The sequence below is a fragment of the Xenopus laevis genome, chromosome 7S, assembly GCF_017654675.1.
Source record: "Xenopus laevis strain J_2021 chromosome 7S, Xenopus_laevis_v10.1, whole genome shotgun sequence".
In the NCBI taxonomy this organism is placed as follows: domain Eukaryota; kingdom Metazoa; phylum Chordata; class Amphibia; order Anura; family Pipidae; genus Xenopus; species Xenopus laevis.
The window spans coordinates 110,835,817-110,979,995 of NC_054384.1; the positions used below are offsets into that span (position 1 = coordinate 110,835,817).

General features: G+C 41.4%; 1 protein-coding gene across 2 annotated transcripts; it reads right to left on the reverse strand.

Moving 5' to 3' along the window:
- Positions 1–581: 581 nt before the first annotated feature.
- Positions 582–95,400, reverse strand: pax7.S (paired box 7 S homeolog). Of its 2 annotated transcripts, none has more exons than XM_018228325.2 (9): positions 94,872–95,400; positions 91,806–92,041; positions 91,180–91,309; positions 90,113–90,241; positions 41,919–42,118; positions 36,385–36,544; positions 35,579–35,769; positions 6,698–6,944; positions 582–2,730 (listed from the first exon to the last, which is right to left on the reverse strand). In XM_018228325.2, exons 1-9 carry the CDS (start codon positions 94,954–94,956, stop codon positions 2,615–2,617), a joined length of 1,494 nt encoding a protein of 497 aa, XP_018083814.1. In that variant the 5' UTR covers positions 94,957–95,400; the 3' UTR covers positions 582–2,614. The 2 variants fall into 2 exon arrangements, with proteins under 2 accessions (XP_018083814.1, XP_018083813.1); XM_018228324.2 differs by having other exon boundaries at positions 90,113–90,247.
- Positions 95,401–144,179: the final 48,779 nt, after the last annotated feature.

A 144,179-nucleotide genomic window follows, 5' to 3' on the forward strand; every position in this document is an offset into this window, starting at 1 on the left:
TTGTGTCTCCTGACAGAAATCTGAACACTTTATTCTGTCTCCTGGCTGAAATCATAGCACTTTATTCTGTCTCCTGGCTGAAATCAGAGCATTTATTCTGTCTCTTGGCTGAAATTGGAGCACTTTGTGTCTCCTGGCTAAAATAAGCACACTTTATTGTGTCTACTGACAGAAATCTGAACACTTTATTGTGTCTCCTAACTGAAATCAGAGCAGTTTGTTGTTCACTGGCTGCAATAAGAACACTTTATTCTGTCCCTTGGTAAATGAATAGCCATTTCTTCTATTGCCTGAGATCACATCTTTGCGTTGCAATGCTTAATACAGCACCCTCACCCTGTTCCCACTGGGGTGCTGAGCATTTTTATATTCCCCAAGACAGTAGCAGATCAGATCATTATATTTTTCAACTGAATACTTTGCGCTGAATTCTCCTCCTTATCTCATTTCCCTATTTCTCATTTGAATGCACTGCCATTTATTCTGGTTGAAAGCAGAACATTATTTTTCCTGATTCTCTTTCAAGCTGTGTCCATGTTTGTATGACAAGGCCCGCAAGTATAAAAAGCCAAACGCATTGCTGCAGGTTAGAATCTCATCTTCTTTAATATATAAGAGGAATGCCTGAGGTGCACAGAAAACACTTACAGACGGCAGGTAGGTAGACCCCGGCTGCTGGTCATCAGTGCAATACAAACATCAAGCACAGACAGGGTTAAACAAGTATTCATTTATCTTCCTACTCTACGGCATTATATAGCGGAATAAATTATAGCAGGATTATATATATGTGTATATATATATATTTACAGGCGGTGAGTCAGATACAAAGCGATGGGTGGAATGTTATCAAGTAATCGTTACGTGGCTCCTGGGATGTGATTAGATCAAGTCCATGATAGAAGTAAAATACGTAGGCAGAAGGGTGCGGACAGTCCCGCGTCTACATTCAACAGAATTTTTTGCAGAAGTATAAAAAGGCATAAAGTCCATATATTCACTGAGGATTCTTCACGGGTCCTGCATTGGGATGTGTTGATGAAATGCAATTTAAAGTCACAGTACTCATTTATGCTTCTTCCTGCAATTCACTTGAACGTTTCAGCCCATCTGGTTATACAAAAACATCTTGTTCCGATACAATCAAACCTGGGGGTTATTCTTTATAAATCTGATTGTGCTTCTTCAACCCTTATCGTTCTCCGGTAACATTATTTTAAATAGACTTTTTTTTTTATTTTAAATTTGGGATTTTATACATAGAAATCATCGGACGACACCACTCAATTTCGTTTACATGAACCTTACTATACATCTGTCAATATTACTGTTCACACGACAACTCCAAATCAATCTTCTCACTGGAATTCTCAGGAGTTTCTTTCACATAGAAGGGAATAACAACGTCCTTATTTACATCATTTCAAAGTTGGTCAAGATTTAACCATTAGTCCTATAATATTACTGTTCCTGTGTTTTTAGGGGCCCATTAGTCCCAGTCCAGCTTCTGTCTCTGGTTTTATTTTTTCATGGACCTCTCTGAACCAATTGGTCGAAACCCGGCTTCCCGACCTGGGAGGGGACTGTCGTCTACAAGACACGTTTTCAAATATTTAGCAATTGTTTGGTTTAGAAAAGTGACCTCTTGGTAAAAAAAAAAAAAGAAAAAATCTGGAAATTGGTGTTGGTCCTAAGAATCAGTGTCTATTTTTGTGGTCCTTGGTGGAAAGTGCAGGATTTGGAAACCCACACAACGTGATTGGAACCTTGTCACAACCATGTGGATATTGCAGAACATCTTGTGCAAAGTCTCTATAGGCTTGATGTCCACATTTCTCCCAATAGTTTCTCCCTATAGTTGAGACTACAAAACATTGTCTATGAACCTGAATCACACATTTCAAGTGGAAGGGAATCAGCCCAAACAACGTTGACTTCAGGGTGCATGAAATAGAGCCATCGTTATACAGGAAGAAGTTGCACCACCGTGCATTTAATGCGACCTATAGTAGATACCAGGGGACACTTCCAAATTTCCAAATAGTTCGGAACTGGGTTTTCCGGTGAACTACATTTCAATCATTTCGCAAAGTGTATGGTCTATTGTTTTCCATCACATCGGTTGCATAATTTCCACCACAAAATCAATAGTAAATATTAGGAGGTTCACAAGTCTTCATTGGTCCTTTAACTTTATTCCCAATAATGTTTCTTGGCTGCTGATTTTTCTTTGTAGGCAAATCAAAAACGAAAAGAAAAATTACCAGCTGCAAAAAACATAAAATCTGTCTCTTACCCAGAGCTTATCGTCTTGGGAGACCAACATCACAAGTCAGAAACGATTGGTCCTCCAAAACTAGATTTTGTTTCAGTTTGTCACCATCAAGTGGCAGAAATGTGCCAAAATATATGTTTTTTTTATAAAAAGTGCAGGAAATGACTCCTGGGAAAAACTGCCAGTTGACTGACATGGCAGGGAGTTAGAAGGTGGTTAGTGGAGAAGCACCTTGATATTGTTGTCCTGAAGCAGGAGATGAAACAATGGACAGGTCTCAGAAGATGTAGAAGCTGCTCTGATTCTCAGAGGATTCTGGTGCAAGTTGCTATCATGGCTTTAGTAGGCTTGGCCGGTCTCCACGGGTAAAAGACCTAAAACGGCTGAATGGTCCCCAAGTTTCATCCGGCGCTGTGTTGACAAGCTGACATTTTTGGCCAGGTAATCAACAGCGGCTGCAGAAACAGGAACAAAAACACAAGAAGGGTGAATTTATAGAATATCAACATGACGTTGAACGTTAGAATCCTTTATTGATGTCTAACACCAACACATTTACAGAGATTGACAACTGGAAGAGTCACTGAAGACCAAATGCAAAGCTGCTTAGATTGAAGGTTCTCTTTATAAACTATCCTGGTCCAAAAAAAAAGTACCGAGCCGTTTTCAAAGCTGAACAACCAGGCAAAGGCCTTAAGGCGACCATACACACACACAGATATTATCATATGAAACTCATTTTCAAATGGTATTCAGTGCGTGTATGGTGGGAGACGAGCCAATAAATATTGGCAGAAGACTTGGATATTGATCTACTCAATTGGTTGGACAGGTGGAAAATTTTGATTAGGCACCTTTGAAGGCACCTGAACATCGGCCATTGTTAGTGCTGAATCATCAGATACAGGTAGAATTCTATTGTTTCTATATGTATATCTGACCATTCAGCTCTACACGTGTGTATTGAAACGAAAGATCGTTCTTCGAAACATTTTCAGCAAAGATCGTAATTGTAACGTCTATGGTCGCCTTTATTGACTGTGGCAGAACAGGCCTGGAGAACCCAATTGTCTGACCTGCTGATCTTCTTCGATGTAATATAAATATATATTACACAAAAGCCATGAATATCTTGTAAATTATATCCTTATATGTCATCAGCTATAAACAGTGAGTTCTGATGTCATCAGCTATAAACAGTGAGTAGTGATGTCATTTCTGTCACATGACTCATTGAAACTTGTGTATTATAATAAATAAAGTACCCCCAGTTGCAAAATATAAGGATATTAGAAGTAACATAGGAGTTCCATGACCTGTATAAAAACACCCGCCACCCGGCCTTCGGCCTCGTACTTTTATATGGTCATGAAACTCCTCAGTGACTTATAATATCCTTATATTTTACAAGAGGGGGTACTTTACTCACTATATAAACCCCTGTTGCTTTAGAGATACACAATTACAGACATGCAGTTGTTCATAGAACTTGACAGTTTCAACAAACTGCCTTCTGATAATGGACTGTGGTTGTGTGAGTATAAACGGGCAAGGTGGGTCAGTAAAGCTTTAGTACAGGTATAGGACCTGTTATCCAGAATGCTCGGGACCTGGCTTTATGTATAACAGATCTTTCTGTAATGTGGATCTTCATACCTCAAGTCTACTAGAAAATCATGTAAACATGGTTGGTTTTGCTTCCAATAAGGATTAGTTATATCCTAGTAGTTTTCTGGATAAGGGGTTTCCAGATAACGGATCCCATACCGGTACTGAATCACATACAGGTATGGGTTCCATGAGCCAGAAACCCGTTATCCAGAAAGCTCCGAATTACGGAAGGCCCATCTCCCATAGACTCAATTTTATCCAAATAATCCAATTTTTTACAACGGATTCCCTTTTTCTGTGTCGTAATAAAACAGTCACTTGTATTTGATCCCAACTGAGATATATAGTGAATAAAGTACCCCCTCTTGTAAAATATAAGGATATTATAAGTTACCGAGGAGTTTCATGACCATATAAAAGTACGAGGCTGAAGGCCGAGTGTGTTTATACAGGTCATGGAACTCCGAGGTAACTTCTAATATCCTCATATTTTACAACTGGGGGAACTTTATTTATTATAATACACAAGTTTCAGTGAGTCATGTGACAGAAATGACATCAGAACTCACCGTTTATAACTGATGACATCAGAACTCACCGTTTATAAGGATAAAATTTACAGGATATTCATGGCTTTTGTGTATTATAATAAATCCTTATTGGAAGCAAAACCAGCCTATTGGGTTTATTTCATGTTTATATGATTTTCTAGTAGGGCAGGGACACACAAAGCTACTGAGGGAGATTAGTCGCCCAGCAACAAATCGCCTTTTCTTCGGGCGACTAATCTCCCTGAACTGCCTCCCCGCTGGCTACAATGTAAATCGGTGGTGGAATGACGGTCGGAGTGCTCTGTTTTCCGAAGTTGCCCAAAGTTGCCTCACGAGGAAACTTTGGAAAATGAAACAATCCGAGTGTCATGCCGTCTGTGATTTAGATTCTAGCCGGTGGGGAGGCATTCCGGGGAGATTAGTCGCCCGAAGAAAAGGCATTTTGTCGCTGGGTGACTAAATGTCAATAAATGTAAGTGTGCACCTACATGGAAAACCCCTGCAGCATTCTAGATAAAAGGTCCCTACCTGTATAGCCAAGTCTATATATTATCCAGCCCCTCAACACTAAAATCCCCCTGCTGGTTTGCCCCCAGATAATCCAAAATAAAGGGAAACTGTTCCATACAAGTCTGAGTCTCCTGGAATCTTCTTTCCTGGAAGAACAATTTACATCCCAGTATTGGTGTCACTTTAATCAGCCCCGAGTGACAGTATTAAGATCATGGAATGTTCAGGCAGAAGAGCTCAGATCTCAGTTAATGTCCCAAATTAAATTAATCCTGATGTAACAGTTGCTGCCAAGGAGTAAACAAATATGAAGCGTCAGCAGCGTGTCAGTCCCCATCTCGGGGGGAAGCTCATCCAGACAGGACTCTTATTAAACTTGTCATATCCATTAGGAGTCTCTTCACGCTCCTGTGTCAAGTCAATGTGGGGAGCAGAGATGGAGCTGAATGGGCCCAGGTATAAGAGCTGCTCATAGAGGGTCTCGTTTATGAACAAATCCCTAATGGTGCTATAGATGTTGGGCTGCTGGGAGTTATAGTTAAACATTACCTAAAGGGCTACAGACTGCACAATGCCTTAGAATATCAATTTTTTATTAAATCCTAATTGTATGTCACCTGAGTAAATAGGATGGGGTGCGTGCAATTGAAAACAGCAGTACAGGTATGGGATCCGTTATCCGGAAACCCGGTATCCAGAATGCTCTGAACTACGGAAAGGCCGTCTCCCATAGACTTCATTTTATCCAAATATTTAAAACTGATTTCCTTTTTCTGTCTAATAATAAAACAGTCGCTTGTACTTGACCTGTTTTCCTCGGGATGCTCGGGACCTGGGGGTTTCCAGATAAGGGATCTTTCTGTAATTTGGATCTTCATACCTTAAGTCTACTAGAAAGTCGTAAAATAAACCCAATAGGCTGGTTTTGACTCCAATAAGGATTAATTATATCTTAGTTGGGATCAGGTACAAGCGACTGTTTTATTATTACACAGAAAAATGTAATCAGTTTTAAATATTTGGATATAATGGAGTCTATGGGAGACGGCCTTTCCGTAATTCGGAGCATTCTGGATACCGGGTTTCCAGATAACGGATCCCACGCCTGCACTGCGGTTTTCACTTTTTTATTAAATCCTAATTGTATGTCACCTGAGTAAATAGGATGGGGTGTGTGCAAGTGAAAACATAAGTACAGGTATGGGATCCGTTATCCAGAAACCCGGTATCCAGAATGCTCTGAATTACGGAAAGGCCGTCTCCCATAGACTACTTGACCTGTTATCCAGAATGCTTGGGACCTGGGGGTTTCCGCATAAGGGATCTTTCTGTAATTTGGATCTTCATACCTTAAGTCTACTAGAAAATTATTAAATAAAGCCAATAGGCTGGTTTTGCCTCCAATAAGGATTAATTATTAGTGGGGATCAAGTACAAGCGACTGTTATTACACAGAACAATTAAATCAGTTTTAAATATTTGGATATAATGGAGTCTATGGGAGACGGCCTTTCCGTAATTCGGAGCATTCTGGATACCGGGTTTCCAGATAACGGAACCCAGGCCTGTGCTGCTGTTTTCACTTGCACGCACCCCGTCCTTTACAACAGTTGCCTGTGCGTCTCACAAACCCTGAGAAAAGGGGCCACACAATGTTCCCTGGTCTGGGGCATGAGTTAATTGCAGGTGGGCTCAATTCAATCTGCCCCATAGAGTTCTATAATGCAGATATAATGTAGTTACTACTTACTTTGTCCGTACTGTCCATACTGATAGCTGGTAACGGGGTCCATGCTGTAGCCGGTGGAGCTGTAAGTGGGGGCACAGTAGGACTGAGAGGTGGGCAGACTGTCTATGGACTTAATGGAGTCACTGCGCTGACTGCAACTGGCAGAGAGAGAGTTACTGGTTTCCAGTCCACCGTGCAGAGGAGAGATGGAGAAATCGGACTGGGACTGAGGTCCAACACCACCGGGACTGCTCAGGATACTCATAACCTGGAGCAACACAAAGAGAGACACAAAGCAGGCGGTTAGTTTATGTCTATATCCAGGTTACACTATAAACACAGAACAATAGCTTTCTGCCACTCAAACACAACTGTCATTATCCTCTCTGTGGGGCGTCTCCTAACAAAAACGATTTAAAGGAAAACTCTACGCCCAAAATAAATACTCCAGCAACAGACAGTTTATATCAAATGAATGGCATATTAAAGAATCTTACCAAACTGGTATATATATTTAAAGGGGAAGTAAAGTGTAAAATAGAATAAGGCTAGAAATGCTGTATTTTGTATACTAAACATAAACATGAACTTACTGCACCACAAGTCTAATCAAACAAATGATTTATGCTTTCAAAGTTGGCCACAGGGGGTCACCATCTTGTAACTTTGTTATACATCTTTGCAAGACCAAGACTGTGCACATGCTCAGTGTGGTCTGGGCTGCTTAGGGATCGTCATAAATGATCAAAACAGCACAAGTCAAATAATATCTGCCAGAAGCCGATACACAAGACTGATTAATAATCAGAATATACAGACTGCACTGGCTCCTGTGTTGTCATGTAATCTAATGTGGATTTTATAGTTTTTATATTGTTTAATATAAACTTTCTCCAACTCTGCAGAACCAGTGGCTGCAGCAAAATAATCCTCCAAATAGAATCCCAGTTTATCTGTTTAAATCTGGCTCCATGATCTTTGTCCCTGCAGCTGGAGTTGGAAACAGTAAAGGGGATGTAAAGGCAAAAATAAAATCCAATACAAATCTCTACACAGTCGCCGACTGCTCTACAGGGAAACAAACAAAGCTGCTTGAGTTCTGCATGGCTGGGAAGTAAGGCGGGGGCTCCCCCTGCTGTACATAAGTAGGATTGTTTCCCTGCAGAGCAGTTAGGGACCGTCTGACAATTCCTATCCACAGCAGTAAATGAAGGGAGAATTTCTCTACATACAGTCAGGTTTCTTATTAAAATGGTACCGGTACATATTTTTCAATTAAAGAGTTTGTAGATAGGTTTCTTTTTCATTAAATAATGTAAAAATTGGATATTGTCCTTTTACATCTTGAACCCCCATTTAGTGATGGTCTGTGTGCTGCCTCAGAGATCACCTGACCAGAAATACTGCAGCTCTAACTGTAACAGGAAGAGATCACCTGACCAGAAATACTACAGCTCTAACTGTAACAGGAAGAGATCACCTGACCAGAAATACTGCAGCTCTAACTGTAACAGGAAGAGATCACCTGACCAGAAATACTGCAGCTCTAACTGTAACAGGAAGAGATCACCTGACCAGAAATACTGCAGCTCTAACTGTAACAGGAAGAGATCACCTGACCAGAAATACTTCAGCTCTAACTGTAACAGGAAGAGATCACCTGACCAGAAATACTACAGCTCTAACTGTAACAGGAAGAGATCACCTGACCAGAAATACTGCAGCTCTAACTGTAACAGGAAGGGATCACCTGACCAGAAATACTGCATCTCTAACTGTAACAGGAAGAGATCACCTGACCAGAAATACTGCATCTCTAACTGTAACAGGAAGAGATCACCTGACCAGAAATACTTCAGCTCTAACTGTAACAGGAAGAGATCACCTGACCAGAAATACTGCAGCTCTAACTGTAACAGGAAGGGATCACCTGACCAGAAATACTGCAGCTCTAACTGTAACAGGAAGAGATCACCTGACCAGAAATACTGCAGCTCTAACTGTAACAGGAAGAGATCACCTGACCAGAAATACTGCAGCTCTAACTGTAACAGGAAGAGATCACCTGACCAGAAATACTGCAGCTCTAACTGTAACAGGAAGAGATCACCTGACCAGAAATACTGCAGCTCTAACTGTAACAGGAAGGGATCACCTGACCAGAAATACTGCATCTCTAACTGTAACAGGAAGAGATCACCTGACCAGAAATACTGCATCTCTAACTGTAACAGGAAGAGATCACCTGACCAGAAATACTTCAGCTCTAACTGTAACAGGAAGAGATCACCTGACCAGAAATACTGCAGCTCTAACTGTAACAGGAAGGGATCACCTGACCAGAAATACTGCAGCTCTAACTGTAACAGGAAGAGATCACCTGACCAGAAATACTGCAGCTCTAACTGTAACAGGAAGAGATCACCTGACCAGAAATACTGCAGCTCTAACTGTAACAGGAAGAGATCACCTGACCAGAAATACTGCAGCTCTAACTGTAACAGGAAGAGATCACCTGACCAGAAATACTGCAGCTCTAACTGTAACAGGAAGACGTGTGGAAGCAAAAGATGCGACTCTGTCTGTTAATTGGCTCATGTGACCTAACTTGTATGGTTTATTAGGTAAGTTTGTGTGCACCATGAATCATACGATTCCCAGGGGGCGGCCCTTATTTTTTTAAAATGGCAATTTTCTATTTATGATTACCCAATGGCACATACTATTAAAAAAGTATATTATTATGCAAATGGTTTATTTACATGAAGCAGGATTTTACACTTGAGCTGTTTTATGTAATATCTTTTTATAGAGACCTAAGGAATACCTCCAAACATTTTGGAAAGAAAAAGAGGGACAAAAAAGTTGCCGGGTTCTGGTTATTATGTTTGATATCCGTTCACTCCAGCTTTTATACATACCACTTTGGCTAAAGGTGGCCATACACGGGCCGATAAAAGCTGCCGACAGACTGTGTCGGCAGCTTATTGGCCCGTGTATGGGGGCCCCCGACGGGCTTCCCCGATCGAGATCTGGCCGAAAGTCGGGCAGATCTCGATCGGATGGGTTTAAAAATCCCGTCGGATCGCAGCCGCATCTGTTCGTTGATGCGGTCCCGTGATCCGACCGCCCGTTTGCCGAATGCTAGGATCCGATCGTTGGGCCCTAGGGCCCATGATCGGATCTGCCCGATATTGCCCACCTCAAGGTGGGCATATCGGAGGGAGATCCGCTCGTTTGGCGACATCGCCAAACGAGCGGATCTATCCATGTATGGCCACCTTAACTTTATTCATTTGCACAGCCTATTTCACACACTATACTGTTCCTTTAATGGAAAGTTACTGCTGTAAGGATCCCTCAGACTTTATTAGAGGGACACAGGTCAATAGGATTCGGGAAAGTGTTTGAAGCCGGGTGCTGATGGAGTGGACTTACCGGAAGTATGAAAAAAATGCTTAACGTATTTCTTATTAGCATCACTAAAACAAAAATCAGTTGCATGTGCAAAGCTTTATCTGCAGGGATATCAGTCAGTCTGTGATTGGCCAACTTTCTCCCCAAACACCCCTTCTACCCCCCGGGTGCTCCTGCCCCTCATCAGTCACAGTCTTGAGAATTCCCTCTAGTTTGCCAGACAGGCTGGATGTGGAAAAAAAAACCTGATTTCCTCAATATTCTTGTTCCGTCCTCCAGTTTTACAGCCGACATTATTATTATCCTTTATTTATACAGCACCAGCAAATTCTACTCTATATTCTTCCCACATTTACATGCCCTATACTCTTAGTTGGGATCAAGTACAAGCTACTGTTTTATTATTACAGGGAAAAAGAAAATAATTTTAAAAAAAATTCGATTATTTCATTATAATGGAGTCTATGGGAGACAGACTTTCTGTAATTTGGAGCTTTCTGGATAATGGGTTTCAGGATAACAGATCCTATACCTGTACATGAACACATATATACAAATTCTGTTCATTCTGGCTGGAATGAACCATAGGACTCCAGTGCTCAAGGCAGAATTGTGAACCACTACACCACTGTGCTTTAGACTGTAAGCTCTCTGGAGCAGAGCTTTCTGCTTATTCTGTGCTCTGTGTGGTCTTTTGGGCAAAGCTTCAGATTGTGCCCTAGATTAAAATCCTCTGTTGGTCAGGCTTTTTGTTAATGAACTTTATTGTAAATTCCTCTGGCCAGGGCTGTGTGGCCATTATATTTTGAGCTGTGTGCTAGAGTGTAAGCTCCTAGGCGTCTGACCATTTAGGTTCAGGTTGAGGCCTGGGGATCTTAGCCCAACTGCCAGCTGGCGTGTAGCCTGTAAGTGATCATAGGTGGAACACTATTTGCTTTAAAGGAGAAGGAAAGGCTAAAAGTAAGTAAGCTTTATCAGAAAGGTCTATATAAATACACCAGTAACCCCTCAAAGTAATGCTGCTCTGAGTCCTCTGTCAAAAGAAACATCACATTTCTTTCCTTCTATTGTGTACTCATGGGCTTCTGTATCAGACTTCATGTTTTCAGCTTAAACCTCCAGGGCTAGGGCTTGAGCATGCTCAGTTTGCTCCTCTCCCCCTCCCTCCTCCCTGCTGTAATCTGAGCTCAGAGCTGTAAGTGAGCAGGGAGAGACTCAGGCAGGAAGTGATGTCACACCAAGCTAATATGGCAGCTTCTATCCTAAACAAACAGAGACAGTGTCTAGAGCTGTTTACTCAGGTATGGAAAAGCATTCTGCAGAATAAATATAGTGTTCTAGCTTGCACTATTGAGGCTCATCTGTTGACAATAAACCGTCTTGGAGCTTTCATTCTCCTTTAATTATGTTGTACATTACCAGAAAACACCCAACTCCATATAAATTTAGTGAGACATACCCTTACACCAAGTGACCCCTACATTCAGGGTCAGACTGGAGCTTTGGGGGCCCACTGGGGCTGCAATGCAAAGGGCCCTCCAGGGAGTCACTGGGGCCCCCTCCCAACCTCCAAGTGCGATTTATCTCGCCACAGGCGTGTGCTAACTGTGCGGCGCCAATCGCATGCAAGAAAGGTGCAACACCTGAACTCTATGAATATCTATGAGTATCGGCGGAGTAGATCTGGGCCCACCGGGTTTTTTCCCTGTGTCCCGCCGGCCCAGTCCGACCCTGCCTACATTATATCCCTTTGCCCATCTGATGTGATGATGAAGTGTCTCTGAGCTGGCAAACAGGTCATTGGTGAATAATAATAATAATAATAATACATTTACTCGCTTTTATGCCCTTCTTCGCTATCCAATCTCTTCTCCTTTCCTCTGCAGACATTTGCCCCCAGGGAGGTTTCATCTTGCTCTCCAGACTTTAAAAGAAGGGGACTTTAAAAAAAAAAGGAATGTAATTAATTCCCTCTATTTCTGAGCTGGGCCTGAGGGTCTGTGTCCGTGGAGTCTGCAGCCAGAGAAATCTGCACCCTTTATGATAAAGCGAGCGCGGCTTTAGATGCTCCGGAGCAATTAGGGACCCCTCATCTCGACTCCATCAGCTCTTCCAAGTTCTTTGGCCCCGGCAGGGGGATGGTACAGAAAGTGACACTACATGAAAGTCAGAGATAGGATAAAAGTGCCTTCCTTATATCATCTACTTGGGGGTGGAATGTGCCATGTATAGTGGTGATTAAAGGGAAAGCGACACGCAAGGTGGTATGATCCGTTACACTCGTAGCCCACACACAAGCAGCTCGAGCTTTTATCAGTCACTCACATCCCTCTTGGTAATTCCCTGTAATATCTCATTTATAGGGGATGTGTCTGTAGATAGAAAGCTCCTCGTTCCTTTCTGTAATTTAGCAGCTTTTTACTGAATTGTTATTTGTGGCTTTTCCTATAGGAGATTTACAATAGAAATTTGCTCCAGAACAAAGTGCTCACTGCAATATGGACACAGGATCTGTTAGTCTCTGTTTTTATAAAATATCAGAAGAAAGTCACAGGCCTTGAAGACTGAATGAAAGAAATTCTGTATAAGATTTTTGCTGATTGAGAATATCATGTGGTTATTATCCTACGAAAACCAAAATAAGAAGAGTGAAGTACTATAAAAGTGTATGGGCTGAGTGGCTATAAAGCTGCTCTGTGTATTGAGCTGTATCTCACAATTGTATTGATCAAAATATGCTTTGTTAGTACATAGGACAATGCTAAAGTCAAGGCAATATGGCAGCTCCAACACTTAAACCACACCGTGACTGTGACTCTACCCTCATATGTATAAATACAAATATACAGAGAAGGAATGTTCTGGGCACACAATAAGCTGTACCCTCATACTGTACTGTCTAAGGGAATCAATATGGCACCTCCTCCTCCCATATGTATAAATACAAATATACAGAGAAGGAATGTTCTGGGCACACAATAAGCTATACCCTCATACTGTACTGTCTAAGGGAATCAATATGGCACCTCCTCCTCCCATATGTATAAATACAAATATACAGAGAAGGAATGTTCTGGGCACACAATAAGCTATACCCTCATACTGTACTGTCTAAGGGAATCAATATGGCACCTCCTCCTCCCATATGTATAAATACAAATATACAGAGAAGGAATGTTCTGGGCACACAATGATCTCTACCTTCAGTCTGACTACAGGAAAGAAGTGCAGGAATCTCCACTTATTTGCAGCACTTACTAGACTTTATAACAAATCCCTAAAACGAACCACAACATTTTGCAATAAAAAACAAAAAGACATTGTTCCGCAGCGTTGCCCATGAAAATCTGTAAATGGAAGAGAATGTGAGATTGGGGGGAGGCCGCAGTTTGCTCAGCTCTTATATTCGCTCCTCACCCTCTCGGCTAAAGCTGGTACAGCTCCCCCCCCTCTCCCGGCTTTTGTTTCCCCCCGAGGCTTCAGTAATGGAGAGTTCACACTGACTTACGGCTTCAAAACAAGATTTCCTGAGATCTTTAGAACTTGCCCAACGCTGCCACCAACCCCCCATCTCTTGGATAAATGTGAAAAAGCTTCAGCACTTTCCCTAAAGGGTCTTCATCCCGGCCTGGGGCGTCTCTTCTGCAGCTCGATATGAGAGCCCCTCGCTGCTTCTCTGATCAATCACAGACCCCGATAGCTGAGGCTTAGGGTGATCTCTCCAACTGGACTGTGAGATGAGCAGAGACAGGGGCAGATAAGAGACTCACCAGAGATATCAGCCGCTGCTTCTTCCATTTAACACATACTGGAGATATATCAGCCCATCAGCAACATCATTATTATCCAGCTTCACAGCTCCGAGCATGGACTCTACTCACTCAACCCAAATGTATTTCCCCCTAATAATACAGTTTGTTTTTGTGCCACATTTATATAAAGGGGAACAGCACCCAAAAACTGTTTGTTAGAAAACTAAATACATTTGTGATTCCAAGCACCTTCGCAATGCATGTATGGGACCCATTATCCGGAAACCCATTATCCAGAGAGCTTCAAATCAAGGAAAGGCCATCTCCCATAGACTCGATTTTATCCAAATAATCCAAATGTTTAAAACTGATTTCCTATTTCTGTGTAATAATAAAACAGTCGCTTGTACTTGATCCCAACTAAGATATAATTAATCCTTATTGGAGGCAAACCCAGCCTATTGGCTTTATTTCATGTTTATATGATTTTCTAGTAGATTTAAGGTATGAAGATCCAAATTACAGAAAGATTCATTGTCTGGAAAGCCCCAGGTCCCGAGCATTCTGGATAACAGGTCCCATACCTGTACTTGATCCCAACTGAGATATAACTAATCCTTATTGGAGGCAAAACCAGCCTATTGGGTTTATCTAATGTTAACATGATTTTCTAGTAGACTTAAGGTATGCAGATCCTAATTACAAAAAGATCCCTTATCTGGAAAACCCCAGGTCCTGAGCATTTTAGGACAACAGGTAGTGATGTGCGGGCCCACCCGATACCCGCAGGACCCTCGGGTCAGGCGGGTTCGGGCCAACCTTGAACCCTCTTTTGCGGGTGGTGAGCAGGTCCGGGTTGAGCTCTTCTTTCTGCTCTCCCATCTTGCACTGCCGGCTTCCTGCTTCCTTTTCTATAGATGCGCGAATGATCGCCCGCCCCTTTTGTGACATCATCAGCGGGGTCGATCGGCGCAGGTCTATAAATGGAAGCCATAAATTGGGCTGGTGCGAGAGGTTAGGGTCGGGTTTTACTACCCCAATAGTGAGGATGAGGCCTGGCCTAGTGATGTGACCCGGACCTGCCCTCCCACAACCCGCGTCCGTCTGCATCAGACTTCTGGGTTCCTTTTATAGACCCGCGCCGCCCCGCTGATGACATCACAAAAGGGGTGGGGGGAGCAGGTGCGCGACTTCAGAATTTGTAGGTGGCCAACCGCGAAGAGGAGTACGAGGTTGGCCCAAACTTGCCCGACCCACGGGTAAACCTGTGAGTATCTGGCCGGCCCGCACATCACTAGTCTGGCCCATCCCATTCAGCACCTGATATAAAAGAGAATATGACTATGAAGATTTTCATTCCTCCAGGTCATGGTATATCTAATATAAGTCATTGTAAAACGACTGGACTTGCTGAGTGATCATTGAAGACTTTTAACTTGTTTGAACTGAAGAAGCTGCTCAGATAAATGATTCTTCAATGATGACTCAGCAAGTCTAATGTATTTTAGAATTACTGATTTAGATATAAAAGAGAATAATTCAGTCTTTCGGACCAGTTACCCACTGGGTTTATAACAACGTTGGAACCAGATCCCCATCTGTAAAGTGTTTCCTTTGTGTTTCGCTTTTCAGTTCCGCCAATCACTAACCCATCTGCCATTTTGCTTTCCGTACGCCATTCAGCCGACGAGAAATGATTTTAAACATTAGTTTTTTGTGTGAATGTGGAAGAATAAAAAGAATTGTATAGGGGAGTGGGAGCCTCGGATATCGGGAAGGGAAGGAGGGAGGAGGCCGACTGATTGTTGGAAAGATACGACTATTTAGAGAGAACGAGTGAATAAATTTAATTACGGAGTTTTCACGCTGCAAATGGCTGATTGTAATTAGGTTCCCGGCATCGCTGAGCAGAGAAGACGTTGCGTTTGGGGATAATGAGAGACAGAAGACACATGACAGGTCCTATTCACGCGGCTTCTCTTGTGTCAGGTGCTTGTGGGATCAATTTGAGGGGGACAAAGATGGGGGCAGACTGGGGGTTTTGCATGGAAACAAGCGAATTAAAAGGGACAGTGAATGATTCCTGAATGCACAGTTGCCTTTTAATGCGGCACATTGTCTCCATTGTGGCTCAGCACTCGGCCGATAATAAAAGGCAAATATTGCCCCATTGACATTGTTTTTTAGGGCTCGTCCAGCTGCATCGGCCGTTTATTGGGGGTGGTACAAATATTGATCACTTTCAGTAACGGTCACTATTGGTGGCCCTGAATGCGGAAGTTTAATAACAGGCAACGTGAAAACTCAAGGACATTTCTAAACAACTGAGCCAAGAGGATTGCGCTTATTTTATTTAACGGAGACATATAGTGTCATTGAATCCCAATCTAGTAGGCAATAATGAATAATATAAGGGGCTGAAAATGGAATAACAACAGCCAACGTGATATTGAGGGGTTCAACCAGCAGCTTTATTCACCCCATTTATTGAAATGAGCCTCAATCTACACAGAACCAGAGCCCTTCACATCACAACCTTTCAATTCTATAAATGGGGTTTTGCCCTCAAATAAAGTGGTTTCAGCTCCTAGAAGAGGAAACATCTTGCTGCACGCAGGGTATTAAAGGGGGTTGTTCACCTTTAAATTAAGGGGCAGGTTTAATAAGGTTCGAGTGAATTTTCGAAGTACAAAAAGTTCGAATTTCGAAGTAATTTTTTGGATACTTCGACCATTGAATAGGATACTACAACTTTGTATTTACTTCGACATCGATTTGAAGTAAAAATCGTTCAACTATTTGACCATTCGATAATTAAAAAAACTTCGACTTCAATACTTCGCCTACTGAAACCTGCCGAAGTGCTATGTTAGCCTATGGGGACCTGCCAGAGCATAGTTTTTGGATTCGAAGGAAAATCATTCGATCGTATGATTCGATCGTACGATAAAATATTCTGAGACAATTTGCAATTGGTTTTCATTTTCAATTATTTGTGGTTTTTGACTTATTTAGCTTTTTATTCAGCAGCTCTCCGGTTTATAATTTCAGCAGTCTCGTTGCTAGGGTCCATATTCCCCTAGCAACCATGCACTGATTTGAATAAGAGACTGGAATATGAATAGGAGAGGCCTGAATAGAAAGATGAGGAATAAAAAGTAACAATAACAATACATTTGTAGCCTAAAGGCCCTATACACGGGCCAATAAAAACTGCCAACAGACTGAGTCTGCAGCTTATTGGCCAGTGTGTGGGGCCATCCAATGGGCTTCCTCAATCGATATCTGACCCAAAGTCGGCCATATTTCGATCGGGCAGGTTAAAAAATCCCGACCGCACGTTTCGGATGCATTATGATGCGATTGTTGGGCCCTAGGCCCCACGATCAGCCCAATATCTCCCACTTCAATGTGGGCATATTGGGTAGAGATCTCTATGTCTATGGTCAGTGACCCCCGTTTGAAAACTGGAAAGAGTCAGAAAAAAAAGGCAAATAACAGTAAATAAAAGTAAAAGATATAAATAATGAAGACCAATTGCACAATCGCTAGCAGCTGGACATTGTATAATATAATATGAACTAGGGCTGTACACGTTTGGGTGGGGAGGCTGCGGGGAACTAATTGAGGCAGATCAGGACACAGATTGGGGGTGACAGAAATTGGGCAGAGACAAGGACAGGACAGTGAGGGGAGATTAGCAGCGGAGAAAACAAGCTGTCACATCTCACATTACGTTAAGTCTTCACTCCACGTAAAAGCGTCAGCTCCATTAACCTTCCTCTCCCCCTGCTCCTTTAATTTAATTTGGAAAGTTCATTTACCCCTTCACTGCCAGACTCCTCCTCCTCGCTTTCCTCATGCTGCCGAAAATGATAAAGACTCACAGACATCTCTTCATAATCACAATTCCTGTTTTGTGCTGATAAACCAAACCTGGTTCCTAAGCAGAACCTCTCGCTGCCGTTGCCTGAACCCCCCAACCCCAAAAAAAGAACGTCCGACCTATTGATTTGAACATTATTATTTTACAGAATGACAGAAAACGGTATCTTTTGGCTCAGGTACAATTCATTTGGATGGGTAAGTAGTAACCACTTTACAAATACAGGTATGGGATCTGTTATCCGGAAACCTGTTATCCAGAAAGCTGCAAATTACAGGAAGGTTGTCTCCCATTTTATCCAAATTTTTAAAAATGATTTCGTTTTTCGCTGTAATAACAAAGCAGTACAGGTATGGGACCTGTTATCCAGAATGCTCGGGAGATGGGGGTTTCCTGATAACAGATCTTTCCATAATTTGGATCTTCATACCTTAGGGGGCCGATTCACTAAATTCGAGTGAAGGATTCGAAGTAAAAAAACGTCGAATTTCGAAGGTTTTTTTGGGCTACTTCGACCATCGAATGGGCTACTTCGACCTTCGATTACGACTACGACTTCGAATCGAAGAATTCGTAGTAAAAATCGTTCGACTATTCGACCATTCGATAGTCGAAGTACTGTCTCTTTAAAAAAAACTTCGACCCCCTAGTTCGGCAGATAAAAGCTACCGAAGGCTTGGCTAAGTTTTTTTGATCAAAGGATATTCCTTCGATGGCTGGATTAAAATCCTTCGATCGTACGATCGCAGAATTTGCGCTAAATCCTTCGACTTCGATATTCGAAGTCGAAGGATTTCAATTCCTAGTCGAATATTGAGGATTAATTAACCCTCGATATTCGACCCTTAAAGAATCAGCCCCTAAGGGTCGAATATCGAGGGTTGATTAACGCTCGATATTCGACTGGGCATTGAAATCCTTCGACTTTGAATATCGAAGTCGAAGGATTTAGCGCAGATAGTATGATCAAACGATCGAAGGATTATTCCTTCGATCGAACGATTAAATCCTTCGAATCGAACGATTCGAAGGATTTAAATCCAACAATCGAAGGAATATCCTTCGACCAAAAAAACTTAGCCAAGCCTATGGGGACCTTCCCCATAGGCTAACATTGAGTTCGGTAGCTTTTAGGTGGCAAACTAGGGGGTCGAAGTTTTTTTTAAAGAGGCAGTACTTCGACTATCGAATGGTCGAATAGTCGAACGATTTTTAGTTCGAATCCTTCGATTCGAAGTCGTAGGTCGAAGTAGCCCATTCGATTGTCGAAGTAGCCCAAAAAAAACTTCGAAATTCGACGTTTTTTTACTTCGAATCCTTTACTCGAATTTAGTGAATCGGCCCCTAGGTCTCCTAGAAAATCCTATAAACATGAAATAAACCCAATAGGCTGGTTTTGCCTCCAATAAGGATTAATTATATCTTAGTTGGGATCAAGTACAAGCGACTGTTTTATTATTACACAGAAAAAGGAAATAATTTTTAAATATTCAGATTATTTGGATAAAATGGAGTCTATGGGAGACGGCCTTTACGTAATTCTGGATAACGGATCCAACACCCGTACCGTGTACTTGATCCAAACTGAGATATAATTAATCCTTATTGGAAGCAAAATCAGCCTATTGGGTTTATTTCATGTTTATACGATTTTCTAGGAGACTTAAGGTATGAAGATCCAAATGACAGAAAGATCCGTTATCTGGAAAACCTTGATCCCAACTAAGATATAATTAATCCTTTTTGGAAGCAAAATCAGCTTATTGGGTTTATTTTATATTTAGATGATTTTCTAGGAGATTTACGGTAGGAATACACGGACGTTTTCCGACGTGTTGCAACAAAACGCCGGCATCAAATCGCAAGCGACGGAAATAAGGTAAGTGAATTCATTGTCGGATGAAATCGCAGCGTTGATCCGACGCGACACGACTGTTGGACTGTGCAGCGTCTGCATACGACAGTCGCGTCATGGCGGATCAACACTGCGTTTTGTCACAGCACGTCGGATCGCGCCGAAAATGTCCGTGTAGTCCTACCCTTAAGGTATGAAAATCCAAATTACAGAAAGATCTGTTATCTGGAAAACCTTGATCCAAACCAAGATATAATTAATCCAAATTGGAGGCAAAACCAGCTTAATGAGCTTTTTTAATTTTTAACGGATTTTCTAGGGTATGAAGATCCACATTATGGAAAGATCTGTTATCCAGAAACTCCTGTCCAGCACATTTACACTGATCATCCGTAGGTTAATAGCGGTAGATTTCTCTCGCTCTGCCATTAGTACAAATCTCTGTTACTCAATGGCATTTCCCTGTTATACATTATTAGTTTCTATTAACAAAAGCCCTGCACATTCTCCCAGGTACAAAATGGAGTCAGTAATAATTCAATTTGCCGCCATTCTTACGAGTCCTGCCCGATGGGACGCGCATATCATTCTCCTCAATGGGATTTGCACATTATAAAAAAGGGTCCGGCCGCTGAATCTTCCCATGAAATTCATTAAGGCTGGAGGTGTTCCCACCTCATCATACTGAATAAAGACCAACTAAAGGACCCGTCTATTATATATATATATATATTCAAGGTTATAAAAATGATTATTTAAAAAAATATATTTTAAGTGGGATTCTCTACCAACGACAGTTTAGGTCAATGATTATTAAATTACTTCTATCCGTATGTTCTTAAAGGGATACTGTCATGGGAATTTTTTTTTTTTCCAAAACACATCGGTTGATAGTGCTGCTCCAGCAGAATTCTGCACTGAAATCCATTTCTCAAAAGAGCAAACAGATTTTTTTATATTCAATTTTGAAATCTGACATGGGGCTAGACATATTGTCAATTTCCCCGCTGCCCCCAGTCATGTGACTTGTGCTCTGATAAACTTCAGTCACCCTTTACTGCTGTACTGCAAGTTGGAGTGATATCACCCCCCTCCCATTCCCCCCCCCAGCAGCCAAACAACAGAACAATGGGAAGGTAACCAGATAACAGCTCCCTAACACAAGATAACAGCTGCCTGGTAGATCTAAGAACAACACTCAATAGTAAAATCCAGGTCCCACTGAGACACATTCAGTTACATTGAGAAGGAAAAACAGCAGCCTGCCAGAAAGCATTTCTCTCCTAAAGTGCGGGCACAAGTCACATGACTGGGGGCAGCTGGGAAACTAACAATATGTCTAGCCCCATGTCAGATTTCAAAATTGAATATAAAAAAATATTCAATTTTAGGAACTTGTAATCGCTGCCAGTTAATACATGATCACATGATCCGAAAATTATAGCAGTTAATACATGATCACAAGTAATGGACGAATTTATTCAGCCGGCGCGAACACGCAACGACAATTCTGACCCCGGCGACAATTTACCGCACACCCATTGACTTTAGTGCAAATGAATAAAATATGTGCGTGTCAAATTGTCATCGGAATTTTGATTTTGACGCCTGCAAATTGACGCCGGTGTGTTTCGCAAATTTTGCCGCTGCTTTTCGAATTTTGCGGGAAATGCGCAAATTTTTTCAACAAAGCAAAACGGGGCAAATTCGCCCATCACTAATGATCACATGATACCAAGATTATTCGCAGTTAATCCAGAAATAGAAGGAAAAAACACGACTTTCCTGAACAAGACTTCAGACCAGTGACCTCTACCCCTCCGGAATGTTCCAAACTGACCCAGGACAGAGGGAATGTTGGGGGGACACATACTGGGATATTTGGGAGGTCACATGCTGAAGGGTTTTAACAACCTCTGTGAACCCCCTGGAGAGAGATATTGATGGAATTAGTGGCACAGGTGTAGGTCAGGCAGAGATCTGATTTAGGCTGCTGGTGCCTCATCAATAAGGAGTTAAATGGCTGATAACTACCAATACAGACACTACCCAGGGGTTAAACTGGTTCTTTATTGACTGCTAAGTATGGTGCTGTCCTGCTGGGCAGATTTAGGGCCAGATATGACTCTTCCCTTCCCCAATCCCAGGCTTCTGTGTATGACATGACCACCCTATATGTAATAAAAACCTAATAATAATAATAATAATAATAATAATGTAATAATCTTATTGGTTGTTATTGGTAACTGCTCCTCTGCACAATTAGTGCCTTTCATTATATATATATATAGTCTAACAGAAGGACCCGCACTCCAACTTATCTTGAATGTAAATGGGTTTTATTTCAATGTATATCCAGTGTTCAGCGCACTAAGGGGCTTATTTATTAATACACTTTACCAAAAATTTTGTTTGCAGGAAAAAATCCCCAAAAAAATGCGAAAAATCTGATTTTCACGATTTTTTCAGATCTTTCATCCGATTCTCAAGATTTTTTCCCGAATTTTGACCGAAAACTTCGGGGTATTGCCAAAAACCCAGCGCACATCAAAAAATCATTGGGACTTCTCCCATTGACATATATGGAACCTCGACAGGTCAGATGGCAGATATTCCGATTCGGACTTTTCCATCCTCTGGGTTTAATAAATTCCGATTTAAATTTTTTTCGTGATTTTTGCATTTGGAGTTTAGTAAATAACCCCCATTGTGCCTTTTATTATATATATATATATATATATATATATAGATATATATATATATATATATATATATATATATATATATAGATATATGTATGGGATCTGTTATCTGGAAACCCATTATCCAGAAAACGCCGAATTACGGAAAGGCCGTCTCCCATAGGCTTCATTTTATCCAAATAATGCAAATGTTAAAAAATGATTTCTTTTTTCTGTGTAATAATAAAACAGTCGCTTGTACTTGATCCCAACTAAGATATAATGATCCAAATTATGGAAAGATTTGTTATCCGGAAAACTCCAGGTCCCGAGCATTCTGGATAACAGGTCCCGTAACTTCTGATGTGCAAAATCAGAGGCCCGCTTGGATCATTGCTACACTACAACAACCCTAAGGGCAGGACTAGATGATGCGTTTTGACCCGACGCGTCGCAATGCGATTAAACATGTGCGACGTGTCGGATGGTTTAGTAAAAACGGAAGTGAAGGAGAATCGCACGTAAACAACTACATTGATCTGACTGTCGGATGAAAACACAGCGTGCTGCCTTGTTTACGTGCGATTCTCCTTCACTTCCGTTTTCACCATCCGAAACGTCGCATACGTTTAGTCGCATTGCGATGTGTCGGGTCAAAACGCATCATCTAATCCTGCACTTAGGCAGCCGTATGATTATTTAATGACGTATTCCTCTGCTGAAAAATAATGTCTTTGTAAGACATCGTTATTTTATAATTATCCAGCCCCAAAAGTGACCTGCGGCACTGAAATTATGGGCAAAACTGTAAAAGAATATTTGGAAGAAGCAATAAATGGCGACTTTGTGTAAACTCTCCGTGGATGTGCCCATTAGAGCGGAGTTCACTGCCGAGAGAGTCGCTACTATTGTGCCGGATACAGTCACAGCCGCTCCTGGTGCAGAAAGTGCTGCTCGGCCGAGTGTGTCAGTCACACCGGATTGCACAAACTTTACTGAGAATAGAGCGGCCGCCTGGGAGACGAGGAGAAGGGAGGGGAGAAATGTCAGGGCAAATTACAGTTGACAGTGTTAATATGGGCACCTCCTAGTTGTAATTACATGTAAATAAATAGTGAAATGGTTCTCAGCTGGAGCCCTGCGCTTGGATTCCTCTAGCAGATGGGGCTGCCCGTTTGTTGCTATTTCAGCTTATAAAGCAGCTCCTTAGAGAGATTCGCTCTTCTACCGATTCCTCCCCAGCACCGAGGATTAACTGTGTGTGTGCCAGCTGCACCCACCAACTCCACACCCTACATTTATCAAATGCTCCCTTAGGTTTAATATAAAATGGCATTTTTAGCTATAGAGGAAGCAAACCCTGCAGTCCGGGCCCCCTCTGGTGCATCTAGAACAACAAAGCTGTGCAACCATGTTGGAAGGGTTGGACTGGGGGGCCCGGGGCCCACCGCTTCTGCTGTCTCAGGGGCCCCCCTACAACCCCCCACCCTTACTGCAAAGCCCCTCCCATGCACACTTGTACCCACCCCCCACTCGCATGTACCTAGAGTTGCCACCTGGCTGCTATTTTACTGGCCTGGCCGATAAAAATGATGCTTGATCCCAATGTTATTAATAGGGAATAAATATAAATATATAGGAAGGTCAGTGATCCCAATGTTATTAATAGGGAATAAAGATAAATATATAGGAAGGTCAGTGATCCCAATGTTATTAATAGGGAATAAATATAAATATATAGGAAGGTCAGTGATCCCAATGTTATTAATAGGGAATAAATATAAATATATAGGAAGGTCAGTGATCCCAATGTTATTAATAGGGAATAAAGATAAATATATAGGAAGGTCAGTGATCCCAATGTTATTAATAGGGAATAAAGATAAATATATAGGAAGGTCAGTGATCCCAATGTTATTAATAGGGAATAAAGATAAATATATAGGAAGGTCAGTGATCCCAATGTTATTAATAGGGAATAAAGATAAATATATCGGAAGGTCAGTGATCCCAATGTTATTAATAGGGAATAAAGATAAATATATAGGAAGGTCAGTGATCCCAATGTTATTAATAGGGAATAAAGATAAATATATAGGAAGGTCAGTGATCCCAATGTTATTAATAGGGAATAAAGATAAATATATAGGAAGGTCAGTGATCCCAATGTTATTAATAGGGAATAAAGATAAATATATAGGAAGGTCAGTGATCCCAATGTTATTAATAGGGAATAAAGATAAATATATAGGAAGGTCAGTGATCCCAATGTTATTAATAGGGAATAAAGATAAATATATAGGAAGGTCAGTGATCCCAATGTTATTAATAGGGAATAAAGATAAATATATAGGAAGGTCAGTGATCCCAATGTTATTAATAGGGAATAAAGATAAATATATAGGAAGGTCAGTGATCCCAATGTTATTAATAGGGAATAAAGATAAATATATAGGAAGGTCAGTGATCCCAATGTTATTAATAGGGAATAAAGATAAATATATAGGAAGGTCAGTGATCCCAATGTTATTAATAGGGAATAAAGATAAATATATAGGAAGGCCAGCGATCCCAATGTTATTAATAGGGAATAAAGCTAAATATATAGGAAGGTCAGTGATCCCAATGTTATTAATAGGGAATAAAGATAAATATATAGGAAGGTCAGTGATCCCAATGTTATTAATAGGGAATAAAGATAAATATATCGGAAGGTCAGTGATCCCAATGTTATTAATAGGGAATAAAGATAAATATATAGGAAGGTCAGTGATCCCAATGTTATTAATAAGGAAAAAAGGTAAATATATAGGAAGGCCAGTTTTTTTTTCCAGAAAAGGTGGCAACCCTACGTGTACCCTTTACCTAGAGCGACTGGGCCAGGAGGAGGTTTGGGGGCAGCCGGGACAGGGAGTTGGTCTGGGCCGACAGGGCCCACCGGGTTTTTTCTTGGTGTCCCACCGGCCCATTCAGACCCTGCCAGTGAGACACCGACTATTTAGAGCAGAGACACTCGCTCAGATTCGGGGAGATTATTTGCCCGTCGACAAATCTGCTCTTCTTCGGGGCGACTAATCTCCCTGAACTGCCTCCTCCCGCCGGCTAGAATGTAAATCGCCGGCGGAATGGCACTCGGATCGATTCGTTTTGCGAAGTCGCCCATAGTTGTATCACTTTGCCGGTGGGAGGCAGTTTGGGGAGATTAGTCGCTCCTTAAGATGTTTTCCCTGTGCTACTGGGGCATTTTCACGGTCTCTGCTAAGTGCTGTGTTGCTACTATTGGTATCGGTATAGTACGCTATGATAAACATTTTAGTATTGTAATGTACATATACTGGGCATTTCTATTTTTTGGGTGTATTTTTATAGATGGGATTTAGCTTTGCACACACAGGCAGCTCATATATTTATATACATTTCTCTCTCTGTCTGTGTCGTCTTTATACAATTTACACACTTGCCTAAATGTCATTCATACATGGGGGGCTACAATGCAGTTTGTACATCCGTCTACGTGTAATTCCTGTACTTCTGCATAAATAGGAGAAATCACCTAAAGGCAGCCGTGCCGCTACAACTGTAATCACTATTAATGAAAAAAAAACTTTCATCCAACAAATTCCGTTCCATTTTTAACCCTTTCGTTTCCCGAAGACCCACAATGCTGTGCAGCCGTGAGATGAGGATTTCAAGTTTGGGAATCTTGGTTCCTTGCACCTCTTGTTTGTCCCTTTCCCTTTTCCCTCCCTCCTTCACTATCACTTTCTCGCTCTTCTCTATTTCCTATTTGAAGTGGCGCAGAGCTTCTCCTTCGATGGTTTTTTTTAAAATATTTTGTGAACGGAGGGGATCAGGGGAGTCAGCAGAGCTCGGCTCTCTCCTTTGATCCGTGTCCTGAGGCCGGATTGACAGCAAAGTAGCACGGAGACAAAACGACTGAGCCAAAGTGATTCCTGACAACTGTCTCCCAGAGATAAGGGAGCCTCTTTCTTCCTAGGATTTTATTTATTTCTTTTTATTTAATACCTCCTCTCTCTGTTTCCATATGAAGGAGAGTCGCATAAAAACCAAGAGTTGTCGTGTGCGGAGGATTCACAAGAGTCGGTTTCTCTCTGAGCTTCTTGGGTTCGTTTTGGAATCGCTGCTTGTGCAGAGTTGCTGCTGTACAAATAGGTAACTATAGAGGAAGCAGACCCTGCGGCTGCAGGGGGGCCCAGGAGGTATAGGGGCCCCACGAGGCCCTAATTCATATACAATTTCAATAAATATTGGAGAAACAAGTCCACCTCTAAACATTTTGGGGGCCTGAAAAATAATTTGCTGTGGGGCCCAGTAATATCTAGTTACGCCACTGAATAGGAAGGTCATTTACTTGTAGTAATGGGAAACTAAAATGTAGAAGCAGGTTGGTGTTGGCTTGATTTTTCTAGGCATTAGGAAAGATGTGAAGAAAACCCCTGATTAATTCTCTTTAATGGGAAATGTAGCCTGTTTAGCCTAAAGTTTGCTTATTTATTTTTATTCATAAGATATTAAATGCCACGATTGCTCTGTCTGGGTAATAGTCCCTGCAGACTTTAATGGAACAGCACCATCTAGTGGAAGAAATGCTTTTAATAATGATTTGCTGCCTTTACCTGTCAATAATTTTTATGAATAGATATAATATATAAAGATAACCATTAAAGCTGCCGATATCGGTCCTTTAGATGGATTCGGCAGCTTATCTGGGGCGTCCGATGGGTCTTCCCGATCGATATCAGCCCAAAAACCGTCCTAATATCAGGCAGATCAGATTTTTCCTGCAAGGACCTTGTCAGATAGTTAATGCAGTCCTACAATCTGTCAGCGCCCAGTCTCTTCGTTGTTAACTAATAGTTCGGATTAACCCGATATCGCCTGCCCGTTGGTGGGTATATTGGGAAAGGATCCACTCATTTGGTGACTTCGCCAAACGAGCGGATCTTATCTTGTCACACACTTGAGTATAAATATTAATATATATATATAGAGAGAGAGAGAGAGCAAGAGACAGCAAATTACATCCTTAAAGGGACTGTAAACCCAGTCGTCCCACAGAACCCCCTAGTTTTCTATAGGCCAGTGATCCCCAACCAGTAGCTCGTGAGTAACATGTTGCTCCCCAACCCCTTGGATGTTGCTTCCAGTGGCCTCAAAGCAGGTGATTATTTTTGAATTCCAGGCTTGGAGGCAAGTTTTAGTTGTATAAAAACCAGTTGTACTGCCAAACAGAGTCTCAATGTAGGTTGCCAATCCACATAGGGGCTACTAAATGGCCAATCACAGCCCTTATTTGGCACCCCAAGAACATTTTTTATGCTTGTGTTGCTTCCCAACTCATTTTACTTCTGAATGTTGCTCACGGGTTCAAAAGGTTGGGGATCCCTGCTATAGAAGGTCTTGAAAATGGAGGCAAGAAAATTCCCCAATGAGAATTCTACAGATCAAAAACTTCATTATAAATGCAAAAGACCTGACCAATGAGAATGCTGATTCCCAGCCCCATGTCAGGCATTTAGCCGTTATCTTATATATAGAGAGATTATGTCATTTTTTGCACTTGATAATGGGCATCAGGGTTTTCTACCCCTTTAGGGTCAGGGCACAAATCTCCTCTTCTTCGAGGCGACTAATATCACTGAACTGCCTCCCTTCGACTAGAATGTAAATCGACAGCGGGATGGCACTCTGAGCGATTCGTTTTCCGAAGTCGCCTGAAGTTTCTTTGTGAGACAACCTTGGAAAACGGAGCGCTCCGAGGGCCATCCCGCCGCAATTTACAGTCGCCCCGAAGAAGAGGAGATTTGTCGCCGGGGACCCTTACAGGAGATCTAAGAATTAAAACCTATAAAGGAATGTGAGATTTATACAGAGATTTATACCTATTATAATACATATACTGTATACAAGTTGCATATAGCGAATTTAAAGAATGAACTTTTCATTCACCTTCCGTTATTTAATACAAGATAACATATTGCATAAAGAACTCATAGAAACTATAAATCTAGAAGAGGCGACTGCAGAAACAATACCCCCCCCCAATGGTTTGCACAAGTAATAGTAAATACAGTGAGATCCAGGGAACTTTCTGCAGGGGGAAAGGTCAGTTGACAGCGTTTGCCGTTAGTTCCACAATGACAGGTGTTGTTCTGGTGATAAATATTGGCTGCCCAAGTGCACAATAACTGGGGTACAAAGGGAACCAGACATAATGAGTTCACTTCATTTCTTAGGCCAGAGACACACGCTCAGATTCGGGGAGATTAGTCGCCCAATGACAAATCTCCTCTTCTTCGGGGCGACTAATCTTTCCGAATTGCTTCCCGCCGGCTAGAATCGAAATCGCCGATCAGAGCGCTTTGTTTTCCAAAGTTGCCTCACGGGGCAAATACTGGGGTTGCCCACACAAATACTGGGGTGTTGGGTATGGCATCACTTAGGGGGTTATTTATCAAAATCCAAATTTATCTCATTATTTTCTGATATATACTCCAACCAAATCTGTACGAGTTATTTCCCTTTAGTTATGAATATATTTTCCCAAAAAATCTGATTTTCCACCCGAAACTATGAAATTTTTTGTCCGAAAACCACAATATCTTCGTATTTTTGCACGAAACCCGGCGCAGATCAGGATATCTTCCAGACTTCTCCCATTGACTTATATACGATCTCGGCAGGTCCTGAGACGCAGGATTTTCAAATTCTGACTTTTTCCATCCTCAGGGTATAATAAATCATGAAAAATGCAAGTGTTTTTTTTTTGCAAAAGAAAATCAGATTTTATATTAAAAACAACTCGAATTTTTCCAGTTTTTTGGCATTCGGACTTTAATAAATAACCCCTTTAGTGTAGTTCCAACTGAAGCTTATGAGCTGCCATATTGGATCCCTTTGTCAGTAGAGCATGGTCATCTAGTCTATCACATGCCCAAATTTTCCTTATAGTTATGTATGAAATAGTAGGAGCTGGTATATTATGTCAGATGAAGAAAGCTGCTTGACCCCTGCTGCCAACACGGCACCTTGCTCAGCCCAAAAAGCAGTTTAGTTGATGTTCCGTCTGATTATATTGGGCAGTCTATTGAGACTCAGGTTGCACCACCGTTGTTTCTGTCTTCCACTGTAATACTGTCCTTAGACCATTTTCCAAAAGCAGCTGTATAACTAGATGTAACTGGGCCCCACAGCGAATTATGTTTCAGGCCCACAAAATGTCTAGAGATTGACTTGTTTTACTAATATTTATTGAAATTGTATACGAATTAGGGCCTCGTGGGGCCCCTATAGCTCCTGACCCCTGCAGCCGCAGGGTCTGCTTCCTCTGTAGTTACCGTATATACTCGAGTATAAGCCGTCCCGAGTATAAGCCAAGGTACCTGATTTTACCTCCAAAAACTGGGAAAGCTTATTGACTCGAGTATAAGCCTAGGGTGAGAAATGCAGCAGCTTCTGGTAAGTTTTAATCAAAAAATTGAGGGTTTCTGCTCCCATTGGAGGTGCCGGCGTCTCGTTTTTGGATGCCGGCGAATATTCTTGGAGACTATTCTTGGATGCTGGAGAATATTCTTGGACGCCGGCGACTATTCTTAGGCTCCGGCGACTATTCTTAGACGCCGGCGACTATTCTAAGACGCCGGAGACCGTTTTTGCGCTTGACCCGAGTATAAGCCGAGGTCGAGTTTTTCAGCATATTTTGGGGGCTGAAAAACTCGGTTTATACTCGAGTATATACGGTACGTCCCTGTCCAAAAGACTGGTTTTACTTCTTTTTGCCAGTTTGTGCCTCCAGGTTGATGTTCCCCTTTGTGGCCATCATAAAGTTCTGGATATGAGACACAGACACAATAAGGTGCCTAGTTTTCTCTTTAATGATTCACTTGGCAGCGGGTGAGTTAATATCTGAGCCAACTCCTTTATCAATCTCATCTCCAAGTTGGGTTTATTAAGCTCTATTTATCAACTCTCAATATCTTGCGGCTTCTGTTCTTGGGTGAAAGAAAAGCAAAACAAACCCAATAAAAGTGTTCCTTGTTTTTATCTCCATGAAGAATCAGCTCTGGGCTCAGAGGAAAGCGAGTCTGTGCTGCAGCTGATGGATTTACCCTTCTGTGTTTGTTATGTGGTGGGAGCCAGGGGCGGAATTCGGCTAATTTTGCATCTGCTTTTATCCAGCTCCTTCTCACCGGCGGCTCTGTGCTCAGATAAGGGGATTAGTTACCGAGCTGAACAAGAAGGTGTTTGAGAAGGAGCGAGCTGGAAGGAAGATATTTGTTTCCTAAATAATGGAGGAATGTTTGTAAGTGAATGTGCACCCAGGAACCTCTTGTTCAGATGCCGAGGGAGCCTGCAGGTCTCGCTAACAAGGGACCCAAGCCAGGAGGTTATCTCCTACCCAACATTAAGCTGCAGAGGTCCCTGATTCCAGGAGATGCAGCGTTGGACTGGCCTGGTGGGACACTGGGAAAAAACCTGGTGGGCCCAGACCCGCTCCACAGAGAAGGTTGCCATCTGGCCGGTAAATATGTTGCTTGATGCCAATGTCAGGGCCGGATTTGCATAGTGGGCGCCCCTAGGCCCATTGTTGTTCGTCACCCGTGCCCCCCCCTTTATTCCTGCAAATTTTCATAATAGGGACCTGAGTAATGTGGATTGGGCACGGGAAATTTACAAAATGATTGTATCTTCTGCACATGCCCAGTGTTTTTGAACCAATGTGGGTGTGGTTGGGCAGCATGCCGCCCCAATAAAATCCTGCCGCCCTAGGCCCAGGCCTAGGTGGCCTTTCCACAAATCCGGGCCTGGCCAATGTTATTTATAGGGAAAAAAACATAAAAATATAGAAAGGCCGGTATGGATGATTTTACAGAGGAAAAAACCTTTCTGGGAGCTGCAATTCTACAGGAGTAACAGAATCTTGTCCCTGTAACCCATCTGCATTACTATATATATACAGTATATATATATACAGTACATATATATAGTATATACCTTTGCTTCTGTAAGGTACAGGGACATGTCTATGTATGAATGTCACAGCTCCATCTTTGCTTGTTTTACAGGACTAATTTCATGGTTTTTATTCCCATTTTCAGTCTCTTTGTTTCCCCAAGATGAGAATGTCATGGAAAAGGAGTTTTCCCCCAACATATCAATTAATTTTTCATTCCGCTGTAGTTAAGGCAAAGGAATAAAATAGTCCTTTCAACTGCACAGGTGATGATATAAGCGGCGGCGCACTCTATGCATAATAACTAGCCACAAGAAGTCATTTATTGCCCAAGCAAAGGCCGGTGGGGTTTATTGAATGATTTGTGGCGCTGGTAGTGAAAATGTGGATTTCTTTCAGATTTTCTCGCCCGCAGAAGTAATATGGGGTTAACGTGCTGCTGAATAAATATGGAATTATTTTGTTTTTTCTTTTTGTAATGATTGAGCGACAGGACCAGGCTGGAATTCTCAGTTCTGTTGCTTCTCTGGGGAGAGTAGGAAATCCCAGCTCCGGCCTCTGAACTGAGAGATGATTTCTGCTTTTCTCACGTGTAATGGAATGTGCAGATTTAATGCCCCCCCTATAGCAATGACTGACGGCAGCAGGTGGCGGCTCCCAGAAAACCATCCAATATCCCTCGTTGCCTTGGGAGAGAATCGCTTCAGCTTTTAGAAGATTTACAACTTGCCAATAAAATGCACAGAAAAAAGATTGGGGTGGCAGAAACTGTAACTCCCTACTCTGTATCTTCAGAAATAAAGCTGCCCACCAGAACAACACTACCCCCAATAGAAATACAGTACAGACATAGCATTGCTGGATAACTGTATGGGAAGATACACCGAAAAATATACATTATGCTTTATTCCAGGGCCCGGGGAACGGTGGACTGGGGGGTTCCGGAGGTGGTCGGGAGGGGTCTGGAGGGGTCGGTGTCCAATTCTGGAGCGCCAGCATCCAATTCACTGTGTTAATTGTCCCTTAGGCTCGGCGGCCCAGTTGAAGACTATCCGCGGCTCAGCGATTGGCGACCCCTGCTTTATTGTGACATCAGAAAAGCCTTTGGATCAACACTGGCTCAGTTCTGTTAAGGTGGCCATAGACACACCAATAATATTGTACGAACACATTTTCATACTTTATTCAGTGTGTGATTAATGGGAGATATTGGCAGAAGACTTGGATATCGGTTGGCTCGTCAATCTGACTGGCCAGAAGCTTTGGATCGGGCGCCTTTGAAGGGACCCGAACTAGGGATGCACTGAATTCAGGATTCGGTTCGGGATTCGGCCTTTTTCAGCAGGATTCGGATTTGGCGGAACCCTTCTGCCCGGCCGAACCAAATCCTAATTTGCATATGCATATGCAAATTAGGAGCGCGGAGGGAAATCTTGTGACCTTTTGTCAAAAAATGGGAAAAGGAAGTAAAAAATGTTTTCCCCTTCCAATCCCTAATTTGCATATGCAAATTAGGATTCCGATTCGGTTCGGTATTCGGGCAAATCTTTCGCGAAGGATTCGGGGGTTTGGCCGAATCCAAAATAGTGGATCCGGTGCATTCCTAACCCGAACTTTGGCCATTGTTAGTGCTGAATCATCAGATACAAGTAGAATTCTATTGAGTCTAGCGGGTAAATTTATCAAAGAGTGAAGTTCCGCCACTAGAGTGAAATTCCGCCACTTCCCATTCATTTCTATGGGGTTTTTAAAGGCGTATTTATCAAAGGGTGAAATTTCACTTTCACCCATTGATAAATACGCCTTTCAAAATCCCATAGAAATGAATGGAGAGCTGCGGAATTTCACTCTAATGGCGGAACTTCACTCTTTGATAAATTTACCCCTATATGTTTATCTGATGATTCAGCTCTACACGTGTGTTAGTGAGGTGCGGGTTGAGAAATTTCGCCCCCCAGTGACGCCACAAAAGGGGCAGGGTGGGCTCGAGTCTATAAATATAGGTGCCAGAAGTGCTAGGTCAAAGGCAGGGAGAGCAGGAGAAGAGCCGGACCCGCCCGCGACCCGAAGATTTGGTGCCCCATGGGTGTAGGGTCGGCCAGCACATCACTAACGTGTGTATTGAAACGAGCAATCTTTTTTGGAAACATCTTTTTCAGGAAGGATCATAATCGTAACGTCTGTGGCCACCTTTAGTAGTGAGTACTGAGAATGAACACGCTCTGACTAGTGACGAGCGAAGTTGTCCCGTTTCACTTCACTGAAAATTTGCAAAACTGCGAAAAAAAACAGCAAAATGGCAAAATAAATTTGCAGAACGCATTGAAGTCAATGGGCGTTTTTACGCAAGACAATTTTTATGGGCGCAACAATTTTTCTCGCTCCAAATGCGTCCATTGCCATTAATGTGTTAATGTCAACGAGTGTTTATTTTTATGAGCAAAGTTTTGCATATGGCGAAATTCTAAATTTAGCCGCGAATCCACGGCTGGCGAATAAATTCAATGAGAGCCCTACAATGCAGCAAAGACGTGGTCACCCCTATATTCCCACTGCCTTGTGATCTCTTCCAGGTTCTGTTATCCACGCGCAGCAGCAAGAGGCCGAGAGCTCCGACATTCACAGAGGAAAAAATCCTTAATTCTCGTCCCTCAGCCTCTGTAATGCCAGGATGGCGCCAATCTGCTTTGAGGGATGGAGAGATTAAGAAGAATAAAAAAATGGCAATAAAATATGTGTGAACGAGGGGGTAATTGTGGACAAATGCAGCATTGAAATTCATTTCTCAGCTCTTTTACTCACCATTTCAATCTTATTTTCTGCTTGTTAATGAGATCTTGTTGGTCGAGGGTGGGCCGAGCTGCCCAATATCGCCGGGTAATTGCGCATAATTTTCTCTTTACCGATGATTTGCATCAGTTTTTTTATTACTAATTTTGTAGTATTTAACATCCCTTACAGTTCCCCTCCCCTGCACAGCAAGCCTCATTTTCAATGCTTATTATAAGCACATCGCCTTCGAAGAGAAAGAAACGCGGCAACGAGGAGAAACGAGGGAGTAAGTAGCGGGCGACCCACCAGCCTGGAGACAGTTTTATACAGCGTTGCTCTCACATCAACGAAAGGAAATCTGCTTCTGGTTCATCAACAACACTTATAATAAAGTGATTGAACTCACAATATATACTTTGAATGTATCTGCTGATAGTATGTGTATTACCCTATACAGGGGTGTAACTATAGAGGAAGCAGACCCTGCGGCTGCAGGGGGGCCCAGGAGGTATAGGGGCCCCATGAGGCCCTAATTCATATACAATTTCAATAAATATTGGAGAAACAAGTCAACCTCTAAACATTTTGGGGGCCTGAAAAATAATTTGCTGTGGGGCCCAGTAATATCTAGTTACGCCACTGACCCTATATATATATATATATATTTCTTTCTATATGATAAGGTCACATATCAGCTTGAACCATCACTCAAAAGTGCATTCCCAGTAGTAATACACAACCAGATCAGAAAAAAACTTCCAACAATTTTTGTTAAGTCTACACAAACCTGTAGTGACATTACAGGAGTAAACATGACATTTGTGGTATGAAGATGCCGATAAATATGTTCATTACGGATATTGACTTTAACAGCCTATGTATGACATGTATAAACCAATGAAGAAGATCAAATATTTTGTGCACATAATAAATACCCTCATACTATACTGTCTAAGGGAATCAATATGGCACCTCCTCCTCCCATATGTATAAATACAAATATACAGAGAAGGAATGTTCTGGGCACACAATAAGCTATACCCTCATACTGTACTGTCTAAGGGAATCAATATGGCACCTCCTCCTCCCATATGTATAAATACAAATATACAGAGAAGGAATGTTCTGGGCACACAATAAGCTATACCCTCATACTGTACTGTCTAAGGGAATCAATATGGCACCTCCTCCTCCCATATGTATAAATACAAATATACAGAGAAGGAATGTTCTGGGCACACAATAAGCTATACCCTCATACTGTACTGTCTAAGGGAATCAATATGGCACCTCCTCCTCCCATATGTATAAATACAAATATACAGAGAAGGAATGTTCTGGGCACACAATAAGCTATACCCTCATACTGTACTGTCTAAGGGAATCAATATGGCACCTCCTATATATATAAATTGTGAATTTTTACCCTGTATTTTATTTTGTTCAGTGACAACTTCCAACTCCCAGGAGTAAACTCCTACTCTGCCTTAGATGACTTGCCCTTTCCAGATACATTGTACAAGTGCAATACAACCATAGCCTTTTGCAACTGTCAATTTCCTTACCTGCGGGGAGAGGCCATTACTGACGGGGTTCATGTGATTGGAAGGTCCTCCTGGGTTGATGAAACTGTCGGAGTAGCTGGAGAAGCTGTGTCTGGCACCATAGGCAGAACCTGTGTCAGCAGCTGAAAGGCCTCCCTGGTGCATAGAAGAGGGAGGTAGAGGTTGGGGTCTATGAACTGTGCTTCCTACATCTATAAGTAAAAGCACAAGGCAGAGGTCAGAGTTATTATAATGCACAAGTTTCAGTGAGTCATGTGACAGAAATGACATCACTAAGCTCCGATTATAACTGATGACATCACTAAGCTCCGATTATAACTGATGACATCACTAAGCTCCAATTATAACTGATGTCTTCACTAAGCTCCGATTATAACTGATGACACCACTAAGCTCCGATTATAACTGATGACTTCACTAAGCTCCGATTATAACTGATGACATCACTAAGCTCCGATTCTAACTGATGACATCACTAAGCTCCGATTATAACTGATGACATCATTAAGCTCCGATTATAACTGGTGACATCACTAAGCTCCGATAATAACTGATGACATCACTAAGCTCCAATTATAACTGATGACATCACTAAGCTCCGATTATAACTGATGACATCACTAAGCACCGTTTATAAGGATATCATTTACAGGATATTCATGGCTCTTGTGTATTATAAGCATTGATGGGTCAAAAAGGCTTATATGTATGACTTCACAATAATGAGGAAATACAAGCAGTTAAAGCTAATTATAAATAGTGCAATTCCTATGGTTGTTAATAACAGGCTGTAAATATGTCCTGACCTTGGCCAAGGCTTGAGTAGGGGGACTCTGGGAGCTGATAGGGTGGCAGTGCCGGCATTCCAGTGGGAGGGAACCCTCCAGGGAGGAGGTGGTTAAATGCTGCGAGTTGATTGGCTCCTGCCTGCTTGCGCCAACGTGCCCTGCGGTTGCTGAACCAGACCTAAAAGAACAGAAAAGGGAAAATACACCTGTTAAATAACCAGCACTATAATAAAGGTAAAAACATATTCTCTGGACAACCTCTTAAAGGGATGGTTCACCTATGAGGTAACTTTTAGTATGTTATAGAATGTCCAATTCCTAGCTACTTTACAATTGGTCTTCATTATTTATATGTTATACTTATTGAGTTATTTGCTTTTTTCTTCTAATCCTTGCCATCTTTCAAATGGGGGTCACTGACCCCATCTAAAAACAAATGCTCTGTAAGACTACAGATCTATTGTTATTGTTTCTTTTTATTATTCATCTTTCTATTCAGGCCTCTCCTATTCATATTCCAGTCTCTTATTCCAATCAATGAATGGTTGCTAGGGGAATTTGGACCCTAGCAACCAGATGGCTGAAATTGCAAACTGGAGAGCTGCTGAATAAAAAGCTAAAAAAAATCAAAAACCACAAATAATAAAAAATTAAAACCAATTGCAGATTGTCTCGGAATATTGCTATCTACAATATAGTAAAAGTTAATTTAAAGGCAAACAACCCCTTTAACACAAGTAATTGCGCTTTTATATACTAAATCCGATATTAAGCAGCAAATCATTATTAAACAGCCGGTAAAACAGCAAAAAGTAAAGTAATGCAGTTACAATTAATGTTCACTTTATGTGCAATTCATGATGAACCATTTCTTGCATTATATTGTTGTTGTTGTTTTTTTAATTACTTTTAGGATCCTTTTGGTCCATACTATGAATATATATTATCTGTGTAATAAGATGCACATGAGACTGGGGGGGTCGCAGGTTTCTTTGTGCAGGCACCAGATAAACATATAAAATAAATAATCAAAACTTCTAAACCTCAACAAGATCACGGCACCGGGATTGGGATGTATCCACAGAAGGGAATCAGCAACCCAATGAGCTTCCTATAATTAAATGGAGTTAAAAGGCGTGCAAATGCAAAAAAATAAAATCCCATTTTTACTTTCTTTAATAAAAAAGAAACCTATCTCCAATATACTTTAATTAAATAATGTGTACCATTTTTATAAGAAACCTGACTGTATGCAGTGAAATTCTCCCTTCATTTACTGCTGTGGATAGGAATTGTCAGACGGTCCCTAACTGCTCTGCAGGGAAACAATCCTACTTATGTACAGCAGGGGGAGCCCCCGCCTTACTTCCCAGCCATGCAGAACTCAAGCAGCTTTGTTTGTTTCCCTGTAGAGCAGTCGGCGACTGTGTGGAGATTTGTATTGGATTTTATTTTTGCCTTTACATCACCTATTATTATATTTTACACTTTACTTCCCCTTTAAGTAAAAAACTCATTACTGGGATTGTAATAAATGTTTACAGGGGTCTCCGTGCATTTTATAGAGAAGCTGTTTATTCTCTGGGGCCTTTCCTCTGTCTGCCAGTGACTCATTCCAAGTCAGGACATGGCAGTTGGGTGGTCGGCTGAGACCCGGTGGGAAGAGAATTCATCTGGCAGGTCGTTGGCGTGAGGAATGGGGGAGGAATGTTACCGACAGCTGCTCCAGGGAGACTGGCAAAGTCCCTATACAACATGCCAGATCCTATGGGTGGAGGTTACGCAATCAGCAGCGTCTCCCTACATTCCAGGGGGCTCATTCCAACTGAGTGGGTGCAAGGGATTTGAGTGCGTATTCTGATTTTACTCCAGCGCTAACGTTTTATAAGAATCTCTTTTGTTTAACCTCTGCTCCCTGGTGGTCTATTCCGTGTTTTTTTGGACAGGTGCAATATTTCTTCATTGAGCTCACTCTACTCACAGAGTTAGACAACTCTCACACTTCAAAAGGTTTGTCTGCTGAATACATCCCACTCCCATCAGGAATTCAAGCTCCTCGAGGTTTTGGTGGTCCCTTAAAATAATCTGCTGTGAAACCCTTAAAGGAGAACTAAAGCCTAACTAAAGAAGTAGGTAGAAATGTTGTACATGATGTTTTGTGCTTCTGTACCAGCCCAAGGCAACCACAGCCCTTTAGCAGTAAAGATCTGTGTCTCCAAAGATGCCCCAGTAGCTCCCCATCTTCTTTTCTGCTGATGCACTGCACATGCTCTGTGCTGCTGTCACTTACTGAGCTTAGGGAGCCACTCACAATATACAGTACACATAGAATAGAAATGTCACAATATAAGGCTGATTAGTAATTAATACACATAATTACTACATGGCAGCACAGAAACCAGTGCAATTTGCATCAGAATTGAATAATCAGCAAACCTGTAGCATCAGCTTATATTACAGCCAGGGAAGCTCATTTTCTGCTGCTGGATAATTAGTGACGAGCCCTAAGCTTAGCTTCTCAACAGCCAATCAGAGCCCACTGAGCATGTGAGTGTCACAGACACTTTCCAAGATGGTGACCCCCTGTGACAAGTTTGAAGTCCTGGATCATTGCTGCTATTGACAAGCTCAAACTTTAGCCTCGTGCAATAAGTTCACTATAGAAAACAGGACATTTTTAGCCACATTCATTTTTAGGGTTTAGTTCCCCTTTAAGTTATGTTACTGCCCTAGGCATCTTGAGAATAAAAGTTTACGACTGTATAATACAACTGGTCCGTGTGATGAAGACTACGGTAATCAAGGACAATTTGCAGAAAGTCATCTTTTTATTTTTTTTTAATGCATTTTTTAAAAAAATTCCACTTTGGAATTTAAACCGTTATCTGGTGCTTGGGTCCCACTTACCTCAGCAACCAGACAATGGGGAACATTTATCAAAGAGTGAAGTTACAGACGGCTGCAGTCTGTTAGAGTGAAATTCCGCCACTCTCCATTCATTTCTACGGGATTTTTTAAAAAAAAAGAGTATTTATATTTCACTCTAGCGGATTGTGGACGTCTCTAACTTCACTCTTTAAGGGTCAGATTTATCAAGGGTTGAATTTCGAAGTAATTTGTGTTTTTTTAACCCCTTAAATTCGATTAAAAAACAGACCAATCAAAATAAAAAAATAAAAGTTTTAAACTTCGGGTGTATTCAAATCCTACGAATCGAAGTTTTAGTGCATTCGATCGAATTCGAAGCATTTTTCAAATTCCACCAATTGACTCCAAATCGGTTCTAGGAGGTCCCCCATAGGCTAAAATAGCAATTCGGCAGGTTTTAGATGGGGAATGGTCGAAGTCGAGGTTTTAAAGAGACAGTACATGATAAATTGCAATATTCGAATAGTTTAATTTTTTTTCAAATTTGAATTGAATTTTGGCCTATTTCATTTTTTTTAATTCGAATTTTCATTCGACCCTTGATAAATCTGCCCCTGAGTATGAAGAGTTTAATGATAAAGTTGTCACAAGGCTGAGTTTTACGGTCCAGGTTGAAAAAAGGCTGAATAAAAATGGAAATAGGAACAAAAATACAAAAATGCAAAGCTGCTTCGATTAACAAAGGTTAATTAGTGAACATTCATTATCCTGTTTCTAATTCAGCAGTGAAACTGTCACTTGCACTTAGTTTACTTTCCCTTTTCTCAGAGAGTGTAACATTATCCCAGTCCTGCTGACATTTGTATCTTCCTTTCTTTTACCACTTCAAATACCCACTTCCCCTTTGCATTTTCTTCTCTCCCCTTCCCAAGGGGACCTATTATACACAAAGATCTTTCCACACTCCGGATCCCTCGGATCTCCGTATACATTTGGAACTGAGATTTAACTGTCAGGCACAGGGATCTATGTGCAGTTCTCACCAGTCCAGTACAGGTATGGGACCTGTTATCCAGAATGCTCGGGACCTGGGGTTTTCTGGATAATGGATCTTTCTGTAATTTGGATCTTCATACTTTAAGTCTACTAGAAAATCATATAAACATTAAATAAACCCAATAGGCTGGTTTTGCCTCCAATAAGGATTAATTATATCTTAGTTGGGATCAAGTACAAGCGATAGTTACACAGAAAAAGGAAATCATTTTTAAAATTTTGGATAAAATGGAGTCTATGGGAGATTGTCTTTCTGTAATTCAGAGCTTTCTGGATAACGGGTTTCCGGATAACAGATCCCATACCTGTACAAACATTGCTTTGCACTACTACACTAACTGCCCCCAAATCATGTTTGTAGAATAAAAGAGAGATTAAAGGGTAACTAATCTACACCAAGGTGGAAGAAAGCTCAGCAGCTGTGGTCGATCATTTTTTAAGAAGTGAGAAATACAGACAGAACAATAAAAAAGTGACACCCCACAGCTTTAGACATACATTTAATTTTAAGCTGTTATCAACCACTGGCAATAATGTTTATTTCCAGTTTATAACATACTGTAAGTTATAAGTGAGATGCACTAGCAGATGGGTCAGTCGTATTTAGGGGGACATTTATAAAGGTCCGAATTTATCTCAGTATTTCTAATATCACACTTTGAGCAAATACGAATTTCTAGAATATATCTTATTAATGAAGAAAAAAGCCAGAAAAAATAGGGCCGGGCAAATTTCGGAGCTTTCCCCGAAAACTCAGAATTGTTTCTCCGTTTTCCATGAAAACTACAATTTTATTTTGAGGTTTTTACGTAGAAACCCAGAAATCATCAGATATCGGTACGGACATCAGCTCAGACACTGGAACCCTCCCCATTGACTTATACAGGACCTCGAGAGCTTTTAGATGCCGGGGGTTTCGGATTCGGAGTTTTTACATCATTGGACTTTTAATAAATCTCCAAAAATTCATTGTTTTTTTGTTTGCTCTGAAAACGAAGAATTATTCGAGGTTCGGATATTCGGAACTTGATACATAACCTCCTTAATGTTTCCCTTTTAGATCAATGGGAATGGCTGCTGGTGGGAGAGATCACCTTGGATGTAGCCTCTCTCCCTGCAAAGACTACTGCAGTCAAAACATGCTCTGACCCAGAAGCCTAAAATGTATTAAAGGGGTTGTTGACTTTTGAGTAAACTGTTAGTATGATGTAGAGAGTGATATTCGGAGACAATTTGCAATTGGTTTTCATATGTGGTTTTCAAGTTATTTAGCTTTTTATTCAACAGCTCTCCAGTTTGCAGTTTCAGCAATCTGGTTGCTAGGGTCCAAATTCTCCTAGCAACCATGCCATGATTTGTATAAGAGACTGGAATATGAATAGGAGAGGCCTGGATAGAAAGACGAGGAATAAAAAGTAGCAATAACAATACATTTGTAGCCTTAGAGAGCGTTTTTAGATGGGGTCAGCGACCCCTATTTAAAAGCTGGACATAAGGAGTCAGAAAAAGGCAAATAATTTAAATATTATAAAAAATAAATAACGACAACCAATTTAACATAATTAATAACTTAAAGATGAAGCAATCGTTTAGCATTAACATACACTTTATATATTGACAGGTCTCACCTGGACACGGGCCTCAGTAAGTTTGGTTCTCTGCGCCAGTTCTTCCCGGGTGTAAATGTCAGGATAATGGGTCCTCTCAAAAGCTTTCTCTAGTTCCTCCAGCTGCTCTGCTGTGAATGTTGTACGGCTGCGTCTTTGCTTGCGCTTTAACGGGAGGTCTGGTTCTGATTCCACTTCCGACCCCTCATCAGTGCGGTTCCCTGGTAGATACAGAACAGTAACGATTTCATTCTCTGTTTCCCTTAGACCAGGTATGGGATCTATTATCCGGAAAACCCGTTATCCAGAAAGTTCCGAATTAGGGAAAGGCCATCTCCCATAGACTCCGTTATAATCAAATAATTCAGATTTCTAAAACTGATTTCCTTTTTCTGTGTAATAATAAAACAGTAGCTTGTCCTTGATCCCAACTAAGATATAATTACCGTATATACTCGAGTATAAGCCGTCCCGAGTATAAGCCGAGGTACCTAATTTTACCTCCAAAAACTGGGAAAGCTTATTGACTCGAGTATAAGCCTAGGGTGAGAAATGCAGCAGCTTCTGGTAAGTTTCAATCAAAAAATTGAGGGTTTCTGCTCCCATTGGAGGTGCCGGCGTCTCGTTTTTGGACGCCGACGACCATTCTTGGATGCCGGCGACTATTCTTGGAGACTATTCTTGGATGCCGTCGACTATTCTTAGACGCCGGCGACCGTTTTTGCGCTTGCCTGAGTATAAGCTGAGGTAGAGTTTTTCAGCATATTTTGGGGGCTGAAAAACTCGGCTTATACTAGAGTATATACAGTAATCTTTATTCTTCGGGTGACTAATCTCCCTGAAAAGCCTTCCCTAGAATCGAAATGGTGCAATTGCACTGGGATCGCTTCGGCTTTCTGAAGTCAGCCGAAGTTTCCGCGTGAGGCAACTTCGGGCGACTTCGGAAAACAAAGCTTTCCAAGTGCCATCCCACGGGCGATTTTCATTCTAGGGAAACCTTTTCAGGGAGATTAGTCGCCCGAAGAAGAAGTGATTTGTGGCTGGGCGACTAATCTCCCGAAATAGCAGTGTGTGTGTGTCTCTATCGTTAAGGAAATGTTAAATTTTTAATGTAAACCAATAAATGGATATTTTTTTACTATACATATTTGACGCCCAATGTTTTTTTTCAGTGTGCCTGAAGCCCCCAAAAACGGTATTTCGATTGGTTTATTCCACCCCAAAGCCGAGGGTCTGGCGTTGTGCACCCGGACCAACGTTACAACCTCTTTAATCTTTGATCTCTATTAATTAAAGCAAAATGAGTATATTACACTCCAAATCTTTCTATATCTAGAAAATCATATAAACATGAAATAAACCCAATAGGCTGGTTTTGCCTCCAATAAGGATTAATTATATCTTAGTTGGGATCAAGTACAAGCCACTGTTTTATTATTACACAGATAAATTTAAAAATGTGATTATTTGGATAAAATGGAGTCTATGGGCCTTCTCGTAATTCAGAGCTTTCTGGATAACAGATCCCATAGTTGTATAGTAGGTTGAATTTATTCATCTGCTGTGATTGTGCCATGACACTTACAGGACAGCATTTAATTACATGGCAGTGATACATTATTGGGCTCTCTGGGCCACAAAGGGTTAAGCTGAGCTTCTCGGTGTTACTGGCAGAAGACTCTGACCCTGGAGTTAAATAAATCAATAGGATTAAGTGGAAATTCTCTGTGAGCCCAAGTGCTGGACCGAGACCTTCATCATCTCCTGAGCGATCAAGAGCTCTTAACCCCCAAGTACATGTGTGGCCCCCCGTGTGAGTCTTTCCCACATATTCCTCTAATCAAACAAAACCAACGAGGTGATTAACACGATTCTTGCTATTTTCATGCAGAGCAGCTGAAGATGGGAAAATAAGAACGACTTGCTGATATGATTTAATTACCCGATTCCTACTGGTTTATCTCCAAGACGTCAGTAGTGTTACCTGTTGTAACCTGCAGTGGTTCTCTATGTTTTCCTATTACACCTAACAACGGCTTTTTACTCTCAGATCCACCCTAATGCACATGTATTAAAGTGTGCTAAAATGGGATTTTGCTTACAGAAAAAAAGCCTTTGGGGTAACAGTCACCCTGCTATAGTTCCAGGGGTACCCAGGGTACAAATAAACACTCACCCCAAATCTCCCCCTAACTGACCTTCAGACTGGGCCCCCTTAGCTCATAACAAGGTTACAGATGTATAGAAACATTGGGGTGTCACCCTGCTATAGTTCCAGGGGTACCCAGGGTACAAATAAACACTCACCCCAAATCTCCCCCTAACTGACCTTCAGACTGGGCCCCCTTAGCTCATAACAAGGTTACAGATATATAGAAACATTGGGGTAACAGTCACCCTGCTATAGTTCCAGGGGTACCCAGGACACAAATAAGCACTCACCCCAAATCTCCCCCTAACTGACCTTCAGACTGGGCCCCCTTGGCTCATAACAAGGTAACAGATATATAGAAACATTGGGGTGTCACCCTGCTATAGTTCCAGGGGTACCCAGGACACAAATAAACACTCACCCCAAATCTCCCCCTAACTGACCTTCAGACTGGGCCCCCTTAGCTCATAACAAGGTTACAGATATATAGAAACATTGGGGTATCACCCTGCTATAGTTCCAGGGGTACCCAGGGTACAAATAAACACTCACCCCAAATCTCCCTCTAACTGACCTTCAGACTGGGCCCCCTTAGCTCATAACAAGGTTACAGATATATAGAAACATTGGGGTGTCACCCTGCTATAGTTCCAGGGGTACCCAGGGTACAAATAAGCACTCACCCCAAATCTCCCCCTAACTGACCTTCAGGCTGGGCCCCCTTAGCTCATAACAAGGTTACAGATATATAGAAACATTGGGGTATCACCTTGCTATAGTTCCAGGGGTACCCAGGGTACAAATAAACACTCACCCCAAATCTCCCTCTAACTGACCTTCAGACTGGGCCCCCTTAGCTCATAACAAGGTTACAGATATATAGAAACATTGGGGTGTCACCCTGCTATAGTTCCAGGGGTACCCAGGGTACAAATAAGCACTCACCCCAAATCTCCCCCTAACTGACCTTCAGACTGGGCCCCCTTAGCTCATAACAAGGTTACAGATATATAGAAACATTGGGGTGTCACCCTGCTATAGTTCCAGGGGTACCCAGGGTACAAATAAGCACTCACCCCAAATCTCCCCCCTAACTGGCTTTCAGGCTGGGCCCCCTTAGCTCATAACAAGGTTACAGATATATAGAAACATTGGGGTGTCACCCTGCTATAGTTCCAGGGGTACCCAGGGTACAAATAAGCACTCACCCCAAATCTCCCCCTAACTGACCTTCAGACTGGGCCCCCTTAGCTCATAACAAGGTTACAGATATATAGAAACATTGGGGTAACAGTAGTCAAACACCTGCTCCCCACTCCTTTAACAGTTTTGCTCCCCAAAACCCTCTTTATTTGAGGCAAATTTAAAGGCACACACACACACACAAATACAGCCACATGGAAGTACAGACAAATAACCACATTTTACAACAACAATAAAAAAAGCAAACGTCTATTTTGGATCTATTTTGTAAACTCTCTGTCCTGCTTCTGAAATTCACTTTATACATTAAAAATTCTCAGTAGTTATTTGTATATCATTTCAGCCAGGTTGTATTTGCCTCTTGGTGACTGTGGGAGCGGAAATAATAATGTAGGACTTATTATATAATACAGACTCAGTACTGAGTAACTACACTATATATAACTACAACCTGGTGCTTCTCATTGACCAATAATACATTTCTAGTTGTACAAATTAGAACGATATCCGACATTGTGTTTGTGAAGCCAAAACGCCTCAAGGTCAGAATCTGTGCGACCTCTTTCCGCGACCTCCAATTCACTTTACTAAGGAAATAAATGAATTAATATGAGGATTCCCAGCTGCTCTTTGGCTGAAGCTTTATGTCAGATCTGATGGGAAGGAGGTGGAGGGCGGCTATAGAATATCAAGATCCAGAGCACGAAGAGCCCAAACTCACAGCTGGGAACATATTGCACAGGCTGAAGTGTTAGAGAGTCAGCTTGGTGCTAATAAATGGGATTTCATTGGGTTCACAGTCAGTGGAGCAGATAAAACATAGGTGCAATAAAAAATAAAAAGTCTACTAATCTCTCTCTCTCTCTCTCCCCCAATAAATCCAGAAAAGGAGGCACTGGCCATTGCTCCTCACCTTCCCCTCATCCCCCCCCCAACGGTGTTATTACAATTTACCCTACTTTCGAATCCGTAGCGTTCGGCGATAGCAGGAAAATGAATCCAGTAATAGTTTATATGCGTTTTAATCAAGTAATGCGACCAAAGCAGAATGGCAGCGAGGGCCGGCGTATTGCCCCTGAATACCAAACAGACGCAGTTTATCAAATGAAAAAGCCATTTACAGCTCAGCTGGAGGAAAGGGATTTTTATTTTTTATTCCCAGCTCTGAATTAGCCAACTGTGACCCCAGACCCTGGTCTGTGATACGGACCCAGCTCTCTGTACAGGCACAGGATCCGTTATCCCGAAACCCATTATCCAGAAATTCTGAATTACGGAAAGGCCGTCTCCCATAGACTCCATTTTATTCAAATAACTCGAATGTTTAAAACTGATTTCTTTTTTCTGTGTTATAATAAAACAGGGCGAATTTTTTCGCCTTGTTTGGCCCGGAAAAATGACGCCCATAGACTTGTATAGAGTCGTGCGTCAAAATAATTTTGCCGCGTGACAAAATTTTTTTTCAAATTTATTAGATTAAAAAAATTCAACCTTTGATAAATCTGCCCATATATACAGTATATTTCCCGGGTAGTACAACCTGGAAACATTTATTGTATTTACTAATAATTTAATAGGTTTGTTAATTTCTTATTTTATTCCAAAGTGATTTGTGTTTTTTAGAATCTCGTAAATATCAGCAATTTTTACATTTTTACTTAAATGTCTAGAGATGCAAAACGTATTGAGTCTTATACACCCCCCGAAACTTGGCTGCAGAGAACCCCACTTTGCAGGGATAGTTCTGCTGAGCTGTCACCAAGGGGCAGTATTGAGTCACAGTGGGGAAGCACAGCCCGTGCCTATAATAAGAGGGAGCAAATCATTTGTTTAAAACAATAATAAAATAATAAAAAATAATCTTATATAAGAAAAATATTGAGAAAAATTGATCATGTCACTATGGAATTGCTCCATTTGAATTGTAAAAAAAAGAGGTTTATTGTAGGTTAAAATGGCTGTTTATTAAGGGGGGGCATATATTTTAGAATTATAGATTATAGATAGAACTGAGTAAACCTCTTCCTTATATTTTTAATCGATATATATTACAAATTAACATAAAAGTCTAAAGCAATAAATAGTGGCTTGAGACCCCCACTGGAAAACTTGAAAAATCACAAAATGCTTTCATTTTTTAAAAATGAATTTTTTTTTAAAATGTAGTTTTTTTTTACTATAAAATCGGAAGTTTTGGACTTTATTAAACCCCGAGGTTGTTAAAAGTCCAAATAAAAAAGAACTTCAACTTAGACCTGCCGAGTTCATGTAGACGTCAACGGGAGAAGTCCTGAAGATATTCTGATCTGCGTTGGATTTTGAGCAATAATTCAAACATTTTGTGGTTTTCGGGCAAAAATCCTAAAACAATACGAGTTTTCGGTAGTCAAATCCGAAAAATTCATACGATTCAATTGTTTTCACAATATTATAAAACCGTTTTCCGCACAGGAAATGTTATTGATAAATAAGGGAAAAAACTCAGTGCGGAGTTGGTCGGACTAATCTGGAATTTTCGGATTTTGATAAATAATCCCCCCCCTGTATCAGCTGTACATTATTAGGTTTTAATGAAAACTAGGGTTGCCACCTGGCGGGTATTTTACTGGCCTCGCTGGTAAAACACTTGCCAAGGCAGGGGACGGTATTACAAATTTACCAGCTTTGTAGATGCCAGTAAATTTGTAATACGACTAATAAATGCCCTTGGACCACCTCCAATCCACTGAAAGCCTACCTTTCACTGCCTTCTGGCCATTGAGTGCCGTGACCCCCACCCCTTTTATGCCATGACCCACCACTTTTACATCACGACCCAGCCCTTTTTGTTCCCGCCCCCACCACCGGCTGGCGGAAATTTTATGAAACCCTAATGAAGACTAAGTAAAATATAGAAATTGACCAATTTGAAGACCAGAAGTAAATATAGTGGGTTTTTTTGGCTAAATCAGGGGAGCTCCCATGTTCAAAATAAGGTTGCTCAGTAAACATGTTTTCCTGATAATTCGGTTGACTGATTGGAATGTACGGATATTTCATTTTAACCAAGTTAAATAATCTGTCAGATCCCACCCATATTAATAAAGGGGATTTCTTTCTATAACACATAAGGCATTTCTGAAACGAAAAGAAATGTGGTTGTGGATGGATCCAGTCTTGGCCAGTAATGACCTTCATGTATTTGGATGTTGGTGTAATTAATCCGAATTGACAAAGCCAGATGGATGATGGTGAAATGTCTTCAAGGAAAAAAAAAAGTCCAGTTATTTGACTTATTTCTACAGATATACCATGACCTGGATGAATGAGAATCTTCAAAAACAGTTGACTGTATCGTTTTCCCCCCACCCAGCTTTAGGGCAGAGACACACACTCAGATTCGGGGAGATTAGTCGCCCGGCAACAAATCTTCTCTTCTTCGGGGCGACTAATCTCCTCGAACTGCCTCTTGCCGGCTAGAATGTAAATCGGCAGTGGAAGGGCAATCGGTACACGTTTTCCGAAGTCGCCTGAAGTTGCCTCAGAAGGAAACTTCAGAAAACGAAGGTCTCCGAGTGCCACCTCGTCGGCGATTTCGATTCTAGCCGGCAGTTTGAGGAGTTTAGTTGCCCCGAAAAAGAGGCAATTTATTTCTGGGCGACTAAATCTCCCCTAACGTGTGTCTTTGCCCTCAAGGACTTGCCCTAATGCCGATTGAAACAAAGTGATATTGAGTGATATCACAATCTCTCTGCTCGTCCTCCCAGTGGGGTAACTAGATATTACTGGGCCCCACAGCAAATTATTTTTCAGTAGGGATGCACCGAATCCACTTTTTTGGATTCGGCCGAACCCCCGAATCCTTCACGAAGGATTCGGACGAATACCGAACCGAATCCGAACCCTAATTTGCATATGCAAATTAGGGGTGGGAAGGGGAAAACATTTTTTACTTCCTTGTTTTCTGACAAAAAGTCACACAATTTCCCTCCCCGCCCCTAATTTGCATATGCAAATTAGGATTCGGTTCGGCCGGGCAGAAGGATTCGGCCGAATCCGAATCCTGCTGAAAAAGGTAGAATCCTGGCCGAATCCCGAACCGAATCCTGGATTCGGTGCATCGCTATTTTTCAGGCCCCCAAAATGTTTAGAGGTTGACTTGTTTCTCCAATATTTATCGAAATTGTATATGAATTAGGGCCTCATGGGGCCCCTATACCTCCCTGCAGCCGCAGGGTCTGCTTCCTCTATAGTTACGCCGCTGCGTCCTCCTTTCGAAATCCACCAAGTTCTGTATTTTCAGAGGCTCCTGGTGAAAAATGTCCTGTGTGATTTTATTTTGTTTGGTTTTATTCAGATTGGACTAGAGAATAAAAGATGTTTTGTGAATGACTGCAACTTGGGAGAAGAAAGCAGAAAGGGTGGAGCGTATTTAGGCTTTTCTGGAGCTTGTCACTCGCTGCTCATTGTCTCACCTTGCAGTAAGCTCCGAGGGTTTCTTTTCATGGCTGATCTGTTTAGAGAGGCTAAAGGCTGCACCTTAGGGGGCCGTTTGACGCTGAATGTGCCAGTGACAGCCCTGAACAGCCCAATGTGATATCAATAAACCCCGACATGTGAACCCGGCCTCGCTGCTCCTGCCGAAGGGGCTGGCGGAATATTAAAACCCCCTTTAGTCAATGGGAGTAAAGACACCAGGCGGGGATGTTGAGGGTGAGAAAATTAGGTCTATAAGAAAAGCTTGGGGGTTTTCTTTTAACCCATTTCTTCATTGTTAATAGCTTTGGCGATCATTAGCAAATGAGACACAAAGGACCCAGTGATTGGCAGAGGCTTCCTGGGACATAAGTAGTTAATAAACAAGTAGCACTTAAAGGTTAATCAGTTTGCTATTACTATTCAATGATCCGTGCCCAAGGTCAGGATTCAAATAGATATGACTTGTCAAACACGTGACCTGCTGCTAATGTGGACTACACCTCCCAGAATCCTTAGCAACCGGGAAACTGCAGCTTGAAACAGCTGGTAAACTGCAAGTTTGAGAGCCCTGCAAAAGAGAGTCCAGCTCCTAAACCAGGAGGGCCCGTACTTTACTAACGTGGGGTCTACTTTTAGTGATGTTGCCCCATTATGATCTACATCCATTAAAGCATTGTCAGCATTTTGTATTGCTTAAATATTATATTGATTTATTGGTAAAGTTATATTGCAATTAGGGATGCACCAAACCCAGGATTTGGTTCGGCCAGGATTCTGCCTTTTTCAGCATGCTTCGGATTTGGACGGATCCTTTTGCCCAACAGAACCAAATCCGAATCCTAATTTGCATATGCAAATTAGGGGTGGGGAGGGAAACCTCCTGACTTTTTGCCACAAAACAAGGAAATAAAAATGTTTTCCCCTTCCCACCCCTAATTTACATATGCAAATTAGGATTAGGTTCAGTTTTCTGCCGAATCATTCTGAAGGATTTGATGCATCCCTAATTGATATGATTGTATTATTATTATTTTTATTATTATTGATTATAATAACTACTTCTTATGTAACTTTAAGGGTACAACTATACAAGCGTCTTCTAGGCGATTGGATCCGACGCAGTGCGCCAAAACGCAGGCGTCAAAAATAACGACGAAAATAAGGTAAGAAATAGAAATGTCAGATGTTGTCGCAGCGTCTGCATCTGACAGTCGCTATTGCTATTGCTCACCTTATTTTCCATCACATTTGACTTGACGCCTGCGTTTTGGCGCACCACGTCAGATCAGCCGGAATGGCGTAGAAGACGCTCGTGTAGTTGTACCCTAACAGAATACATTTCTGAATTAAACAGGAGGGGGATGTAGACAAGCTGTTTGTTGACAGAGTCTTGAGATCTACTGATCACCAACTAAAGTTTTACTAGTAGACCCTGATATACCTTTGGCCACCCCTGTCCTAAACATTTGTCACTCAAAGATCGTAAACTCAACCAAATCGGCATTCAGGGATCTCACTGTTGCACCTCAGTATTTACCTTTTTAGGTGACTCTTTGATCTGTGCCGGAGTAAGTTATGGCTAGCAGTAGCAGAGAAGGCAAGGGGTCAGACCCTAGACTGCAATTTTGTGCCAGATTCAGATTTGTTGTTAGGTCGGAGGTCTGATCTGGCTGAAACCCAAGTTGCACTTTTAAAGGTTTATTGTGATATTTTTCCCGACATATTCCCAGTAACAGAGAGTCATCAAGATGTCTATCTTCCCAAAAGCAAGGGACTGCCCTATATAGGCCTAAGAATTATGTTGGAGGTAATACAACGTTCTAATTGATCAACTGTTCTCCTTTAAGTGCAGGAAATCTGTTTCTGATCCTGGTTGTTTGGAATATTATATGGGGACCGTTCCAAAGGTCTTGACTGAAGGCCTAACATTTGGGGTGGTGTGAGATGTCCTGCCGGGAGGAGACGGCCAAGGTGACTGACACTGCCAGAAAAAACCCCGGCCGTGGATAAATAAGACTCGGCGAGCTTAAAATAATGCTTCCTCTCACCCTCTGCTTCTCTCAACTCCTCCTTCTTCTCCAGATTTTGAGAAGAATCCTTGAAATGAGGTAAAATTCCACAGGGATCAAAGGCCATAATCATTTTATAACAATGCGTCTCAGCCTCCTACGGGGAAGAACGAGGGGCCTAAAGTAACAGGTATTATTAAGAGGCCTGTCGTTTCTCTCGAGGATACAAGCTTGGATCCTTATTTATAAACACACAGGAGCTTTCTCTTTGGTTCTGCAAGAACGGGTCTGACCAGGACATGGTGCAACAGCAGCTACTTAGCACCCCCATTGTATCGTATATCACACAATGGGGTATATTTATCAAAGAGTGAAGTTAATAGTGAAGTTCCGCCACTAGAGTGAAATTCCGCCACTCTCCATTCATTTCTATGGGATTTTTATAGGCGTATTTATCAATGGGTGAACTTTTACTTTCACCCATTGATAAATACGTCTTTCAAAATCCCATAGAAATGAATTGAGAGCTGCGGAATTTCACTCTAGTGGCGGAACTTCACTCTTTGATAAATTTACCCCAATGTTCCTAAACTACATTTTCCTACGAAATGCCAAAATATTCCGCTGCGCTGTAAGAGGGCACAGAGGGTATTGGTTCTAGGCAAGTGGTTGCCACGGTGACACTGGCTTTCAAATCTCTGAAACAACAAAGTGCCATAATACTACTGTCATCTTACTTATTATATTTAATTATTAATAAAAAAACAATAACATGTTTTTAGCACTGAAACAATTAGCAAAGCTGATCCCAGAAACTTTACGGATCCTTTTGGCCACTAAGAATCTCAGACGAGCCCGACGCAGGGCCGAAGGAGGTGAGGAAAATGGTACAAATTTCCGATTCGTAACAGTCCGTGAACGTGTTTATCGTCATTGCTTAAGCGCAAACGTATAAATGCTGCAACGTGAACATTTCAGGCCGAGGCCGATGAAAAGCAGAAAATAAGAGATTTTCTGGCGGTAAGTAGCGTGGGCTAATGACGATTTTTGAAGCAGCGAACCATGGAAGTTACTTAAGCGAAATGATTACTGTGAAACTGGCCAAGAGGCTTATTTCTTAATTACAGTTGTCGGCAGTCGCCCAGCCCCTATGGTGGCCAACAGATAAAAGAAAGCCTGACTTTTGCCTGAGATGTGGCCAAATGCGAAACAATGGGGATGACAATGTTACCGGCTCACAACAAACTTAAATTACAAACTTAATACAGAACTTTGATAATGTGGTAATTCTTCTGGGAACTCGTTCAAGCCACAGGTATCTGAGATATTATGACCACAAACTAGGCTGATTTTTAGGCCAGTGCTCAAACTTGAATGGCAAAAGTCCTTCAAATAACCGTATTAGACTGGAAAGTAACAGAGATATCCAGTGCATTCGCTTGCTTAATACAGTTATGTAGTCATGGGAGAATTTGTCCCGTTTCGCCCAAAAATTAGCGAATTTCCAGCGAAATTCAGAAAATTTGTGAAACGTGAATTTTGATGGGTGCTTGATTTAAAGTCAATGGGTGTCTGAATAATGTTGACGCGCGACGGTTTTGACGTGAAAGACCCTTCCGGCGCGCATCCCACATTTTTTGTGAATTTATTTCCAGGCGGGTAAACGCTGATATTCACGCGGAATTCACGCCTGGTGAATTTATTCGCCCATCACTGGAGGTATGCGATCTGTTAACCAGAAAGCTCCGAATTATACAGTAGAATGCCTGTCTCCCATAGACTCCATTTTATCCAAATAATAAAAATTTTTTAAAAATAATTTATTTTTTCCCTGTAATAATACACTTAATCCCAACTAAGATATAATTAATCCTTAATGGAAGCAAAACCAGACTATTGGGTTTATTTCATATTTACATGATTTTCTAGTAGACTTAAGGTATGAAGATCCAAATTAAAGATCCGGAAAACCCCAGGTCCCCGGAATTTTGGATAACAGGTCCGACACCTGTGCAGCATCAACATATGCAGAGCATGATCAGTTATAATTCAGCAGCAGCCATAGACCTGCAAGTTGAATCTCCCAAATTTTCGTCATCTTTTCTGGGGCCAGTTTTTCTACCGTGGAAAACAAAAATAAGGCATAAAATGTACTAATGCAATTCTGAAGTCTAACCAAATTATTTCTGGTTTCTACTTCCCGTTTGCTCAACAACAAGTCTGCAATTGGAAACACCAAATAAAAAAAAAATCAAAAAGAATTTTGGACAGAAAAGCTTGGGGCTAAATGTTGACGTCGAATGGAAAATTCCTGGATTCAATAGAAGCGATTCATTTTCCACAGATGGTAACGAACGATTTTGCCGCTTGAGTCTAGGGAAGAGTCTCCCACTTTTCTTTTACCCCTCAAGTCTCAAAGCAAAAACCTCAAAGCAGAATGGAATGGATCCAACACTGCGGGAATGAAAGCAAGTGTAGGGTCGTATTCAGGTACAATGTTTAAATTACACCTCAAATGAAACTTCTATTTGCTGACCCAGCCCAATAGCAAAACCGACCCCATTTATATTGGATCCTTTATTTATAAATATCAGAAGAACGCACCATTTTGCTGGGCTTTGTTAACAAAAGAGAACGTTCCTCTAATTCCTTCTATAGGAACTTTGCTAAAAAAGAGCAGTAATAAAAATGGGCAAAATATACCACACACTGCCCGAATATGAAAAGACTCTCCTTTAAATGACACATTCGGACGTAAAGGAATGAGATGTAGTAAAAAAACGGATCCTCGCTGCAGACGTTCACTGTATCATTTGAAATGTGTCACAGCTTTTCAATTTCAACCCAATTAGCCCTAATTTCACACATCATAACACAGAGGCAAATTGCTCGTCAATGTATTTCGCTCACTAGAAAATGACCTTTTATTTTACTTCTTTTCCTCATGTAACATCAAGCCTGGCACAATATGCTAATGACCTGCTGTATCACCAGAGAGGGGCAGACATGCGGCATGTGACCCCTTATTTTGGGTGAAATGGCTAATGTATTCCTCTGGACTTAAGTGTAATATACTCGGACTGGTGCCAACACATTGAAGAACTTTGACTAGTACACATCCAAATCTACTGGCCATCTAGGTACCTAACAGCAGCTACTCGTTTATTTGCAAAGCCCACCTATTCCCTGTTCTTAAGATCCCCAACCAGTGGCTCATGAGTAACACGTTGCTCCCCAACCCCTTGGATGTTGCTCCCATTGGCCTCAAAGCAGAGGCTTATTTTTGATATAGGGGCAAGTTTTTGTTGCATAATTATCAAGTTTATGGCCAAGCAGAACCTCCTGTAGGTTACTAGTCAACAAAGGGACTATCAAATAGCCAATCAGAGCACTTATCTGGCACCCCAGGAACTTTTTCATGTTTGTGTTGCTCCCCAACTACTGTAGTTCTACATTTAAATGTGGCTCACGGGTAAAAAAGGTTGGGGACCCCAACACTATAAGATCAGTTAATTTTGCGAGGTCACCAAAAGAGTGGAACTTTCTCCCAATATGCCCACGAACTGTGGACCTACCAGATGTAGGTTGGGGAGGCCCATCGAAAGGCCCCATAAATGGGCAGATAAGCTGCCAAACAGGTCTTAAAGGAGAATTCAACCCTAAAGGTAAAAAAACCCTACCCTCCTACCCTACATAGACCCCCTCCCCCCAGCCTAAGTGTTACCCCGGGCAAACACCCTAACGTTTTATGTACCCCTCAGTGCAGATTAAGGCATCGGAGTTCAATGGCACCATCTTCTAATCATTGGAAATCTTCGGAATGAGATGGGCGTGGTAATGCATCCGTAGTTGGAGCAATTTTCTATTTCGCGGCAAATTGCTGAAGCGCCGGTCTCATTCTGAAGATTACCGAAACAGCTGAAGATGACGCCCGTGAACTCCAATGTCTGAATCTGCACCGAGGGGTAAGTAAAATGTTAGGGGCATTAGTCCGGGGTAACACTGGGGGGACGAGGGAGGTGGTCCACGAAGGGTAGGGTTTTTTTTAATTTTATGGTTTAGTTCTCCTTTAAGGACTTGAATCGGCATCTTAAATCCAATGAATGAAAAAAATTGTTGTGCACCAAAAAAAAAATGTCACGTCAAAAAAAAAAAAAATTGTCACCCATAAACTTCAATGCATTTGGCCAGATTAGCCCATGACTAATGGCCACCTTTAGACTATTTTTACATCCTTATATTTCAAAACAAATCAAACTCAGGGCAGACTGCAAAATAGGCAAAATGGTTTGGTCCACTATATAATGGAAGTGACTAGGTTGCAGGGAGTTGAAGGGTCTCAGGTTGAATGTCCCTGATGTTTATAATGGAATCATCTAACAACACTCAGATAATGTAAAATGTCCTTTTAAATTGCATTTTGTGTGTCACCCGTATGATTCCAGGTGCCCAGGAGAAACACTGTCTCGAGCTCTGCCTGTCGCTGATAAAACACATTATTTTCCTGCAAACTGTGGATTAAATTCAATTTCCAGGATATAATCTTCGAGTCAACACATTTTTAGAGGCAATGTTGTGATTTCTGAATCTGAAATAAATTGCTATTTATCATCTTGCCTTTCCCAGGCTAATGTTTTGTGAGTCGCTTCCGACTGTGCATCTTCCCTACAAGGGACCCCCATTGTGAATCGCCAAATGATCTATTTAACTCATTTATGTCTGGAATTAAAACAGCCCGTACTGAGAGAGGTGTTGAAGAGCTGAATGCGTCCTCTGTGAGAGCGCGTATGTATCAAGGTCTCATGATGGGGCCTATAAATGGCTCCTAATTGGACAACGTTAGTGTGGAGGGTTAAATAACGGTCATTTGGTTTGGTGCTCAAAGGCGAGACAGAAAGCGGAGTATATAGCGTCGCACAATCCTGAATTACCCTTGTGTTAAACAATGTGTCTGCCTGCCTGAAGCGATCAACTTGTATTGAAATAAATAAATAAATTATTATATTCGTGTTGTGCTCATTGCAATCATGTCTTCTGTGATTAACAAAACAAAATTAATTAAAGTGCATTTATAAAAAGTTCATGGTGACTTAAATATTTAAAGTGCTTGGTGCTTGGTTGTGAACATGGGAATGTGCTTGAACCTGCGGCTTGGACTAATTAAAGAGACATCATAAAAAGTAACTTTTATTTCATCTACTAAAAATTCATGGATAGAGAGGAGGTTAATTGTTAAAACCACTAAAAACAAGTAAAAATTAGTAAAAATTCAGGGTGGAAATCGGATCTAGATTTGGTATAGAAAAGGGGTGACAGTAAAATGTTTCCTTTAGACTGTTCCCATATCGATCTTACAACACCCGTTTCCCTATACTGGCTGATTAGTAGTGTGGGAGTACGTTAGGGATAAATTAGCACTGTTGCAGTGATCTCCAAAAACGACTGAGCGAAGGTAAGTGAGGATTGGGGGTTGTGGGGAGGTGCCCCTTAAGTAGATAAGCGTAATGTGCCAGCCACTGTACAGTATGATGTGCGCAAAATTTAACTGACACTGTGTCCTCTCAGAGGCACCTAATGAGTTGTGGCCTATTCCCTAGACACTACAAAAGCGACACATCGCACTGACAGAACCGCTGAGCAGGACGTTCTGAGGATGGGTTCCCCCACCCAGAAATTATCATCCGATCCTACCCCCCTGGTCCTCTAACCCACTGCGTGCTTTGGTAAGATTCCTTATAGTTCCCAAAATTTAAACCGCTAAATTAGCGGCTGAGCTACTGTGCCTGACGCCCGTTTCGCCGGTTAGGCTTTTTCAAAGGCAAATGGCGGCGTGTTCTCGCGATATTTACGTCCTCACGAGCACGCCGATTGGTCTCTTGATGTCACGTGACCCGCAGCCGTCACTGCGTTTGTATCTTATGCAAAATGCCTCACGTGATCATAACATCCTTGTATTTGTATTGGATACAATACACTGTAACAATTGAATGATAATAGATGTTATACCAAACTTGCCCATGATCCCACTGACAGCTATTGGAAACTCAATCTTCAGATTCATTGTGTACAGACAAAAAAATGCTATACCCCAAAAAAGTCAGTCCCTTGGGGAAACATTTTTATTTACACCACAATGGCTCACCAGATGGCTTAACAGTGTCAGTTCTTGAAAAAATTTCTCTAGGAATCAGAAGAGGTGATTTAGACCATAAACTACTTTCAACAGAAAGCAGATGGATCTATGAACTAAATACTCTCAATCCCCATGGTTTAAATGAAAGTTTATCATTACACACGTATATAGGCTCATAGAAGCTATAAGCATCATAATTCTGTCAGGTATAATTGTCTTAAATAGGATCTGTTAAAACGTCTAAACAAGATTATGAGATCCAAGATAATATTATAAATTAAAATACAGAAAACAAAAAATTATGTCCTTTTTGCTTCTTTTACATATTGCTTAATCAGCAGGTAATCTATTGAGAAGTGTGAATTCATATGTATCTAAGCGCTATTTCAATGACAGAAAGTATCTAAAAACATGGGAATGTAAGAAAGATGTATTGCAACAGTGGCCAACATGATCAGAATTGTTACAGTGTATTGTATCCAATACAAATACAAGGATGTTATGATCACGTGAGGCATTTTGCATAAGATACAAACGCAGTGACGGCTGCGGGTCACGTGACATCAAGAGACCAATCGGCGTGCTCGTGAGGACGTAAATATCGCGAGAACACGCCGCCATTTGCCTTTGAAAAAGCCTAACCGGCGAAACGGGCGTCAGGCACAGTAGCTCAGCCGCTAATTTAGCGGTTTAAATTTTGGGAACTATAAGGAATCTTACCAAAGCACGCAGTGGGTTAGAGGACCAGGGGGGTAGGATCGGATGATAATTTCTGGGTGGGGGAACCCATCCTCAGAACGTCCTGCTCAGCGGTTCTGTCAGTGCGATGTGTCGCTTTTGTAGTGTCTAGGGAATAGGCCACAACTCATTAGGTGCCTCTGAGAGGACACAGTGTCAGTTAAATTTTGCGCACATCATACTGTACAGTGGCTGGCACATTACGCTTATCTACTTAAGGGGCACCTCCCCACAACCCCCAATCCTCACTTACCTTCGCTCAGTCGTTTTTGGAGATCACTGCAACAGTGCTAATTTATCCCTAACGTACTCCCACACTACTAATCAGCCAGTATAGGGAAACGGGTGTTGTAAGATCGATATGGGAACAGTCTAAAGGAAACATTTTACTGTCACCCCTTTTCTATACCAAATCTAGATCCGATTTCCACCCTGAATTTTTACTAATTTTTACTTGTTTTTAGTGGTTTTAACAATTAACCTCCTCTCTATCCATGAATTTTTAGTAGATGAAATAAAAGTTACTTTTTATGATGTCTCTTTAATTAGTCCAAGCCGCAGGTTCAAGCACATTCCCATGTTCACAACCAAGCACCAAGCACTTTAAATATTTAAGTCACCATGAACTTTTTATAAATGCACTTTAATTAATTTTGTTTTGTTAATCACAGAAGACATGATTGCAATGAGCACAACACGAATATAATAATTTATTTATTTATTTCAATACAAGTTGATCGCTTCAGGCAGGCAGACACATTGTTTAACACAAGGGTAATTCAGGATTGTGCGACGCTATATACTCCGCTTTCTGTCTCGCCTTTGAGCACCAAACCAAATATTTATATAGGAGTGGTCAGCACATCCATGTCAAGTTGCTTCTAACTCTCGGTTTAAGGGGCAACCCTAAAGAAAAACAACTGGTTAGAAGGTGCGGCTACCATCTATAGTATTCTCCATTAAATAACGGTCAGTTCTTAATCTCGGCCCTATGGAGGCAATTTAGTGCTGCTGCGCCTGAGGCCGACACCATTGTTTGCTGTTGGGAGGCACGTGCTTCGGAGATGTCAGTGGTCTCCGCTTGATTTTGATTTAATTACCAATGCTGTCTGTTTCCAGGTCATAGACAGACAGTGAAGGGGCGTTTTAAAAGGGATACTGTCATGGTTTCAAAATGAATCAGTTAATAGTGCTGCTCCAGCAGAATTCTGCACTGAAATCCATTTCTCAAAAGAGCAAACAGATTCTTTTATATTGAATTTTGAAATCTGACATGGGGCTAGACATATTGTCAATTTCCCAGCTGCCCCAAGTCATGTGACTTGTGCTCTAAAAAACTTCAATCACTCTTTACTGCTGTACTGCAAGTTGGAGTGATATCACCCCCTCCCTTTTCCCCCAGCAGCCTAACAACAGAACAATGGGAAGGTAACCAGATAGCAGCTCCCTAACACAAGATAACAGCTGCCTGGTAGATCTAACATACCTCCCAACTGTCCCTTTTTCGGAGGGACAGTTCCTCTTTTGACAGCTCAACCCGCAGTCCCTCATTTGTACTGGAAAGTCCCTCTTTTCTCTGCACTGAACAGCCAGAAAAAGAAACAAAGTTTCTCACTTAATTGGCTTTTAGCAGAGAGCCCAGAACAGCTAACAGGTGCAAATAAGATACTTTGTAACAATTTTGAGACACAAAAACACAGTTTAGATAAGGAGAAATATTTTCAAACTTTCATAACCTGCCAAATTTTGTAAAACAAACATGGTAATTAGGGGGTGTGGCCACAAAAAAATTGCTGCGCTACATGCGGAAGAAAAAATTTTGTCCCTCTTTTTACTTCCAAAATGTTGGGAGGTATGGATCTAAGAATAGTAAAATCCAGGTCCCACTGAGACACATTCAGTTACATTGAGAAGGAAAAACAGCAGCCTGCCAGAAAGCATTTCTCTCCTAAAGTGCAGGCACAAGTCACATGACCAGGGGCAGCTGGGAAATTGACAATATGTCTAGCCCCATGTCAGATTTCAAAATTGAATATAAAAAAACCTGTTTACTCTTTTGAGAAATGGATTTCAGTGCAGAATTCTGCTGGAGTAGCACTATTAACTGATTCGTTTTGAAAAAAATTTTTTTTCCCAAGACAGTATCCCTTTAAGGACAGAGCTTCAGTAAGGGTCCCTATTTGGCGAATGCCTTTTGCCGAAGTAAAATATAAATATTATAATTTTGTAGACACAGGTTGTTCATTATTCAGTTGTGCACTATGGTATGTTCCAAGTAGAAGACTTCAGGTAGAATTCAGTCCCTCTAGATAGAATCAGCAGCTTATGTTTGGGGCCTACTGTTGCTCTGCCAGACTGATACCTGAAACTCAGCCTCTTTATCTCATTGGACAAGAACCTCTTTGCATTAATGTGATCCTCTCCTGATAGCTCCAATCTGGCCCCATTATGATCCAATTGTTTTCTCAGGGTTGGATTGTGTCTGGTGGGAAAAAAACCCAGTGGGTCCCCAACCTCATGGGCCCCACTGACACTAGCCCACTCCCTGTGGATGCTGGGAATGTTCCTCTGCCCCCTTTGCCTCAATCACAGCAGTGAAGAAAAGAAGTAAAAGGGGCGCAACGCTTGGGTGGGCGAAATTTGTGAGGATGGTCCTTAAAGTCGCAGCCCTGGTGGACTGTGGACACCTAAATTCAACACTGTGTTTTGTGGCCAAATTATTGTTACAATGCATTCCCATCAGACCTACTGCTACCACCCCCTTCCTCATCCCCCCGAATAAGAGAAAGATCACATCTCCACCCAATAAGCTGCAATTCCAGTGGCTAAAATGGCTCCATTTGCTACAGGAGCCAACCAGCTTCCAAAACCATTTTGATGATCTTAATTGTTTATACTGACGACATATCCAGGGGTTCTTGGATTTCGGGGATCCCACAATTACACTCAAGCCTGACAGGATTTCTTCAGTGGTTTAACGTGAAAGGTCGCTTGTGTCCAAACACCACTGGAGAAAATGAAATATGTGCCAATCCCCTAGAGAATTTCAGAATAACCTTTTTTGTAGCATATTTGGCTTTACCAGTATTATTCTGTATTTAAGTAAGGCCTTACATGGAGATATTTTCCTTTTCAAGAGTCTAGTGACACAGGTAGAGATCTGCAGGCCGAGCTTTTTCATGTGTCTGCACCGGAACCATTGCCGGGTGTGGACTCACATAGAGGGTTTCAACATGGAAACACTTTGGTGCCGATGCAATGGCTCCAGTTTTAGGCACATCAAAAAGCTTTTAGGGCAGAGACACACGCTCAGATACAGGGAGATTGGTCGCCCGACGGCAAATCTCCTCTTCTTTGGGGCGACTAATCTCCCCAAACTGCCTCCCGTCGGCTAGAATGTAAATCGCTGGCTGGATGGCAATCGGTGTGCTTTATTTTTCGAAGCCGCCTAAAGTTCCCTCACAAGGAAACTACGGGCGACTTTGGAAAGTGAAGTGCACCGAATGCCATCTCAACGGCGATTTACATTCTAGCTGTCGGGAGGCAGTTCGGGGAGATTAGTCGCCCCGAAGAAGAGGAGATTTGTCGCCAGGGACCAGCGATGTAACTAGAGGGGGGCGGGCCCTGGCCCAATCGCACCCCCTGCTCCCCCGGTAGTTCCACCACTGCCAGACACTAAATTTCCCTAAATCTGAGCGTGTGTTTATCCACTGGCCCAGAGTCTTCTACATGTGGTTTATTTGAGAAAGGGAAAGTGACTGCCAGTGGCCCCCGACTGACAAATGATTTGTTGTAAGTGAAAATCCAGAAGTGTTGACCTTTTTGGTAGTCAAAGGGAAAGAAAGGAGGGGGCAAAGTAACTACTTAGGGTCAGGAAGACTGAAAACCACAAATAAAGGATGAGTTAAAATATACAAAGACTTGAGTTTTAACAAGTATCAATCTGGGTAATTGTGAGCATTTATTTGTATTACAAAGGTACTTAGTACTATAGTAAATCCATACGCAAGCCAGTATACACAGTGCCAGCAAGGCGACTTAGTCTCTTGTAATTGGATTATTTTTACATTACGTTATTTGTTTGACCACCACAATGAAAGGGGCAGAAAAGGGGAATTTGAAATGGCAAAACAACAACAACAACAAAATAAAGTGTGTTCTGAAAGTTGTAGTTCAGCCCCTACAGATCTACAGGCTGACAGTTGTTAATGGGAAGGCCGGGATCTTCGTTTGCTTTGGAGTCATAACCCTGTGCTTCTTTCTCTCGCTCTCTGCCCTTGATGTTGGCTAGTGAATCAGCTTCTGGGCCGGCCCCAGCTCTCTAGGGATCCCTTCAAGCCTTTGAAAGTGCTAAGTATCTGCTGCAGGGGTCACAAGTCATAGAAACCCCTCGAGGGAAGTTTGGCTTAACTCAGCCATGAAATAGTAACTGTTCTATTCAGAGGGGAGGAGGAGGAGGAGGAGGAAAGGGTTGGGGGGGGCTCTTTCTTTTCTCTGTTTTGTTTTTGCTTTTTTGATTACCACTTGACCTCCCCATCCCTTTGCACTGACTCCTACCGGGGCATCTGCCCTTTAAATCCTAGTGACTTCCACTGAAGGCATCCCATTAACCCTTCATTGGAACATCTAATCACTCATTAGCACTGCAGGACTTCAGGGACACTTACTAATTATCTGGAGCGCATGAAACCTCACCTCTCTGTCACCACAAAAACACGTCTCTTTCATATTATTCTAATGTAGGTTTTACATTGGTTTTATAATTCTTTTTTAAATTCCATTGTATATTATTATTATTATGATGACTGTGTATTTTTAGAGCGCCAACAGAAGGTCAATATCAGAAGTTTCATTTCTTTAACAGGGAAAAAAATGGAAATGTTTATTTTTATAATCCAAAAAGAACAGAAAAAAGGGCAATTGCTGATTGGCTGCTATGGGGTATTGCCCTGGTGCAATAACATCTATTTTACTAATTGAGCTCCTGGGGTTTCTTACTGTAGATAATCAAGTGTCTGGTTCATCATAGAAGCTACAAAGGGTCTACAAAAGACAATACAGAGCTGATGACAATGTGATTCCAAGATTGGGCGAATTTCTCCCAATTCAAAATTTGCAAATTTCCCGCAAAATTCGCGAAACGGCGAAAAACTCGCAAAAAATAGTGAAATCTGAAAGTTCCCGAAAACATCTTGAAATTCTAACGGTTTCATGAAAAAATCATGCAAATGAGAAGTTTTCATGCAAAAATTGTGAAATTAGAAGGATTCCACTCAAAAATCTTGAAATTTAAAGGATTTCACTCAAAAATCGTGAAATTTGAAGGTATTCACCAAAAAATCGTGAAAATCGGAAGTTTCACTCAAAAATCGTGAAATTTTAAGGTTTTTACTAAAAAATCTTGAAATTTTAAGGGTTTCACTCAAAAATCGTGAAATTTGAAGGATTTCACTCAAAAATCTTGAAATCTGAAGTATTTCACTGAAAAATTTTGAAATTTGAAGGTTTTTACTTAAAAATCTTGAAATTTGAAGGATTCCACTCAAAAATCTTGAAATCTGAAGTATTTCACTCAAAAATCGTGAAATTTGAAGGTTTTCACTAAAAAAACTTGAAAATCGGACATTTTCACGGAAAAATCGTGAAAATCGGAAATTGACGCAGGCGAATTTTCTCCAGCAAATTTTCACAGGAGATTCTTTTGCTGGCAGTGAAACGTGGAAATTTGCAGCGAATTCGTGCCAAGCGAATTTATTCGCCCATCACTGGATATATGTTACATTTAGTCGTCACCCAAACTGGCCATTCATGCGTGTTATTATAAGAAATCCCTGTTATGGAACAACACACATCACTACTGCTCCCAACATCCTCAGAGATCTGGGAATATGGCTACCTTCTTGTAGACTAAGGGCTAGTCCACACGGGGAGATAGCGACGCGTTTGCGGTCGCGGCGACAAAGCGCCGCGACAGTCGCCGCGACCGGCGCAGGCGACAGTTTTGTATGGGCGCCTATGTAAAAACGCCTGTGCTAACCACACGAGGCGATGCGCTTTTCAACAGTTGCCTGAAAAAGCCTGGCGAGGCATTTTCAGGCGACTGTTGAAAAGCGCATCGCCTCGTGTGGTTAGCACAGGCGTTTTTACATAGGCACCCATACAAAACTGTCGCCTGCGCTGGTCGCGGCGACTGTCGCGGCGCTTTGTCGCCGCGACCGCAAACGTGTCGCTATCTCCCCGTGTGGAATAGCCCTAAAGCTGCCCATACACTGGCCGATAAAAGCAGCCGACAGATCGAGTGGGCAGCTTAACAGCCCGTGTGTGGGGCCCTCCAATGGGCTTCCCCGATCGATATCTGCCCGAAAGTCGGGCAGATGCTGATTGGGCTGGGTTCAAAAATACTGATCAGCCTCAATGTGGGCATATTGGGGAGAGACCTGCTCATTTGTGGAAATCGAGCAGATCTCTACATGTATGGCCACTTTTAAGGTGGCCATAGACGTAACAATTATGATCTTTCCTGGAAAAGATGTTTCCAGTAAAGATGGTTGGTTTCAATACACACGTGTAGAGCTGAATGGTCAGATAGACATATAGAAACAATAGAATTCTACCTGTATCTGATGATTCAGCACTAACAATGGCCGATGTTCAGGTGCCTTCAAAGGTGCCTAATCAAAATTTTCCGGCCAGCCCAATCGACGAGCCGATCTGCTATCAGTTGGCTTGTCTCCCGCCATACACACATCGAATATTGTATGAAAATTGTATTGTACGATATTATCAGTCTATGGCCACCTTAATGGACACACCAAGCAAAACCAAGATGGCCATAGATGCAAAGATAAAGTCCTACGAATCAATATTTTGCGCGATTTTTTGGACCATGTGTGGATCATCCCAACATTTTTCGTACCATGGGGATCGGCCATTGAGTTGATCAGACAGGTTAGAAGATTTCTGTTGGCTAATGATAATTTCACTGCATGTGTTGCCTGTCAATGGATGACTGTAACTTCTATTTGTCGGATATAACATTGATATCAGGGTAAAATGTGCACGTCTATGGCCAGCTTACTACTCACCATAAGCCAATCTAGGGAAGGATAAGTATGGCTGATCAACTGTAAGTAGGCCTGGAGCCTCATCAGACTACTAACTCTTCCCAGGGATCCCTCTCTAATCTGAGCAGATTACACATGTATCCCTGTGTGCTGTCACTTTGTCGACGATTTGTTTTATTTGCAGCATATGGTGCAAAAAAAAAAAGGAAAAAAAAGAGAAAGGCGCTGATGGGCGGGTGTTTGGTGACAAAAATCCCTTCGATTTATTCCTCCCACTGCAGATGTACATTAATGCAGACCAAGGAAGAGAAAACAGGACTCCATTGAACATGCTGTTGTCTGGCTTGATCGTGTCTCTCTAAAGAAAGCCATTGAGAGTCATTCACGGATCCGCTTGATGGAGACAATAGTGCCGAGTCCATAATGCGGCCAGTCCACTTGCACGAGGCCTTCAGCCCTTTGTTTCCCTGCTCTCTTAATAAACTTTTTGGTTGAGTTCATCAATCCGCTTGAATAGCTGATGGTCCCGTTTGTATAGAGGTAAAAACAACACAAAACAAAAAGTGACGGGGCGTGTTTTAAAGGGACAGGGAACTGCAATGGCTTTTCATAAAAAAAAGGCTCATTAAGGGGCAGATCGAATATTAGAGTTTTTTTAATTCAAAAGAACTTGAATGGCATCGACATTCGAATAGTATCTTATTTAAGAAAAAAATTGAATGTCTAAAATTCGAACGAAGATTACCGACCCGAAAACTCTAATCGTATTCGAATAAATTCGAATCGAGTTTTTTCTCCGAAAGAAACTCGAATGTCAGGAAACAATTAACATCTTCAAATGGGTCACTGGACCTCTCCCATTGACTTCTGCATGAACTCGGCAGGTTTTAGGTGGCGAATAGTCGAATTCGAATTGTTCCCAGGGTCCCGGTATGATAAATCTTGAATTCAAGTTTGGATTTTTCCTAACTTGAATTTTTGAGTTTTGACAAAAATCCAACTCGAAAATTTTAATTCTAATTTCCAATTCTTACCTTAATAAAACGACCCCTAAAAAAACGCTGCCCATATGCGTATGATGTGCAAAATATCTATTTTTCTTTCTATTTTGTGACAGTTACTGATAAAGGATGATTTAAGGTGGCCATACAGACCGTGTCGGCAGCTTATTGGCCCGTGTATGGGGCCCCCTGACGGGCTTCACCGATCGAGATCTGGCCGAAAGTCGGCCAGATCTCTATCGGATGGGACAAAAAATCCCGTCGGATCGCGGACGCATATATTCGTTGATGTGCCTGTTAGGCATCGTTAGGATCTGATTGTTGGGCCCTAGGGCCCACGATCGGATCAGCCTGATATTGCCCACCTCAAGGTGGGCATATTGGAGGGAGATCTGCTCATTTGTCGACATCGCCAAACGAGCGGATCTCTCCATGTATGGCCACTTTTACTTGGTCTCTCTCTTAAGCTGGCCATAGACGCATAGATTTCATTGTACGAATTCACTACAGTCCCAGTATAGGAACAATTAACACATTGCAGCATCTATCAAGCATTAAGTACGTTTCTTTAGGTTCATAGATGTAGGAGGATCATTATTGAGCGTCTGCTAGTCATGAGCTAAATCTCCCCGGTGGATTCTCTTCAGGCTTCTATTGCTAATCACCAATGACAAGTTAAAAAGGCCTGTTTCTTACAGGAGGAAATGTTCTTCACCTGATATATCTGATAAGGAACATGACTCTTTCTGGTTTCTCCTCAACCCTTTGACCCTCCCGATGTCTCTCCTTTTAGACCCATAGACTTCTCCTAGGCTAACCGGATGAGAATCCAATATACTGTAAGAAAGACACACGTTGATCAATTGTGAATTAGTGGATGTCAATGAAAACTGTATGTGGGGGAAAAAAACTTTTGGCACACTTGGAAAAAACGTTGCCTAATCTCATTATCTTATGTTTTGATAACTACTCCTTCCCCTCTATGCCATTTTTACCCTATGAAGTACCGGGGGCTGGGACGGGGCTTCCTGGATTAGAGTGATTTATAGGGAGAGAACATGGTAAAAACATGTGCACTCCAAGTGGTTCTATTTCTAAACGGATGTGAGCACAGGATAGCAAAGGAACTTATTCAAAAACATAGACTTCCATCATTCTGATTTCCTGAACTACAATCCCCACAATCCACAAAGATGGAAACTGTAGTTCCCAAATAGCTGGAGAAGTGAAGCCTGGACATCCATGAACAGTGGCATAACTAGATATTACTGGGGTCGACAGCAAATTATTTTTCAGGCCCCCAAAATGTTTAGAGGCTGACTTGTTTGATTGAAACTGTACAAGAATTAGGGCCTCATGGGGCCCCTATACCTCCTTGGCCCCCTGCAGACGCAAGTTCTGCTTCCTCTATAGTTACGCCCCCGTCCATGAATAACAGCATAACATAGGCAGTAAATCCACGTATAGAACTTTCCTATCTGAATCAGTCAGAGGCCTATTCAATTAATATTCAGCTTGAGCCAATTGAACATCCCAGAAGCCTTCCATAAACCAACTGTGAAGTTGTCCATGTCCCATATAATTAATCTAATTGGCCTTATACTTTGGCATGAGGAACCTCACCATATAAATTAAATCCAAGTTCAGTTCATAGGCTAACTGTCGGACTGGGATCTCAGGGGCCCACCAGAAAACCTTAGACCAGGGGCCCACGTTCCAAATTATTATTCCTCTTCTCCTCACTCAACCTCCTTATTCTCCCAGTCTTTTAAATCTACGTATTAAAGTCTTCAATTATTATGCATTTTTCCCCATGAAGAAACAGGGAATGACCATGAAATAGACCAAATGGTGAGAAGCAAGAGGCCCACTGACACCTGGGCCCACCGGGAGTTTTCCTTGGAGTTTTCCTGGTATCCCGGTGGCCAATCAGACACTGTAGGCTAAAGCTTCACATGTATAGAATTATCTCCTTCTTTTACCTGTCCATTGAAATAGCAAATATTTGCCTCATCTGTTACATAGTTACATAGTTACATAGTTAAATTGTGTTGAAAAAACACAAAGTCCATCAAGTTCAACCCCTCCAAATGAAAACCCAGCCCCATACACACACCCCTCCCTACTGTCACATAAATGATATATCCCCATATCTATACTAACTATAGAGTTTAGTATCACAATAGCCTTTGTATTATGTCTGTCCAAGAAATCATCCAAGTCCCTCTTATAGTCATTAACTGAATCATCACCCGGCAGTGCATTCCCCGACCTCACTGTCCTCACTGTGATGAACCCCCTATGTTGCTTGTTGACCCCAATAGTTGGCTAACATGGGGCTGATCATTTGGTTTCTACAACATTTTCTGCAACGCAAGAACAACGCACATCTTATCACGTTTAGCCAACAGTTTTTCTCAACTGTTGAGTCTCATTCATCTCTTGATGGCCTCAAGCTGTGCGAAATAATTCCGTCTATGTATCAATGTCATTGTTAGCGTGAACGCCACAGTCCGGAATATCTGCCCTTCACTGAATGGACATTTCAGCTGCGCCACAACCTGCTCCAAAATACAATATTGATGGGACCCAAGTATTGGTAAAGATAGTCATGCTAAACTATTCTGAGGCTGCTACTGAAACAAAGGCTTTTTAATTCACTGAAATGTTTTTTATTTGATGGAAAATAGCGACATTCATACTTGTCTGCCTTTGAAGGCAGCTAAAGGTCAGTTTTGGAGAGGGCAGCTATTAGTCCTGTCTATAATAAATACTTTTTCATCTAAGCAAGTCGTTGTGCCGGCAGAGTGTCGGGGTCAAGCTGAGCCCAGAATTGGGACTGGCTGAACTTTGAGCTGCTCTGATTAGTGGGTTCTATATTTTTTCGGTTTCTTTACTTCCTGGGTCTTTCTATTGTTCCCCGGCCAAGCAGCTTCTGGAATTAATCTCTTGGCTATTTGCAGTCAGAAGGAAGGAATACGCACTCCCCAGAGTGAGCAATATTAGCAGTGTCAGTGGGATAAGGGGACCACTGAGATCAGGAGAGGGAAAGCCAATAATTACTCCATTGAACTCAGTTTGATGCTGGTGGGGTCAGCGTGAGCCAAGTCATAAACGCTAATATGCATAAAGTTCTGAAAATAGAGAAAACACCCCAAACTTGATCCCTTAAATTCAGTTACTCTGGCCACAACTCAGCTAAAACTAAGGACAAAAGGTCCCACTAATATATGACAAAACCACAGATTACACTATATATATACCCTGGATTTTGGAATTTACAAGCAAGAAATAAGAACTACAAGGTAAACCATAATGTTGCCATCAACAAATTATTATACAGAACATTAGCATGTCACCTTATGTCTCATACCCACTTCTCTATTTAAGTGTAAGCTCTTTTGAGCAGTGCCTTTTTTACCTCTTCTGTCTGTTACTGGTCATATTTTTGTACAGTGTGTATTCTGTATATTTAATGTATGCACTCAGAAATCTGTTATATGTGAATAATAATACTAATAATTTGTGGGAAACAAGAGGAAAGTGAGGGGCACATAAAGAATGAGGAACCACAGATGGAGCCTGCCCAGTAGTGATGGGCGAATTTATTCGGCAGGCGCGAATTTGCGGCAAATTTGCGTGATTCGCCGCCAGCGAATAAATTCGTGAAACGCCTGCGAAAATTCGCTGCAAAAAATTCACCGGCGTCAAAAAAAATTTTCGCAAATTTTCCGCCGAAACGGCGAAAATTCGCCCATCACTACTGCCCAGACAGAGTTACACAGTTAAATTGATTTGAAAAAAGACAAAGTCCATCAAGTTCAACCCCTCCAAATGAAAACCCAGCATCCAACTGTTTCAGCATCATCTAAGCATGGAAACTTTTATAGTTCACTAATAGATTGCAAGCACTTGTGGGCAGGGCCCTCATTGCCTAATGTATCAGTTTGTTACATAGCTTTATGTATATGCTGGCATATAACTGTAATAATAAGAGTATTTGTACTAATAGGATGACGAAATGCTAATATTATGTTTGTGACAATTCTATGCAATCTCATATAATGATGACAAGCGTTAGTTCTGAGTGGGGATATAATAAAGTGCCACTGGAGAATCCATGGCAATCACTATGAGGATTATGCAGTAGTAAAAATTCCAGGCGCATTGCACACAGTCCTCACAGATTCCTGGATATTAACAGTCCCAGCTCTGCTATGTGCAGTCCACCCGACCCCAGAGCAGACGCTCATCAGCAATGTACGGCCTTACTGTCTTTAGTTGGGTGCTAATCCCTTAACAATGGAGTTATGTGAGCGCGGGACTCTCTTCCTATTTACACCTAATTATAACTTACAGGAGGTACTTTACTTTTCTCATTTCAAAAGCACTTTCATTTCCCAGCATATACGGACAGCTAAATCCCTCTGCTTCACAAAGCTTTAGCCGTCTCTTCCTCTCATGTCAGGAATAATTAAGGCTTGCCAATAAGTAGCCGGTAATCTTGGCTGTGGCCAGGTGGCTAGAACAAGCAGTGAGACAGGTACAGACAAACCTTCTCATCCTCAACTGGTTTTGTTACAATTCTGGATCAGAGAATAACCAGCACAACACTGCTGTGATACTGTAACATGATGTGTCTGTATCTTATTCACTTATAGGTAACAGTGTCTGCTAATAATATTATGTTAAATTTAACTTAATGACAAATATAGAGTTTGAAATTGGCCATATGTGCAGTGACATGGTTGTTGGTCTATGGATATACTATAACTGTTGGCCTATGAAAATTAAATGGTTGGCCTATGGGTATGACATGGTTGGCCTATGGATATTATATGGTGGTTGGTCTATGGATATTATATGGTTGTTGGTCAATGGATATAATATGGTTGTTGGCCAAGGGATATAATATGGTTGTTGGTCTATGGATATAATATGGTTGTTGGCCAAGGGATATAATATGGTTGTTGGCCTATGGATATTATATGGTTGTTGGTTAATGGATATAATATGGTTGTTGGCCAAGGGATATAATATGGTTGTTGGCCTATGGATATAATATGGTTGTTGGTCTATGGATATTATATGGTTGTTGGTCTATGGATATAATATGGTTGTTGGCCATGCTGGGTTAATAACAGGGTGCAAGGCCATAAGTGCATCAAGCTAGGGGCTGCTCTTTCTGCTAATCCTATAGGTGCAGCTTATGTTTTCCATTGTAGCAGTGCATAGAGATGTTCTTCAAACCGCAACCAGTGAATCTCAGTGGTGCAAGCTGTAACATGCAAACACAACATGGCACCTTGCTCTTTTTGGCTCTTTTTGTAAATTAAGTCTTCTATAGTCCGAGCCACACAGGCGATTTAATGGATTGGTATGGCCCTATGCAATGACTGTATCTACTGACCCTAACCCTAAAGATGGCCATACATGTAGAGATCTGCTCGTTTTCACCAACAAACAAATCTCTCCCTAATATGCTCACCTTGAGGTGGGCGATATAGGGCTGATCCGATCATGGGCCCTAGGGCCCAACGATCGAATCATAATGCAGGCAATACAGGTGCTTGGATTGTGGGTCCACAAGCCGACAGGATTTTTAGCCCTGCCTGATCGACCTCTGGCCAAATATCAATCTGGGAAGCCCATCAGAGGGCCCCACACACGGGCCAATAAACTGCTGACTAGGTCTGACGGCAGCTTTTATCAGCCGGTGTATGGTCACCTTAACTGTGATGCAGTCTATCTTACAATCTGGCAAAGCTTTAGCTCTGGCCTGTGTCCAGCAATGAATACGGGCAGCTCGGGATTAAAAACGAAAGACTTCAAGCTCTTACATAAAAGTCTTGGGGTTCCCAGTGGAATTAACATTCTATAAAATGTCAGAGTAGAAATAAGATGACACACCTTGGCCCAAGCCCTGTATCCATACACACACACACACAAATGAGAGCACAACGGTACATAAATGACACATAAATGACACAATGAGAGGGTTTAACCTGCTCTGTTTTACCTACAGCCCCTAGGAATATAGTTGTAGGGGCAATTCTGTGCGGATGAGACATCTTATCCTCTAATGAGGTTTCTTCTCCGGCCCAGATTTAATCTGAGGGAGGAATGTTGTTGCTGATACCACACTAATCTGCTTGAAACAGTCTTCCAAAGGCGTCGGGATAAGTATAAAGGAGAAGGGAAAAATCAGATACAGATTATGATGCTCAGGGCGCATTAGGTTTCAAAGGGCCAATTCAGCCATATTCTAAAATGAATTCCTTGCAGTGGATGAAACCCCCCAGCAGGACCGGGCAGACCAGGCTCATCCCAGTGGTGATTTAACCGACCAGGCGCTATTTGAAAGGAGAGGATATTATTTCAGCCTTACAAGTATTGGAAGCTCCAGTTAATTGAATTAATTCCCTGGCCAGAAGAATCCAACTCAGATCAGCTCTACACAAAAAGCCATTCTGACAAGGGGGCGAGGGTTCGCCTCTGGGCTGCACAAAGCCTTGGCCCCTACCTTGATAGGGGAAAAAAAAAGAAATTCTCGATGATTTAATTGAGACGTCTGCACTCGGGGAATCTACTTATAAAGAAGCTGTAGGGCTAATTAACCCTTTCTCCGGTTGGGAGAGACAATGTTTTATTAATCACAGTGGTTAAAATTCGCTGCAGGGCCCGACTATTCATTACAGTCCCAGTAGCAATAAAACATTTCATAGAACAAGTGTCCAAATGAAATAAACCCCTTGTGTTAATCCCAGGGTTAAAGGGACACTGTCATGGGAAAAAAAATTTTTTTTCAAAACACATCAGTTAATAGTGCTGCTCCAGCAGAATTCTGCACTGAAATCCATTTCTCAAAAGACCAAACAGATCATTTTATATTTAATTTTGAAATCTGACATGGGGCTAGACATATTGTCAGTTTCCCAGCTGCCCCCAGTCATGTGACTTGCGCTCTGATAAACTTCAGTCACTCTTTACTGCTGTACTGCAAGTTGAAGTCATATCACCCCCCCCCAGCAGCCAAACAACAGAACAATGGGAAGGTAACCAGATAGCAGCTCCCTAACACAAGATAACAGCTCCCTGGTAGATCTAAGAACAGCACTCAATAGTAAAATCCAGGTCCCACTGAGACACATTCAGTTACATTGAGTAGGATGTACAACAGGCTGCTAGAAAGCAGTTCCATCCTAAAGTGCTGGCTCTTTCTGAAATCACATGACCAGGCAAAATGAGCTGAGATGCACCTACACACCAATATTACAACTAAATACACTTGCTGCTTCAGGAATGACATTTTATATTGTACAGTGAATTATTTGCAGTGTAAACAATGTAACTCAGAAATAAAAACTACACCATAAAAATCATGACAGAATCCCTGCGGACCAGAGAACCAGCCATGTTTATATGGATTCTTATACAGAAGAGCATCTTCTCCTACTACCAAAGACATTGGGGCGGCAGGGAGGATTTTTTTATGAAGGCTCAACCTTCGGCCTACAAATGTTAAACCATGATGAGAATGATCTGGGCAGATTATGGAATAATTACTATGTTGCATCCTATGCTAATGCCACATGGGGCGGATTCTCGGCCTGCGGATGATGGAGACGAAATCTGCTCCATGTTCCTGCACCCGGGCCAATGCTGGTGCAGGCACATGAGTTGACTGATGCAAGGCAAGGTGAGATCATTCACTGAAGTGTCTATATTGGCTGATATATTAAATAGCTTTAAGGAAGGGTCCGATGTCAAGCGCTCATTCAAATAACTGATTCCAGTACAAAACAAAATCTGACAAAATAACTGCACAAATCCTGCATGTAGAGAGACATGAAGTCTGGTGAGTTTAATAGAGGGACCTCTAATACATCTTCTAGGCAAAAGAGACCAACTGCAATATTACTTAGACTTTCCTTGACAAATAGCAAGTCATCCTCCTAGAGCAGGGACTCCTATCCTTCCCAGAGGGTTTTGTTATCCCCGCTGGATGGGACGGGGTTAAAGCTGCTCTTTTTGCCCCTCCTTTCAGGGCTGTTAAACATGTTTTCTGTGACTGCACAAGTCAGTATTTAGGACTCACACACCCCAGTCTCTCTGCTCCCCTCCCCTTATTTCTTCTGTGAATAATGGGGGGCTTTTGTTGTTTAATCAGGGCCCCTGATGGGCTGAGAGACAGAGATTCTTGGCAATTGCTGGGGGGGAAATGAAAACAAGATTAGGCAGAGGCCGCTGCACACTCCATGGTAAAGATACGACAGCTATTTCCCTGGTGAAAGTGCCATTCTCATTTAGTTACTTTATCTTTAAAGATGTTTGTATTCCTAAAGTGCCTATTGATGGCCTGAAAAGTGCAGCAAGCGGACGAGAGAGACTTGAAAGGAAGGGACTGAGCCAAACAAGGGGGACTACGAGACAGCGAATAGAGGCAAAAACTAAGTCCAGCAAAATAGATGAGCCATCTTTATTCCTACTGAAAACTGCTGTGTTGGGGCACGAACAGAGAAGATACAGAAATATATACATTGAAAATTAAAAAGTGAACTGAATTATGGAAGAAGAATATTTGCATTTCATCATGTTTATTTGTCTGACTGCAATTTTTTAAACTTTTCAAAGTATTTCAAATTGGAACATTTTTGGCAGATTTCTTTCCCCCTAATTTTTCCATTTATCTGTGTTTTATTGTTTATTCCATTTTGCAGTGTTTTATTGGAATATATTGATTTTCTTCAGTCATCGTTGTGAGGGTTGTTTCCTACACTTTAATAAAAACAAATACGTTCCCTAAAAAGTCATTCAGCGAGATTTTACCAATTTCTGATGCTCTTTCTCTTTCCTGTTAGTTTCAACAAAAACTTAATTACATTCATAAAAAGTTATTAAATCAAAGTACAGTTATGTGTTTTGTACAGTATGGATCTCCCTTTCACTACGGTCTCTTCCACTTTCAGAGGGTTTCGCCTTTCTTTGGATAAACTAGAAGGGAGATGCAAATTATTTAAGGGAAGGGTTGGACTTTATTGGCTTATTATCATTTTATAAATTCTATAGCAAAACAATTGATAGAAAAAAAAGCCTGAGAGGACATGACACGTGGTATAGAGGCATATTTTGCTCTGTGCCCAATGTCTTTCTAATGTTATAAAAATGTTATAAAATTGAGTTTTTTTGTAAAGTGGTATTCCTGGGGATGAACACCCTGCAGTTATAAGTTGGTGGAGGTGGGTTGGATATTGGAGGAGAAGCTGCAGTAGATCAGTGGGACCCGCGTGGGACACGTATCTCTTTACATGAGTTATTTCTCCTGATCTAATCCTGGTGCAACACGGCAGAGGGAAACAACTGAATCCTGCAAAGGCCGCACGGTAACACAATCACCAGAACTAAGTTGGCCTTTTATTTACTACAATAATACAGTCTCTCTTCTGTTTGGTCTGTGCCAGGCAATAGATTGTTTTCTGTTTCTCTGCAAAATGGACAAATGGGGTAATCCATTAGATTTAGACAGGTAATGAGAGGGGAAGGAAAGAGAGAGAGAGAGAGAGAGAGAGAGAGAGAGAGAGAGAGAGAGAGAGGGATTAAGAGAGAGATAGTGAAAGGAGTGAGAAACAAGAAGAATGGAAATGGGGTGAAAGGCAAATAAAGAGGGATTTGAGAATTGGAGGGGCAAGAAATGTCTGATGGAGGGGGTGCAGAGGAAGAAAGAATAGGGGTAAACAAAGAAAGTAGGGGAGAATAAAAGAGGGTAAAAAATAACTAGAGGGATGAATGGGAAAGTGGCCAAAAAAGAAGAGTAGGTCATTGTGATGGGAGGTAAATGAGAGGAATAAATGGGTTGAGTGGTAGAAGAAGTGGAAGAAGAAAAGAAAGTGAATGTGAATAGGAAGAAAAGGAGTGATAAAGAGGAGTGATAGAAGGGCAAGAGAATGAGGATAAAAAAGAAAGGGAAAGTCAGAAAAGAGGAAATGTGGGGACAGATGGTGGGTGAGGGCTGAGAAACAGAAGGGGTACAGGGAGAAACAGAGGGGGAAGAGGAGGAAGGTTTGAATGGGGTGAAGTGAGAGAAAGTGGGTGAGTTAGTGAGAAAGGGAGAGAGTGATGGGGAAGAGGTAGGTGGGAAAGGGAAAGAGTTTGTTGGGTGAGAGAGGAAGGACAGGAAATTGGGGAGAAACCTACTTACAAAACTTCATGTCCCTACAGTCTGTTGAGACTCGGGGTGAATAGGCAGATGAAGGGGGGAATAAATGAGAGGGGGGCTTAATGTGGGGGAGAGGGTGTGGGAATGAGAGATTGAGAAATGGGAAGGAAAGAAGCAAAGAGACAGGAAAGAGAGATGGGAGGCAATTGGGTGACAGAAAGGGGAAAAGATGGGGTGGGAGGGAGGGAAGAAGGAAAGGCGAGGGATAGAGAAACATCAGGAGATGAGGGGAATGAGTTGTCACAGGGAGTTATGGAGGGAGGAAGAGTGAGGGATGGGGAGAGGGATCAAAAGAAAGAGAAGAGAAAGAGAAGTGTTGGGAAGAAATAAAAGCAATAAGCCCTTAATGAATCTATGGAATATACCTGCACCTAGTGGGTTCATTAAAGCCTCTGACATTTAAGCAGCTGATATGAAAGAAATGGGATATTTGGAATCCGCTGTTACTTAAATATTCCCTGCTTTGAAAATCAGCCAGTGAATGGAATCTGGATTAGTCTGAAATTAATCTAGTGTAATTAAGGTTTGCCTATCAGGGACCCCGGCTAAACCCCTCAGATCTGCAGTGTTATTCCTGCGCCTGATGAACACACAGAGACATTTGTACAGAACAAATCCCTCTTTACTCTCAGTTCTCTGTACCCCTCCTTTTGTACATCACAGGGGGCTGCGGGTTACCAGTCACACCAGCAGAATGTAACGAATATCTGATGGGGACATCCCTATAGGAGAGAGGCCAAACGAGCGACTTCACCAGCTCCTCCCCCACAGGGGTCAGCCACGGCCTTCTTTGCTATTTTAGCTACTGAAAATAAAAGACAGAAAGAGGAAAAGTGTGTTTCCCCTTAATAACGACTGCGGGGCACAGGGAGTAACAACTTGCTGACCTGCCTTCAGTCTCTAGTTACTTAGAATACATTGGTAACTAATGGCACCTGCACCCAGCGTCATACCCAAATAGCTGCTAATAATAATGAACTGTGCCCCCCACCCCTTAGCCTGGCACCCTTTCACCCCTCTACAGTGACATCCACTGAACTGAAAGGGGTACTAGGGCCCCTACCCTTGTAAAGACAAAAAAAACAAAGATGTTAATGGGGTTGTTTACCTGAACATTAAATCAGACACAAGATATATAGAGGAGCATAGGAAAATGAAATGAATGAAAGCAATATCAGGTAGAGAAAATGTATATAATTTAATGAGTAGGACGGCTACTGAACTCACTACCAAGAGAGATGGTATTCACCATCAGCATAGGAAGGGGTTCTTTACTGTAAGGACAGTCAAGTTATGGGATTCCCTACCAAGAGAGGGGAATGAGTGATTCATTGGTGGGGAGGAAAGGAGATCTCACCATCAGCATAGGAAGGGGTTCTTTACTGTAAGGGCAGTCAGGTTATGGGATTCCCTACCAAGAGAGGGGGAATGAGTGATTCATTGGTGGGGAGGAAAGGAGATCTCACCATCAGTATAGGAAGGGGTTCTTTACTGTAAGGACAGTCAGGTTATGGGATTCCCTACCAAGAGAGGAGGAATGAGTGATTCATTGGTGGGGAGGAAAGGAAATTTCACCATCAGCATAGGAAGGGGTTCTTAACTGTAAGGGCAGTAACATTATAGTATTCCTTAACAAACCTGAGTTGACAAACGTCACTAATAATTTTATATGGTTCTTGTCTGGACTTGGAAACCAGAGTTTGTGCTGAACAAAGAGCTCACAGGACCAAAAAGACCAACTGCAACACTGAAGATCTGCAAGCCAATAGATTGCACGTGGGCTTAGATTTCCAATGGTACGGGGCCCCATATCTGACGCAGTAAATATCTTTTTTTCTGGATTGTGTCCAGGGGGTTAAACTGCAGGATTTTCCTTAAACAGCTCAATGATTTTATCTGCAGAAATTGAAGCCTCGTCCTCCTGTGCAGAGATAAATCCAATAACAGCCCAGTCCCTAATAAGGATCAGGCAGGAGTGGGAATCAAATCCACGAGCCAATCAGGATGCGGCTGCTGCAATTGAATTCAGCTTTAAAGCCACAACGCGGGGCCACATTCTATTTCCGCCTCACAAAGGTAAGTACTTTAAAGGGTAAGTGTGCAAATTGCCCAGGTATTGCTATATGGGATTTCAAATCCCGGCATTTAAATTCCTATGAAAATTTGGATAGTCTGTGATTGGGTGGGGGGGGGGCTATTTGGTGGGGGGGGGAGGTTAATCCCAGTTTAATGCAATGATGCAGTCGCAGGACTGGGGCTCGGATGAATTCGTTATCTCTGGCCAACATTTCAGGCTGCTGTATTGTAACAAGTCAAATAGCTTGAAGGGAAAGTGCGTAGTGAGTCAATCCTGGTGCCCGAGGAAATGTCTTATTAATATCTAAATAACTTCCCAATACTCTCCCTAAATCTCCAGATGGATTCGTTTGAAGTTCTACCCTCATCTCTTCAACCGCTGCCTCTCTCTTTAACCAGGCTTATTTCTAACTGGTAAATAGCTCATTCCATTAACCAGAGCCTCTCCCTCTATGTGTACAATCTCCCTGCTATAGACTCACTTCTTTACAACAATCTGTGATATGTGCTTCATGAAATGACCCTGAAACAAGGGACCCATGAGCCTCCTGTTATACACATTGCCCTGAACTAGAAGATTTAACCCTAACCCGGCCATGTAGGGGCCAACCTTAGCTGCTGACTCAGACTTGTATTCTCCACCAATATCTTCCCAGGGCTCAGACATGTGTATCTATTGGGCAAGATCAAGGCACCAATGGTTGACTTCATAATTATTGGAGGATGCATGTGGTCTTTATAGGACCCCAAAACTAGATCAGTTGGCCAAGTGGATGACTCCCAGCGAAACAAATCTTCCCATGTCTGGCCAACATTAAAGGGATTCTGTCATGATTTTTATGGTGTAGTTTTAATATCGAAATTAAACTGTTTACACTGCAAATAATTCACTCTACAATATAAAATTTTAATTCCTAAACCGATAAGTGTATTTTTTCTAGTTTAGTCAGGTCATGTGCTTTCAGAAAGAGGCAGCACTTTAGGATGGAACTGCTTTCTGGCAGGCTGTTGTTTCTCCTACTCAATGTAACTGAAGGAGTCACAGTGGGACATGGATTTTACTATTGTGCTGTTCTTGTTAGGGATGCACCAAATCCAGGATTCGTTTCAGGATTCAGCCAGGATTTGGCCTTTTTCAGCAGGATTCGGATTCGAATCCTTCTGCCCGGTGGAACCGAATCCGAATTTGCATATGCAAATTAGGGGTGGGGAGGAAAATCGTGAGACTTTTTGTCACAAAACAAGGTAGTAAAAAATGTTTTCCCCTTCCCACACCTAATTTGCATATGCTAATAAGGATTCTGATTCGGCTCAGTATTCAGCCGAATCTTTCGCAAGGATTGGGGGTTTGGCCGAACACAAAATAGTGGATTCGGTGCATCCCTAGTTCTTAGATCTACCAGGCAGCTGTTATCTTGTGTTAGGGAGCTGCTATCTGGTTACCTTCCCATTGTTCTGTTGTTAGGCTGCTGAGGGTGGGGGTGATATCAGTCCAACTTGCAGTACAGCAGTAAAGAGTGACTGAAGTTTATCAGAGTCACATGACTGGGGGCAGCTGGGAAACTGTCAATATGTCTAGCCCCATGTCAGATTTCAAAATTAAATATAAAAAAATCTGTTTTCTTTTTTGAGAAATGGATTTCAGTGCAGAATTCTGCTGGAGCAGCACTATTAACTGAGTTTTGATTTTTTTTCCCCCCATGACAGTATCCCTTTAATGTCATATTTGCAGAGATAGGGGTATAATTACAGAGAAAGCAGACCCTGAGGGCCCACTATAAGATATTTCTATATATATATTGGTAGAATAAGTCAACTTATTAATGCTTTGGGGCCCTGAATTAAAGTAGCTCCAGTAACATCTAGTTTTGACCCTGAGCGGAGACACTGAATTGACTCCTTTATATCCAACTACGTATCATGTGTAGCCTTTAATGCATAAATAATTCAGTGAGGGTTAAATTCTTTTGATGTTGCCCTTAAAGTAAAGTTCTATGTGTATCGCGAGGCCTATGGGCACACATTTACCCTCTTTGGCACAACATATGAACTGTGGTTGCCGCTTGGCCTTCAAACAGTGTATGACATGGGTTGCACCAATCACCAGCCTGAATGTGGCCAAATGTGGCTGTTTGCAATTGGTCCCTTTCTATTTTGGGTGGTTTCTAAATTATTAAGGCCCACGTTGAAATCATCTCTGCTGCTCAATATTCTTTGTTACCTTCCTTGTGTTAGTTGTGCAACACCAAAATGCTTATTTAGTTGGTTACTAACCTTACTGATCCTAGCAACCAAGCATCTCTTGGAATCCCAGAATGAAGGAGGACTAGGAGATGGGCTGTACATAGTGAATAAAGTACCCCCTATTGTAAAATATAAGGATATTATAAGTCACCGAGGAGTTTCATGACCATATAAAAGTACGAGGCCGAAGGCCGAGTGTTTTTATACAGGTCATGGAACTCCGATGTAACTTCTAATATCCTCATATTTTACAACTGGGGGAACTTTATTTATTATAATACACAAGTTTCAGTGAGTCATGTGACAGAAATGACATCAGAACTCACCGTTTATAACTGATGACATCAGAACTCACCGTTTATAAGGATATAATTTACAGGATATTCATGGCTTTTGTGTATTATAACAATATATGATTCAGCCAAACAATGAGTCAGGCACTGACTGTAAATGTTTAAAACTAAATGTATAAAACTAGCTGTAAATGTATATTTCAGTGCAGAGAAAGGCAGATTGAGAAAGAATGAAATAAATAAAGTAAAGTGTCTTTGTTTTCCCCTTGCTCCATATCAACAAAGTGCTGCATTTGAATACACACTAAGGCAATTCCACACCTTGCACCAGGACCCCCAGTAAAGAGTTAATTGAGCTTGTTACCCCGAACACTAACATTTTTACAGCCGCAGATAATGGGGGAAACAGTCCATAGAACAGTTAACTGTCAGTGTCAGCACTAACTGTCAGCACTAAATTAACTGTCAGTGGCTGTTTGTCTAAACACACGGCCCATTTGGTTACACAGTATTATGTCTCCCGGGGGGGGCTGATTAGGGGTCTTCAAATAAATAGCAGCTCAGGGAGTATTGAGGGGGGGCATTAGTAGTCCCTCGGTTGCACTTTGCTAATTAGATTTACACCAGCCCAGGGCAGTTTTGGATGAGACTTCTGAGGGCACATTGGATTTTGGACCCAACGTTAACATCAAAGCTTCCCAGAAACCTTTGGCAGATCCGTAGCAAAACCCCCAGCAGGGGTATTAAATATTATTTACACTTATATTTATATTTATATCCCAAAGGCACATGGAGAAGAACTGCACGTTCTCAGCCTCTCTCTCCCCAGTGCCATCAATAGAATGGGTGCAGCACCCCCTTCCCAAACTGTACCCCTAATGTATCCTTAATCAATGAATACATCATCCTCTATACATCATACAGTAAACTGACCATATATTTAGTACAGGTATAGGACCTGTTATCCAGAATGCTCGTTTAGGGGTTTCCGGATAATGAATCTTTCTGTAATTTGGATCTTCATACCTTAGGGCTACTTGAAAATCATATAAACAAGAAATAAAGCCAATAGGCTGGTTTTGCTTCCAATAAGGATTAATTATATCTTAGTTGTGATCAAGTGCAAGCGACTGTTTTATTATTACACAGAAAATGAAAATCAGTTTTAATAATGTGAATTATGTGATTAAAATTGAGCCTATGGAAGACGGCCTTTCCGTAATTTGGCGATTTCTGGATAACGGTTTTCCAGATTAAGGATCTTTCTTTAATTTGGGTCTTCATACCTTAAGTCTAATTGAAAATAATATAAACATTAAATAAAGCCAATAGGCTGATTTTGCTTCCAATAAGGATTTTATTTTTACACAAAAAGGAAATCATTTTTAAACATTTAGATTATTTGGATAAAATGGAGTCTATGGGAGACGGACCTTTCCGTAATTTGGAGATTTCTGGATAACGGGTTTCCAGATAATGGATCCCATACATATTGTGGGTTAAGCAAAGGAATCAGATATTTCTTACTAAATATCATTAGTGCACAATGTAAATGCTGATTTAATACCCCCTCGCACAACAGGGACCTCCCCCCAATATTCTGCCCCCCTATAGCTTTTAGATTTGCCAAGAAACGAAAACGTAACGAAAAAACGTATATAAGAATAAACGCAAATTATTGATTGTTACGGAGTTCTTTCGCAGCCCAAACAGAAAGTGATTCATTTAGAATATTTAGGAAATGTGTTTTGTATTGTAGGAAACATTTCAACCCCGTAAGAAAAAATAAACATCAATACAAAAGCAGAGAAATATTTAAAGGAAAAGCCGAGAGGCCAGGGGAAAATATTTGGCTACAATAAAGTGAAATCCTTTTGGCGCAGAACAATACGGGGCAGATGTATCAAGGGTCGAATTTCGAGGGGTTAAATCCCTCGAAATTCGACTGGAGAATCGAATCGAAAAGTGAATTCGGGCGAATTTAGGCGCTGGCGAATAGTTGAATGGGCGAATATGCGCCCGGCGAATAGTTGAGCGATCGAATATTCAATCGAAGGATTTTCATTGATCAAAAACTTCGAAAAAAATTGCTTTTAAAGCAATTCAATAGGTTTAATCTGGCAAAGTAGGCAGTCGAATGATTTTTAAAAGAGACAGTACTTCAACTATCGAATGGGCGAATAGCCGCAGCGTTTTCTCGCTCAATCTATTCGAATCATTCTACTCAGGTGAATTTACGCCAATTCGATAGTCGAGGAGCACAAAAAACTCAAGTTTTTTTCCCTCTATTCATTCACCCGAGTTTAGTGAATGTGCCCCTACATATATATTTATCTATATACACACACACGTCTTTCCTCTATACATCGACAGTCTCAGGTACGAATAAGATAGACAGAGAAATAATTGATGTATCGAGAAAAGACTTGGAAACTGGAGGCAAATCCCATTTGTTGTGGGAAAATAAATACATCTCAAACAGAACAACAAATACAGGTATAGGATCCCTTATCCGGAAAGCCGATATCCAGAAAGCTCCGTATTATTCCATTTTATCCAAATAATCCAAATTTTTAAAAATGATTTCCTTTTTCTGTCTAATGATAAAACAGTAGTTTGTACTTGATCCCAACTAAGATATAATTAATCCTTATTGGAGGCAAAACCAGCCTATTGGCTTTATTTCATGTTTATATGATTTTCTAGTAGATTTAAGGCATGAAGACCCAAATTACAGAAAGATCCATTATCCAGAAAACCCCAGGTCCCGAGCATTCTGGATAACAGGCCCCATACCTGTATATATTTATCTATACACATGTCTTTCCTCTATACATCAACAGTCTCAGATATGAATAAAATAGAAGGAAAAATCATCGATGTATCGCGCAAAGACTTGGAAACTGAAGGCGAATCCCATTCGTAGTGGGAAATAAATACATCTCAAATAATAATTTAGCGCAGTTGCTACATCCATGCAAATTATTAATAATAATAATACTGTGAGAGTGTCAAAAATAAAGAGGCGCATGTGTGTTATTAATAAATAATTCTATCACTCCCCCCCCCATCCTCCCATCAGCCCACGTCCCCCCTCTGCTTCCCGTCACACTTGATTTCGGGAGAGTTTATCTCACAAACATTTGCTACTTGGTTAATGTATAGAGACGTCTCCCGGCTACTGTTTCCCATGAGCCAATGTTTGCCTTTGTAATTGTTATCTGTGTTTATTGTTGCAACTCGTTTGTTTTTGCCTTTTTTGTTATTGAGGTGACTTGTAAGCTCCCCGCGTAGTGAGAATTGAAACCCCTCTTTCCCGGGGTCTCCGATGGCTGATAAATATACATGGGAAGGAGATGGTGGAATTGCCTGGCACCCCCTTAGCCTGCTGTGTCCCCACATTTATTTAAAGTGATCCCAGGCGCTAAATCCCAAGGTGGCTAGTGTTTGATTACATTGGCAAGCCCAGCTAATCCCCTGATTTAATGAAGTGCTTCCAGACTCCCTCCTCAGCCCGGGCTCACGGATAGGGGGGCTTGATGGCTGAATCAATGCAGATTGTTTGCTGATAAATTAGGGCTTGATACATCTGATCCTCACCCTCCTCCTCTACCTGCAGGTGTGAATCCTAAAAAAAGAGATGAGTTCCTCCTGCAGCTCATTCATTCTCCCCTAGAGCCTAATTTAATTTGCCCTACACAATACAAACCAACTTCCTCCTGAGCTAAAAAAAGCCTTAGTGACTCTTTCTGCCAAATTAAATTGTTACCACCTTGAGATGTGAGCGACCCACTGCCCATCTCCTCCGTCAGCCCCTTCATCACCTTTGCCCCTCCGACCCCTCTCTGAAACCAGATCTTGCCCAATCTGTTCCACTCTGCTGTCCCTTTAATGGGCCAAACCAATAGCATATGAGCGGCCATCAAGTCGGGGTCATCTGCACTTGGATGGACCCCCTGCCTTGGATTTTAAAGGACCAGTAACATCAATTTTTTTTTATTTAAAAAACTTTTAAATCGCTAAGTCTTTATTAAGAAACAACTTACCAAAACTCCGATTGCGCTCCTCTTCAGAAAAGGCGATCCATTGTGCGACGCTCGATTTCTCCTCCCTGCTTTCCTTATAGGAGATAAGCCAGGAAAGAGAAATCAAGCGCCGCTTGATGGATCGTCGATGTGTTGCCTTTTCTGAAGAGGAGCGCAAGCGGAGTTTCGAGTTATTTCATAATAAAGACTTAGCGATTTAAAAGTTGAAGATGTCTTTGTGGGTTTTTTTTTTGTTCTACACTAACGAATTCTTTTATATATAAAAAAAATGACGTTACTGATCCTTTAACTCATCTCTAAATTGTTGTGTAAGGCAATAAGCCATTTCACAGACTGCAAGTTCTTCAGGTCAGTGGATTCCAATCTACTAAACCCAATAGTTCAAGTTCCTAAACCTCCGTTAACTCATTAATGACCTTTCTCCCTAAGCCCCCCCCCGATATTCACAACAGGACTCTGATAGGGTTAAAAGAAACCGGTTATATTCAGTATCAACCCAAATTCAAGGCATTTAATGTGCGTGTAAGAAATCTATAAATAATGATAATTAGCAATAAATAAATAAGTGGGATATTTACTGGGGTGGAGGCTTCCTAACGAAGCTAGTAGCCCCCCCGGGCAAGCTAAAGTGAGTCGTTTAAAGATGAAAGTGCTGGAAATAAAGGGCCAATTTAATCTGCCTTAAAACCCTTCAATTTAACGCTTTGCTGGAAACTCACAGAGGAAGCGGCGATAGGAGATAAATACATTTGTGACTGTGCCCCCCAGCAATAACACCCCTCTCCAACACAGCCCCCCATTCAGCAGACACACTTTCCATTGCCAGCGCTAATAACATTCCCATTAATAAATCTCCCACCACTTTCCCTGGAAAATACGCGATGTTTCTTCCTCGTAAGGAGCTCAGGCATTTGTCAGGAGAACAGACCATAAATATAATAAAATTCAAATAAAACGCATTCAATTTTTTATCCATTAAATCGAATATTTACTTTAACTGTCTAAAAATGCCGACGACTCTTTCCTCAATTTGCGTCGTTTGCGACAAATAACAAGCGCAACGTCGTAAAATTGAAACAATCAAAAGACGATCACATACAATTCACACAACTCGGGGAAGACGAAAAATATCTTTGTGCTGCGAATTACATTTATTCTTACTAACGAATAATATAATACGTTTTTACCCCATTAACATCTTCCAATCCACTGCTAAAAATACGAGTTTGTTGCAAAATGAAAAAACAAAATCAAACGAAATTCTTTTAAATTACTTTCGTTTTTAAATTCCAAACAATTTCCCGAATGATCTCCCTTTCAGCTTTCCAGGCAAAAATATCATCAATAGACATTTGTTTTAACAGCCACAAATTACAATAATAATAATAAAAATAATAATAATAATAAAAATAATAATAATAATAAGAATAAAAATTGTAATAATAATAATAATAATAATAATAATGAAAATAATAATAATAATACAAAATAATAAAAATAATAATAATAATAATAATAAAATAATAAGAATAAGAATTTTTTTTAAATAATAATAAAATAATAATAATAATAATAATAATAATAATAATAATAATAATAATAAAATAATAATAATAAAAATAATAAAAATAATAATAATAATAGGGCTGATAAGTGAAATCGTTGATGTGCTTTCCCCCCCATGAAATACTCAAATTCTCGCTGGTGAAAGTAAAAGTGATTTTTTTTCTCCAAGTGACAAGACGGATTTCTCTGTCTCTAACGAAATGTTTGTTAACAGAAGAGAAAGGGACGAGGCGGACTGGGATGGGAACCAAAGCGGGTGCAACAATGTGTATTTAAAGATAAAAGTGGGTCGTTTGTTTGAGGGGGAGAATTAAAAGTAAAGTTTAGGAGGAAGAGAAAAGACACAAAGGAGTTGACATGAAGAGAACAATCAGGCGAGAGAAGGAGCGGCTCTGGATTCCCAAACTCTTTGCTTTCCCCACAGACCGGCCGATAATATTACAAAACGGACTCCCAGCAGGGGGTCAGAATAATTTAGCCAATTTTATCCCCCCTCCCACCTTAGTCCTAACTCGTGTGAATGGGGACGACACACACCAAGGCCCCTCTCCTCTAGGATTCTCTTTATTTAATGTTTGCTTTTATAGGGAAGGATCTTTCATTCCGATGCCTCAATACCCCCAGCGCCTTTTGTCTGACCATCTTCTCCTTTGGGATGAAAGAGCGGGGGTCTCTGAGCAGCGCAGACCCCATTGTGCTACAGACTCACATTAGACAAATGTTTGGTTAGGTCCCCCCCCTCTCCCCCCCATAGTCTGGGGATTTAAATCTCACCTTTATGGCTCAGTGGGGTTGTTCTAAAATGATATTCTATTGTTTTGTAGCAGAGAACTGTACTAATGTCATTAGGAATTTGGGATTTTGTGTATTATATATATATATATATATATTTATAATACACACCTTATATAATACACATATAAATATAATATACACCTTATATAATACAATTTTATATATATATATATATATATAATATACACCTTATATAATACACATATATAAATATAATACACACCTTATATAATACGCTTTTATATATATAATACACACCGTATATAATACACATATATAAATATAGTACACACCTTATATAAAGTGCTATCAGTGTGGATTCTCTCTGGTCCCACAAGGGTTTACACCATTAGTGCACTATACAGGTATAGGATCAGATATCCGTAAATCCAGAAATCTCTGAATTATGGAAAGGCTGACTCCATTTATTTTCCAAATAATCCACATTTAAAAAAAAAAATAAAAAAATTCCTTTTTCTGTGTAATAATAAAACAGTCGCTTGTACTTGATCCCAACTAAGATATAATTAATCCTTATTGGAGGCAAAACCAGCCTATTGGGTTTATTTCATGTTTACATGATTTTCTAGTAGACTTAAGATCCAAATTATGGAAAGATCAGCTATCTGGAAAACCCAAGGTCCCAAGCATTCTGGATAACAGGTCCCATACCTGTATAAGTCCAGTGTTAGAAGATATAAGAGCCCCCAAGTAGGTGCCACAATTAAGGCCCCCATACACGGCCCCTGTGTGGGACCATCCGACGGGCTTCCCCAATAAATATGTGGCTGAAAGTCGTCCAGATCTCGATAATCCCTTTGGATCGCGACCGCATCTTTGCGTTTTTGTGGTCCTGCGAACTGACTGTCCATTTCCCTAGGGCCCCCGATCGGATCAGCCCAATATCACCCATTTCAATGTGGGCATATCGGGGAGAGATCTGCTCGTTTGGCGACATCGTTAAACGAGCGGATCTCTACGTCAATGGCCACCTTTACACACAGGGCAGAGAAACACAAGCGGATTTATAGTATAAATCTTTATAATAAAGTTGCTGTGACATCAGAACAAGCCAATTATCACTCCGTTATTTGACCCTACCCACTGGCCTTTATTATAGGCTCCCAAATACTGCTAAATCCATCCAGAAAGGGCAAGTGGCTCCCACAAAACCCAACATTTGGGGGCCAAGGCCTCTTATCATTGGGCACATAAACACACACAACCCTCTGTTTTTATATTGTATTTTATATAACTCCTGTGTCACATTCCTGCTCCCTGTACCTCTGACTCCCACTGCTTAGTGGTGTGTTTGTATGTGTATGTGTATGTGCATGTGCATGTTTATGTGCATGTGCATGTGCATGTTTATGTGTATGTGTATGTGCATGTGTATGTGTATGTGCGTGTGTATGTGTATGTGCATGTGTATGTGCATGTTTATATGCATGTGTATGTGGGGGGATCACAGTCTGGGGGCCCAGGGCCCATTTAGAAGGTGAAAATCCAGTCACTAACAAGGTCCATTCTAATTAAACTGTAAATCAGGAAAACACATTGAGATGGTCACAATTTGTAAGACAACTAAGTGGGCAGGTCACAGTGTCACCTCGTGGCATCTCAGAGATCATCCCTAGTGACTGTCACGTGTGCTCTCGGCTCTACTCACTGCCGCTTCTCACCTATTGACACCAAGTCTATCCTTACTCATTGCTCCTGATTACTAGTACTTTCTGCTCACTCTCACCAAGCTTCTCTGTTCATGTCTCATCATTTTTCCTACTAGAACTAGAGCTTTATGCTCAGTTTCACCAAGAAGCTCAACTCACTGGAGCTTTCTGTTCACTTCATTAGGGACCTCTACTCACAAGAGCTTTCTGCCCCCTTCACTTTGGACCTCTCTGTTCACTATTTTTTCCTTGTTACTATTACAGCAGCTCTTTACTCATTAGTAGTTTCCGTATAACAAGGGCTCCGTGCTTATATATCCTATTCCCTATTAACGGTGATATGTCATCACTAGATTTTCTCATTCACTACCAGACCCACCAGTCATTCCTGCTCATTGTAACCAGTGTTATTATCAGTATTAATGACCACGTCATTTCATTATTTCCTCCCATTCACAAGTACCAGTACCAGAACCTCTACACAGTTTATATATAAAAGAAGGAGTGATACTCTGAGTTACCCCAGTGCAACAGCAAATATCTGCACTTACCTTTGTCTCCCAGGATCCCATCAATACTGTGCTTGGCTTTCTTCTCCCCATCTTCTTCCTTTTTGTCACAATCGTCATCGTCCTCCTTCTTCCCAAACTTGATTCTCAGGACTCGGCTAATCGAACTCACTAAACCTCAGACATGGAAAGAGACCAGATGGGGTATAAATTGAAATGTCCCAAAGTGTGACGATCTCTCACACATTCGCACACACCCGACGTGCCCATTGCTTTGGATCATGTTACCCAATCATTTTCCCTTCAGTTGCTTCTCAGTTATTCCTATGGCTCCCAGGGGCCACAGCTGCACCTCTCAGCAGAGACTGGACCTGGGGCAGATTAATGCACAGGCTACTCTAGGCTATAACCTAGGGGCCCCGTGTGATCAGGGGCCCATCAATTAATATCCTGTATTATTTTTATTTGCACGGCTGAGTTTGGTGGGGCGAACCTGCGGGTGCTTGGGTGCACACGTGTCTGGATCTACACACCTCTGGACCCAACAGTAGCCTAGAAGGAGAGCTTGGGTTGATGTAGTCTAGAGGCCCCACATGTCATTAATCCCCCACTGGATTGGACCCTTTTAAAAACCAGAACTTTCTCAAGGGCGGTTGTAGGGGGCATGAGCCAAGTGGTTCTGTCCTGCAATCAGACTTGTACCAGTTCCACCAACGCATGGAACCTGGGGTAATCACAATGGGATTGTTTTTATGTAATGCTTATTTACAATATAGTCCCTGTATAACACCTACATCAGCCGCCATGTTTGATCAGACACATGCGTACGACGAACAAGCAGGGGGGCTCCGCATTATTTGTCTACTTAGAATTCTAAGATTACTGGGGAGCTCCTGGGGGACCGTATAGGAGTGTTGTTTCCCCCCAACTGGACTGCAGGCTCTATGAACCTGGAAACAATTTTACTGCCATAGTTGCCCTTTAAAGTTATTCTGTGCCTTATATGGAGGATTTACTAGTACAGAACCACTAAATACTACCCCAGGGAAGATTCCCCCAGTGTTAGTCACTGACCCACCCCCAGACCCCCATCCTGGCCCTGTGCTCACCTGAGGGGACAGAGCTGCGGTCGCAGTGTCCATCCTTGAGCAGTCGGTCCCGGATCTCCCAGCTGAACATCCCGGGGTTTTCCCGCTTGTATTCCTCAATCTTCTTCTCAACATCCGGGGTGGCCACCTGCTTTAGTAGCCAAACAAATAGGACATTTTAATTGATAGATTGGGGCTCTGGCTCTACCCACAGGCCTATGCAAGACAACTCTGACCCATATACTATATAATATATATATATATACACACACACACACACACACACACACACACAGGCGGGCCCCTATCTGTGAATACAAACGATATACATATATTTATAAAGTGACTCTCCCTTGTATGTAAGTGTAAATATTTATATATATATGGATTGTGTATATACAGTATATATATATATATATATATATATATATATATATATATATATATATATATATATTGTGCTCCTGTATTGCCAGTGCTCTACACACACACCTGACACAGACTTGTGTTACACTGACACAAACACACCTGTGCTGAACTTACATACAGACCCAACACACTCACACAATAGTGTTGCACCGACCCATTGCATTTTAAACAGCAATATTAGGGATTTTGGGAAGGGTCACCCATCCACATGGACTCACCCTGGGTTTGCTGCCCCCGATGGCCCCAGGCCGGATGGATCCAGTCTCCTGGTACCTGCACAGGATTTTGGACACACACCCGTGGGAAACTCTTAGCTGGCGGGAAATAACGCAGGGTCGGATCCCATGATGGGCCATCTCCACGATCTTATGACGAATATGGTTGGGCAGGGGCCTGCCGTTAATAAATACCCCTCCCAGCTGGTTCACTCGTCCCTGCCCAAGGGGGGTAGATACTGTGGGAGAGAGAAAAACACACAAAATAGGGGGTTAGGGGCAAGTTACTGTACATAATGTTATTAGCAACCAACCTAGACCCCAACCTATTCTCTTGAAAATACTGTCCCATTAACCTCTTGTCCCAAAATACTGTCCCATCAGCCTCTTCTCCCAAAATACTCCCCCATCAACCTCTTCTCCCAAAATACTCTCCCATCAACATATTTTCCCATAATTCTGTCCCATCAACCTATTCTCCCAAAATACTGCCCCATCAACCTCTTCTCCCAAAATACTGCCCCATCAACCTCTTCTCCCAAAATACTGCCCCATCAACCTCTTCTCCCAAAATACTCCCCCATCAACCTCTTCTCCCAAAATACTCTCCCATCAACATATTTTCCCATAATTCTGTCCCATCAACCTATTCTCCCAAAATACTGCCCCATCAACCTCTTCTCCCAAAATACTGCCCCATCAACCTCTTCTCCCAAAATACTCCCCCATCAACCTCTTTGCCCAAAATACTGTCCCATCAACCTCTTCTCCCAAAATACTCTCCCATCAACATATTTTCCCTTAATTCTGTCCCATCGGCCTATTCTCCCAAAATACTGCCCCATCAACCTCTTCTCCCAAAATACTCTCCCATCAACATATTTTCCCATAATTCTGTCCCATCAACCTATTCTCCCAAAATACTGCCCCATCAACCTCTTCTCCCAAAATACTGCCCCATCAACCTCTTCTCCCAAAATACTGCCCCATCAACCGCTTTGCCCAAAATACTGTCCCATCAGCCTCTTCTCCCAAAATACTCCCCCATCAACCTCTTTGCCCAAAATACTGTCCCATCAAATATTAACACCATTAACCCCTTCCTCCAAAATATTATTCCATTACCCTCTTCTTCCAAAATACTGTCCCATCAGCCTCTTTTCCTAACATATTGTCTTTTTAACTGTATTATTTTAAAATGTACTTTATCAATCTCATTTCTTCGGGACACCCCTTTCTCCAAACATATGGCTTCATTAACCCCCATTCTTCCAATAAGCTGCTCTACCAATCTGTCTCTCCCATTCCCATCAAGACCATCTCCCATAATATTGTCTTATAAATCCCTTTCTGCCAAAGTATTGCCACCCCAATCCCTTCCGCAAAATATTGTGCCATCATCGTTATCACTCCCTTTCCCCAAAATATTGCCCCTTAATTATTCTCTCATGTTATTATTTCAGTGATCCCTTTGTCCCAAGGCAGTGAACTCCTTCCTCCAAAAATAAAATCTCATTTGGCCTTTCCCCCAAATACTTTGCCGTCAGTCTGTTGTACATTCCAATTTCAATTGGTTAAGAACTGACAGATGGGGGGGGGAAAATAGTTCCCTTTTGTGTATTTTTGAAATGAAATAATAAAAATAATAATAAGGAAAAATGCGTTATAATTAGGGACAGACTAATTTGATTCCAGTGCTTCTCCATCCTCACTCACTAATATAAAACTAGGGGAAGGATTTTGGTTTCCTCAGTATCATTATCACTAATTATTGTATGACAATTACAGTCTATATAATTAAAAATGCCATTTATTTTTGAACCAGAACCTACAATTTGCCCCATACAAATAGAATAAATACCTGTCCCCCCTCAGATTGGCACCCATTCCCTTGCCTTCCCTCTAGCCTGGGGTTACAGGGTTAATGGCATGTCCCAGTGTCTATACGATTTTCTGCCTGTGTTTTCGGAGAGGCGACGTGGTCCCTAATCCACCAGCGAAATCTCCAATTTGTTTAATATCGTGTAATATAGATCTAACAGATTAGTGCAATTTTCCAGTCTTGGGAAGGGACAGAGTCGGCTGCATAATGTAAGGGAAAGAGAGTGGGGGTGCAGGCAGATTGGGGGGTGGCAGAGACAAGGCAGAAGAGGGGAATCAGGCAGATTTTAATTGACAATCAGGCGCCGCTAATTCACTTCTCTGCCTGTTCTGCCCACTCTGGAACCATCATTACGGCCAGAGACCACTTTAGGGGACCAATTTGCTATTCAAGAGGCTCCCAAAACCCAGGCGAGATGCCACTTCATTATTCCCAGTCATGTTGAGCAAATATCGCTGTAATCCCTTGAGCCATCGCTTTGCCGTCTGTTTTACTTTCATTTGCTACACAAAAGTACTTGACTAAATCCCCCCACATTGTGTGTTTTGCTGTTTTCGTGTTTCTCCTCGCTTTTTCCCCTGCCACTTGAACACGGATTGTATGAAGGGGAGATTTAATCAATGCGTGCGCTCAGTCGCATAATCTGCGCCAAAAGAAAAACACATCGCATTCAAGGGGGGCTGAAAAATAAATACATTACAAAAACAACTCAGCCGGGATTATAGGGAGATAGAGAGAAAAAAAATAACATCTGTACGAGCCTCCTAATTGGCTCTTAATTTGGCCTTTACAACTCTCAGCCCCTTATTACCCCACTTTTCGGGTAAAATTCATTCAGTTCCTTCAGTCTAAAGATAAATAATCTGTTTAGATACACTAACCCCCAGTCTGACATTCCTCACACCAGTTCCCATTCTTGTAAAATAATTGCCGGCAGTGTAATCTGAACTGAGGTCGGACACAGCAGCTGCCTTGTTAAAAAAAAAAAAAAATTTAAAAACAGCCAAAAAAGTGCCCAAGATTCCCAAATTGGAAAAGTTTCAGAATTTCATATATTGCAAACAGGTCGCTTTATGCTCTCCCAGTGTGTGTGGGGGGGTTGAATCAATGCACTATGTTCTAGATTTGTTGTGTATTTGTTTAGGAAGCAGATCTGGGTTGGAGAATTGGGATAAATAAAGACCTACCTTCCAAAGGGAATCCAGTGCGAGGATAGTTCTGTCCTGGGGCAGGTCGCATCATCCTTGGTACAGTACCGGGCAGAGCAGTCATAACACCCAGTTGGGCAGTAGAAGAAGAAGACACCTACTCTTGGTGCAACTCAACAAAACCCAAAGAAGGAGGGGGACAAATCACAAAGAAACTGCTTTCCTCAGTCTGTGTTGCCTCCAACTCTGCAGAAGGTTCTGTTCGGATTAACAAGGGCAGCCTAGAGGCGTCCTCACAAGTTGGAGAAGGTGGAGGTACCACAAAGCCCTCTGCTTGGTCAGTAGAAGAAGCAAGAAGGTTACTGAGGAGCGACCCAAGGACCTGATCCTTCCCTTCTGACACTTTGTATCTTGGAACTGATGGATTTGGTACGGTTTTCTGGGGGTGGGATGAGAGGATCAAGTCTGATCAGCTGAGAGGTTTGGAAGTTAAGTGCCCAACTTTTGTGTAGGAGGAGAGTTTGTGATCATTCATAGGCTTTCTCTGGGCTCTTTTATTCATGGAGTGGGAAGGGGCCAATGTGCTGGGGCCGCTGGACCAATAGCAACAAGAAGAGCCCGGCTGGGGAGGGCTTGGCTACCCCTCATTTTACACTTGGCTTCGCTCTCACACAGGGAACAGGGGGGACATGTGTTTGGTTGCTCCCGTAACTTGCACTTTGCTGCACAAACAGAAACAGAGTGGACGATTACAGGGGCCCCGCGGAGCCCAATAATGTTTAGTCCATATTTGGTTTTTTTTTTTATTAAATAGAATATTTACAGAACTGGGCTGATTATTTGTATTTGGAGATTGCCCCCAAGGATTTATTTATATAGAACAGACCTTCTACGTAGGACACGTGTGGGTGCAACGCGGAAATTCGCCTGCAGAAACGATTGCCGGATATCGCAGCGTTATGGGGGGGGCAGTTTGTGGGGTACGGGGGCTGGTGGGGGGGATTAAATTGAGAGAATGAACAAAGTGTGTGGATCCAGCTACTGCTATTACTGTTATTACTGTTATTACTGGTATTACTGGTATTACTGGTATTACTGTTCTTACAAGGCGGAATATTCGAAATAATGAGATTTTCCAGTCGCAGGAATCGCGATTCCTCACTTACTTTTTTTTTTTAAAACTCGGAATTATTATTATTAAAGGAATCGGAGCTGGAAATGCTTAATTATCATGGGCCCAAATATTGATAATGTTCCACTCGTTTCTCTGCAAACTATTCTAGGTTTAAAGACTGTTCTTTTGGGAAAATGTCCAGGAAGCTCCGTGTTCTATGTTCTTTCTTTCTTTCTTTCTTTCTTTCTTTCTTTCTCTCTCTCTCTCTCTCTCTCTCTCTCTCTCTCTCTTTCTCTCTCTCTCTCTCTCTTTCTTTCTTTCTTTCTTTCTATCTCTCTCTCTCTCTCTCTCTTTCTTTCTTTTTCTTTCTCTCTCTCTATCTCTCTCTCTTCCTCTCTCTATCTCTCTTTCTTTCTTTCTCTCTTTCTTTCTTTCTTTCTTTCTTTCTTTCTTTCTTTCTTTCTTTCTTTCTTTCTTTCTTTCTTTCTTTCTTTCTTTCTTTCTTTTTCTTTCTTTCTTTTCCTTTTTCTCCTACTCTTCCTTCCTTCTCTTTCTTTCCCGCTACTCTTTTCTTTTGTATTTATTTTGGTAACCTGCTGCCACTGGCCGACAAGGTGAGTACCATGTTTTAACCCTTTCATTGCCCACCAGAGGCAGCAGCTGTTGCAGCTGGGGTCGGAGGGGGGGGGAGATTAGTGGGGTCAGACTGGGCATTTCTGTAGGGAGCACAAATCTCTCCCAGCAGGGAATGACGCCACAATCTCTCTCCGCTGTTTTCTCATGTAAAAAGGTTTTTTTTTCTAGGGAGGGGGGTGAACTTTGGATGTTCCTATATCTAAACTCAACTCTTGGGATTGGAACCTTATGATCTGTCTATGGGTAGAAGTGGGATATAGTTTGGGTTTCAACTGACTGGTGCTGGTGGGTGATTTATTCTCTTCTCATTTGTTCTGGTTACATATAAATTATTTTTTTGTTTAAAACACTGTTCTGTGCAAATACACACACATAAAGAACACAAGGCAGAAAAGTAGGTGGCAGTTTGAGTTGGTACCTAATTAAATTTGGGAAGTGCACCTTTTACACCCCAGGGAGCCCCTCTCCTCTCTCCGTAGGGAAAATGTTCTGCATAGAATTCAGTAAAGTCTCGGTACTATTCCTACAGAGCGAGCTCACTGGTCCAACTTAAGTAACCCTTTCATTTCCTTTTCTTTCATGTAATTTGGGGGCTTGGGTGTGGGACGAGAGCCTTGTTTGCCCAGTGGGGACCCTTTGCAAGTGAAATGCAGCGCGGAACGATTCCCCGGTGTTAAGCAATTTCACAAATCATTTCTCTAACAATTAAGGAGTGTGTAGGGGTGAAATGGCAATTTCACGTGCAGATGTGGGGGTTACCTGTGAGCCCTCAGAGACACAGACACCCCCTTTCTTTGATGGCTTGCTTCATTTGATTGTCACAATGGGGACCCCCACCCTGTGATGTGGAGACCCCGATCAGTCAAAGTGATCACTAGAATATCGCTGGAGATTTGTCTGCCTGATAAATGCCCTTCTGTTTCCCACAATGAGCCGTTCTGTCACTTTATAAGGGTTTTTTTGTTTAAAATTATTTTGTTCATAGAAAATGAAATTGTAAAGTTGGATGTGCTAGAAAGGAAAAATTCTGTCCTACAGCGAGTTTTTATTTGAATTTTTCCAATTTATTTATTTTTGTGCTAAAATACACGATCGACAAAATCTTTAGTAAAAACTATTTTGATATATATTGAAAATATTCTGCGTATAAATCTCTCAGAAATCACATAAATCCCTCCACCTTCTCTCTCCTTTACTGGTGGGGAATGAGAGGGGCAGATTAAATTCTAATCAATAGTAAATGAAACATTTACAGGGGGTATTTGCTCTGTCTGGTCCCCATTTACTTCCCTGCCAGGGGGCTCCAACATTTTATTACTTTATTATATACGTATATATATATTTAACATTACTTTATATATATATAATATATATATATATATATATATATATATATATATATATTTATTTATTTAACATTACTATTATTTATATATATATATATATATTTATTTATTTATTTAACATTACTATTATTTATATATATATATATATATTTATTTAACGTTACTATTGTTTATCTATACATATATTTATTTATTTAACATTACTATTATTTATCTATATATTTTTTTATTTATTTATTTAACATTACTATTATTTATCTATATATTTATTTATTTATTTATCATTACTATTATTTATTTATTTAACATTACTATTATTTATATATTTATCTAACATTACTATTATTTATCTATATACTTATTTATTTAACCATTGAGAGGGGTAGATTTCATCTCTGAAATGACTATTGTTTATATATATATATATAATATATATATATATATATATATAGATATAGTCAAATGCTTCACCGGCACTCACCCTCAATAAAATCAAGTCCCGGGTGCTCCTTAGAGGAGAACAGATAGATGCAATCAGAAGCACTCACGGTTGCAGTGATCAAAGTATCTCTTTTATTGGAGTGTTACAAACTACCCCACATCAACGCGTTCCGTCCTGACGACGGTTCTGAGAGAACCCGAAACGCGTTGATGTGGGGTGGTTTGTAACACTCCAATAAAAGAGATACTTTGATCACTGCAACCGTGAGTGCTTCTGATTGCATCTATCTATCTATATATATATATATATATATATATATTTATTTATTTATTTAACATTACTATTATTTATCTATATATTTATTTATTTATTTAACATTAATATTATTTATATATTTATTTATTTATTTAACATTACTATTATTTATCTATATACTTATTTATTTATTTAACATTACTATTATTTATATATGTATGTATTTATTTATTTATTTATTTATTTATTTAACATTACTATTATTTATCTATATACTTATTTATTTATTTAACATTACCAGTATTTATATATTTATTTATTTATTTAACAATACTTTTATTTATCTATTTATTTATTTAACATTACTATTATTTATCTATATATTATTTATTTAACATTACTATTATTAATATATATATTTATTTATTTATTTAACATTACTATTATTTATTTATCTATTTATTTATTTATTTATTTATTTAACATTACTATTATTTATCTATTTATTTATTTAACATGACTATTATTTATCTATATACTTATTTATTTATTTAACATTACTATTGTTACTATATATATATATATATATATATATATATATATATATATATATAAAAAGACATATACATCTTTAAAAATATATTCTATACTGTAAATTTAATATCTTAAATTGCTATTTTTAAATGTTATGTTTATACATAAAACATTTTAAAAAAAGGTGGCAAAATTTACAAAATTTCTCTTAATCTGGCTAAAACAGTTTTTTTTTTCTGGCACAATCGCTTAAATATAATACAAATAATATTAATGTTACAAATAATAAACCCCCCTTCTTTTCCCCCCCCTGAATTAAAACAGTGGGCAGAATAGTTTACAATAGTTTAAACCAAAAAGTCAAAAAGAATATCTGTAATTTTTTAAAAAAGAATTTCATATATAAAAGAAAGAGATGAAAGCGAATAGATCAATGGTGACCCGGGACATCACAGAATTAACCCCTGCATGTAATGCTAATGACTTTCACTGCCGTGTTGTAGAACTACAACTCCCTGCATCCCGCTGACAGCCATCAGTGCTCTGGCATGGTCTCCCCTGCAGCCGACTGTCACCCCATTTTGGCACAGAATCAGGGGAGCCATTCCTGCCACCACTTTTTTAGGAGCAGAAGAGCTGACGCTCTATAATCACATAATGACTGTCACTCTCTAATTCCATTCTGCATATTTCAGTCCCTCTGAACCCAATTCTCCAAACTGCTATTAATTCCCTCGCCATAAAAAGGGAAATCCCTGGAATTTTTCCTCTCTAACAGCTGTTAAAAAGGATCAGAAAGTGCGAGTCAAAGCGATTGTTCATTTCTCTCGGCACTTCTTGGGAAAGAGCAAAGAGATGTGGATTATTTGCCCTTTATGGAACGTCCACTTCTCTATTCACATTCCTCATCGCTGGAATATCGCTGGATATTTGTCTGCCTGATAAATGCCCTTCTATTTCCCACAATGAGCCGCTCCATCATTTTATAAAGATTTTTTAAAATGCAATTAGTTACAAATCGTTGTAATGTGGAAGGTCCACCAGCGGTTAATTGGTTAATTCAACTAATAGAGAAAAAGCAAAGGAATATCTAATGAATCAAAATAAACATAGAATAAAAACAAGTGCATGAAACAAAAGAAATGGGGAAAACTAGAAAAGAAGATTTCTATTTTTATTTGAATTTTCCCAATTTATTTATTTCTGTGATAAAATACAACAAAATCTTCAGTGAAAACAATTTGGATAGAGAAAATATTCCGATTAACCATTTCCATGTGGAAATTGAAGGGGGCACAGTGTAGCCAAACAATATATATATATATATATATATATATATCTGGCCTGCCTGTAATGGGCCACAGACACTTGCACCCTGTGAGCTGACAATTTAGCTCTAAGATGAAGAAATGAAAAACACAACGAGTTCCCCCGTTGGCTTTGTTGGGACAGATGTTTCTGCTAATGGGAAGAAAACACAATTACTGAGAAAAGTCAGGCATTTAAATGCACCACTTCTGGATCCTACACAAAGCATTGTGTGAGCTGGAGTTCTGCAGCAGCTGAGGCTTCTATTAAACTGCAGCCAATGAAGATGTCAGTTATACAGACCTGTCTATAAAGCGCATTGCAGTGCAATTCTAATGCGCCTGCACCAGATGCAGCAGAGCAGTTGCGACACAGAGAGAATTTGGGGCGAATGTTGCGCTGTAGATGCCCCTCGCTTGTCCCAAATTATCCACAACTGGTGTCCCCTTGGGTGAGACAGGGTCTGCAGGTTGTTGGGGTGTCTCTTACAAGTGAGTGCTCTGCTGGATGTCTCTCTGTCTGGGAGCAGGTCCATTTAGCGCTGCTGCTAATTTGTGTGAAATGAGAATTAATTTCTGTTACAGGGACCCCCTCTCCAGAGACTAAAGGGAAAACCTGCTCCTCCTCTCTCCCAGTATTTCCAGTACAAACCCACTGTGGGGCTAAACAGGTTCCCATTGAAGGTCCAGTTGTGATTAGGTGGTCTCTGTACTGGTGCTGGTGCTGCTTTTATTCATATAACCCCATTATATTCTCCAACACCACATCCAGGCTAAGGGGATCAATGTCATCAAATGAATCATTTCTGGATAACATTTGGCCTGGACATGGGTGTTTGGGGGGTAGAGAGGAGACTAGGGGTTCCCTACATGAATTCTGCACTAATTAGGATAATTATTGTTACATTATTACAGTTCAGCATCAACCTGATTGTGATATTGTCTGTGCCCAGCCCCCACAACTCCCTGCAAAGGTCCTGCTGTTATCCAGAATGCCCGGGACCTGGGGTTTTCCAGATAACAAATCTTTCCATAATTTGGATCTTCATAGTCTACTAGAAAATCATATAAATATTAAATAAAGCCAATAGGCTGGTTTTGCCTCCAATAAGGATTAATTATATCTTAGTTGGGATCAAGTACAAGCGACTGTTTTATTATTACACAGAAAAAGGAAATCAGTTTTAAAAATTTGGATCATTTGGATAAAATGGAGTCTATGGGAGACGGCCTTTCTGTAATTCGGAGCTTTCTGGATAACGGATCCTACACCTGCATATATAAAAAGACATATACATCTTTATAAAACATATTCTATACTGTAAATGTAATATTTTAAATTTTTTAAATTGCTATTATTTTTAAAAATTATATTTATACATAAAAAAAACTAAAAAAAAACCAAGGCAAAATGTACAAAATCGCTCATATTTTCTTGACATTTTAATCCGGCTGAAAAAGTTGTTGTTTTTTTGGCACAGTGGCTTAAAAATAATACAAATAATATTAATGCTACAAATAATAACCCCCCCCCTCTCTTTTTTTCCCTCTGAATTCAAACAGTGGGCAGAATAGTTTACAATAGTTTAAACCAAAAATTCAAAAAGAATATCTGTAATTTTTTAAAAAAAAAGAATTTCATATATAAAAGAAAGAGATGAAAGCGAATAGATCAATGGTGACCCGGCACATGACAGAATTAACCCCTGCATGTCATGCTAATACTGCTAGTACTGGCGTGTTGTAGAACTACAACTCCCTGCATCCTGCTGACATTCATCAGTGCTCTGGAAAAGGGTCCCTGACTTTAGCACAGTATCAGGGGAGCCTTTCCAGCCATCACTTTTCAGGAGCAGAAGAGCTGACGCTCTATCCTCACATAATGACTGTCACTCTCTAGTTCCATTTTGCGGATTTCAGTCCCTCTGAACCCAATTCTCCAAAACGTTATTAATTCCCTCGCCGTAAAAAGGGAAATCCCTGGAATTTTTCCTCTCTAACAGCTGTTAAAAAGGATCAGAAAGTGCGAGTCAAAGCGATTGTTCATTTCTCTCGGCACTTGTTGGGAAAGAGCAAAGAGATGTGGATTATTTGCCCTTTATGGAACGTCCACTTCTCTATTCACATTCCTGAATTTGGAGCAATTGACAGAAAGTGTTAGTTCAGCGGACAATCAGCCTTTCACTAGTCTGAGTAGCACTTTCTGCCCTAACCTGGGTGGTTTTGTTTCCCCTTACTTTTCCATGTCCACCAGTTATAATGTATTTCTATATCATCCTGCTTATAGCGCCAACATATTCCACAGTGCTGTACAATAGGAGAGTGCATTATAAGCAATACAGTTATGCTCATTAGACGTTGGAATGTAGAAGCCTTAGTACATTTGGAATTAACTGCCATTGGGAAAATCCTCCACTATAATAATAGCAACGACCCCAATATTATATTATCCCCTGATTTGCCATTATACTATCCCCCCCTGGTGCTTATGTTATAATACCCTCCCATTATCCATAGTACAAATTGCCCAATACCAGTACCCGGTGTGACCCAAACTCCAGCCCAGTAGGATCTTTGTTCCGAGGGAAATAGATTGTTTGGGTTCTTTCTTTGGCCGGGTATTGACTGATCCCGAGTGTTGTAAAGAGAGAAATCTCCCAGGGTGTGTGGACTGCTCATGGGATGGGAACCTGTCACCCCTCATTTCTTGGAGTTTAGTTGATGTTGGGCTTTGGGTGGGGGGGCCCTCACTGTGGTAATGACCCCCTGCATTTCACTGTAATGGTGCTGACAGCTGATTTGCTGATAATGAAGGTCCCTCTCTATTAGGGGACATGCTGGGCACCCAAGGAATGAAGCTGTCACTGGAACTGTAATGGGAGAGTTGGGGGGCTGGTCCCTTCCTCTATCCCCTCACTGCCCCCTCCTCAAATTTAGGCCCCTGTGGGATTATGGGATTCAGTTGGCGCTTCCTTTCCCCATCATGTCTATGGTCTATGGTCCTTAAAGTTCTCTGTTCCTGTAACATCCCGACCCATCTGCAGACTTAATTGCCCACCCAACTGCACTGAGTGGGGGCAATTACTTTGGGGTGTATAAAGTGCCTTGCTGTAACTATGGCCAGAAGGTTCTTCCATTCTTTATCCAAGAAGCCCCTGATACATTATTCCCCCATCATGAACACCATATATAACCCTATTTTATTCTCTCTATAAAATACTTATAAAGGAATATATTCATTTATTTTACCCAATGGCTCAACATTTGCTGGTGGAGGTGCAGCCCCCAAGCTCTGCATTTCTCTGTGATATTCCGGTGCAGAATAATTTGCCTTGTGTTTTATGAGTTTGGATAAGAGAGCGGATAAGGCCCATCAATTCCAATTTGCAAAGGGTCAGGGGAAGCTGAGGAAACACTTAACCTGCGCCCTCCTGAACACGAGATTCTCATTTATTCTGCAAATGTCCAATATCTCCCCATCGCTTCCCGTGTAATGAGAGGGACGGCTGCTCTCTGTGTGCAAATCCGACAAACATATGGGAAGTGCGGGAAATGGTTATTGATAGGAATAGTGCCCACGTGCTGCACACGTATCAGTTACACATTTATAACAGAAATACAGCCCGGCAGGTGGGACTCCCATGTGGTTGTAGCATCCCGGCCTAAAGTCATCCCTTGAATGGGCTTTGGTCTTGGAGATCTCTTATAAAAAGTACATCCAGGAGACCATTGACTTGGCCAGAAGAAGCTTCACAGGGAGGCACCAGTTTCTAGACCAGTGATCCCCAACCAGTAGCTCGTAAGTAACATGTTGCTCCCCAACCCCTTGGATGTTGCTCCCAGTGGCCTCAAAGCAGGTGATTATTTTGTAATTCTTGGTTTAAAGTCAAGGTTTAGTTTCATAAAAAACCACGTTCAATGCCAAACAGAGCCTCCTGTTGGTTGCAAGGCCACATAAAAGCTACCAATACCCAATCACAGCCCTTATTTGGAAACCCTAGGAATGTTTTGCACGCTTATGTTGCTCTCCAACATTATTTAACACTTGAAAGTGGCTCATGGGTAAAAAGGTTTGGGGACCCCTGCTCTAGAAACACAAGCAGAGGCTCATATGAACCCCCCATATGGATTTACTTTGATTTTGGATTTGTTCTGATCATAAACCCTTTGGGAAAATGTGGGAGCGCTCATCCTCTTCATCATCTGAGCAACCAGTGGAGCCTCATCCATAGACACCAGTGAAAGCGACAAGGCAGGGTGCTTACGATATAGGGACGTCTATGGGCGCAAGGTGGTTGTTATGGACATTCAGTAATTATTATTGTAATTATCATTGTATTACAAAGGTTCAATAACCCTGTGATATCCAGAAATACTGATTCTATTGATGCAGAGCAAAGTTCTGGGCAATATCAACGTGAAAATGTTATAACTGTGTGCGGAGCAAAGGGCGAACGTCAATAAAGGGCAACCCGAATACTGCAGAACAGAACCAATAGTTAAATAATGTTAAAGGGAAACTGAATCCACAGTGTCTTGATCTGGCCCAATAACCTCTAATCCACAGAGGGGTCAGCTGAACCCCGAATTGGATCTGAACCAGAGCCTTCACCATAAATTCAAGCAAAATTTTTCTTTGCTTTCATTCTGATTCTCATTGAGCTAATGCCATTGTTCATCATATTCAAGTTTTTTTCTCAACTTAACACAATCAAGTATTTGATATTTGTGTTTTTTCATAAATAAGCAATTTTCCAAAAAAATCAATTCAAATTGAAATCGAAATAAACGCGCCTGTGTACATTGAGAGAATCGCTGTAGAATTTCTTCAGGCAGTTAATTATAGGAGGGCAGCGGACAAAGACATTGGGGCAAATTCACTAAGATTCGTAGTTGCGCCAGGCGTAACTTTGCCGCACTTCGCCGCACTTCACCACACTTCGCCAGGCGTAGTTTTGCCAGCGCTTCGCAAATTCACTAAAATCCGAAGTTGCGCTCAGGGGTAGCGTAAGGTTGCGAAGTTGCGCTAGCGTTGATTCGCTAAGTGAAGCGAAGTTACGCTAGCGAAGGCTAATTTGCATACGGCGCCAAATTCAAATTTCAATGGAGGAATACGTATCTGCACTACAAATGCCTAGAAAACCTTCAAAACATCAAATAAAAATTTTATTTTGCCCTACACATGTGCCCACTGTATAGTTAAGTTGCCATGAGTCAGGAAATGTAGGGGGGAAGGAGGGGAGCCCCAAAAAAAATTTCAATGTTTTTAAGCCTATCACCCATAATGTAGAAAACACGCCAGCGTTTTTTGGGACTTAGAAAAAATTTTGACTTTTTTTGAAGCAATCCCTATCTACTCTATTGCGCTTCGCCTGGTCTGAGGTGGCGAAGGAAGTCTAGCGTAAAAGTAGCGTTCAGTTAGTGAATTTGCGTGGTTACGTCCGTAGCGAAACTTCGCCAGGCGTAAGGGTGCGAAGTAACACTAGCGAATCTACACCAGTGTTCGTTAGTGAATTTGCGCAGTAACGAAAATGCCAAACGCTAGCGAAGTAACGCTAGCGTTCGGCGCTTAGTGAATTTGCCCCATTGTATGGATTTTAATGTAAAAATTGAATAGAATTCTGAGATGGTGAAAAAATTCACGTAGACCGTACAGTTCAAGTCTCGGCAGGCACAGGGGAAATTTCTTTGATTTTCCATAGGGATCAGCAGTGGGCGGCACTTGGGAGTGTTAATGATGCCACAAATATGGCGGTTGCTCCTTGGGGATTGGCTCACACTCCACATTCCCATAGTCGCGTTGTCTCGGCACAAATGTCACGAAGCAACTTTCGCACAATGGCCAGTGTTTTCATCTCTCTGAACACAAACAGAAAACACAAAAGAAGATTATGGGTTGGTCAGATTGGAGCAGAATTACCGGCTTTGCTTTAATGCCCAGGTGTACAGAGATACAATTACAAACGCACACTGAGGGCGGGACGCGGTAAATCCGTGGGATTGTCCAAACAAAAGGAAATGTCGCCATTCAATAGCAGAGCGAGAGCGGCCTCATCCGAAGGGATACGACTCTATACTCCAACCGCATTGGGAAAGAACAAAGAATCCAAAATGTCTTACGGAAAGGGAGGAAACACAGGGGCGCAGTCTCTCAAACGAAACACCCGAAATATTCCAGAAGAAAACAAACTGCCTCTGAAAAGTCTTCTGCGGGGCCACAACGGGTTTTCGGACAGAATTTCCATTGCACTAAAGGTCCAGTGGGACAAATAGTCGAAGAATTCAAAAGAAAACGTACAAAATAAATACGTCAGCTGATAAGGACCTTGTTCCAGTCTGGGCTCCTTTACAAAGACTCGATAGGATCTGTTATCCGGAAACCTGTTATCCAGAAAGCTCACAATTATCTTCCATAGACTCCATTATAATTAGCGATGAGCAAATCTGTGGCGTGTTGCTTCGCTGAAAAATTAGCGAATTTACAGGCAAATTCGCAAAACATTTTAAAAAACGCCATGAAGTCAATGGGCGTCAAAATAATTTTAATGTGATCGACAATTTTTATACGAGCAACTATTTTATTTTTAAAATTTTTATATTTATTTAATGCAGTAGTCAATGGGCATCCAAATAATCTTGGCGCACGACAATTTTTTTCCGCCGCCCCCTTTAATCGCTGCAGTTTCGCCAATTAATTCGTTTGTGGCGAAACACAGAAATTCACTATGAATATGGCAAATTGATTCGCCCATCACTATTAATAATCAAATAATCACAATTTTTAAAAATAATTTCCTTTTTCTGTGTAACAATAAAACAGTCGCTTGTACTTGATCCCAACTAAGATATAATTAATCCTTATTGGAGGCAAAACCAGCCTATTGGCTTTATTTCATGTTTATGTGATTTTTTAGTAGACAAGGTATGAAGATCCAAATTATGGAAAGATCCATTATCCGGAAAACCCCAGGACCCGAGCATTCTGAATAACAGGTTCCTTACCTGTAATACAGTAATAAAACAGTAGCTTGTAAGATATAAGATATATAATAAGATATATAATACAACTAAGATATAATTAATCCTTATTGGAGGCTAAATTGGGTTTATTTAATATTTACATGATTTTCTAGTAGACAAGGTATAAAGATCCAAATTATGAAAAGATCCGTTATCCGGAAGCTCCAGGTCCCGAGCATTCAGGATAACAGGTCCCATACCTGTAGTAATAATAATAGTTACTGTATGTGTAGATAAAGTTTTTTTTAAAGAAAAAAAATCATAAAATCTCACTGTTTTTTAATTTTTTTTAAATATTCTCGTTAATTTAATGATTTTAACATCATTTGTCTTTGAACTCTGACTTGTGTTCGTCGCCTTTCAATAATGTTATCGGCAAATAGAACACAAATGAAGATACCATGAAGAATTTCCCATAAAAAGCAAACAGGAAAATTAAAAATAAAAAAAAAGTTCTGAATCTGAAATGTCATTAAAAAGTTTAACGAAAAAAAAGGAGTTTTTGATAAAAATAGATGTGATTTTCAGCTGACAATATGTTTAGATTACAAACGGTCCTTGAAATAATTACTGTTAGAAAATGTATTTTTATAAAACTTATACAGGTATAGGATCCCTTATCCGGAAACCCGATATCCAGAAAGCTCCGAATTACGCAATGGTTGTCTCCCATAGACTCCATTTTATCCAAATAAACCAAATGTTGAAAAATGATTTCCTTTTTCTGTGTAATAATAAAACAGTCGCTTGTACTTGATCCCAACTAAGATATAATTAATCCTTATTGGAGGCAAAACCAGCCTATTGGGTTTATTTCACGTTTATATGATTTTCTAGTAGACTTAAGGTATGAAGATCCAAATTATGGAAAGATCCATTATCCGGAAAACCCCAGGTCCTGAGCATTCTGGATAACAGGTCCCATACCTGTATATATATAAATATTTCTTTATTTCTGTATTTCTTTAAAGCAATAGCACAAGGCAGGAACAATCTAGGAATTAGAATTCAAACTTTGAGTATTTCATTTAAGTTATAATATTTTATCATAATAAAATATTTATGAAATCCAAAGGGAAAAAAATATATTTCACTGACCAAACACGTGTTTCCAAACATCCTACACAATCCCGTCCCCCAAAGAGAACATGAGGATTGTGAGCTGCACGGGATAATTAATTATTATTAGTTGGGATCAAGTACAAGCTACTGTTTTATTATTAAATTGGATTATTTGGATAAAATTTGGATAAAATTGAGTCTATGGAAGATGGCCTTTCCATAATTTGGAGCTTTATGGATAACGGGCTTCCGGATAATGGATCCCATATCTGTACCTTGTTTGATCCCAACTAAGATATAATTAATCCTTATTGGAGGCAAAACCAGACTATTTTTTTTTTTTTTTTTTTTATGTTTACATGATTTTCTAATAGACTTAAGGTATGAAGATCCAAATTACGGAAAGATCGGTTATCCAGAAACCCCCAGGTCTCGAGCCTTCTGGATAACAGGTCCCATATCTGTATATGTAAATTCTTTTCATATTCTAATCAGATTAAAAAAATATTTTAATATTTTTAATTGTAAGCTCTTCTGCTATCAGTTCTTGTTTTTTGTATCTGTATGTTCAATGTATTTACAACTTGTAAATTACAAGTCAAAAAATATATATATAGAATATATATTCCAATAATGTCACCTAATTAATAATATAAATAGATGATCTATAATAATCATACAATAAGTAAAATATATGAAATTTGAAGAATTTATGTTTTTACTTTAATTACTTTAATGAAAAAGAAAAACATACACCAGGCCTGGGACTAGTAACCAATCAGGGCTCTGCTTTGCTGACACGCACAATATCAGGAACGGAATCTTTCATCATCATATGACACAGGTTTTAAAAACCTTTTCAATGAAAAGAACATTTATGAAATAATCTTACCTCAGTTAAAAAAAAATTCAAGTTAAAACAATTTATACCATTATTTAAATATACAATATAGACCAGACACTTGATTAATATGCAGAAAAAGTCAATTTTAATTTATTGGTGAATTTATACGTCAGGTGCGAATTAATGTGTTTCGCCACCAGCGAATAATTAGTGAAATTGGCGCTAAAATTTGCCAGCGTCAACATTTTTTTGATGCAGGCGACAATTCCAATGGCTCCAATTAATAGGTGCCCATTGACTTTAATGCACGTCGGAATTGTCACAAATTTTGCAGGAAATTTGCAAATTTTATGTCGAATCGAAGCGGGAGAAATTCGCCATCACTATTTATTGCCAAAATGTAAGCATGTTTTGTTTATTTTTTCTTACCATTTGTTAGTGAATCAAAATTCAGTGGGACCCCACTTTTTTACATTTTCTTGGGGACCTGGAAAAAAAATCAACACAAAAAACATACCCAGGAAAATGTAAAATCCGGAAATTAAAGAATGTGGCCTTATCTGTGCTGGGCCACAACGTCATTTCCGGGAGCGACTACAATGCGAGTACATAGCAGCAGGAATTTACTGTCTACAGGTATGGGATCTGTTATCCAGAATGATTGGGACCTGGGGTTTTCCGGATAATAAATCTTACTGTAATTTGGTGACGACTGAACCCCCCCACCCAAGAGAAAACTGTAAGTAATTAACTAACCCAGAGTTGGACCCCCGCAGTGTCCTCTACACAACCTCTATGAAAAGTGGTCCTTAAAGAAAGAGGCTGATGTTCTTCTGATTAGGAATAAAATTAGAAACCTTTCTCACATCTTTCCTAAGCAGAAGAACATCAGCCTCTTTCTTTCTCCTGACAACTTCCTTGACTACTTGCTGGTCAGACTGGTGGGAAACTGACCAGCAGGTGGCGCTGTTGTAACACAATTCATTCATATTAACAGCACATGTATCCCTTAATATCTTGGAATCAAAACAAAATAAATAATGAATGTAAATTACAAAAGAGTTTAGAATAGCCTGGGGTTTTCCGGATAATAAATCTTACTGTAATTTGGATCTTCATACCTTAAAGGGATACTGTGATGGGAAAAAAAATTTTTTTCAACATGAATCAGTAAATAGTGCTGATCCAGCAGAATTCTGCACTGAAATCCATTTCTCAAAAGAGCAAACAGATTTTTTTATATTCAATTTTGAAATCTGACATGGGGCTAGACATATTGTCAATTTCCCAGGTGCCCCCAGTCATGTGACTTGTGCTCTGATAAACTTCAATCACTCTTTACTGCTGTACTGCAAGTTGGAGTGATATCAACCCTCCCTTTTCCCCCCCAGCAGCCAAACAACAGAACAATGGGAAGGTAACCAGATAGCAGCTCCCTAACACAAGATAACAGCTGCCTGGTAGATCTAAGAACAACACTCAATAGTAAAATCCAGGTCCCACTGGGACACATTCAGTTACATTGAGAAGGAAAAACAGCGGCCTGCCAGAAAGCCTTTCTCTCCTAAAGTGCAGGCACAAATCACATGACCTGGGGCAGCTGGGAAATTGACAATATGTCTAGCCCCATGTCAGATTTCAAAATTGAATATAAAAAAAATCTGTTTGCTCTTTTGAGAAATGGATTTCAGTGCAGAATTCTGCTGGAGCAGCACTATTAACTTATGTGTTTTGAAAAAAACATGTTTTCCGATGACAGGATCCCTTTAAGTCTACTAGAAAATCATATAAACATGAAATAAAGCCAATAGGCTGGTTTTGCCTCCAATAAGGATTAATTATATCTTAGTTGGGATCAAGTACAAGCGACTGTTTTATTATTACACAGAAAAAGGAAATGGTTTTTATAAATTTGGATTATTTGATTATATTGGAGTCTATGGGAGACGGCATTTCTGTAATTTGGAGCTTTCTCTCCAGATAACGGATTCTATACCTGTATTTCCAATTTGCTAATTAAAGATAAAACCGAGCTAAATTGTTCTTTTTCAGAGCAGAGTTTGATGAACGATAACGTTTTGTAGATTTTGACTTCTGGGTTTTTTGTTGTGCAAATAAATAGGGGTATATTTATCAAAGAGTGAAGTTCCGCCTCTAGAGTGAAATTCCGCAGCTCTCCATTAATTTCTATGGGATTTTTATAGGCGTATTTATCAAAGGGTGAACTTTCACTCCACCCATTTATAAATACGCCTTTCAAAATCCCATAGAAATGAATGGAGAGCTGCGGAATTTCACTCTAGAGGCGGAACTTCACTCTTTGATAAATTTACCCCATGGTATTTTGGGGAACACAATACAATCCAATGCAGCAGAACGAGAGGCAGCGATTAATATGGGGATGAAACCCCTCCCCCCATTTGTGCAGAGACGGGCAGAAAGGTGACGACTGAACCCTCCCACCCAAGAGAAAACTGTAAGTAATTAACTAACCCAGAGTTGGACCCCCGCAGTGTCCTCTACACAACCTCTATGAAAAGTGGTCCTTAAAGGATAAGTAAACCTTTAAAATAAGTGAATGTAAAACGGATGAGGGTGCTATTCTAGGCTCTTTTGTAATTTATATTCATTATTTATTTTTTTTAAATTGCAAGATATTAAGGGATACATGTGCTGTGAATATGAATGAATTGTGTTACAACAGCGCCACCTGCTGGTCAGTTTCCCACCAGTCTGACCAGCAAGTAGTCAAGGAAGTTGTCAGGAGAAAGAAAGAGGCTGATGTTCTTCTGCTTAGGAAAGATGTGAGAAAGGTTTCTAATTTTATTCCTAAGCAGAAGAACATCAGCCTCTTTCTTTCTCCTGACAACTTCCTTGACTACTTGCTGGTCAGACTGGTGGGAAACTGACCAGCAGGTGGCGCTGTTGTAACACAATTCATTCATATTAACAGCACATGTATCCCTTAATATGTTGGAATTTAAAATAAATAATGAATGTAAATTACAAAAGTGCTTAGAATAGCCCCCTCATCAGTTGTATGTCCAATTGGTTCCACACAACAGCGGACAGACAACTGAGGAGTCTCCCACATTTTTTGTATATTGTGGAACATTTTCTAAGGAAATATCTATGGCCGGTGCTACTTCAAGAGCAGGTTGAAATGAGACTGGGCTCCAGCGAAACCAGATCCGGAGCATGGGCGCCAGGGTGGGTGGGGCCCGTGGGTGGGGCCCAGGGCGGGCGCCCCGAAAATGTTGTGCGGGGCCCCTGCCGGCTGGGGTTTGTACGATATAGTGGGATTGAGGGTTTAAGATATTCACACAAGACTGTTTGTTTTATAATCATAGCCCAATGCCCATGATGCCTGGGGGAACAATGGGCTAATAGACACATGAATGGGCCTGTCGAATAAATAGAATGAGACCCCCAGATTTTGGTCTTGCTTTAAATTGTAAGCTCCACTGGGGAAGGAACTGATGTGACTGATGTACAATGTGGGCACAGTATTGGGTGAATGTGCCGGCACTCATAAATATTTATTCCATACTAGACATTAAGCCCGTTAAATTAACGGGCGCTAGAACATATGTTGCCAGAGATGGTCCGTGGGGCACATGCGCAGTAGCGCAATCCACGGACACAGGGACTGGACGCAGAGACACTTGGACTTTATTATATAGGATAAATGTACTACTATGTACAGCAGCACCATCTAGTGGCCAGCGCACCTCACTGCGACAGCTTACGAGTAAATTTCCTCAGTGTTTTGTCTCTCGCTGTATCCGAGATTAACCACCACCGCAGGGGTTGTTCTGTGACCATATAAAGGCACAAGGCTGCAGGCTGAGTTATACAGGGAACTCTGAGCATCACTCATGTATTATAAGGGATAATGTACCCCCTACTGTAAATGATAAGGATATTAGAAGTCACTGAGGGGCTGTTCTGTGACCATATAAAGGCACAAGGCTGCAGGCTGAGTTATACAGGGAACTCTGAGCATCACTCATGTATTATAAGGGATAATGTACCCCCTACTGTAAATGATAAGGATATTAGAAGTCACTGAGGGGCTGTTCTGTGACCATATAAAGGCACAAGGCTGCAGGCTGAGTTATACAGGGAACTCTGAGTATCACTCATGTATTATAAGGGATAATGTACCCCCTACTGTAAATGATAAGGATATTAGAAGTCACTGAGGGGTTGTTCTGTGACCATATAAAGGCACAAGGCTGCAGGCTGAGTTATACAGGGAACTCTGAGTATCACTCATGTATTATAAGGGATAATGTACCCCCTACTGTAAATGATAAGGATATTAGAAGTCACTGAGGGGTTGTTCTGTGACCATATAAAGGCACAAGGCTGCAGGCTGAGTTATACAGGGAACTCTGAGTATCACTCATGTATTATAAGGGATAATGTACCCCCTACTGTAAATGATAAGGATATTAGAAGTCACTGAGGGGTTGTTCTGTGACCATATAAATGCACAAGGCTGCAGGCTGAGTTATACAGGGAACTTTGAGGTGACTTTTAATCTTTTCAGATTGTATAATAGTGACATCACTAAGCACCATCTATAAGGATATATAAGGATATTATGTACAGGATATTGATTGTAAAGTAAATTTTGGGTCACTGATCCTCCTGGTTCTGGTGCTGTTAGTTGTTGGCACTAGTAGGGGCACATGTTGCTGTAATTGAATGAAGTCCTAAAAGAAATGTGCCAATAGGTTTAGCTTGGGGGTTGGGGAGGACAGAAACAAGGACATACAGTTCTGATACTGTGAGTTTTATTTATTGTTAAGATTAGAAGCAAATGGACGAGACAGTGATAAGCACATTTATGGCCCCACTTTATGCCATTGTTACTGTATGAGCCATAAACCAAATGTTCTGATGGGTTTGAATGTGGCTTATAGACAGTTTGGGGAGGAAATAAAAGAAACAGCAGATAATAATATTTGCCAAAGAGTTTGTCCAATTGCAGCTCATGAGCAGACACTCAATCCAGAAGATCCGCAATCAATAACACAAAGCTTTGTACTCGCAGCCCAGCAATAAATTCCTGACACTGTAGGAAACGACTCCCGAGGGGGCAATTACACTGCAGGGGGAACATCTAACGCTCCTATAAGTAAATTTATGGCCGAGGATTTAAGCAGGAACCGTGTGAGGGCTGGACAGGCGCTGGCACTGCTCCCAGACAGGAATTATAGAGCAGAGAGAAAGCAAATCCTGATCATCATATTTCTAAAGCACTTCATGGGGGGGAGAAGGGTCGTAAATAAAGAAATAAAAATATAGACAGTGGGCAATATCATATATATATATATATACACGTAAATCTCCTACTGACATTCACTAGTACTTTGTATGAGCCACAGAGACATAACTATTGTCCTGGCAACTCCCGCTGAGCCACAGGTACTGACTGTATTTTATTAATAACCCCATTATTTAATAATCATGTGACAAGGATATCTTGTAAGGACTGAGAACACAAGGTATAATTCTGTTTTATTCTTATGGCTGAGATTCTAGCTATCTGTATAACAGAACATTCTGTCCCAGTGGCTGCACAGATCCTATCTGATCCCCATTGTAAGCAGCAGTCCTGTCCTGCTTTATGGCAGCTGAGATTCTAGCTATCTGTATAACAGAACATTCTGTCCCAGTGGCTGCACAGATCCTATCTGATCCCCATTGGAAGCAGCAGTCCTGTCCTGCTTTATGACAGCTGAGATTCTAGCTATCTGTATAACAGAACATTCTGTCCCAGTGGCTGCACAGATCCTATCTGATCCCCATTGTAAGCAGCAGTCCTGTCCTGCTTTATGGCAGCTGAGATTCTAGCTATCTGTATAACAGAACATTCTGTCCCAGTGGCTGCACAGATCCTATCTGATCCCCATTGGAAGCAGCAGTCCTGTCCTGCTTTATGGCTGCTTTTAGCAGTGTAATATTATTTTAGTGCAAAGTTTATAGTGACCTTTTGATACTTCCTAACTGGGATTTCTTAATTTTCTGTCTTTAATTCTGGTAACTAGATGCAGCAGTGAGCAGTCCAGTCTTGCTTTCCGGCAGGGTGTTTGCTCTCAGGGTCAGTAAAAAATCTCATATAAAGCAGGATTAATTACTCTGGCTCAGACAGACATATATACATATATATATATATATATATATATATATATATATATATATATATATATATATATATAAATATATATATATATATATATATATATATATATATATATATATATATATATATATATATATATATATATATATAGAGACAAACTCCCCTTTATACAGAGGGAAATCAGTCCATCAATGTGCGGCAGTTTCCCAAGAACAGTCTGTGTATAGTGACTTCCCACATACTGTCATGCTTTGCCTGGCACATATATATATATATATATATATATATGTGCCAGGCAAAGCATGACAGTATGTGGGAAGTCACTATACACAGACTGTTCTTGGGAAACTGCCGCACATTGATGGACTGATTTCCCTCTGTATAAAGGGGAGTTTGTCTTGGCCAAGAGAGAGTGGGACATAAGGAAACTGATACAAATTCAGTTTCAATTATCAAAGAAGAAATATCATGATTAACCAGGACAGGAACCTCCCTCCCTCATAGGATATATAATAAGTACATTCCCAAATACAAACCTACATTGAGTCACAACCTTTTCATTTCCATTCTGTGGGTGAAACTAATTTACACTTGCAAGAGATGTCTCAGGGGAGGATAATATGGACCAAGAGTAGCCGATGTAGGTAAGAAGAGTATACCAGTAGAAAAAGATGGAGGCAGTAGGACAAGAAAGAGACAGTAGGACAAGATGGAAACTGTACGACAAGAAGGAGACAGTAGGACAAGATGGAGACAGTAGGACAAGATGGAAACAGTAGGACAAGAAAGAAATAGTAGGACAAGATGGAGACACTAGGGTAAGATGGAGACAGTAGGGCAAGATGGAGACAGTAGGACAAGAAGTAGACAGTAGGACAAGATGGAAACAGTAGGACAAGAAAGAGACAGTAGGACAAAATGGAAACAGTAGGACAAGAAGGAGACAGTCGGACAAGATGGAAACAGTAAGACAAGAAAGAAACAGCAGGACAAGATGGAGACAGTAGGGCAAGATGGAGACAGTAGGACAAAATGGAAACAGTAGGACAAGAAGGAGACAGTAGGACAAGATGCAGACAGTAGGGTAAGATGGAGACAGTAGGGCAAGATGGAGACAGTAGGGCAAGACGGAGACAGTAGGACAAGGACGAGACAATAGGGCAAGATGGAGAGAGTAGGGCAACATGGAAACAGTAGGGCAAGATTATGAAAGTAGGATACGCAGTAGACAGTAGGACAAGAAGGAGAGAGTTGGACAAGAAGGAAGCAGTAGGGCAAGATGGAGACAGTAGGACAAGAAAAAGAAAGTAGTGCAAAATGAAAACAGTTGGACAAGATGGAGACAGTAGGGAAAAATGGAGACAGTTGGACAAGATGGAGACAGTAGGGCAAGATGGAGAGAGTGGGACAAGAAGGCAGCAGTAGGGCAAGATGGAGACAGTAGGACAAGAAGGAGAAAGTAGTGCAAAATGAAGACAGTTGGACAAGATGGAGACAGTAGGGAAAAATGGAGACAGTTGGACAAGATGGAGACAGTAGGGCAAGATGGAGAGAGTAGGGCAACATGGAGACAGTAGGGCAAGATGGCGACAGTAAGGTAAGTTGGAGACAGTATGACAAGATGAAGACAGTAGGGTAAGATGGAGACAGTAGGGCAAGATGGAAAGACTAGGGCAACATGGAGACAGTAGGGCAAGATTATGAAAGTAGGATAAGAAGGAGACAGTAGGGCAAGATGGAGGGAGTGGGACAAGAAGGAGACAGTAGGGCAAGATGGAGACATTAGGATAAGAAGGAGACAGTAGGGTAAGAAGGAGACAGTTGGACAAGAAGGAAACAGTAGGACAAGAAGGAGACAGTAGGGCAACATGGAGACAGTAGGAAAAGAATAAGACAGTAGGGCAAGATGGAGACAGTAGGAAAGGAAGGAGACAGTAGGGCAAGATGGAGACAGTAGGGTAAGATGGAGACAGTAGGAAAATAAGGAGATAGAAGGCCAAGATGGAGACAGTAGGACTAGATGAAGACAGTAGGATAAGATGGAGACAGTAGGAAAAGAAGGAGATAGTAGGGCAAGATGGAGACCATAAGACAATATGGAGACAGTAGGGCAAGATGGAGACAGTAGGGTAAAATGGAGACAGTAGGACAGAATGGGACAATAAGACAGAAGGACAAAATGTAGATGGTAGGACAAGATGGAAACAGTAACACAACATGGAGACAGTAGATCATGGGTGTGGGGAAGAGAGTGCCCTTTTGGTTTTGTTGAAGTTGATGCACTTCCCAGCATGCATAGTAGGTGAGAGTATTGCAAACATATTAAGAGCCATATATACACACTAGGCAAAGTTGTACATGGGCAGAATACTATGCCAACCAATCTAGTTGTTGCATTTATTGTTCTACCTGCAACTGCCTGAAAAAAACAAATTACTGGTTGCTATGGGTTACTGCCCATGGGCAAAAATGATGGTAAACAAGCCCCACTATCTGCGCACTTGCACATTACCAGGCTACTCTGGTGTTTCCCTAGTAAAAAAGCCTGAAAAGTCCTATGTCCACCATGTTTAACCCCTCAAAAACTTCAGCGGGGAGAAACAGGAAGTCTGTGACTCAAGCAGTGGGAGGGAGTACAAGACTCTGATGGCAGCTTACATGGTAGTAGCAATGAGTTAAGCAGTTAATAGTGGGTGATACCACCTTGATCGCTTACTGTGCACTTCTGATTCATAAAATATCATCAAATGTGTTTCGTAGATGAAAAAGAAAGAGCACTTCTAGTCATGTCACTTCCTAAGAATTCTATGGGAAAAGCCGTGTCTTGCAATTTAGAGAGTCGTGCCACCGGGCTCAGTAGCCGGGTGAAATAACTGGTATTAATGCTGACAAGGGACTGTGCTGTGCCATTCCAGCGAGATTTATATGGGCTATGAGTGTCATCATCGGCAAAGCCCAAGGGCCCGGCGTGACCAGAGAAAGGGCAATCGTAAATGTTGGCTGGTGGAAAAAGTAACAGCTGAAGCGCCGGATCCTTCTTGCAAGTTGTCATTGTTTGTACAGATAACTCCCTGCACCTGTCCAATTCTTCTGCCCTGTCAGCAGGAGTGATAGCAAAACACGTGGGGATCACATGGAGCCAATACAACAGACAAAGGAGGGGAATTGGCTCAGTATAATGATGTCTGGGAGAATGTTGCAAAATTATCTGCAGGAACAGCACAAGCTCAACTCAACATTTATATTGTGCCGTGGGGACTGGCACTGCCAATAAATATCTAATATTGAGAATTAAAAGATAAAGGGTCTTTATACCCTCAGCTTTCCCTGCTGAATTGTGCTTAGTACAGGGGATACCTATACTGCCATAGTTTTATGGGATCTCTCTGTACAGACTATGAGCAAACTTAGGGGCTGTTCCTGCTGAATTGTGCTTAGTACAGGGGATACCTATGCTCATATAGTTTTATGGGATCTTTCTGTACAGACTATGAGCAAACTTAGGGACTGTTCCTGCTGAATTGTGCTTAGTACAGGGAATACCTATGCTGCCATAGTTTTATGGGATCTCTCTGTACAGACTATGAGCAAACTTAGGGGCTGTTCCTGCTGAATTGTGCTTAGTACAGGGAATACCTATGCTGCCATAGTTTTATGGCATCTCTCTGTACAGACTATGAGCAAACTTAGGGACTGTTCCTGCTGAATTGTGCTTAGTACAGGGAATACCTATGCTGCCATAGTTTTTGGGATATTTCTGTACAGGCTATGAGCAAAGGTGGCCATAGACGTAACAATTACGATCTTTCTTGGACAAGATCTTTCCAAGAAAGATCGTTCGTTTCAATACACACGTGTAGAGCTGAATTGTCAGATATACAGGTAGATAAACCTGTAGAATTCTACCTGTATCTGACGATTCAGCACTAACAATGGCCAATATTTGAGTCCCTTCAAAGGCACCCGATCAAAATTTTCCGTCCAGCCCGATCCACGAGCCGACGAATATCCAAGTCTTCTGCCGATATTGGTCGGCTCTTTTTCCACCATACACGCAACGAATATCGGACGAAAATTATTTTCGTACGATATTATCTGTGCGTCTATGGCCACCTTTAGGGACTGTTCCTGCTGAATTGTGCTTAGTACAGAGGAATACCTATGCTGCCATAGTTTTATGGGATCTCTCTGTACAGACTATGAGTAAACTTAGGGACTGTTCCTGCTGAATTGTGCTTAGTACAGGGGAATACCTATGTGCCATAGTTTTATGGGATCTCTCTGTACAGACTATGAGCAAACTTAGGGACTGTTCCTGCTGAATTGTGCTTAGTACAGGGAATACCTATGCTGCCATAGTTTTATGGGATCTCTCTGTACAGAAAATGAGCAAACTTAGGGGGCTGTTCCTGCTAAATTGTACTTAGTACAGGGTAATACATAGGCTGCTATAATTTTATGGTATCTCTCTGAACCGGCTATGTGCAAACTTAGGGTTTTTTTGTGCTGTAGGTAGCTCATCTAAGACCTTGTTTGGCTAGACATGCCCCTAATAATGTTGGTGCATGTTCCAAGATCCCAATAGTATTTGTCCTTTCAGGTCATTAATAAACAAGTTAAAAAACAAAGGACCAAGTACAGAGCCCTGCGGTACACCACTAACAATGCTGGTCCAATTAGAAAATGTTTCGTTTCCCCCTACTCTGTGTAATCTATCCTTCAGCCATTTACACAAATACTATGTTCCAGACCAACATTCCTTCATTTAACCAGTAACCTTTTGTGTGGCACTGTATCAAATGCTTTAGCAAAGTCTAAGTAGATCACATTCACTGCCATCCGGAGTCTATGTTCCTGCTCACCTCTACATAAAAGATAATTCAATTAGTCTGGGTAATGTATCATAGAGTTTCCAAGAGGTTTAGTTGCTGCTGATTGGGGAGACCAAGGAAGACATTTGGCTTCATCTTGGTGATAATAAAAACGACTATTGGCATATTGAGTGGTGTGTATGGGAATGCCACCATCATGGAGTATCGTAATGGTTATAGTAGGTGGATGGAATCCCATGTTGTATAATAAGTGAAAGACAACTTATGGGACCATATGACTCTTTTTCTCTTGTGTTCCATGCAGTGTGGCTTTCTTCTCCTGTCTGGGAGGTTTGGCATATAACCCACATTCTTGCATTCCCAGTGCACATTAAATTATTTTGCAGTTAAATAAACTATGGAAGAAAGGGAGGCAGTATGGCAAGGTGGAGACAATAGGACAAAATGTAGACAGTATAACAAGATAGAGATGGAGACAGTAGAGCAATATAGATCTAGAAGCGCAAGATGAAGACAGTTGGACAAGATGGAGAGAGTAAAACAAGGTGGTAATGGAAACAGTAGATTAAGGTAAATACAGTAGGACAAGATGAAGACAGTAGGACACTATGAAGGTAGTAGGACAAGATGCAAATGGAGACAGTAGTGCAATTTATATACAGTAGGTCAATATAAAGACAGTAGGGCAAGATAGAGACAGTAGGACATGATGGAGAAAGTAGGAGAAGATGGAGACTGTAGACCAAGATGGAGACAGTAGACCAAGATGGAGACAGTTGGATATGATGAAGAGGGTAAAGCAAGGTGGTGACTGAAAAAGTAGAGGAAGATAAAAACAGTAGGGTAGGATGTAGACAGTAGTGCAAGATGTAGGCAGTAGGGCAAGATGGAGACAGTAGAACAAGGTGGAGACCGTACGACAAGATGGAGACAGTAGGGCAAGATGTAGACAGTAGGGCAAGATGTAGGCAGTAGGGCAAGATGGAGACAGTAGGGCAAGATGTAGACAGTAGTGCAAGATGTAGGCAGTAGGGCAAGATGGAGACAGTAGGGCAAGATGGAGACAGTAGGGCAAGATGTAGGCAGTAGGGCAAGATGTAGACAGTAGGGCAAGATGGAGACAGTAGTGCAAGATGGAGGCAGTAGGGCAAGATGGAGACAGTAGAACAATATGGCAGCAGTTGTATAAGTATAATTTAGGTATATTTAGTTTCAGCATCTGACTAAATATTTCAGCTTAGAATCAGAGCCATTTTAGTACTGCAGACATAACGATTTTGGACTGGTGCCTGAGCCCCACAGCTGCTAGGGACCATATGTTAGGAAGACAAAAACATCCGACTGCAGAATATTAATGAGAAAAGGAGAGAAATGTTCCCCCTACCCCTGTGTCAGTGTTCAGTCCTGTGCCTCTTGGGTTAAAGGTTTTCCTACCGACACTGTAATTAATAACCCCCATAACGTTCCCCGTTCTTATTAAAGCACAACGACACCTTCACTATTTGTTTGCTCAATGCACTTTCAGATGTGAAGGTATAATTAAAGGGACGGCACACACCTGCATTCGACATCAGCCCAATAAACAGAACCTGTGCTCAAATGCATTCTGCCTATTGCTTTAATTAAAAGGTAAAAAAAAAGAACATTTTCCTTTCTACAATGCAACAGCCAGAATGGAGCAAGGAAGGGAAGACATTTTAGACTTAATCCCGCCTCCTTTTCAGAGTAAATGTGGGCAGAGGCAACTGCATGGCACGCCTACCCTGTCCCACCCCTCGAGGATACACCACTGCTGAACTCTGTATGAGTGGGGTAATTGGGGGGATCTGTTATTACAGAACTTTTGTATCAAGTTTATTAATTTTTGCAATAAAGCTCATTGTCTTTATCACATTCTGCTCTCACCTCCCGTTTCCACAAACCGTTTTCTCACCCAATTACGGTCACAAGACATCGATCTGGTTAAATCCTTCCTTTTCAGTTGACCTTTAACTGAGTGAGTCATGGACCCACCCTTTGTTCTGCCTCCCTGGACCTTAAAGCTTATTTTTAACCCTCAAAAAACCCCAAGCAGGTGATGAGTATATATTGAGTATTATGGTAGCTTCCCATGGATACATTATCCCTTATAATACATGAGTGATACTCAGAGTTCCCTGTATAACTCAGCCTGCAGCCTTGTGCCTTTATATGGTCACAGAACAACCCCTCAGTGACTTCTAATATCCTTATCATTTACAGTAGGGGGTACATTATCCCTTATAATACATGAGTGATACTCAGAGTTCCCTGTATAACTCAGCCTGCAGCCTTGTGCCTTTATATGGTCACAGAACAACCCCTCAGTGACTTCTAATATCCTTATCATTTACAGTAGGGGGTACACTATCCCTTATAATACATGAGTGATACTCAGAGTTCCCTGTATGACTCAGCCTGCAGCCTTGTGCCTTTATATGGTCACAGAACAACCCCTCAGTGACTTCTAATATCCTTATCATTTACAGTAGGGGGTACATTATCCCTTATAATACATGAGTGATACTCAGAGTTCCCTGTATAACTCAGCCTGCAGCCTTGTGTCTTTATATGGTCACAGAACAACTCCTCAGTGACTTCTAATATCCTTATCCTTTACAGTAGGGGGTACATTATCCCTTATAATACATGAGTGATACTCAGAGTTCCCTGTATAACTCAGCCTGCAGCCTTGTGCCTTTATATGGTCACAGAACAACGCCTCAGTGACTTCTAATATCCTTATCATTTACAGTAGGGGGTACATTATCCCTTATAATACATGAGTGATACTCAGAGTTCCCTGTATAACTCAGCCTGCAGCCTTGTGTCTTTATATGGTCACAGAACAACTCCTCGGTGACTTGTAATATCCTTATCATTTACAGTAGGGGGTACACTATCCCTTATAATACATGAGTGATACTCAGAGTTCCCTGTATAACTCAGCCTGCAGCCTTGTGTCTTTATATGGTCACAGAACAACTCCTCAGTGACTTCTAATATCCTTATCATTTACAGTAGGGGGTACATTATCCCTTATAATACATGAGTGATACTCAGAGTTCCCTGTATAACTCAGCCTGCAGCCTTGTGCCTTTATATGGTCACAGAACAACCCCTCAGTGACTTCTAATATCCTTATCATTTACAGTAGGGGGTACACTATCCCTTATAATACATGAGTGATACTCAGAGTTCCCTGTATAACTCAGCCTGCAGCCTTGTGCCTTTATATGGTCACAGAACAACCCCTCAGTGACTTCTAATATCCTTATCATTTACAGTAGGGGGTACATTATCCCTTATAATACATGAGTGATACTCAGAGTTCCCTGTATAACTCAGCCTGCAGCCTTGTGTCTTTATATGGTCACAGAACAACTCCTCAGTGACTTCTAATATCCTTATCCTTTACAGTAGGGGGTACATTATCCCTTATAATACATGAGTGATACTCAGAGTTCCCTGTATAACTCAGCCTGCAGCCTTGTGCCTTTATATGGTCACAGAACAACGCCTCAGTGACTTCTAATATCCTTATCATTTACAGTAGGGGGTACATTATCCCTTATAATACATGAGTGATACTCAGAGTTCCCTGTATAACTCAGCCTGCAGCCTTGTGCCTTTATATGGTCACAGAACAACCCCTCAGGGACTTCTAATATCCTTATCATTTACAGTAGGGGGTACATTATCCCTTATAATACATGAGTGATACTCAGAGTTCCCTGTATAACTCAGCCTGCAGCCTTGTGCCTTTATATGGTCACAGAACAACCCCTCAGTGACTTCTAATATCCTTATCATTTACAGTAGGGGGTACATTATCCCTTATAATACATGAGTGATACTCAGAGTTCCCTGTATAACTCAGCCTGCAGCCTTGTGTCTTTATATGGTCACAGAACAACTCCTCAGTGACTTGTAATATCCTTATCATTTACAGTAGGGGGTACACTATCCCTTATAATACATGAGTGATACTCAGAGTTCCCTGTATAACTCAGCCTGCAGCCTTGTGTCTTTATATGGTCACAGAACAACTCCTCAGTGACTTCTAATATCCTTATCATTTACAGTAGGGGGTACATTATCCCTTATAATACATGAGTGATACTCAGAGTTCCCTGTATAACTCAGCCTGCAGCCTTGTGCCTTTATATGGTCACAGAACAACCCCTCAGTGACTTCTAATATCCTTATCATTTACAGTAGGGGGTACATTATCCCTTATAATACATGAGTGATACTCAGAGTTCCCTGTATAACTCAGCCTGCAGCCTTGTGTCTTTATATGGTCACAGAACAACTCCTCAGTGACTTCTAATATCCTTATCATTTACAGTAGGGGGTACATTATCCCTTATAATACATGAGTGATACTCAGAGTTCCCTGTATAACTCAGCCTGCAGCCTTGTGCCTTTATATGGTCACAGAACAACCCCTCAGTGACTTCTAATATCCTTATCATTTACAGTAGGGGGTACATTATCCCTTATAATACATGAGTGATACTCAGAGTTCCCTGTATAACTCAGCCTGCAGCCTTGTGTCTTTATATGGTCACAGAACAACTCCTCAGTGACTTCTAATATCCTTATCATTTACAGTAGGGGGTACATTATCCCTTATAATACATGAGTGATACTCAGAGTTCCCTGTATAACTCAGCCTGCAGCCTTGTGCCTTTATATGGTCACAGAACAACCCCTCAGTGACTTCTAATATCCTTATCATTTACAGTAGGGGGTACATTATCCCTTATAATACATGAGTGATACTCAGAGTTCCCTGTATAACTTAGCCTGCAGCCTTGTGTCTTTATATGGTCACAGAACAACCCCTCAGTGACTTCTAATATCCTTATCCTTTACAGTAGGGGGTACACTATCCCTTATAATACATGAGTGATACTCAGAGTTCCCTGTATAACTCAGCCTGCAGCCTTGTGCCTTTATATGGTCACAGAACAACCCCTCAGTGACTTCTAATATCCTTATCATTTACAGTAGGGGGTACATTATCCCTTATAATACATGAGTGATACTCAGAGTTCCCTGTATAACTCAGCCTGCAGCCTTGTGTCTTTATATGGTCACAGAACAACTCCTCAGTGACTTCTAATATCCTTATCCTTTACAGTAGGGGGTACATTATCCCTTATAATACATGAGTGATACTCAGAGTTCCCTGTATAACTCAGCCTGCAGCCTTGTGCCTTTATATGGTCACAGAACAACGCCTCAGTGACTTCTAATATCCTTATCATTTACAGTAGGGGGTACATTATCCCTTATAATACATGAGTGATACTCAGAGTTCCCTGTATAACTCAGCCTGCAGCCTTGTGTCTTTATATGGTCACAGAACAACTCCTCAGTGACTTGTAATATCCTTATCATTTACAGTAGGGGGTACACTATCCCTTATAATACATGAGTGATACTCAGAGTTCCCTGTATAACTCAGCCTGCAGCCTTGTGTCTTTATATGGTCACAGAACAACTCCTCAGTGACTTCTAATATCCTTATCATTTACAGTAGGGGGTACATTATCCCTTATAATACATGAGTGATACTCAGAGTTCCCTGTATAACTCAGCCTGCAGCCTTGTGTCTTTATATGGTCACAGAACAACCCCTCAGTGACTTCTAATATCCTTATCATTTACAGTAGGGGGTACACTATCCCTTATAATACATGAGTGATACTCAGAGTTCCCTGTATAACTCAGCCTGCAGCCTTGTGCCTTTATATGGTCACAGACCAACCCCTCAGTGACTTCTAATATCCTTATCATTTACAGTAGGGGGTACATTATCCCTTATAATACATGAGTGATACTCAGAGTTCCCTGTATAACTCAGCCTGCAGCCTTGTGTCTTTATATGGTCACAGAACAACTCCTCAGTGACTTCTAATATCCTTATCCTTTACAGTAGGGGGTACATTATCCCTTATAATACATGAGTGATACTCAGAGTTCCCTGTATAACTCAGCCTGCAGCCTTGTGCCTTTATATGGTCACAGAACAACGCCTCAGTGACTTCTAATATCCTTATCATTTACAGTAGGGGGTACATTATCCCTTATAATACATGAGTGATACTCAGAGTTCCCTGTATAACTCAGCCTGCAGCCTTGTGTCTTTATATGGTCACAGAACAACTCCTCAGTGACTTGTAATATCCTTATCATTTACAGTAGGGGGTACACTATCCCTTATAATACATGAGTGATACTCAGAGTTCCCTGTATAACTCAGCCTGCAGCCTTGTGTCTTTATATGGTCACAGAACAACTCCTCAGTGACTTCTAATATCCTTATCATTTACAGTAGGGGGTACATTATCCCTTATAATACATGAGTGATACTCAGAGTTCCCTGTATAACTCAGCCTGCAGCCTTGTGCCTTTATATGGTCACAGAACAACCCCTCAGTGACTTCTAATATCCTTATCATTTACAGTAGGGGGTACATTATCCCTTATAATACATGAGTGATACTCAGAGTTCCCTGTATAACTCAGCCTGCAGCCTTGTGTCTTTATATGGTCACAGAACAACTCCTCAGTGACTTCTAATATCCTTATCATTTACAGTAGGGGGTACATTATCCCTTATAATACATGAGTGATACTCAGAGTTCCCTGTATAACTCAGCCTGCAGCCTTGTGCCTTTATATGGTCACAGAACAACCCCTCAGTGACTTCTAATATCCTTATCATTTACAGTAGGGGGTACACTATCCCTTATAATACATGAGTGATACTCAGAGTTCCCTGTATAACTCAGCCTGCAGCCTTGTGCCTTTATATGGTCACAGACCAACCCCTCAGTGACTTCTAATATCCTTATCATTTACAGTAGGGGGTACATTATCCCTTATAATACATGAGTGATACTCAGAGTTCCCTGTATAACTCAGCCTGCAGCCTTGTGCCTTTATATGGTCACAGAACAACCCCTCAGTGACTTCTAATATCCTTATCATTTACAGTAGGGGGTACATTATCCCTTATAATACATGAGTGATACTCAGAGTTCCCTATATAACTCAGCCTGCAGCCTTGTGCCTTTATATGGTCACAGAACAACCCCTCAGTGACTTCTAATATCCTTATCATTTACAGTAGGGGGTACATTATCCCTTATAATACATGAGTGATACTCAGAGTTCCCTATATAACTCAGCCTGCAGCCTTGTGCCTTTATATGGTCACAGAACAACCCCTCAGTGACTTCTAATATCCTTATCATTTACAGTAGGGGGTACATTATCCCTTATAATACATGAGTGATACTCAGAGTTCCCTGTATAACTCAGCCTGCAGCCTTGTGTCTTTATATGGTCACAGAACAACTCCTCAGTGACTTGTAATATCCTTATCATTTACAGTAGGGGGTACACTATCCCTTATAATACATGAGTGATACTCAGAGTTCCCTGTATAACTCAGCCTGCAGCCTTGTGTCTTTATATGGTCACAGAACAACTCCTCAGTGACTTCTAATATCCTTATCATTTACAGTAGGGGGTACATTATCCCTTATAATACATGAGTGATACTCAGAGTTCCCTGTATAACTCAGCCTGCAGCCTTGTGCCTTTATATGGTCACAGAACAACCCCTCAGTGACTTCTAATATCCTTATCATTTACAGTAGGGGGTACATTATCCCTTATAATACATGAGTGATACTCAGAGTTCCCTGTATAACTCAGCCTGCAGCCTTGTGTCTTTATATGGTCACAGAACAACTCCTCAGTGACTTCTAATATCCTTATCATTTACAGTAGGGGGTACATTATCCCTTATAATACATGAGTGATACTCAGAGTTCCCTGTATAACTCAGCCTGCAGCCTTGTGCCTTTATATGGTCACAGAACAACCCCTCAGTGACTTCTAATATCCTTATCATTTACAGTAGGGGGTACATTATCCCTTATAATACATGAGTGATACTCAGAGTTCCCTGTATAACTCAGCCTGCAGCCTTGTGTCTTTATATGGTCACAGAACAACCCCTCAGTGACTTCTAATATCCTTATCATTTACAGTAGGGGGTACACTATCCCTTATAATACATGAGTGATACTCAGAGTTCCCTGTATAACTCAGCCTGCAGCCTTGTGCCTTTATATGGTCACAGACCAACCCCTCAGTGACTTCTAATATCCTTATCATTTACAGTAGGGGGTACATTATCCCTTATAATACATGAGTGATACTCAGAGTTCCCTGTATAACTCAGCCTGCAGCCTTGTGTCTTTATATGGTCACAGAACAACTCCTCAGTGACTTCTAATATCCTTATCCTTTACAGTAGGGGGTACATTATCCCTTATAATACATGAGTGATACTCAGAGTTCCCTGTATAACTCAGCCTGCAGCCTTGTGCCTTTATATGGTCACAGAACAACGCCTCAGTGACTTCTAATATCCTTATCATTTACAGTAGGGGGTACATTATCCCTTATAATACATGAGTGATACTCAGAGTTCCCTGTATAACTCAGCCTGCAGCCTTGTGTCTTTATATGGTCACAGAACAACTCCTCAGTGACTTGTAATATCCTTATCATTTACAGTAGGGGGTACACTATCCCTTATAATACATGAGTGATACTCAGAGTTCCCTGTATAACTCAGCCTGCAGCCTTGTGTCTTTATATGGTCACAGAACAACTCCTCAGTGACTTCTAATATCCTTATCATTTACAGTAGGGGGTACATTATCCCTTATAATACATGAGTGATACTCAGAGTTCCCTGTATAACTCAGCCTGCAGCCTTGTGCCTTTATATGGTCACAGAACAACCCCTCAGTGACTTCTAATATCCTTATCATTTACAGTAGGGGGTACATTATCCCTTATAATACATGAGTGATACTCAGAGTTCCCTGTATAACTCAGCCTGCAGCCTTGTGTCTTTATATGGTCACAGAACAACTCCTCAGTGACTTCTAATATCCTTATCATTTACAGTAGGGGGTACATTATCCCTTATAATACATGAGTGATACTCAGAGTTCCCTGTATAACTCAGCCTGCAGCCTTGTGCCTTTATATGGTCACAGAACAACCCCTCAGTGACTTCTAATATCCTTATCATTTACAGTAGGGGGTACACTATCCCTTATAATACATGAGTGATACTCAGAGTTCCCTGTATAACTCAGCCTGCAGCCTTGTGCCTTTATATGGTCACAGACCAACCCCTCAGTGACTTCTAATATCCTTATCATTTACAGTAGGGGGTACATTATCCCTTATAATACATGAGTGATACTCAGAGTTCCCTGTATAACTCAGCCTGCAGCCTTGTGCCTTTATATGGTCACAGAACAACCCCTCAGTGACTTCTAATATCCTTATCATTTACAGTAGGGGGTACATTATCCCTTATAATACATGAGTGATACTCAGAGTTCCCTATATAACTCAGCCTGCAGCCTTGTGCCTTTATATGGTCACAGAACAACCCCTCAGTGACTTCTAATATCCTTATCATTTACAGTAGGGGGTACATTATCCCTTATAATACATGAGTGATACTCAGAGTTCCCTATATAACTCAGCCTGCAGCCTTGTGCCTTTATATGGTCACAGAACAACCCCTCAGTGACTTCTAATATCCTTATCATTTACAGTAGGGGGTACATTATCCCTTATAATACATGAGTGATACTCAGAGTTCCCTGTATAACTCAGCCTGCAGCCTTGTGTCTTTATATGGTCACAGAACAACCCCTCAGTGTCATGATGCCTAAAAGTAATTTTTACTGCAGCTTTACTTGCCCTTTACACACCCCCTGCAGGTTGGATGCGGTGCTACTGGAGAGACAGACAGGGAATAGAATGATATCAATTCTTAGACAAAGGGAAGTTTCATAGAAAAGAGACAAACTTCAAAGTTGAGAGAAATTTTAGAGATTAGGAGTCCGATTAGAAACGGAGCAGGTCTGTTAAGACCAGTCCAAATTATAATTTTGTGATGGTTTATTTGGCTCCAAAAATGGCCCAGAGGAATAGGGCTTTGGGTCATTCAGAAGTCCTAATTAGCTTGTTGCCTCCGAAACAGATGGGAATTGTTCCCTGCCGGGACTGAGCGCTTGAGTGGCAGGAACTGAACCACGTGAATCTGCAGAACCACTCGCTGACCCCCGACCCAGAGCCCAGAACTGTATTCATGTAAATGGCAGATGCTGGGGGCTCTTCCACAGTTAGAAACGGCATGTAATTGCAGGGATTGTAACATATAGAGATTTACTTTGCCTTTATTATCTATCTTGTACCATGCACTAAGCTCCCTATTATATACTGAGAAACAAAATAATCCAATGGAGCAATTAAATCCAGGTTCTTGCTACTATGCCACCCACAAAATATAGGCACAAATATACCCCCCATCTTTCCCTGTCACAGTGACACCCCCATATCATATATGCACATAATGTAAGTGTATAATATATAGGCACAGCCCCCCATCTTTCTCCTGTCACCCCCATATCATATATGCACATAAGGTAAGTGTATAATATATAGGCACAGCCCCCCATCTTTCTCCTGTCACCCCCATATCATATATGCACATAATGTAAATGTATAATATATACGCACAGCCCCCCATCTTTCCTCTGTCACCCCCATATCATATATGCACATAATGTAAATGTATAATATATAGGCAAAGCCCCCCATCTTTCCCCTGTCACCCCCATATCATATATGCACATAATGTAAGTGTATAATATATAGGCACAGATATACCCCCATCTTTCCCCTGTCACACCCATATAATATATGCACATAATGTAAGTGTATAATATATAGGCACAGCCCCCCATCTTTCCCCTGTCACCCCCATATCATATATGCACATAATGTAAGTGTATAATATATAGGCACAGCCCCCCATCTTTCCCCTATCACCCCCATATCATATATGCACATAATGTAAGTATATAATATTTAGGCACAGCCCCCCATCTTTCCCCTGTCACCCCCATATCATATATGCACATAATGTAAGTGTATAATATATAGGCACAGCCCCCATCTTTCCTCTGTCACCCCCATATCATATATGCACATAATGTAAGTGTATAATATATAGGCACAGCCCCCATCTTTCCTCTGTCACCCCCATATCATATATGCACATAATGTAAGTGTATAATATATAGGCACAGCCCCTATCTTTCCTCTGTCACCCCCATATCATATATGCACATAATGTAAGTGTATAATATATAGGCACAGCCCCCATCTTTCCTCTGTCACCCCCATATCATATATGCACATAATGTAAGTGTATAATATATAGGCACAGCCCCCCATCTTTCCCTTGTCACCCCCATATCATATATGCACATAATGTAAGTGTATAATATATAGGCACAGCCCCCCATCTTTCCCCTATCACCCCCATATAATATATGCACATAATGTAAGTGTATAATATATAGGCACAGCCCCCATCTTTCCTCTGTCACCCCCATATCATATATGCACATAATGTAAGTGTATAATATATAGGCACAGCCCCCATCTTTCCTCTGTCACCCCCATATCATATATGCACATAATGTAAGTGTATAATATATAGGCACAGCCCCCATCTTTCCTCTGTCACCCCCATATCATATATGCACATAATGTAAGTGTATAATATATAGGCACAGCCCCCCATCTTTCCCCTATCACCCCCATATCATATATGCACATAATGTAAGTGTATAATATATAGGCACAGCCCCCCATCTTTCCCCTGTCACCCCCATATCATATATGCACATAATGTAAGTGTATAATATATAGGCTCAGCCCCCCATCTTTTCCTTGTCACCCCCATATCATATATGCACATAATGCCCAAATTATTTCCAGAGCCCAAGGTAAAGTCTATATATGAATCGATCCCATTTATTCACTCAACTGAGACTCCCCTGAAAGATTTATTGTAATAACTCTGCTACTGGCACTCTCACTCATATCTGCACTCACACTCAGCTGCCACTAGTCTATATATATATGTGCAGTATATGCCTGGGCACTGCCATTATCAGACATGGCACTGCTATATCTGTGCCTATATATTATACACTTACATTATGTGCATATATGATATGGGGGTGACAGGGGAAAGATGGGGGGCTGTGCCTATATATTATACACTTACATTATGTGCATATATGATATGGGGGTGACAGGGGAAAGATGGGGGGCTGTGCCTATATATTATACACTTACATTATGTGCATATATGATATGGGGGTGACAGGGGAAAGATGGGGGCTGTGCCTTTATATTATACACTTACATTATGTGCATATATGATATGGGGGTGACAGAGGAAAGATGGGGGGCTGTGCCTATAAATTATACACTTACATTATGTGCATATATGATATGGGGGTGACAGGGGAAAGATGGGGGCTGTGCCTTTATATTATACACTTACATTATGTGCATATATGATATGGGGGTGACAGAGGAAAGATGGGGGCTGTGCCTATATATTATACACTTACATTATGTGCATATATGATATGGGGGTGACAGAGGAAAGATGGGGGCTGTGCCTATATATTATACACTTACATTATGTGCATATATGATATGGGGGTGACAGGGGAAAGATGGGGGTATATCTGTGCCTATATATTATACACTTACATTATGTGCATATATGATATGGGGGTGACAGGGGAAAGATGGGGGGCTTTGCCTATATATTATACACTTACATTATGTGCATATATGATATGGGGGTGACAGAGGAAAGATGGGGGGCTGTGCGTATATATTATACATTTACATTATGTGCATATATGATATGGGGGTGACAGGAGAAAGATGGGGGGCTTTGCCTATATATTATACACTTACATTATGTGCATATATGATATGGGGGTGACAGAGGAAAGATGGGGGGCTGTGCGTATATATTATACACTTACATTATGTGCATATATGATATGGGGGTGACAGGAGAAAGATGGGGGGCTGTGCCTATATATTATACACTTACAGGAGGCTCCCTGCTGGGGTTGTTTGTGTAGCAGTTTCCCTTCCATGGGGCAGATGAGTAGGAGTCACAGACAAATGAGATGTTTCCCCCGGATCTGTTCTGTTACTGGGGGAGAGAAAGTGCAAGTAAAATAAAGTTGGCCATAGATGTGCAGATATACCTTCAATATTGGATCATGCGGTGCAATCTCCCGAACTTCCACTAACCATTCAAATAAATAAAGTAGTAAAAGAACAAATCAGATGATGTTCTGCCCCTGACAGCAATCCTAGGAAAGTTTTAGCTGACAAATAGAAGTGACACCCATTGATATGTTCAGGTAATACATACAGAGATGTCACCCCATTAACCCAGTGTGTCCAGGTGCAGTAACTCATTTGATTTGAAACAGGAGACCAGAAAATGCTTCCTGCTGATTGGTTGAGTAAGTTTACCTAGGCAAAGTAAATGCCTTATTATTACATAGGGTCCAGTATTCACAGAGATTCCCACTGGCTCCATATTAGAGATGTCGCGAACTGTTCGCCGGCGAACTTGTTCGCGCGAACATCGGGTGTTCGCGCTCGCCGGAAGTTCGCGAACGTCGCGCGACGTTCGCCATTTTGGGTTCGCCATTGTTGGCGCTTTTTTTTGCCCTCTCACCCCAGACCAGCAGGTACATGGCAGCCAATCAGGAAGCTCTCCCCTGGACCACTCCCCTTCCCTATAAAAACCGAAGCCCTGCAGCGTTTTTTCACTCTGCCTGTGTGTGCTGAAGAGATAGTGTAGGGAGAGAGCTGCTGCCTGTTAGTGATTTCAGGGACAGTTGAAAGTTTGCTGGCTAGTAATCGTTTTGATACTGCTCTGTTATTGGAGGGACAGAAGTCTGCAGGGGTTTGAGGGACATTTAAGCTTAGGTAGCTTTGCTGGCTAGTAATCTACCTTCTACTGCAGTGCTCTGTATGTAGCTGCAGTGGGCAGCTGTCCTGCTTCTGATCTCATCTGCTGACTGCTGCAATAACAGTAGTCCTTGTAAGGACTGCTTTTATTTATTTTTTCGTTGTTTTACTACTACTACTACTACTACTATAAGAGCCCAGTGCTATTAGTCTAGCAGTGTTGGGGAGTGGGACTGGTGTGCTAATCTGCTGCTCCTAGTAGTTCAGCAGCACCAACTTTAATTTTTTTTTTTTAATATTCATTTTTTTTTTATTTTACTTTTTTTTATTTTACTACCGCTGTAGTAGTGTATAAGTTGACCTTTTAGGCATTATTTGCCCTGTAGGCATTATTTGCACACTGTTTTCTTCAACCTGCCATCGAGCTGTGTGACCTTGTTCACATTCTGTCTAAATATCCATAATATTACCGTCTCCAGAAAAAACACCGGAGTCACTTTTTTCAAGCAGCCATAATATATTTTACGTAATCCGTATCCACCGCTGTAGTAGTGTATACGTTGGCCTTGTAGGCATTATTTGCACACTGTTTTCTTCAACCCGCCATCGAGCTGTGTGACCTTGTTCACATTCTGTCTAAATATCCATAATATTACCGTCTCCAGAAAAAACACCGGAGTCACTTTTTTCAAGCAGCATTCATATATTTTACGTAATCCGTATCCACCGCTGTAGTAGTGTATACGTTGGCCTTGTAGGCATTATTTGCACACTGTTTTCTTCAACCCGCCATCGAGCTGTGTGACCTTGTTCCCATTCTGTCTAAATATCCATAATATTACCGTCTCCAGAAAAAACACCGGAGTCACTTTTTTCAAGCAGCATTCATATATTTTACGTAATCCGTATCCACCGCTGTAGTAGTGTATACGTTGGCCTTGTAGGCATTATTTGCACACTGTTTTCTTCAACCCGCCATCGAGCTGTGTGACCTTGTTCCCATTCTGTCTAAATATCCATAATATTACCGTCTCCAGAAAAAACACCGGAGTCACTTTTTTCAAGCAGCCATAATATATTTTACGTAATCCGTATCCACCGCTGTAGTAGTGTATACGTTGGCCTTGTAGGCATTATTTGCACACTGTTTTCTTCAACCCGCCATCGAGCTGTGTGACCTTGTTCCCATTCTGTCTAAATATCCATAATATTACCGTCTCCAGAAAAAACACCGGAGTCACTTTTTTCAAGCAGCCATAATATATTTTACGTAATCCGTATCCACCGCTGTAGTAGTGTATACGTTGGCCTTGTAGGCATTATTTGCACACTGTTTTCTTCAACCCGCCATCGAGCTGTGTGACCTTGTTCACATTTTGTCTAAATATTGATAATATTATCGTCTCTAGAAAAACCACTTGAGTTACTTTTTTTCAAGCAGCATTCATATATTTTACGTAATCCGTATCCACCGCTGTAGTAGTGTATACGTTGACCTTGTAGGCATTATTTGCACACTGTTTTCTTCAACCCGCCATCGAGCTGTGTGACCTTGTTCACATTTTGTCTAAATATTGATAATATTATCGTCTCTAGAAAAACCACTTGAGTTACTTTTTTTCAAGCAGCATTCATATATTTTACGTAATCCGTATCCACCGCTGTAGTAGTGTATACGTTGACCTTGTAGGCATTATTTGCACACTGTTTTCTTCAACCCGCCATCGAGCTGTGTGACCTTGTTCACATTTTGTCTAAATATTGATAATATTATCGTCTCTAGAAAAACCACTTGAGTTACTTTTTTTCAAGCAGCATTCATATATTTTACGTAATCCGTATCCACCGCTGTAGTAGTGTATACGTTGACCTTGTAGGCATTATTTGCACACTGTTTTCTTCAACCCGCCATCGAGCTGTGTGACCTTGTTCACATTTTGTCTAAATATTGATAATATTATCGTCTCTAGAAAAACCACTTGAGTTACTTTTTTTCAAGCAGCATTCATATATTTTACGTAATCCGTATCCACCGCTGTAGTAGTGTATACGTTGACTTTGTAGGCATTATTTGCACACTGTTTTCTTCAACCCGCCATCGAGCTGTGTGACCTTGTTCACATTTTGTCTAAATATTGATAATATTATCGTCTCTAGAAAAACCACTTGAGTTACTTTTTTTCAAGCAGCATTCATATATTTTACGTAATCCGTATCCACCGCTGTAGTAGTGTATACGTTGACCTTGTAGGCATTATTTGCACACTGTTTTCTTCAACCCGCCATCGAGCTGTGTGACCTTGTTCACATTTTGTCTAAATATTGATAATATTATCGTCTCTAGAAAAACCACTTGAGTTACTTTTTTTCAAGCAGCATTCATATATTTTACGTAATCCGTATCCACCGCTGTAGTAGTGTATACGTTGACTTTGTAGGCATTATTTGCACAGTGTTTTCTTCAACCCGCCATCTAGCTGTGTGTATTATCGTTTCCAGAAAAACCAACTGAGTTTTTGTTGTTGTTGTTGTTTTTTTAAAAATAATGCCAGGCAAAGGCAGGCCGCCACGCAGAGGCCGTGCTAGGGGCCGTGCTGCTATGCAATCCTGTGGCCCTAGCAAATTGCCCAGTTTTAAAAAGCCAATGACCCTGAACTCCCAAAATGCTGAAGAGGTAGTTGACTGGCTTACACAGCACACCCCATCCTCTACCGTTTCTAACTTTACCACAACATCCTCCTCATCCTCCACTGCTATGGCCACCCCACGTAACACTTCCTCCACCACCGGTGCCCCTTCTTCACTGGGGTCAGAGGAGTTATTTTCCAATGAGTTTCTTGAACTGAGTAATGCGCAACCATTATTGCCAGAAGAAGATGAAGGAGATGAGGACCTTACACCAGATTTAATTCTGGCAGAGAACACGATAGAGATGGACATAATGAGTGATGAGGAGGAGGTCCCCGCTGCTGCTTCCTTCTGTGATGTGTCAGAAGAAATTGATGCATCTGAGGAGAATGATGATGAGGAGATTGATGTTTTGTGGGTGCCTAGTAGAAGAGAGCAAGAGGAGGGTAGTTCAGATGGAGAGACGGAGAGTCAGAGAGGCAGTAGGAGAATAAGACTTAGAAGAAGCAGGGAGGACAGCCCGCAGGGATCAGTAGGGCAACAACATGTATCGGCACCTGTGTTCAGCCGGCCAACGCACCCGCCATTGCCGCCAATACCGCCAACTCCGCCAACTTCTACTGTTACCGCCAGATCGCACACTTCCAAAAAGTCAGCAGTGTGGGATTTTTTTAATGTGTGTGCCTCTGACAAAAGCATTGTAATTTGCAATGAGTGCAGTCAGAAACTGAGCCTTGGTAAGCCCAACAGCCACATAGGTACAACTTCTATGCGAAGGCACATGAGCGGCAAGCACAAAGCACTTTGGGAGCAACACCTCAAAGGCAACAGGCAAACTAAAAGCCACACTCCTTCTGGTCCAGCATCTTACTGCTCTACCTCTGCTCTCCTTGACCCGTCTGAACCACCCTCCACTCCGCCTTCCACCTTGACCACCTGTTCCCATTCCCAGTCATCTGCCACCAGCCAAGTTTCTGTGAAGGCCATGTTTGAGCGTAAGAAGCCAATGTCTGACTGTCACCCCCTTGCCCGGCGTCTGACAGCTGGCTTGTCTGCACTCTTAGCCCGCCAGCTTTTACCATACCAGCTGGTGGACTCTGAGGCCTTCCGCAAATTTGTAGCAATTGGGACACCGCAGTGGAAGGTACCCAGCCGCAATTTTTTTTCTAAAAAGGGAATACCACACCTGTACCAACATGTGCAGAGCCAAGTTACCGCATCTCTGTCACTTAGTGTTGGGCCAAAGGTCCATATGACTACTGACGCATGGTCCTCCAAGCATGGTCAGGGCAGGTATGTCACCTACACTGCCCACTGGGTGAACTTGGTAATGGCTGGGAAGCAGGGAATGGGTAGCTCAACAACAACAGTGGAGTTGGTGTCACCGCCACGGATTGCACGCGGTTCTGCCACCACCTCTACTCCTCCATCGCTCTCTACCTCGTCTTCTTCTTCTTCTTACTCTGCTGCTGGGTCCTCCTTCTCCTCCTCCACACCTGTGCACCCCCAGCTCCCCCTAGGCTATTCGACGTGCCAGGTATGCCGTTGTCACGCTGTCTTGGGGATGACGTGCCTGGAAAGCAAAAACCATACCGGATCTGTACTCCTGTCATCTCTGCAGTCACAGGCCGATCGGTGGCTGACCCCACACCAACTGCAGATCGGAAAAGTGGTGTGTGACAATGGAAGCAATCTGTTGGCAGCGTTGAGACTAGGCAATTTAACACATGTGCCCTGCATGGCACATGTGTTAAATTTAATAGTCCAACGTTTTGTCTCCAAGTACCCAGGATTCCAGGACGTTCTCACCCAGTCCAGAAAGGTGTCGGCCCATTTCAGACGTTCCTACACAGCCATGGCACGCCTTGCTGACATTCAGCAGCGCTACAACATGCCAGTCAGGCGTTTGATTTCTGACAGCCAGACTCGCTGGAATTCAACGCTCCTTATGTTGGAACGTCTGCTGCAACAACAAAGGGCCGTCAACGAGTACCTTTTTGAACTGGGTGGTAGGACTGGATCTGCACAGCTGGGGATTTTTTTCCCCCGTTACTGGGTGCTTATGCGCGATGCCTGCAGGCTCATGCGACCTTTTGAAGAGGTGACAAATATGGTCAGTCGCACCGAAGGCACCATCAGCGACCTAATACCCTTCGCTTTCTTCCTGGAGCGTGCCGTGCGACGAGTGACAGATGAGGCTGTAGACCAGCGTGACGAGGAGCTGGAAGCGCACGATTTCTGGTCGGAATCACCAGAACGAACCCAGGCACCTGCTGCAACGCAGGGAGAGGTGCCAGAAGTGGAGTCAGAGGAGGAAGGTGGCTTTGTGGAGGAGGAGGAGGAGGACCAACAGGAGCAGGCTTCCCAGGGGGCTAGTGGTGACCTTTTGGGGACCCCTGGTCTTGTACGTGGCTGGGGGGAGGAGACCGTGGATGATGCAGTCCTTGATAATGAGGAAGCGGAGATGGATAGCTCTGCATCCAACCTTGTGAGAATGGGGTCTTTCATGCTGTCATGCCTGTTGAAGGACCCCCGTATCAAGAGGCTTAAGGAGAAGGACCTGTACTGGGTCGCAACGCTACTAGACCCTCGGTACAAGCATAAAGTGTCAGAAATGTTACCAACATACCACAAGTCCGAAAAGATGCGGCATTTACAAACCAGCCTGCAAAACATGTTGTACAATGCTTTTAAGGGTGATGTCACTTCAGGAACTCATCAACATTCCAGGGGCAGAGGTGCCAGTAATCCTGCCACGAGCACACCTGCAAGGACAAAGCCCTTTGGCCAGTCTGTAACGTCAGACATGCAAATGTTTTTCTGTCCAAGGCAGCGCCACAACCCTTCTGGATCCACCCTCAAAGAACGCCTCGACCGGCAGGTAGCGGACTACCTGGCATTAACTGCAGATATCGACACTCTGAGGAGCGATGAACCCCTGGACTACTGGGTGCGCAGGCTTGATCTGTGGCCAGAGCTGTCACAATTTGCCATGAACCTCTTGTCTTGCCCAGCCTCAAGTGTGCTCTCAGAAAGGACCTTCAGTGCAGCAGGAGGGATTGTAACTGAGAAGAGAACTCGCCTAGGTCACAAAAGTGTCGATTACCTGACCTTTATTAAAATGAATGAGGGGTGGATCTCGGAGGGTTACTGCACGCCGGAAGACTTGTTCTGACTTCTATGCAGCTGTCCTTCTCTTCAAGCCTCATGACTCCACACACAGCTGTCCTTTAGCGTCCTCCTCCTCCCTCCGCCACCGTTACAAACTAGGGTGCAAACCCTACTGGTTTAATTTTTTCTGGCCTCTGTGCTTCAGTGGCTGCAACCAAAAAAACTGGGCAAACAATGTCTACAAGGTCAACGTATGGCAAAAAATGACTATTTTCAGCATTTATATGGCATATTTTTTCTGGCAACTGTGCTTCAGTGGCTGCGTCCAAAAAAATGCATATTTTCTGCATTTATATGGCATAATTTTTCTGGCAACTGTGCTTCAGTGGCTGCGACCAAAAAAATGCATATTTTCTGCATTTATATGGCATAATTTTTCTGGCCTCTGTGCTTCAGTGGCTGCAACCAAAAAAATTTATATTTTCAGCATTTATATGGCATAATTTTTCTGGCCTCTGTGCTTCAGTGGCTGCAACCAAAAAAATTTATATTTTCAGCATTTATATGGCATAATTTTTCTGGCAACTGTGCTTCAGTGGCTGCGACCAAAAAAATTACTATTTTCAGCATTTATATGGCATATTTTTTCTGGCCTCTGTGCTTCAGTGGCTGCGGCCAAAAAAACTGGGCAAACAATGCCTACAAGGTCAACGACGTTGACCTTGTAGGCATTGTTTGCCCAGTTTTTTTGGCCGCAGCCACTGAAGCACAGAGGCCAGAAAAAATATGCCATATAAATGCTGAAAATAGTAATTTTTTGCCATACGTTGACTCAACGTATATGGCAAAAAATGACTATTTTCAGCATTTATATGGCATATTTTTTCTGGCAACTGTGCTTCAGTGGCTGCGACCAAAAAAATGCATATTTTCTGCATTTATATGGCATAATTTTTCTGGCCTCTGTGCTTCAGTGGCTGCAACCAAAAAAATTTATATTTTCAGCATTTATATGGCATAATTATTCTGGCAACTGTGCTTCAGTGGCTGCGACCAAAAAAATGCATATTTTCTGCATTTATATGGCATAATTTTTCTGGCCTCTGTGCTTCAGTGGCTGCAACCAAAAAAATTTATATTTTCAGCATTTATATGGCATAATTTTTCTGGCAACTGTGCTTCAGTGGCTGCGTCCAAAAAAACTGGGCAAACAATGTCTACAAGGTCAACGTATGGCGAAAAATTACTATTTTCAGCATTTATATGGCATATTTTTTCTGGCAACTGTGCTTCAGTGGCTGCGTCCAAAAAAACTGGGCAAACAATGCCTACAAGGTCAACGTATGGCAGTTGTTTAAAGAGAACAGTAGATTACTAGCCAGCAAAGCTACCTAAGCTAAAATGTCCCTCAAATCCCTGCAGACTTCTGTCCCTCCAATACAGAGCAGTATCAAGCAGATTACTAGCCAGCAAACTTACTATCATCTGTCCCTGAAATCACTAACAGCTCTCCCCCTACACTATCTCTTCCAAGCACACACAGGCAGATTTTTCAGATACATTTTTGCCCTTGATCCCCCTCTGGCATGCCACTGTCCAGGTCGTTGCACCCTTTAAACAACTTTAAAATCATTTTTCTGGCCAGAAATGTCTTTTCTAGATGTTAAAGTTCGCCTTCCCATTGAAGTCTATGGGGTTCGCGAACCGTTCGCGAACCGCTCGCATTTTTGCGCAAGTTCGCGAATATGTTCGCGAACTTTTTTTCCGACGTTCGCTACATCCCTACTCCATATCATTGAGGGGTAATAATCCTGTTCCACAAGAGTTGCCCCTCAGGGTGTAACACACAGGCCAGTGGGCATATCGTGCCCCATGTTTTGTTAATGAGGCCCCTTGACTTCACTCGTGGGCTGCCCCCTCTTCTTATATTTGCACTTTACTTTTCGAATGGACCAGAAAGCGAGTTAATGTTGAGACTATTATTAGGATTCTCTTTCTATTCTGGCCCATCTCCTTTTCAGCTTCCAGTCTGCCATGCAGATCCCTGTCAGGTTGCTAGGGTACCGGGGGCCTTGCCAACTAGACAGCAGACTGGGAAGCAAAACCACTTAAAGAGCAATTCTGCTAATAATGCAAATATGAATGTAAAGATTAACTTCCCCTTCAAACCCCCCCGTATCATATAAAAGTTTCCCCATCAGCTGAGAGATCTATGTACAGACTGAGTATTGTACAGAAGTGTATGTGCAGGGCTACGACTGTATAGCGTTTCACTGTAATATCATTAAAAATGCATTTTCCACGCCGCGTTATCTCAAACAGGACTTTCCCCCTCCAAACAGAGCTCCTTTATTTCCCCCGCAACCCCAGGGCTCTGCAGGTTCACCACAGATATTAATCTTTCTTCCTACGTAAAAGTTGCCCCCTCTGAGCGACTTTAAGGCCCATAAAATCTATAGAAAGGACTAATGTAAGAGTAGAGGGGCCTCTGGCAAAGGAAGAAGGGTTTTAGCCCCCCAACTGAGGAGCAAATGCTGAGTATGACCCTAACATCTTCATCACCAACCATGGGGGCTGCAGATTGGAAATCACCAATGGTAAAGAAGTGGAAACTTTGGTGTGGGTGCATATATAGACTATATAGCCTTGGGCACAGGTAATATTTGGGGGTGCCATTTACTTTGTAGTTTTAGCAGGAATGTCGATGTTGAGGTGCCCATACAACTTAAAATTTGAGATGTGGGAGAAAGTGGTCCTGGTACTGACATGAAGAAGGACCCAGCTAAAGAAAAGGATTTTTTCAGGGTGCTCCTGAGCTTATAATTGTTAGGCCTCCACAGCCCCCTGACTTTTACATTTTTTCCCCATTCTGATGATGGGGGCTCAAGGCAACTGCCCATCGCTCCCTAAAACAAGCCCTGGATACAGAGAGGATGTGCTGGACCCCAGGCATGGAGAATTTCAGCCCGAGCCGCTGCGCATGTGACCCAACCATCCTGTGCCGTATCAACTCCTAATTATACTGACCCGGTCACAGTTTAATTGCTGATATTCCAGACACATGATAAAGAGATGTCAGAAAGCTCCATCAAAGCCCCCTCGTTGAAGAGCCCCACTGTGTGATTCAGCTTTGTGGTGCTCAGCGTTAAATTCGGTTTTTCGGACCAAACAGGAAGAAAGCGGTAAGAAAACAAGACAATGAGCGCGGGGGCCTGAGGGTGGGATATTGGGGGAGGGGGATTACTGCTATAGGGTGAAAGGATAGGATGCTAAATTAGTTGCCTTATACAAGCACTGAAGCCTAATGGCGTGAATGTTAGCGCAACAACAAGGCTCCCCCTGTGTGAAAATTTTGTCTCTTATTTCTAAGAAAAGTTCACACTCCTCCTCTTTGTATTGTACGAATACATGTGTGTGTGACTTGCCATATTGTGCAACCTCTGTATATTCACATTAATACACATATTCAGGGTGATAATTGTATAAAGAGCTCACAGATTGCGTGTTGCTTGGAATCGAACCCAAGACAAGGGGCAGGAGGGCTAACCACTGTGCCACCCAGAGTGTGCCATGTTCTTCAGCAGGGGCGATCCTGGCCCCTCCGCAGTTGCTGCCCCCCTCCCCCGCCTTAAAGTACCAGAAGCAGCATTTTTGCTGCCCCTGGTACCTAATGGGGCGCTGCCGCCTGAGGGGAAATACATCTACTGTGCAAGGTATTACAAGGGCACTGAAGCTAAGGTGCCGGGTTTAGCAGGAGACTTTGCTTCTCAATGCACCATGGGCATCTTCTCCCTATATGTATATTTTCTTCTGCTCCACTGACATTGGGGGCAATATTTTGGGTGCTGCTGGTTGGCACAGGTACAGATTGGGGCAATATTTTGGGTGCTGCTGGTTGGCACAGGTACAGATTGGGCAATATTTTGGGTGGGGGGCCAGTAGTTGGGGCAATATTTTGGGTGCTGCTGGCTGGCACAGGTACAGATTGGGGCAATATTTTGGGTGCTGCTGGCTGGCACAGGTACAGATTGGGGCAATATTTTGGGTGCTGCTGGCTGGCACAGGTACAGATTGGGGCAATATTTTGGGTGCTGCTGGCTGGCACAGGTACA

Coding starts and splice junctions, on each gene's coding strand:
- pax7.S (XM_018228324.2), bottom strand. CDS start 94,956: ATGACTGCTCTGCCCGGTACTGTACCAAGGATGATGCGACCTGCCCCA. Junction 92,042..94,871: donor CACTGGATTCCCTTTGGAAG/GTAGGTCTTTAT, acceptor TCTCTCCCACAG/TATCTACCCCCCTTGGGCAG. Junction 91,310..91,805: donor TCGGGGGCAGCAAACCCAGG/GTGAGTCCATGT, acceptor TGGCTACTAAAG/CAGGTGGCCACCCCGGATGT.